The sequence below is a fragment of the Eulemur rufifrons genome, chromosome 30 (assembly GCF_041146395.1).
Source record: "Eulemur rufifrons isolate Redbay chromosome 30, OSU_ERuf_1, whole genome shotgun sequence".
NCBI classification, from domain to species: domain Eukaryota; kingdom Metazoa; phylum Chordata; class Mammalia; order Primates; family Lemuridae; genus Eulemur; species Eulemur rufifrons.
This window is the reverse complement of record NC_091012.1, coordinates 97,788,101-97,932,279: the sequence shown is the minus strand read 5'-3', so window position 1 is coordinate 97,932,279 and position 144,179 is coordinate 97,788,101. Positions and strand designations below refer to the sequence as shown.

The following is a 144,179-nucleotide window of genomic DNA, read 5'->3' as shown; positions in this document are numbered from 1 at the left end:
TTGTCTTTTCAAAGAAGCCACTTTTTGTTTCATTGATCCTTTGCATTATGTTTTTGTTTTCCATTTTGCTTAGTTATACTCTGAGTTTTGTTATTTTTTTAATCTGGTGGCTTTGGGTTTGGTTTGCTCTTTTCTTTTTTTTTTTTTTTTTTTTTTTTTTGCATTTTCTTGTGATGTAACCTCAGGTTGTTATTTGTGATCTCTCTGTCTTTTGCTGGAAGCATTTAAGGCTATGAACTTTCCCCTTAGCACTGCTGTTTCTATATCTCATAAATTTTGGAAGCTTGTGTCCCTTTTGTCATTCACTTTGAAGAATACACATATATTTTTTATTTTATTTTATTTTATTTTATTTTTGAGACAGGGTCTCGCTCTGTTGCATGGGCTAGAGTGCCATGGTGTCAGCCTACCTCACAGCAAACTCAAACCACTAGGTGCAAGCAATCCTACCGCCACAGCCTCCCGAGTAGCTGGGATTACAGGCATGCACCACTATTCCGGGCTAATTTTTTCTATATATATATTTTTAGTTTTCCAGCTAATTTCTTTCTATTTTTTTTAGTAGAGACAGGGTCTCACTCTTGCTCCGGCTGGTCTCGAACTCCTGAGCTCAAACAATCCACCTGCCTTGCCCTCCCACAGTGCTAGGATCACAGGTGTGAGCCACCGTGCCCAGCCCTTGAAGAATATTTTGATTTCCATTTTAATTTCATCATTGATTCTAGGATCATTCAGCAGCAGGTTGTTTAATTTCCACAACATTTTGTGGATTTGGGAGTTTCTGTTGGAATTGATTTCGACTTTTATTCTACTGTGGTCTGAGAAGATGCATGGTATAATTTTTTTTTCCCTTTTTTAATTCAGAATATTCTAGGGCTACAAAGCAGTCTGAGGTCCTGAGATGAAATTATTTCAAGTAATGCCAATGTTCAAAAGTGGATAGTTCATGGTATATTGTAATCCACTTTAGTTCCCTGGATAAGAAAATAGGTTCTCAAGAACAAAGTTTGGTGATCACAGTTTGGGAATTGAAGTACTTAATTAGTTGTAAACTACTACTGGCAGCAGTGTATATATATTCACATGGCACTGCTTTTATGAAATCCTAACTCCATAGGACATTTTTTTCATTCTAATCTTTTCTATTTTGAAAATATCAAACAACAAATTGAAAATGTAAGTGAAAGAAGCCTATGCTTTGGTGGTATGAAACTTTCCATCCAGGACAAGAGTCTGGCACAAGAATTATCATCAACTGTATGACTGGAATTTAATTTCTATTAAGGTAAACACAAGTATTTCTATAGATTACTATAGGGTGTGGAACAATGAATTAGGCACAAATTCCCCGATCTTTCCCACAGCCTCCCCAGGAAGAATCTTGGAAAGCAAAAAGACCTCACTGTGTAGAAAGGATGGAATGACAGGGGCTATGGAGCACTGTGGAAATGCCATACAGGGTTGAACAATAGGAAAAATGTAAACTTATTAGGAATAGGAAAAGACTGGGAAAAGGCAGAACAATATGGTACCCTGAAACAGACATCCTTTCTTTTGCTCCCCCACCTATTCAGGTGAAAGCAGCTGAGCTAAGTTTTAGGGTAGCACAGCTTTTGGATTTCTTGGGGGATTCTGAACTTCAGGGATCTTTTTCATTGCTTTGTTATTTGGGTAGGACTGGATGGTGGGGGAGGAGCAGGAAGGACCAAAATGGAATCCAAAGGACAGGAAGTAAAGACTGACTGATCAATCTAGGTCACTTTGCTTAGATTACAAGAGAGGAAAGGAAGCAGGATTCAGTAATGATACTGTTCCGTCATAAAGCACATATATTTGCCTGGTATTTCCCTCAACATGATATGTTAAAGCAACTAAGCATGACAAGAGGGTGCAAAAATCTAACACTGGTGTTTTGTGGTACATTCGTAAACCATCAATGTGGGGGGGAGGGGTTCAGATTTCTCACTTTCTTCTACAGCCAACATCAAATTAAGTCCTACCAATTTTATCTTCTTAATATCAGAGGCCATAGAGCTTTTTGTGGGCAGGCTGTACCATAGCTTCTCATAAGACCATCTTAATAGTTCTCAAATATATCCCATCTTCTCTGTCCCTACTGCCTTTGTCCTAGGTCTGGCTGTCATTATTTTGCTCATGATTTATTGTAGTATCTTTCTAACTGATCCCTTTGCCTCTGACCTGATTCCTTCCAATCAATACTCTACATTGGCCACCAGAATAATCTTTCTAAAATGGAGACAGTATAGCTATTACAATGGTTAAGTTTGGGCATTTTGGGATCAGACTGCCAGGATTTGTATCGTAGTTCAACCACTTACCTCGAATAAGTTGTCTAACTCCCCTGTCCTTCAGCCACTCCATTTATAAAATGAGGATAGTAGGAGTATCTCTCTTACAGGGTTAAGTGGGAATTAAAATAATGAATTTCAAGCATTTAAAACAATATCTTATGCATTGTAAATGTTCATTATATAAAAGCTATTGTTGTTTTTATAATCTGACAATGTCACCTTTCTACCTCCCCATCAGAGGTCACAAATTCAAATCCTTACAGAGACATTCATTCATTTGTGTGAAGTAAATTAATAAAGTAGGCAGGGAAATGCATCATTCATCTAAAGGGGACAGCCTATTCTTGTCACACAGAGATGAAGTTTTAGCCTTGCCAGATCTTATTTTTTAAGCCAATAATGAAATCAATATTATTCTGTAAAAAAATAACTCCAAATATGGCTTCTTATTAGTAACTTTTAAATCTATGGGCCAAAAAAAAAAAAAAAAATCCAACCTAAAATCACGAAACACTTTCTGACTCATGGGCCTCCAGTTTGTAACTTCTGAGTCATTAAAATCCAAATTCCTCAACACTGAATTTGATACCTTGCTTTAGACATTGTTTCATTTTCTCATAGTTCTATCAGTCAGTTTCTTTGATTTGAGTTGCAGGGAGAGAGGAAAATTGGCCTCAAAGATTTCCTTCCAGCCCACAGAACTGAAAGTGCTCCTTAGGTCTCTTTTCCCCTCGGGGTGATACTCAAAACATATTAACAGCCCTGTAACAGTCCCAGTAGACCTCAGTAGATCCTGAAGGGCCCTGAGGCAGGCCAGGCATTAACCCTTTAGTTGTGTTAAACAAGATCAGTTTCTTTGATTGCAAGCCACTGAAATCAGCACTAAGTGACAGAGTTTCTAGGAAGCCTACAGAATCAGACTCAGAAAATAGGCAAGAACCAAGCACCACAGTCATAATTGCACTACAGGATATGTGGACACTGTTATTGCTACTACTGCTACTGGAATCCCACAGTTGGTACTGATGCCATCTCTGGCATTGACCACTGCTGTTGAGATCATCATAACTGCTGTACCTAGAAACCAAATGTTGTTTCTGCTTTCACTTATACAACGTGTACTTTTTTCCCTCTTGTTTCTTTGCATAATTTACTCCAGAATCAAATGTCCTGAGCCAAGTTCAGATCATGTAGCCATCATACTTTAGGAGCCTGAGGGTAGGAAAAAGTGAGTATCTGCATCTGAACTCATCCTTTTCCTCTTTCATCTTGTTATGATGGAAGAAGGGGACCTCTTTCTTTCTATGACTAGTCCTCATCCTGTGCTTTAGATCCAACTCACTTCTGCCTTCTCAGAAACTTTATTACTTCTCCCTTTTGTATCTTAAACTTCTCTGTCTTTATGTGAGCTTTTCTATCAGTAATTAAATATGCTGTAGTTGCTTCCATCTTAAAAAATAAAATATTTGCATTTCCCTAATAATTAGAGATGTTGAGCACTTCTTTATATGTTTCCTGGCCATTATTTTGTCTTCTTTTGAAAAGTTTCTGTTCATGTCCTTTGCCCATTTATTGATGGGGTTGTTTGATTTTTTTAAGTTCTATATAGATTGTTATCAGCCCTTTATTGGATGTGTAGAAAGCAGATACTTTCTCCCATTCTGTAGATTGTCTATTCGCTCAAATGATAGTTTCCTTGGTTGTGCAGAACCTTTTTAATTTTATCAGGTCCCATTTGTTTATTTGTGTTGCTGCTGTGATTGCTTTGGGGGTCTTCTTCATAAATTATTTGCCTAGGCCAATGTCTGAAAGAGTCTTCCCTACATTTTCTTCTAGGATTCTTAAGGTTTCATGCCTTAGGTTTAAGTCTGCTATCCATCTTAAATTGATTTTTGTAAGAGATGAGAGGTGGGGATCCAGTTTCAGTTTTCTGCATCTGGTTATCCAGTTTTCCCAGCACCATTTATTGAATTGAGATTCTCTTCCGCAGAGTATATTTTTGTCTGCTTTGTCAAAGATTGGATGACAATATGTGGATGGTTTCATATTTGGGTTCTCAGTCACGTTCCAAAGGTCTATATCTCTTTTCTTGTGCCAGTACCAGCTGTTTGTTTACGATAGCCTTAAAGTACAGCTTGAAGTCCGGTAGACTGATAACTCCCAGTTTTTTGTTCTTTGTTTTTTGTTTTTTTTTTTTTTTTTTTTTGCTTAAGGTTGCTTTGGCATTATGAAGTCCTCTCTGGTTCCATACAAAGTGCAGAATTATTTTTTCTAGGTCTGCTAAGAATGATGATGGTACTTTGATAGGGACTGCATTAATTGTGTAGATCACTTCTAGGTAGTATGAACATTTTAACAATATTGATTCTGCCAGTCCATGAGCATGGTAGATTTTTCCATCTGTGTATATCTTGTATAATTTCTTTTCTCAGTGTTTGGTAGTTCTCCCTATATATGTCTCCTACCTGTTTCTTTAAATATATTCCTAGATATTTAATTTTCTTTGTGTTATTGTGAAAGGTGCTGAGTTTTTTATTTGATTTTCTGCTTGACTATTGGCATAAATGAATGCCAATGATTTGTATACATTAATTTTGTATCCTGAGACTTTACAGAATTCATTTACCAATTTCAGAAGTCTCTTGGTTGAATCCTTGGGGTTTTCTAGATATAATATCATATCACTGGCAAAGAGTGAGAGTTTGATCTCTTCTTCCCCCATTTCGATGCCATTAATTTTCCTCTCTTATCTAATTGCTCTGGCAATGACTTCTAGCACTATGTTGACTAGAAGTGGAGATAGTGGGCAACCTTGTCTGGTTCCTTTTCTAAGTGGGAATGTTTTCAATTTTTTTCCATTCAATATGATATTTGCTGTGGGTTTATCATATATGGCCTTAATAATTTTAAAGTATGTCCCATCTATGCCTGTTTTGTTAAGAGTTTTTATCATAATTGTGTGCTGGATTTTGTCAAATGCTTTTTGTGCATCTATTGAGAGAATCATATGGTCTTTGTTCTTGGTTTTATTTATGTGGTGAATTGCATTTATAGATTTGTGCATGTTGAACCAGCTTTGCATCTGGGAGATAAAGCCCACCTCATCATCATGAATTATTTTTTTGATGTGCTGTTGGATTCAGGTTTGCCAAAATTTTGTTGAGGAGTTTTGCATCTATGTTCATGAGGGATATTGGTCTGTAGTTTTCCTTTTTTGTTGCGTCCTTTCCTGGCTTTAGTCTCGAGGTGATATTGGCTTTGTAGAATGAGTTGAGGAAGATACCATTTTTCTCAATTTTGTGGAATAATTTCTGCAGTATAGGTATGAGTTCCTTTTTTGTAGGTTTGGTAAAATTTGGGTGTGAACCCATCTGGTCTGGGACTTTTCCTTTTTGGAAGGTTTTTAATTGTTGCTCCAATTTCTGTGCTTGATATTGGTCTGTTCAGGAATTCTATTTCCTCCTGAGTGAACTCACACAGGTTGTATATTTCCAGGAATTTGTCCATTTCCTTCACATTACATAGTTTTGGGGCATATAGATTTTTATAGTATTCAAAGATTATGTTTTGTATTTCCACAATGTCTGTGGTGACCTCTCTTTTTTCATGTCTAATTGCATTTATTACAGTCCTTTCCATTCTTGTTCCTATCAATCTAGCAAGAGGGCCATCAATTTTGTTTATCTTTTTGAAAAACCAGCTTTTGGTTTCATTGATCTTCTGTATAGTTCTTTTGTTCTCAATTTCATTTAGTTTTGCTCTGATCTCAGTTATTTCTTTTTTTCTGCTAGGTTTAGAACTAATTTCTTCTTCCTTTTCCAGTTTCTTGATATAGTTCATTAGTTTGTTGATTTTTGAGCTTTCTGTTTTTTGGATGTTGGCAGTTAATGCTATCAGTTTTCGTCTCAGGAATGCTTTTGCTGTATCCCACAGATTTTGATAACTTGTGTCCCTGTTATCATTTATTTCAAAGAATCTTTTGATTTCCTTCTTTATCTTCTCCTTGACCCAATAGGCATTCAGCAATAGATTGTTTAATTTCCATGACTTTGTGAAGTGGTGAGTGTTTCTGTTGGAATTGGACTCTAAGTTTATACTACTGTGGTCTGAGAAGATACATGGTATAATTTCTATTTTTTTAAATTTGTTGTGGTCTGTTTTGTGGCCTAGGATGTGATCGATTTTGCAAAATGTTCCATGGGTTGAACAGAAGAATGTATGTTCAGCTTTATTTGGGTGGATTATTCTGTAGATGGCTGTTAGAGCCATTTGTTCTAGCGCTCTGTTTAAGTCCATTATTTCTTTGCTTATTGTCTGCTTGGAGGGTCTGTCCTCTTCAGTCATTGGGGTGTTGAAATCCCCAGCTACTATGGTGTTACTTTTTATCATGCTATTTAGATCAAACAGGGTTTGCTTTATGTATCTGGGCGCTCCTGCGTTGGGTGCATAAATAGTAAGAAATGTTAAGTCTTCCTGTTAGATTTTTCCTTTCACTATTATATAGTGACCATCTTTGTGGTTCCTTACTTTTGCTGTTTTAAAGGTTATGTTATCTGAAATAAGTATAGCTGCTCCTGCTTTCTTTTGGCTTCCATTTGCCTGGACATTTGTTTTCCATCCCTTGCCCTTGAGTCTGAAAGTATCTTTGTTGGTTAGATGCATGTCCTGTAGACAGCAGATACTCGGCTCATGTGTTTTTATATACTCCACCAGTCTATGTCTCTTCAGAGGACAATTCAAGCCATTCACATTTATTGAGAGGATTGATATTTGGGGTAGTTCATATTGTTGGATAAATTCTTGTTCTGTTTTACCTCTCAAACCATTGTGCAATCCCGGTTATGGACTTTATCTCTTGAGTGATTTTACTTTGGAGAGTGTCTATTGCTCCATTCAGTATATAATGCAAGTCTAAGTACTTCCCATAGGGCAGGTCTGGAGACTTCATTTATTTTTATGGATGAATAATATCCCATTATATGGACCCAATTTTACGTTCAAGTGTTTTGGCCAGTCTCTTGTTTTCCCAACTGGTATTCATACTCTAGACAGCTGCAGTGGTAAACAGATGCTGCTGATTGTTTTCAGTGAACATAGTGAGCTCTGAGTAAGATCAAATAAGGCCAATAGTTTTAAATGAGGCTTTTTGAGGGAACTGCCAGATAGATCAAATAGTGACAATTCTCTAGAAATGGGGATTTTTGAGGCGTTCCAAACCAAATCTGTCCCTTTCGTTAGCTTTAGGCTGTTGATTCACAAATGCCATGGTACTGAGGCTATTGTAGAGTTGGAAGGGAAAATGGGACCAGATCAATTTAACCTGTCACAAAGCTTGTTATATGTACTGAGAGTCATACTTTAAAAAGAAAAAAAAAACACTTTTTGGATTGTTGCAAGACTTTGATTAATTTTCAGAGTTCTAAAAAAGTTGATTTTGAGAATTACAGCAATTATCTCATTGCTTTTATAGAGGAAAAGATTTTTTAAAGAATCTTACTCCACCTTTTTAAAAATCTCAACTTGTAAATGTTTTTTAATGAATATAAAGAATGTCATTCTGTCAGTGTACTCTGATTCATTTAGTCATTTGCTGATGGACATTTAGGTTGTTTCTCATATTTTTGTACCACAAAGAGATATTTATCCAAATATAAGTTTATACCAGTGTGTGAGAATATCCATACAATAATAGTGAGGAACTTCAGCATTCCACTAACAGCACAAAACAGATTATTGAGGTATAAAATCAACAAAAATACCAGACTTTAATTGGACTCTAGAAAAATGAATTTAACAGGCATTTACTGACATTCTACCCAAAAACTGCAGAATATACATTCTTCTCATCAGCACATGGAATATTTTCCAAGACAGACCATATGTTAGCCCACAAAACAAGTTTCAATACCTTTTAAAAAACTGAAATCATATCAGGTATCTTCTTAGAATGCAATAAATAAAACTAGAAATCAATTCCAAGAGGAACTTTCAAAATTGTACAAATACATGGAAATTAACCTACTCCTGAATGATCTTTGGGTCAATAATGAAACTCAGAAATTAAAAACATATTCAAAATGAATGAAAATAGTGATCCAACATATTATAACCCTGGGATACAGCAAAATCAGTGCCAAGAGACAATTTTATAGCACTAAATGCCTACATGATAAAGATAGGGAAATCACAAATTAACAACCTAACATCACACCTCAAGGAACTAGAAACACAAGAACAAACTATACTCAAAGCAAGAAGAAAAAATCAGAGCAGAACTAAATAGAGACACAAAAAATAAATGAGAAGAAGGAGAAGAAGAAGGAGGAAGAAGGAGGGAGAGGAAGAAAGAAGAAGAGGAAGAAAAGAAAATAAAAATAAAGGATTAATTAAACAAAAAGTTGATTCTGGAGAGTTCAAGACAAAAAATAGAGAATAGAGTGTGGTCTGGCTGTGCCCGCCCAGCCAGCGAGTGCAGTGGGATCTGACCCACAGGAGAATGTCCTGCTCCCCTACTGACCTCCACATCCACTCAGTCAGGTACCTGCCTGAAGTAGGTGCAAAATCGTGACACCAGATGGCAGGCCCTGTGGAGAGGGGCCAATAGCGGGAAGCATCTTGAACTCCCCGGTGCTCTGGGATAGGACTGCACTGGGAGGGAGAGGGACTTGTCTGAGCTACCACTCAAGGGAGTTAGGAGACTGGCACCTCGCCTCTGGTGGTCAGCAGGACCAGAACAACGGAGGTGAACACTGAAAAGGGGGCTCTACCCTGGAAACCGCTGACAATTAGACCGGCTCAGGGCAGATCAGAAATAGCAAGCCCTCCTGCTAGACAGGTGCAAGATTGCGGGACAGGGACACACAAGGGAAAACATGCATCCTGTTGACTCAGCTCCCGATCCGGCATCCGCCAACTCCTGAACAGTCGCCCCCAGCTCTAGCACTCTGCGGGTGGGTGGCCGCCATTTTGGGGGTCCACAACCCAGAGGCTGTGGCACGCTAGGGTTTCGGGCAGCACCCCTTCTCCAGCCCGGGGACTCTCGCGGACAGGTGTGACAGGCTCCGCCCTTCCATGACTTATTGTTGGCTATCCCGGCCTGTTTCGATGGGCGAATTTTGAGTGCTTCCCCAAAATGCTAATTCCCCAGTCCTGGGAGGATACCACCTGTGGGATTCCCAGGCTCTGAGGTGCTAGGCATTCTAAGGCATCACCCCTCCCCCTTGCACAGCAACTTTCACAATGAGGGAGGTGGGCTCCACCCCTGGAGGTAGGGAGAGGCAAGAAAACCCACTTTCCCCTGTGCAACTCATGTGAATCTGCAGGGCCTTGGTGCAGATCAATAGTTGACCGCCCAGTGATTTGGCCTGTCAGACTGGATTAGGACATCTAATAGGATCATAACTCTGGGGCCTGCATTCTGAGTCCGGGCGGCTGCCAAAAGTGGGGTTCACAATCAGGGAAGGAAAATCTTGGCCCGAGGCCACAGCAGATGCACCAAGTAACCCATCTTATCAGGAGCAGTCTCCCAAGTGTGGTGGAAGAACCCTGAATAACATATTAGCGGCTCCCCCTAGCAAAAGATCAAGCAACCACAGAAGCCCACACATCCAGGCTGGTAGGCAGCAGTTGTGATCTGTCTTGCTCCTACGACCACTTTAAGGGGAAATAGGGTCCAAGGAACCCTTGGGAGTGGCATGATCATTCCTAAAGATTGAGGCATTAGTATTCCTCACCCAGGGACCAGAAACCAACACAGAGGCATTGGATTACCTCAATAACTGGCTCCTCCACATAATCTACAACCAATGACAGAGAGGGTAACCCCACAGCTCAAGACAGTGCCCTCCATCTCAAGCTATTAGAGGGCAGTGGAATTATACACACAGGTGTGATTCACCACATGGGATATTAAGCTGGGGGACCAAACTCGCTAATCTCCACTGACAAGAGGTAAAGACAACAGGTCGGAGGTAATCAAACTTGCCAAAATACCTATGAGGCAATACAAGACCAGCGCACCTCCTCCCACCACTGTTAAGGAACATCCCTTGGGGGCTTGATGTTAAGGGCACAAACCAGTCCTAGCACTCCCAGTTCTCAATCAATTACCCTGATGAGAAAGATCCAGAGAAAGAACACAGGGAATACGAAAGAACAGAGAGAAAAATCGCCCCCCAAAGAAATCATGAGACCCTCATTTGGATACTAAATAGCATGATAAATAGTAATGCCATAGTAGCGGGGGATTTCAACACTGCACTGTCTATAATGAACAGGTCCTCCAAACAAAAATTAAGCGAAGAAATAATAGTCTTAAACAGAGCTCTAGAACAAATGGGTCTAACAGACATCTACAGAACATTCCACCCAAATAAAGCCGAATATACATTCTTTTCATCAGCTCATGGAACTTTCTCCAAAATCGACAATATCCTGGGCCACAAATCAGACCTCAAGAAATTAAAAAAATAGAAATTGTACCATGTATGAACTCATCTAACTGGTGGTCAGCTCATGTCTAAAGTAGCATTTCTTCCCTGATATGACTGTTTATTCTGTCTTTCCTAGCTCTTTGCCTTGGGGCCTAGACTGCTTCTGTTGTGAAATTAAAGTTGATACTGCCTGGCATGAAGCTGCTTTGGCAGTCTGAGGTATAGCATCTGGCCAAAGGGATCCTGGCTGCAAGCTTGAGTGCTCATGAGGAGCGGGACCTGGCAGGAATGGGTGTGATGAGGTGAAGCCAGCCAGGGATTCTGAGAGGCAGGCTGCCTTTGTGGCAATATCATATTTGTGAGAGAGATGGTGGCCTGATGGGGGCCAATGAGAAGAATTGATGAAAAGGCTAGTGAAAAATAACTACACTTATTTCCACTCAGTTGAGAGCTGATTCTGATGTCTTCTTTTCCTTCCTGATAGACTTGCATGTCAGCCAGAAATCAATGTTATAGCCAGAGGTCCAGAAGTTGCAAGTTCTTGAAAAGAGCCTGGAAAGCTTAAGGGAGTGGGTGGTCATGAGAGAGGGTTAGCATCAGTTTGATGTGTTTTTTTTTTTTACAGCTTTATTGAGGTATAATTGAGAAGTAAAATTGTACATATTTATGATATATAACATGATGTTCTGATAAATGTATACATTGTGAAATGATTCCCACAATCATGCTAATTAACATATCCATCACCTCACATAGTTACTGTTCCTACTTTTTTGTGTGTGATGAGAACATATAAAATATACTGTTAGCAAATTTCACGTGTATAATACAGTATTATTAACTGCAGTCACCATGCTATACATTAACTCGCTAGCACTATTAAGAACTGAATTTGGGCTGGCTATCTGGCTTTATAATAGAGGCTCTGGGTATCTGCCATTGAGACAAGAGCTTTATTTGGCTTTGGGAATCTTTTCTGGAAGAAGCCATTTGGACAGAATTTTAATTTCTCTGAGAACTCTGCGTGATTGTGACAGGAGGTGGATGAACAGACAAAAAGGCTCACACTGCAGTCCAGTGATATAACTTCACACTCTGAGTCCCAGAGAGGCTCCTGCTTTTCTCATTTTTTCTCTCAAACGGACCTGGGTTAAGGAAATGAACTGGGACTGGGCAGTGCATTTGGGCCAAAATATTGGGGCAGAGTGTGTAAGTATTTGAAATGTTCTGCCTTTAAAATGTCCTAACAATTCACAAACATTATAATACATTAGAACTCTCATCTTATACTTTTTTGGTGCAATATCATGATCTAATAAATTCCTATCGTGGGTTTTTGAGTGCTCTTTCTGATAAAATAGAGCTCTTCAAGCCCTGAAATGCCTTATGAGAAACAAAGACATTGATATAACAATCCTAGTTCATTTCAGTACAAGTAGCTACCCTCCCATTTCAACCTGTGTACATTTGAGCCCCCTCTCAAACATTAGCATGCTCCTCTTTGAAACCAAATCCATCCAACAAACATTCTCTGAGCATTTACTGTATTATAAGGCCTGTGCTGAGTGGTGCAAGTGCTGTAGATAAAACTGGGATTTGGCATTTGCTGAATTTTTGCATTCTATGACAAAAGTATGATCCTGCCCCCCTTACAGAATTTACCCTGGCCAGCTCTGTTGGCTCTGGAAAGGAAGATAGAAAGAACTTGGATGATTAAAATACATCTAATCTCAGCCTGCCATTGATTTCAGCCTCTTTCTCACTCAGAACGAACAGTGAAACACTTGTTTTACCTTCCTATTAAATGTTACTTTCAGATAGTCATATGTAAGAAGTTAAATTGTCTAAAAGACAAATGCCTGTAGTACCAACACATTGGATCATCAGTTTTTGATTTACTGAGATTGGCTGTCTCCCTCTAGTGTTTATTCAAATTCATTCTTCCTTAACTTTTTTTTTTTTTTTAAATCTAATCTATGTGATAGTGTGGGGTGGTGAGCTCTGAAGTTAGACTGCCCAAATTTAAATCCTACTTCTGTCTTAGTCCATTTGGGCTGCTGTGACAAAGTACCATAGACTAGGTGGCTTATAAACAACAGAAATTTATTCCTCACAGTTCTGGAGGCTGGAACGTCTAAGATCAAGGTGCCAGCAGATTGGGTATCTGGTGAGAGCCCAATTCCTGGTTCATAGACAGCCATCTTTTCTCTGTGTCCTGGCATGGCCAAAGGGGCAAGGGACCTCTCTTGGGCCTCTTTTATAAGGGCACTAATTTCATTCACGAGAGCTCTGACCTTGTGACCTATCACTTCCCAAATGTCCTACCTCCTAATAATATCACCTTGGGGCTTAGGATTTCAATTTATGGATTATGCGGGCACAAATACTCAGTCTATATTGACTTCCTACCTATATGACCTTAGACAAGTTACTTAACCTTTCTCAGTATTAAGTTTTCCTACCCTCTAAGGCTGCTGTGAGTTTTAAAGGAGCTAATATGTGTAAAACACTTAATACAGTATCTGGCACCTAGTGCTCAATATAAGTAACCTCTTACTGTCAATATGTCCTATGAGAAGGGAGCTGCTGAATTTCATCAGCCCATAAATGACTTGAAAAGTCAGTAACCCTAAATAGTCTGAAATAGAAGTTATAACTTTTTATTATTAATTTTTCTATTATTCTTAAATACATTTTATTTATCCTTTCTAAGGCTCTCACAGTCTTATTTTCACTTGCTCACTATAATATCTGTATGAGATAGGTAGAGTGGAGATTTTGACCTGAGTTAATTGAGGCCTGAAAAGATTAGATGATTTACTCAGGATCAAACTTGAGAACCCAATTCTCCTTACTCTCAATTTCACTACACAGCAACCTATTGTTCTCTGTTAGTTATCAGTGCAAATGTTATTGTCATTTTTATTAATAAATTATATTAGAGAAACTTCTTTTGGGAGATTAAACTTTACCAATAGTAATTTTCTCCTTCTGGCTACATAGTTCAAGCTTTTTTGAAGCAGTATACAGCTGTTCTGGTCTGTTTTCCCCTTTTTGTTTCCTTTTTTTCTTTTCTTTTCTTTATTTTTATTTCAGAATATTATGGGGGTAGAAATGTTTTGGTTACATGGATTGCTTTTGTACTGTTTGAGTCAAAGTTACAACTGCTTTTCCTTTTTATCACCACTGACCTTCTTTGATAAAGGCTGTACACACACACACACACACACACACACACGAACACATATAAGATTTTGTAGTAACTGAATTAAGCCTATGATACTGTGCCAGGAGTTTCTAATTTAGATTGTTTTTGATTGTGTGTGTATAGATATTTGCTATGTATGTGTATATCTCAGTCATAATCTCTAATATTTCACGTGTGCTCACAGGCTCATAGATGGGTGGGGGAAGAGGAAGACATAGGAAGTCTCAAATAGGAGGAAATTCCTAGAGAAGGTATGTATATAGAGCTGGTTGGGTATAACCCTGTTTTGCAGGACCTAGATGAGCTTTTAATAAAATCTGTGAGGGCTTCTCTTATTGGAAACCTAGAATCAAGAGGTATTTGTCATAGTTTGAAGATAGGAGGCCTGTGTGTGAAAGAAAGAGGGGGAAGAAGTCATAGATGGGTCTACTTCCCACAGAACCTTCTTTCCTCCTGCTGGGGTCCTCTTTGACAGAAGAAAGCTTTGATTTCCTTTGCTGGAGGGGGAGGAGTGGGAGGGTCATAGAGAGGGAGTGAAGAAGCTGCCTCTGTTTTAGCTACGTAATCCCCAGAGAGCCTAATGGGAAGGCTGAGGAGGCAGCCCAGGAGAGGCAGCTGAAGCAAGCTGGCTATAAAAGAGCAATCAACACACCAGGTTCCCTTCATTTCAAAGACTTTAGGTTTTGATTTTGTTGTGTTTTGTTTTAGTGCAGTCTAGTTTCTATATACTGATTAGTTTCTCAGTTACCAAAGGGGCTAGCTTCTCCAAGCCTGCAAGTAAAAGGATGGGTTGTGGAAGTTCAGGTCTGGGTCTGCATGAGGTAAAAGCCATATAAGTGTTCTTTGGATACCCAGGAAACGGGGAAGCCCAAAGGTGGTCAGCTCATGGATGATGGTTATTCTGTTTTGGCCTTTTTATACTAGCAGAGGGTGTTAAGAAAGGCACATATATAGATGTATGTGTTATAGATGTATGTGTATGTGTTTTTATCTGTTCAAATTTATGTGTCTGTATGTCGCTAGCCTCAGTTCCTCAGTGACATTTCCCCACTATTTCTAGCTGCATTCTGGCTATGCCCACCCCCATTATTTTTTCTATGGTTGTTTGGCTACCTTGGAGGCCTTGGCTTCCCCATTCGGCATCTCACTCTACCTCTATATCCATGCCAAATGGTGGCTTGGGGAATGGGATTTAGCTTCTCCATAATTTCCATCAGTGCCCCCCCAACCACACCAAGTAAATATAATATTAATAGCATTATTTAAGTGGTTGGTATTCCCTCAATATTATATCAAGTATAAATAAAAGCCATCTTTGACAACTTTACTTTTAACTAATCTGTAATACACAATGTAAGTAAAATAGTATGTTTGCAATGCAAATACAGCTTCACGACAAGTCTTTTTGCCTCCTTTCTTTTTTTCCAACCCAGCTTACTGCCCCTAAGCTCCTCTGATGTGGGAAGTTTGGATGCCACCACTGCCTTAGTTCCCCTTTCTCCTCTTGTGCCACCCAATCCCAACCCTGATGTCAAAAGTGCCCAGCTTTATGTAGAATGCCCAGGGATGTTGGACTTCCAGCTATGGCCCTCTTGAAGGCTTAGAATCTAATTTTTGGCCAAGGTAATATAGGAAGTTTTCCTTGATCCTTTCTACTTTCAAACAAACACTGTTGCCCACTATCTAGCGGACCTTTGTACAGTGGCTGGTCTTAAGGAAGAGCCCATTGCAGGCAGCCGGCCAGGCATACAACTAGTTTTCTGTGCTCCTGGTGCCTGCATGAAGGACCGAAGAGAGGGAAGAAAGAGAAAAAGGACTCTAGCCTGAGTGACCTTACTCCAGTTGCTCCATTTATATCAGCTCTACAAAAATTCCCATGGTCCCCTAGGCCTTGGGATGAGGGGTATTGCCAGCCCCACAAGCATGCCTTTGGTCATCCCTTCCTGCCTCTACCCACTGGCCCATCACCTAGGTCCTTTCCCCTCCTCTTTTTTATAAAAATGGAAGAGAGAGAATATACCCTACCTCCTTCTCTTTGAAGCCCAGGAAAGAATAAATACTGGGTTTTGGAGGGCGTGTTTCCAAGTGAGGGTGAGAGTTTGACCTTTTCCACATTTTCTCAAGGAATCCTGCTGGTTTCTGAGCAGTGTGACTGCAGCATGCCCTGGACCTAAAGAAAACACTACATTCAGCCCCCCACAAACATAAGACATCCTTCCCAAGACTGTGAAAGGGATACTCAAGAAAATAAAGGATAAAGGGCAAAGGAAGGGAAAGAATGAAGAGAGAGGCTATAAGAAAAGTAGGCCGAAGGCAGAGAAAAGGGAGAAAACTGAAGAAAGGTGAGAGAAAGGGGGAAGAGAAGGTCTCTGAGAGGGCACAACTGACTTACACTTACCTATTTGTGTTATTTATTGCTTTTGAATGTGTGTCCTGAGTCCTTTAGTTTTCATGTGGTTGTAGTTCTATCAGCCTGCCCTGAAAGCTCAGTTCTTCTAACCTAGAAATTCTTTTCCCTAAGACAGAGAAGCAGAATTGTGATTTATCTTGTCATGTTTCTGCCTTCTTTAGCTTTTTCAGAGGCAGCTTAGTAGGATGATTCTTGGAGAACATCCACATGGCCCACGTTGGCTGAACTTTAGATTCAGATAGAGACTACTTTGCCCAGACTGGGCATGACGGCTTTCATTAAATGCAACAGCACCTACATAATTTTATGTGATTTGTAGCATACATCAGAAAGCAATTGCTAGTGCTTAGTGAATATGGTATTAAATGGAAGGGTCCTCATTTGAGGGAAATACTCTCCTTAATATCTTAAAATATCACTTCCAACTGTGTGTGTGTGTGTGTGTGTGTGTGTGTGTTTATTGTTCTATCCCTTGCACTTAGTATATGCTCAATAAAAAAAATTTATGGAATCAACATCTATATCTGCAAATACTGGGTGGTAGTCTATTCTTTGGCCATGTTTTGAGTAAAATTTGACAATTTTTATACCCTTAAGGTTGTCATTGCTTGATTATTTTCTATTCCTTGTCAACTTAAATGTTGATAAAGCCATAAAGGTTTATGGGCCACTCAGCAGAACATTACAAAATTTGTTGTGTGCACACCTAATGGGTGCAGTGCGCACCGTCTGAGGGTTGGCCACGCTTCAAGTTCTGACTCAGGTGGGGCAAAGGCAATATACGTAACCTAAACATGTGTACCCCCGCAATATGCTGAAATAAAAAAATAAAAATAAATATATGTGCCCTACCTTGTGTTATGGGATGTGGGGGAGATAAGAAAGAATACTCTTGACAGCTCATGGTCTATCTGAGGAGGTAAGACTGATATAAAAAAGAAAAAATGTGAACAAGTTATACTTGGAAGTCAACATACTAAAGTGAAAAAGTTTGGGAATCTATCAAACCTGGACTCCAAACCTGGCCCCATTATTTATCAGATGAGTACCTTCAGGCAAGTGACTTAACTTCTTTGAGACTCTGTTTATTCATCTGTCAAAATGAGTCTATCATAAAAATGGAAAATAAATGACATAAAGTATTTAAAGTGGCTGGTACCTTATAGGCACTCAATTATAGTGATGATAATATTAATAATACTTATTGTTCTAATACTTTTGTGCAAACCTGCTTTAAAGAAAGGTGAAGGGTTGTTTTCCTGCTCTGTAATAGTGGCAAGTTTCTAATGACTCCATATCTTTTTTAAAATAAAATATTAAGTAATTTTAAATAAAGGGAAAAAAAGAAACTGAGCTTCAATCTTCAAATTGTCCATTTGAGCTTCCTGCTTTAAATCCTAGTCACACGTTAAATTTCTGTGTACCTATGCTTTCTTTTTCTTGTAATGCTAGTCCCTGCAGTTGAACTTGGTTAAGACCTCTGATTTGCCTTGCCTCACTTACCTCCTTCCTTGCTTCCTTTCCTTTGATAGTTCTCATACTCTGTTCTCCAAATCCTCCCCCTTTTCCTTCGTCTCCCCACCCTGAAAGGCACATACACACAATAAGTGGGTGAAGTCTAAGAGGTCAAGGGAATTGTATGTAAGCACTCCCACCTTTCTGACATCTCTACTGTTTTGGAGAACATGGCTTCTGGAACGAGGGCTCCTCATTATGCTTATTTTCAACATTTTTTCTCTTTATGTTTCTTAAGTTTTCTCCCCAAGTGCATTTGACAGAGAGCCAGTGTAATCCCCTTACTTTACAAAAAGAGTCACCAATACTGGTTAGCCATGAAATCAAAACTTATGAAAGTCTTGACCCTGGGCACAAGCCTGAAACAACCTCTGAACTCTTTAAGGTTATAATGTCTCTAGTCATTAGATGAAGGCAGGGGACTTGGGCAGAGGGTAGTGGTAAGATTATAGGATGAGGGTTGGGTAAAGGAAGGGGACAATAAAGGGGGTTATTGCTAAATAGAAGAGTGATGAGGTTTCACTTATTGAGGGAGGAAATAGATTTCATAAATAAGTTATTTATTTGATAAATAAGTATAGAGTCTTGTTTCTATAATTATTCTCTGTGTTATAGTAATACTTTACACAAATGATGCCAAATTTAGCTGTCCCTTTCTCAGTTATTCTTGAAATCTACCTAACTCTGGGGTGGGATGCTGTGACAATTTCCACAAATAGAAGATGAACTAAAGAATTGTTTTTCTGGAGTACTAATGACATTTTGATAGGAAACAGTCTTTGGCTAAATGACACCATAGGGAAGTAATAATAATAATTAAAGTTAATAAACCATGTCATATGTGCCAGGCACTGTTCCAGCACTTCACATTTATAAATCTTTATGATACCCATTTTACAAGTGAGGAAACTAAGACCAGAGAGGTTAAGTAACTCCCTTCCCCCTAGCTTTCTGAGGTCTAGTTGCCTTGCTCTACTTTTTTCATTTCTCCCTAACACTTTTTATCCTCAAACATACTATAAAATTTATTACATTTATTGTTTATTATCTTCTTTTCCCCACTAGAATGCAAGGTTCATGAAGGCAGTGATCTATATTTGTTTTGCTCATCAAAGTATCCAAAGTGCCTAAAATGAAGCTTTGCATATATTAGAACCTCAGTTAATATTGGTTGAAGAACAACTTGCCTGAGGTCATTCAACTTTTGATTAGCAGACTCCAGATTTTAATACAGGCAAACTGGCTTCAGTGCCCACTCTCCTAACCACTAGGCTATATTTTCTCTCTACCTGAAGAATATGAATTATTTAGCAATTTCTGATGCTTTATACAATATGATGCTTTCCATAGCTGCCTTTATAAGCCATAGTGTATAAGCTGCCTTTATACACTATAGCCTGCATAAGGAGAGGTCAGTGGAGTCTTCTGCATCATTACCAAAAGATTTTCCTGGGAGAACTCTCAGCCTGCATCATGCCTCTATGGGTTCAGGTTAGCCCAGCTTATATATATACTCTGGTCGTTCTTGGTAAAGAAGGGTGATGTCATAGAGCTTGTACATTTTCTTTTGAGTCTTGGCTATGACTGAACCCAGACAAAATGATTCTTTTGTTGGAAGTAGTTGTGGCCTTTTGGTATCCATTCCTTTCACATTCTAACTCTCCTTTTCTGAGTCACAAGAACTCTCTTAATGAAGATCAAAAGTCAGAGGAAGTTCAACTGTGGATTTCATTCAGAAATGGAAATGCACTACAAAATCTTTTCAGAAGCCTCTTTCTATGCTGAGTTGATTTTAGGCTAGCAGGCAAGTGGGCAGGCTTGATTGAGATGGCAGCTGAAAGAGCCCTGGTATCTGGGTCAGCTTAGCATCTGCACCAGTTTTCCGGTTTATACCTTCATTACATTAGTATGGATTAGGATATGATCCGTAATGTCTTTCTGCCTGCACTTTTAAGAAGTGTAAAGATGGGTGGTGGTGCTTTTAAATTAGAAGGCCAGATGTACCTGACATCTTGTTCTTTCACTCCTCCATCTTCATCATCTAGAGACATCAGATACAACCTTTTCTCATTTGCCGAGCCTCTGAAAATAATTTCCCAGTGCATTTTTCAGACTAAGGGGTATCTCTCACAGGAAGAGAGACACAGCTACTCACATGACAATTTTCACAGTCTTGGGGATTGTGATGTATCCTACAGTAAAGATGGTGTAAAGTATCTTGACTTAATTTAAAGAATAGCAACTAGACAAAATGATTCCATGTCCTGAAGTCTGCATGTAACAGGGCATGGGTAATGCAACCTGTTCCCTCCCAACAGATCAGGAGGCCCTCAAGTCACATTTGCATTTTCTATCATTGTCTGGCAACTTTTCTGGAGTTCAGCAAGTGTTTGTTTTTTTTTTTTTAATGAGAAAGTATTTCCCTGGACGATGATATTTTTCTGTCTTCATCACTGCCAGTAGTCCGACCTTAAGTAAGTGCATTTTTCCCTTCCAGGATATTCATTTCTCCAATTGTAAAACCAGACAAAAGATGCTATAACAGGGATAGGTCAAATCTAGTTTATGGACAAGAATATAGAGTAGAAATATATGATGGGCTTGGAGTGTGATAGACTCTCTGGCACTTACCAGTGCAGTGTCATTCCTCGCACAGGATGCTTAATCTCTGAACCTCAGCTATATCATCTGAAAACTGCGAAAAATAATTTGTACTTCCTAGGGTTTGGGAAATGATAAAATGAGACTTTGCATATAAAGCACCCATAATCCCTAATAGTTATTTATGCAATAAATTGTAGAGATTTTTATAATTGTCATTAATTTTGTTTTTGTAGTTTTGTGATGAATGATATGTCAGAAAACACCAAGATCAGGTACTTAATTTACTTGTAGGAAACCCATTCATCTTAACTTGTCCCAATCTTAACCTAGCCAAAGTTCAACTCAAAGTTCCCATGGTTATCATTAAGCTGCTCCTCCTAGCCTTCCCCATTTCAGTAAATTGCAACTTGTCCTTTCAGTTGATATGATCAAAACATTAAAGTCATCACTGTATCCATGTATGATAAATACATCAGCAGATGCTATTGACTCTAACCTTAAAAATCCAACCACTTCTCACCACCTCCAGACTACTGCCCCTTGTCCAAGCTACCAGCATCTCTCCCTTAGAGTATTAGAGTATTTTAATAGCCTCTTAATTGGTCTCTTCTCTTCTATCCTTACCCCTAACAATTTATACTAACACATCAGTCAGAGTGATCCTGTTATAACCTAAGTCAGATCAGGTCACTCTTCCACTCAAATCTCTCCAATGGCTTTTCATCTCACTCAAACTGAAAGCCAAAGTTCTTACTCTGGCATACACATATCTGCTTCACTTGGCCCCTGCTCCCTCTCTGACCTCATTTCCTACCATCTCTCCCCATTCACTCACTCTAATTCAATCCACAGGAACTTTGCATATGTCATTCTTTCTACTTGAAATCCTCTTTCTTCCAATAACCACATGGCTCACTTTCTCCTTTTTTTCGTGCCCCTGTTCAAATATTGGAGATCTATGTAAAATAGCAACACTTCCCAGCACTCCTCATTTTCCCTCTTATTTTCTCTGACATATTATATAGTGTTTATTGTCCTTTACCCCTGGCTAAAGTTCTATAAGGTACATTGTTCTGTTCATCAGTATATCCTCAGTACTGAACAAATGAATGAAAAATTTACTGACTGCCTGCTATGTTACAAACACTGTAGCACCAGAACTACAGATAAAACAGGAGCTCTAGCCTTGAGGAGTTCACAAACTGAGTTAAGATGAAGGTTTATTGAGAATCATTTCACAAGGTATATGTATATCAAAACAGCATGTTGTATACCTTAAATATATACAATTTTTATTTGTGAATTATACCTTAGTAAAGTTGGAAAAAGGAAAATAATTATTTCATGGAACCTTGAGAAAGTAAACAATAAAACAATTTTGTAAAAAATGTCTATGTTGGCCCTCTGGAGAGGCGAAGGTCCACAAAGAAATAATGTAAGTATACAATTACCATAATAATACTTAATGCTATAATAAAGATCTTCACCAGGTCCTGTGGTAGTTTAGAGGAGGGAGCTTGATGTCATGAAAGATGGCAGGGTCTTCATCAGTAGAGTAATGCTTGAGCTAGCATTTGAGCTGAATCTTGAAGGATAAATATTAAGTAAGAAACTGAGGGGTGAAAGGTGGTGGTGAGAATGGTGCATTGAGAAGGCATTGCAGATGGAGAGAAGAGCAAGTAAAATAGCATGGAGATGTATTAATGCAGAAGTATAGCAACAGATTTAGAGAAACTTTTGGGACTAGGGTATTGAGAACACATAGTGGGGAAGGGGAATTCTCATTCATTTTCTCAAGGGGCTTGCCTTTTAAAGGCCAGTCAAAGAGTAGATAAAGTAAATGGGAAGAGCATATGAAATGTGCGAAGTTCCATTCACTGGAGAGGAACTTTGATAGTCTAGAGGAGCTCTTGATGCGTTTCAAAGTTATTCAAATTCTGTCCTTCAGGCCTGGATTATATTCCTGGGGTCAGTTTATGTTCTACTTTAGGTAAGGAACACAACAATAGTACTGGAGTACTAGAGTCAAACCTTAGTCCCGCTCACCAGCTTTAGGTAAAATTGTGAAGATATACTTTCTCTAGAGCTTTGGCAGGGGAATCTATTACTTAATTACTTCAGAGTAACTTTGCTTGTGAACAAGAGACTGTTTTCTATCCTATCCCAACCTCAACAGTTGAAAGAAGAAAATAAAGGTGTATTTCTGTATTTGACATAGTGTAGGAAGGTTTATGTTTTCTTTTTTATTTCAGAATATTATGGGAGTAAAAATATTTTGGTTGCATATATTGCCTTTGCACTGGCCAAGTCAGAGCTACAAGCATGCCCATCCCCCAGAAAGTATGCACCACATCCATTAGGTGTGAATGTAGTCATTCCTTCCTCCTCCCTCCACCTGCCGGACACCCAATGAATGTTAATTCCATATGTGCACATAAGTGTTGATCAATTGGTGCCAATTTAATGGTGAGTATATGTGCTCTTTGTTTTTCTGTTATTGTGATATTTCACTTAGAAGAATGGGCTCTAGCTTTAACCAGGATAATACAAGAGGTATTAGTTCACCATTCTTTTTTATGGCTGAGTAGTACTCCATAGTATACAGATACCAAATTTTATTAATCCACTCATATATTGATGAGCACTTGGGTTGTTTCCACATCTTTGCAATTGTGAATCATGCTGCTATAAACATTCAAGTGAAGATGTATTTATTATACAATGTCTTTTTTTCCTTTGGGTAAATACCTAGTAGTGGGATTGCTGGATTGAATGGTAGTTCTCCTTTTAGTTCTTTTAGATATCTCCATATTACTTTCCATAGGGGTTGTACTAACCCACCAGCAGTGTATGAGTGTTTCTATCTCTCTGCATCCATGCCAACATTTGTTGTTTTGGGGCTTTTTGATAAAAGTCAATGTCACTGGAGTTAAGTGATATCTCATTGTGGTTTTGATTTGCATTTCCCTGATGATTAGAGATGTCGAGCAATTATTCATGTGTTTGTTGCCCATTCATCTATCTTCTTTTGAAAATTTCTGTTAGTGTCCTTTGCCCACTTTTTAATAAGGTTGTTTGATTTTTTTCTTGTTAATTTTTCTGAGTTCTATACAGATACTAGTTATCAGACCTTTATTGGGTGTGTAGAAGACCCCAAAAGCAATCACAGCAACAACAAAAATAAATAAATGGGATCTGATCAAATTTAAAAGCTTCTGTACAGCCAAGGACACAATCAATGGAACATATATTAATAGACAACCTACCTAATGGGAGAAAATATTTGCATTCTACACATCTGATAAAAGGCTGATAACTAGAATCTATATAGAACTCAGAAAATTCAGCAAGAAAAAATCAAACAACCCCTCTAAAAGGTGGGCAAAGGACATGAACAAAAACTTTTCAGAAGAGGAAAGATTAATACCAACAAACATATGAAAAATGTTCAACATCTCTAATCATCAGGGAAATATAAATCAAAACCACAATGAAATATCATTTAACTCCAGTGAGAACGGCCTTTATCAAAAATTCCCAAAACAGTAAATGTTCGTGTGGATGCAGAGCAATAGGAACACTCATACACTGCTGGTGGGACTGCAAACTAGTACAACCTCTGTGGAAAGTAATATGGAGATACCTCAAAGAGCTAAATGTAGAACTACCATTTGATCCAGCAATTCCATTACTGAGAATCTACCCAAAGAAAAGAAAGACATTCTATAAAAAAGATATCTGGACTCAAATGTTTATAGCAGCATGATTCACAATTGCAAAGATGTGGAAATAACCCAAGTGCCCATCAATGCATGAGTGGATTAATAAAATGTGGTATATGTATACCATGGAGTTCTACTCAGCCACAAAAAACAATGGTGATCTAGCACCTCTTGTATTATCGTGGATAGAGCTGGAGCACATTCTACTAAGTGAACTATCACAAGAATGGAAAAACAAGCACCACATGTGCTTACCATCAAATTGGTATTAACAGATAAACACTTCTGTGCACATATAGTAGTAATATTCATCAGGTGTCAAGCAGGTGAGAGGGGATGGGTATATTCACAACTAATGGGTGTGGTGCACCCTGTCTTGTGGATGGGCACACTTGAAGCTCTGATTCCGGGGGGAGGGGGCGCAGGGGCAATATACGTAACCTAAACTTTTGTACCCCCATAATATGCTGAAATGAAAATAAATAAATTAATTAAAATATGCTGAAATTTTTTAAAAAATTAAAAAAATGAAAGAAAATAAGAACAAAAAATAATTAATTAAAGAAACATTCAGTTGAAAAAGAGAATAAACTGGTAAATCAGATTGGAAAAATAAAGCAAAGCAAAACAAAGAAACGAACAAAAAACTCGCAGTATAGTTGGTGTGGAAATACAGCTGATGACAGAATTTGATTGAATGTCATATTGTGAGGTATTATGAGCTTCTCAAAACACCATTCTGTGAACATGTGCAAATTGAGTGCCTGAGATGTTCAAGGCAGTTTAATGAGGAAGAGAGAGAAATAAATTACTGGTTGTGTGTTTTTTAAAAATTTTATGCTAGATTGCACTTTGGGATGAGTTAAAGAGGGTGCCACTGTTAGATTTGGGCAGTGAGGATGATTCACTTTCCTATGCTTCTTAGGTCTGATCAGTTGCAAAATCAAAATGTGTCTTTTTAAGTCTCTCTCATCCTTCTTTTCCTGTTCCTCTAGGCTTTTAATTGTCTCTTGCCTGAACCCAATACAATTGTCTCATGACTAGTTTCTCTGCCTTCAATTTGACCAAGTTCCACATATGCCCAAAGGGTTTCTGAACAACGTAATTTCCTCATGTTACTTCCATGTTCTTTTTAATTAATAATCATCATCTATCTGTGTCTATTTTCTATAACCCTCCATAAATAGGTCATTCCAATAGGAGCCCTCCGTTTGTTCTGGGTGCTGTCTTCCCATTCCCAGGCACAGACTGTTCCTTTGTGTTCCACAAGTTACTTTAGCTAGAATCTTTACAACAATACAGCAACAACAGTTGCAGAGCCCATGGTGGGAAAGTATATCGAGTGCAAAGAAGTGATAATAATTAAATGTGAGATGAAGATGTAGAGTAGACTACCAAAACATAGACACATGTAAGATATGCATCAGTATCCAGTCTCCAGAGTTAGATTGTTCAGGTTTGACTTTGATACTACTTCCCAGCTCTGTCAACTTGGGCAAATGACTTATCTTTCTTGTGCCTCAATCACTTTATCTCAGAGATTTGTTGTGAGAGTTAAATGAGCTAATATAGGTACAAACTCTTAGAACAGTTCTTCACTCATAGTAATGTTCAATAAGTCATGGTGATGATAATAATGTGAATATATTTGTTCCTCTATCTTTGCACACTTTCAGACTAGATTTCTGAACGTGACATTGCTGGGTAAGATGGTATACACATTTTAAATCCTTATAGAAATGCTGTGTCAATTTACACATCCAACAATTATGCATAAAACTACCTGTTTCTTCACACATTTGCCAACACAAGGTATTACCGAATTGTTAAAAATTGCCAATCTAGGGGGCTAAAAACATCTCATTGCTGATTAATTTGCATTTGTTAACAATTGAGGTTAGGCCTCAGGCCATTTATATTTTCTATGAATTGCCTATTTATATCCTGTGGCCATTTTGTTTTGTGGGAGTGGAGGATGGATTGTACTGTATTAGGTAAGAATTTAACTTTGTTATTTCCAAATGAATAGCCAATAGATCCAGTGCCATTTATTAAATAATCTATCCTTTTCTTATTAACAAAAGGTCTCATCTGAAATCCTACTCTTGTACTGGAAATGTAGACAAAAGTTCCATGAATAATAATTCAAGTATTATAATGTATATATGCTTCAAAACAATGTGTTGTAAATAGTTAATGCATACATGTGTCAATTTAAAATATGTACATATGTGTAAAAGGAAGAAAATAAAGCACCTTATTTTTCAAAAAAAAAAATAATTCAAGTATTATTAAGCCCTTTCGTCTCATGAACTGTATGTTTTCAGCTAAAACGGATTGCTTATTGTTCCTTGAACACCTTGCACAAATCAACACTTCTGTGCCTTTTGCTCATGTTGTTTCCTCTATCTGGATTATTCCTTCTCTTCTCTTTGTCCAGCAATCTTTTACTTTTCCTTCAAAACTCACTTCATTTTGTCCCTTCTCTGTTATGCCTTCTCTAATAGGCAAATATTTTTTGTGGAGCTTATGAAATAAACAAACTATCTTTTTGCTCGTTATTTTAAACTATAGACTTTTGTCCCTACCATTTCACTGAAAATGTTCTTGTCAAGGTCACCAATGACGTTCAAGTTACTAAACTCAATAGTAAGTTTTCAGTCCTCATCTTACTTAAAATTATCTGTAGGAAAAGATAGTTTTAATCACTCCTTTTCCTAAAAAAACACTTTATTTGTGTGACTTCTACATTTCTATGCCCTCTTGGTTTTCCTCCTATCTCTCTAATCCCTACCCTCAGTCTCCTTTGCTCAATCTTCCTTATATCACCCACCTCTAAACTTTGGAGTGATACAGTGCTCAATCTTCAGAGCTTTTTTCTCTTTATACTCACTTTTTAGGTACTATCATCCAGTACCATGACTTCACATACTATCTATTTGCCATTGATTCCTAAATTGTGTATACCCAGTTGAAAGTATAACTCATATCTAACCACCTACTTGATATCTCTACTGGGATGTCTATTATGCATCTCAAACTTACCACATACCAAACTTAAGTGTTGTTCCCCTCCCCACTCCCTTATCACCAAGCCTGTTTAACCTGCGGTCTTCCCCATTTCAGGTAATGACAATTCCATCCTTTCATTTGCTGAGGCCCAAAACCTTGAAGTAATCTCTTGGAAGTCTAACACTCTACATCTTATTCTACAGCAAATAGAGAATCTGATCTTCTCAACACTTAAATCATTACTACTGTGATATAAACTATCATCATCTCTCACTTGGATTAATGTAATAGCTGACTTAGTGATCTCCTTGCTTGCCTCTGTTCTAAAGTGATACTTTTAAAACATGGGTCAGACGTTTTCACTCTTCTCCTTGAAACCTTCCAATGATTTTCCATCTCATGCACAATAAAAATCAAAGTCTTACCCTGACCTCCAAGGTCTTATGCACTCTTGGCTTCTGTTACCTCTCTGATCTCATCACCTGCCACTGTCGCCTTTGCTGTCTGCACTTTAGCTACACTGGCCCAATAAGTTGTTTACACACAAGGCCTGGCACATTACAATAGCTTAATAACTATTTATTGAACGAATTGGCCAGGTGTGGTGCTGTAATCCTAGCACTCTGGGAGGCTGAAGCAGGAGGATTGCTTGAGGTCAGGAGTTTGAGACCAGCCTCAGCAAGAGCAAGACCCTGTCTCTACTAAAAAATAGAAAGAAATTAGCCAGGCAACTAAAAATAGAAAATAAATTAGCTGGGTGTGGTAGTGCACACATGTAGTCCTAGCTACTCAGGAGGCTGAGGCAGGAGGATTGCTTAAGCCCAGGAGTTTGAGGTTGCTGTGAGCCAGTCTGACACACAGCACTCTAACCAGGCAACAGAGCAAGACTTTGTCTCAAAAAAAAAAAAAAAAACCCCACAAATAAAAAACCACACACACACATTTTCTCCCAGATCTTCCTATGGCTTGGTCCATTGTTTCCTTCAGGTCTCTGCTCAAATGTGACTTCCCTAAGAAGGTCTTCCGTCATTAAAATAGCACCCCCCAATCACTCAACTATCTTTTACCTTGCTTGCACTTAACACTTTCTGACCTTACTTATCTGTATATGTGTTTATTATCCCTCTCCCCAACTTGAATGAAAGCAACACAAAGACAGAGATTTATCTTTCTTGTTCACTAATATATTCCCCAGTGTTTAGAATAGTGCTTGGCACATAGTAGGCATTCAATAAAGATATGATGTATGAACAAATAAATGAATGAATGACATGTGTGATAGACACCCTATTTTATCCCAGTCTTTCACGTCTCTGAATTTAATTCCATTACTAAATTTCACCCCACTCCTTACCATTCCTTACTTCCTCCCATTTCTGACCCTATGAGGTAAGTCTCAGTGATGGAATAAGAGTCATGAATGTGTGTTATATATGACACTTGAAAATAAAATAGAGAGAAAGAAAATCTTTACACTTTTCTATGACCATTTAAACAATCTTGCCAAAATGAACTGCTTTGATAATCACAGTGCCTGATATAGACAGTCAATAAATATTGACTGAATAATTGAATAAAAATCTGCAGGATAAAATTTATGAGAGATAAATATCAAGTTCTATACTTGAGATCATTAAGTCAGCTATGGTATTACAAATTATGAGAACCCTAGAATTCATAAAAAACAATAACAAAAAGGAATTTGAATTAATCACAAACTCTATATGATGCAACATTGGTGATGTAGCTGCCAAGATCATTCAATCAATAATGAATAGTCTCTTCATCAAGTAGTGCTGGGGCAGCTAGATATCCACATGCAAAAAACAAAGTGTAGCATACCTTACCTCATACCATATACAAAATTAACTCCAAATTGATTGAAGAGTGAAATATAAAGAGTTAAAACTATAATACTCTTAGAAGAAAATACAGGGGTTTGTCTGTAACACCCTACATGTATAAACAAAAAAAAAGAAGAAAGAAAGAGAAAATATACGAGTATGCCTTCATGACCTTGCATCTAACAATAGTCTCTTACATACAATACTAAAAGCAGAAACAACAAAAGAAAAAAATAAATAGACTTCATCAAAATTAAAAACTTTTGTGCATTAATGGACACTATTAATAAAGTGAAAATGCAACTTGCAGAATGAGAAAAATATTTGCAACTCATATATGTGATAAGGGTCTAGTATCAGAATATATGAAGAACTCTCCAACTCAACAAAAGGAAGATAAACAAGCCACTTACAAAATGGGCAAAGGACTTCAATAAACATTTCTCCAAAGATATACAAATGGACAAAAAGCACATGAAAAGATGCTCAACATCACTAAGCATTAAGGAAATGCAAATCAAAATCACAATGTAATACCCCTTCACACCAACTAGGTTGGAGAATAACAAGTGTTGACAAGAATGTGGAGAAACTAGAACCCTCATACATTATTGTTAGGAAGGTAAAATGATACATCTACTGTGGAAAACAGTTTGAAAGCTCCTCCCAAAGCTACAATTACCATAAGGTCTAGCAATTCTGTTCCTAGGTAGATACCCCAAATTATTGAAAACAGATATTCAAGCAAATTCTTGTACACAAGAATTTTTCAAAGTACTATTCATAGTAGCTAAAAGGTGGAAACAACACAAATATTCATCATCAGATGAAAGGATAAACAAAATGTGACATATCAAAACAATGGAATATTACTCACTCATATAAGGAATGAAGTACTGATACATGCAACACCATGAATGAACCTCAAAAATATTATACTAGTTAAAAAAAAAACAGAGACAACAGGTCACATATTGTATGATCCTATTTATATGAAATACCCAGTATAGGGAAATTTCTACAGATAGAAAACAGATTAGAGGTTGCCAGGGGATGGGAGTAGGAAAGGATGAGAAGTGACTGACTACTTAATGGATACAGGGTTTCTTTGTGGTGTGATGAAAATGTTTTGAAATTAGTTAGGAGTGCTGGTTGCACATTTTGAATGTACTAAATATCACTGAATTGTATATTTATGTGGTTATTTTTATGTTATATGAATTTTACATCAATAAAAAATATATGGGCAAATACTACATATTGTGCACACATCACACAGACCCACCTCTCAGAAATTCATAATGCACTTTTAGTGTTAATTGTTGCTTGGGAAGGAATTCAAAGAATGGAGAGAAAATTTAAATCCCTATGGAAGAAAGTAAAATGTGAATAAATTAAAATTAGGCCCCAGTTCTTCCAAATATTCCTCCCTGCCTTTATTGTTGTATTCTTCTCACACTTCTGGAAATTACAGAACTCATTGCTCAACTCTACATTTCTGGTTGTTGATGAATTTATACCATTTCTTACAAACAAAAATACATTCAGATTTTAAAACAAGGGATCTTCCACAAGCTTTTATGGTTACTAGAAATAGTGTGCACTCCCTATGAAGTAGAAATAGGAAGATGGAAACATGATAATGGCTCTATGGATTTCGTAAGAAATGGAAGATTTGTAAATACTGATTCATTTATCAAAGGCAAAATCCATAAGCTCAGACCATGCAGGGCTTTATAGGCCATATAAAGGGTTTTGGTTTTATTCAAAATAGAATGGAAGGTTTTAGCAAGGTGAAAAGTCGATCATTAGAAGCAAGAATGGAAACAGTGAGACCAGTGAAGAGATGGTTACCTTAGTTCCAACAACAGATGTTAAATGCTGGAACTATGGTGGTGGTGGTAGAAATAAAGAGAATTGGGCATTTTTATATCCACAACATCTGAATGGAAACATCTGATATATATTTAGACATAAAAGTCTGGAACTCAGGAGAATGGTCAGGGCTAGAAATCTAGATTTGGGGCTCATCTAAATGTGATTATATGAGATTCAAAGGGAGAGGGTATAAAGCAGAAGGCTGAAATGTGAGTGGTGTACAGGCTCAAAACGTCTTAAAGATATACTTAAAAATTGAGTTATTTGCTAATGTTGAAAATTATCAGATTTTTCACAAAGGTCCAGATTTCTTTTCTTTTCTTTCTTTCTTTCTTTCTTTCTTTCTTTCTTTCTTTTTTTTTTTTTTTTTTTTTTTTGAGACAGTCTCGCTCTGTTGTCCAGGCTAGAGTGCCATGGCGTCAGCCTCGCTCACAGCAACCTCAAACTCCTGGGCTCAAGCGATCCTCCTACCTCAGCCTCCCATGTAGCTGGGACTACAGGCATGCACCACCATGCCCGGCTAATTTTTTCTATACATTTTTAGTTGTCCAGCTAATTTCTTTCTACTTTTAGTAGAGATGGGATCTAAACTTCTGAGCTCAAATGATCCGCCTGCCTCGGCCTCCCAAGTGCTAGGATTACAGGCGTGAGCCACCACGCCCAGCCAGATTTCTTGTTTCTCCTAGAAAATCTGAAGATCTGGCAATACTGGGGCTCAAATTCTCACTGAAGCTGAGTAGTAGCCATCCCTTTTAGATGTGGCATTTAAGTTTTCCAAAGTCCCCATTGAGCTGCTTTCACTTGTTTATATTATCTGCTTGGCCCCTCTAGGTATTGAATTTGTATGCAGAGGTCCAGGGACATAAGATAGGTGCACTTTGGGAAAAGTTTACAAATAGGGGAAGAAAGAAGTTAAAAGAGCCAAGAACGGAACAGAGACGAGGACAGAATGGGGGAAGAAAACCTTGAGAATATAGTGTCACAAAAACCAATGAAGGAGAGAGTTGCCAGAAGGAGCAGCATCAATGATGTCAAATGCGCCCAAGAAGGATCAAGCAGAATGATGTCTGAGGAAGAGTTCCCACTTGTGGTGATTAATAAATCCCTTTGAGAAAGGTTTTTCAGTGGAGTAGCCTAGAGAGAAGCCAGACTGAAAGTGTCATTGACCATTGTGCCTGGCCCTTTAATGAGTGTATTAGTTTACTGTGCTATTGTAGCAATCTTTGGTCTTCCTTGGCTTATAGAAGCATCACCCCAATCTCTGCCTCCATCTTCACATGGTGTCCTTGCTATGTGCATGTCTGGGTCCAAATTTCCTCTTTTTATAAGGACACTAGTCATATTGGATTAGGGGCCCACCTACTCCAGTATGACCTCATCTTAACTAAATATATTTACAATGGCCGTGTTTCCAAATAAGGTCACATTCTGAGGTACTAGAGGTTAAGACTTAAAAACATGAATTTTGGGGGAGCAACATTTAATCCATAACAATGGGTAAATGCCCTGGAGCTGTCTGGGCAAGTTGCCTTCTCAAAAGCACATGGAACCTACTTCCCCAGTGTTAGAACAATTTGGCTACAACCTGTGGCCCTTACTATATTCCATCTCCCACAAGCTCCTTTTTATTCATTTATTTCAATAGATTTAGGTGGTACAAGTGTTTTTTTGTTACATGGATGAATTGTATAATGCTGAAGTCAGGGCTTTCAGTTTACCTGTCACCAGAATAGTGTACATTGTACCTGATAGGTAGATTTTTATCCCTCACCCCTTTCCATCCACCCCCCTTTTAGGTTTTTAATGTCCATTACACCACTTTATGACCATATATATACTTCGTTTAGCTCCCACTTATAAATGAGAACATATGGTATTTGTTTTTCCATCTTGAGATGCTTCTCTTAGGATAATGGTCAACAGTTTCATCCAAGTTGCTGCAAAAGACATTATTTCATTCCATTTTATGGCTGAGTAGTACCCCATAGTGTGCTACTCACCACACACACACACACACATACACACACACACACACATGCTAAGATCCTAGCTTTGTTTGGTCAACTCCTGAGTCCCAAGTGCTTCCTTATTACTAACTTCAGCCTAGCTTTCATCTTCAACCTCATGTTAGCCCTGGGGCCACACACCCATAAAAAGCATCACCTTCCTTCCTTTCTCCAGATTTATTTTCCTATATTTTTCACTTGTTCAGCTCTCCCCTACAAGTTACCCTTTTGCCTTGTTCTCACTAAATTCCCTAGTAATTAGTGATGTGTTTCTCCCAACTTGGTGGTGGTGGTGGTGGTATCTACTGCTGCAGGTCTTTGGCTGCTAAGTGAACGTTGGACACCAACTATGTTATCTCAGCTTGTTTTCATGAGAAAGGATTCCTTATGCTAGAAGATGGTTAGGAAATGGTGGCAGTGAATGTGGACTTCTCTTCTAAAATATATGCAATAGAGGAAAAGATAGTGAGGATAGAAGGTGTTGGAGGTATTTGAATCAAAGGAGAGTATTAGATATTTTTGTTTTGCCCTAATGTTGAGCAAGCAATCAGCTTGGAGTGAAGACCCAGGCTTCTCTGTTGTGTAGAGCAGTGGAACATAAACTGATTTTAAATTGTAGATTCTCTTCAAGTCAAGTGGCCATGTCCCAAATGGCTTCCTTAGATCTAGTCTGAGCCCAAGGTCATCCTGACTCAGCTGTGAGTGAAGCAGCTGAGAAGGAAAAATAGCCTTTAGTGAGGGTTCCTTGACACCTTCACCTCAGATGAAATTCAAGATGGATGAACCTGGACCTGTATTTCCAGTAGAGCTAATTTCCTTCTCCATGTCCTTACCTTAGCCCACTACAACCAGCCTCCACCCCTACTGACATGGATTCTTATTTTTAAAAACTCACAATAATTTAAAAAATCTTAAATGCTGCTTTGACGTCATTTTTATGTGAGAGCTATCTGAAGGCAAAGCACTTTGGGTATTTTACAATAACTCCGGCACCCAGGGTAGCACCTGGCACATGTAGTAGGTATTTTATCAAATGAGTATTTATCATCTCTATCAATGAGGGAAAAGTAAGCCATCAGTATGTGGAAGCTTAGGGAATCTTCCCCCGACCTGCTACACTGGATGTTGTTGGCCTGTAATTCCTTAAAGATAGTCTCTCTTTGGTCTCCTGGCTTCCCTCCTGCCCCTGGGTTACTCTCACAGGGACTCTTCCTTCTTTTCCTCCTTATATGTCAGAAATACCTGTTTTGTCCAGGGCTGCAGTCATCTAAAGCAACAGTCCCCAACCTTTTTGGCATCATGGAAGAAAATTTTTCCATGGACTGGGGGTGGCGGATGGTTTGGGGATGATTCAAGCACATTATATTTTTTGTGCAAACCTCTCTGCTAATGATAATCTATATTTGCAGCCACTCCCCAGCGCTAGCATTACTGCCTCAGCTCCACCTCAGATCATCAGGTGTTAGATTCTCACAAGAACACAATCTAGATCCTTTGCATGCACAGTTTACTATAGGGTTGATGCTTCTATGAGAATCTAATGCCGCTGCTGATCTGACAGGAGACAGAGCTTATGTGGTGATGCCAGCAGTAGGGAGCAGTTGTAAAGTATCACAAAAATGGAAAAACACCACACGTACCCACCATTAAATCAGCACTAACTGATCAACACTTATGTGCACATATGGAAGTAACATCCATCGGGTGTCAGGCAGGTGGAAGTGGGGAGTAGGGGATGGGCAAATTCACACCTATTGGAAGCAGTGAGTTTGGGGGGTGGGCTTGCTGTGGCTCTGACTTGGGTGGCACAAAGGCAATATATGCAACCAAAGTGTTTGTAACCCCCTAATATTCTGAAATAAAAAAAAAATAGATAAATCATGACAGGGTGGATAATGGGGGGGAGCAGTTGTAAATACAGATGAAGCTTCGCTGGCTCGCCTGCTGCTCACCACCTGCTGTGCAGCCCAGTTCCTAATAGGCCATGGACCAGTACCAGTCCATGGGGTTGGGAACCACAGCTCTAGATGTTAGATAGGCCTATGCCTCTAAAGGATATTGTTTACTATGTGTCCCAACTTCTCAGTGTGTATTAACACAGTTAACCTTCACTATAACCCAGTAAGTACTATGATCTTCTCCAACAAGCCCAGAGAGGTCAAGTAATTTGTATGAGCTCATATATCTAGTATAGCATCAGAATCCAGATTCCTCAGATTGGTGAGCAGTAGTCCTCAAATGTTTTGGTCTCAGGATTCCTTTATATACTTTCAAAAATTATTGAAGGCCCAAACAGCTTTTGTTTATGTAAGTTATAGCTATCAATACTTACCATAGTATTAATAGAAATAACAATGAGAAATTTCTAAAGTATTTATTAAAAAATTTAATATGACAGAAGTAAGCCAATAGTATATTAATATAAATAACATTTTTATGAAGAAGTTATATTTTCCAAAAGAAATTAGTCTTAAGGGTGGCATTGGTTTACATTTTAGCAGATCTCTTTAACTTCTAGTTTAAAAGAAGACAGATGGATTCTCATACCTGCTTCTGCATTCCATATGTAGTAATACATTATTTTGTCTCAAATATATGAACAATATATGGTTTTATAAAGATATATATTTAGAAAAAGAAGTATATTAATAATCTTTCAAATAATTGTGTATATTCTTCTTTGGTATCACATCAAAATTTGACAAGTGGTAATTTCTTAAAGTTTAGTTGGAATGTGGAATGCAAAACCATATCAATGAACTTTTCATACTCTGCTGCATTAAAATCTATTGGTCTTCCTTTTATTTTGAATGGATCTTTTACTATGTATGATTATGTGATATCATGATGTTGATGACTTAGAAAATATTGGTTTACTCAATCATTCAGATCTTCCACTTGTTCTTATGTTTCATTGTACAATATCAGAAAATCACATTCATTAATATCACCACCAATCTCATCAGAAAAGTCTTTAAGTATGAAGAAGCCTTCAAGCTCAGACAGATACAGGTCTTCCAAAATTTTAATTTTTATTTGAAACTCAAATTATATTTTTGGTAAAACCTTTACCAACAATCGAAGTCTGAATGACCACAGTTTGCCAGTTGTTCTTTCAAGTAAAAATGGAGTTCCATGAAAATAGCAGCTAGTTCAACTCATACCTCAACTAATCATACAAGTGCTTTTCCTTGAGACAACCATTGTATTTCAGTGTACAGCAAAAGTGCTTTTTGCCATACAGAATGTAAAAAAGATTTATATGTAAAGTTTGATATTTAATAATATCAATACTTTGTACAGCCTCATCAAAGTATTCTTAAATGAAACTGGCATTTTTTAAAACTACAAATGGGTAATATTCTCCCTTATAGTATCTAGTAGTTCAGTTTGCTGCCACTGCCTAGAATTGTGCCAAGAGGCAAGCAATTTGATCCACCTCTGCTCTTGCATCATCAGAGCAAATATCAACACAGTAAAAAGGGCAAATAATGTCCTCATATTATTGTAAAAATATTTTTGACCTCATGGACTCCCTGAAGGTGTCTTGGGGACCCTGGGGGATTTACAGACCATATATTAAGAACCACTGGTGTATGGATGGAAAATGAATAAAATTTGTAGCATAAAACCTGCATTTGTGGGCACAGAACTTGTACATATAGAGGGGCATATAGTGTAATTATGCATATGCCAATTTTAAATGTGAGTAACATTTCCATTCTTCAGAGTTTTTTAGTGTCCTAAGATTTCCTGATCATCAGCACTGGGGGAAACTCTCAGATCGTACAGCTCCACTATTAACAGACTGGCTAATAACAGCAAAAGGTGTTCCCTGGGTGTGTGATTTCTGTTTCTGGAAAGGAAGCATTTGTGCTCTTGCTGAAGCCCACTATACAGATACTCCAGATGTGACAAATGTCAGGCTTATAAAAACAGAATCCATTAATTGAGAACCTGGGAGGTCCATTCAACACCTCCATGCTTGTGATCAACTGTCTATAAGTTCCAGTGCATGTGTTTTGGACCATGATGTGTGCAACAGCCATATGTGTTGAATTTTCTGGTCATCTTCAAGGAAGAATGAGTGAATCTCTCTCTTATGATCAAGGATTCGAGGAACACCTGCATAAGTCAATGGGGTTGCTGCAAATGAGCCATGAAGTTTTGATTTGGGGTCCTCTCCAGTGTCCACCTAGTGGAAGAGACCTGGAAGTGGGTTAACATTGCAGTTTTGGCTGGAAGAGCCCATCACTGTTGAGCTTCATTCATGACTCTTGGCTTCAAGAGAGCCAACTACAAGACCCCCGAGACCGAAATTATGGACCTGTGGATTCACATCAAAGGAATACTGGGCAGTGATGTGATTGTCAGAGTCCAATTTAATAACAATAGTTGATAATGATGATGGAGCACTTACCATGACAGGCACTGTGCTGAGCACTTCCTATGTGTTATCTCATTTAATTCTCACAGTAATTTTATGAGTTGGGTGCTATCACCATTCCCATTTTAAGTACAGGGCGGTTAAATGACTTATCCAAGTTCACACTTTAAGTAAGTGACAGAGACAATATTCTAGTGCACACAATCTTGATTCAGAACCTATATTTTAAAGTGTACTACCTTTTGCCAACCTGTGGAAGTTTTGAGGTAAAATCAAATAGACATTACTTATCAGGCTTTAAATGAGCAAACCAAAGTGGATAAATGATTTAGGCCCCATATTCAGTTATTTTCAATGTTCAATTTTTATTACAAATACTATAAGATAGCCATGATGGGAGCTATTATATATCTCCACATATTCTTTCTCCAGGTCAGATTTTATAAGTTTCAAAAGCTGCCCTGAGGGATTTGGGGAACACAGCCTTTTCCAATAGGCAATGGAAAAAGTGGTAAAAATCATAAATTTCATGAAAATGCTTGTGTTTCTGGATGATGTCACCATTTTTTTTTAAGCTATGGTCTCACTCTTTGCCTAGGCTAGAGTGCAGTGACATCATCATAGCTCACTGCAACCTCAAACTCCTGGGCTCAAACAATCATCCTACCTCAACTTTCCAAGTAGCTAGGAGTACAGGTATCTACCACCATATCCAGCTAATTTTAAAATATTTTTTGTAGAGATGGGGTCTCACTATGTTGCCCAGGCTGGTCTTGAACTCCTGGGCTAAAGCAGTCCTCCCATCTTGGCCTCTCAAAGTGCTACGAATACAGGCATGAGCCACTGTGTCCAGCCAATATTTTTTTAAATAAAATATCAAAAATAATGTCCCCAAAATTATGGCATATTTTAAATTCTCACATTAAACAAAATGACATTTTTATCAAGTACACATAATACAATGCTATTCAAAAAATAATAAAATATTCTTATACATAAATATAAAATTTTATAGTGTGCTATAGGAGGTATAATCCAACCATGGGCTACATGTTTACATTTGTATGGTGAAATATTCTTTCAATGTTGTGATTTGGCAATAAGAGAAGAAGTTTAAATTTGATGTCCTTTGGGAATACAAAGCCTTGATCAACTGATTTTTCAGGACCCATCCGTGATAGGCCATGAAAGAAACCTCTTCTGAGGTCTCTGAGAAATAAAGTATCATTAAGCACAGATGATTAGTGGCCAGTTACCACAGTTTCTCCAGCAGGAGAGGTCAATCTGCTAGGTATTCTGTGCAGACAAAGAGATGATTAAAATTGAGAGGTTCTAAATTTGAGGTATTAGCAACTGGGAATGGGCCATTACTAAATCTACCAGCCTTGTTTCCCTCATACTAAAAATAACCTCAATGAATTAAAAATGAAAGAAGAAGATGATCCTTAGCTATCATGAGGGTAGAATTCAGTGACATTCAGATGGGAACCAGCATGCCTACTGACCTCCAGCTTCTCTCCAGTGTCCTCCCACTTTTCCCCATCTTTGCCCTTCTCCCCCTCCACCCACTTCAAAACTGGTGAAAGGTTGAGACGGACTCTGAACATTGGGAGACAGTAGAGATTAAGCACATACACAGTCTGCTTTGTACTTAACTATAAAATAGGGAAAATAACTCAGTCCCTACTCAGGGTAAAACAGGAATGCCAATGTTGCAGTGAGGAGTAAATGAGGTAATTTATAGAGTGCTGATATGGTAGCCATTATTATTAGCTGCTTCCATAAAATGGAGACTTTTTTTGAAATTAATGAAAGTAGTCCTTGCTCTAAAGATAACAAAATGTACCTCCTGTAGATCAGTAAACTGTTGGTTTCTAACACCTGTCGAACAATAACAGACTAGCAGGATGCTTGTTCCCATTCCCTAAAGAGTAAAACCCAGACCATTAGTTCTCCAAGAATAGCAATAGTTCCCAGAAGAGCAACATCAGCATCACCTGGGAACTTGTTAGAAATGCAAGTTCTTGGGCCTCACCCATGTCCTACAATATCAGAGACTCTGGGAATGGGACCCTGCAATTTGTGTTTTAACGAGACCTCCAAATGATGCTGATGCATGCTAAAGTGTGAGAACCATGATATACTGGAGTTTTAAGTGCTGTCGCAAAAATCTTAATTCTGTGCAAGGCACATTTTTACAAAAAAAAATGCTATTCACATAAGCCGTTTGTCTTATCAAATTTGTTCGTGTTTTTCTCACAAATGTATAGTATACAATATTCTTATTTTTTGTTCTGTGCTTGGTCACAGTTTATATAATTATCTGAATAAAGAATATGAAATTTTGGGATTCCATTTTAATATGATAATTTGTATTTTTGGCAAAACAATTTAAGTTAAATTATACTTTGTTTCACATAAGCATAATAAACCAATTGATTATTTCATGGAAAAAAATAAACCTGTTCATTTCTGGTGCTCTGAAATGGAAACAATAATAGTGGCTGCAATTGTCAGGACTAGTTCTAAAGCTAACGCTAAAGCAAAAATAAACTCTACAGCAAGTAGCCTTTCTGGTCACCATGGAAAAGTGCCCCCTACTTCATTCCTACGTGGGTCATGGCTAAAGGAGCTTCTTCTGTTCTCATTCCAACACAATGTGGCCAACGACAGATATGAGTAAAAAGGATTATCATTTGGCAAAACTTGTACAGATGTAAAATAGTTCCTTATCCATACCTCTAGGGCTTATTTCTGAGGATACTGAGGGCACGTCCTGTGTTCTTTGGATCCAGATACAATTGGGACAACTGAAAGGTGTGATATGCTATGTGATCTTCACAAAGTTACTTAATTTCTCTCTGCCTCAAGTTCCTCCTCTGTAAAATGGGGATGATGGTACTTACAGGATTGTTGCAGGAATTATATATCTTACCACATGTAAAGTGCCTAGAGCAGTGACTGGCACTTAGCAATCACCCCATTCGTATTTATTTTTATTACAGAAATGTAGACCAATTTTAGCCCCAAACTCTTTCCCTGCTTATCATTAATGGATAATAAACTACTGCAACCTAGACTACCCCCGCCACTATGACCTCTTGCCATCCTAGCACATTCAGGATCTTTGTAGATCAGAAAATTCAAAGATGAACACTGCATTAGAAAAAGAAAATTTGGATATTATTTAGTCAGCCAGTCAGTAAAGTTAGCAAATATTTAGTGAGCAACTACTCTCTTCCAAGCACTGGATTACATCTGTGAGTAAAGTTGACCTGGGTTCTACCTTCATAAAAAGAGATCTAGTGGAAAAGATAGGCATAGAAAAAATAATCACACAAATTTTGATTATTGCTGCTAAGGAAAATTGTTCTGCCAAATGTGTAAAGGGGGAGGAACACTCAGCCAGAATTTATGTACTTTCTTACAAAGCATTGTCCTGAGCTGGTGGCAAATCCTGGTTGGGGAGATGGTGCTAGGGAGAAAAGCATGAGCCATTTCTGAAGGCCATTCTTGTAGGTCACACTAACAGATTTTAGTTTTTCTCTTGAAGGCAATGAGACACCTTTCAGAAATTTCCGATTTTGGAATGGTCAATCCTAGCTGCAGTGCATGAGGGCAAAAGTGGTCAGGGAGACCAATTCGGAGATCATTTTGATAGTCTAGGTAAGAAATTATATGGTGGGTCCTGTTAGTAGTGTTACATATATGTAGACCTTGAGTATCCTTTCCTTAAGCCAATATGACCAGGCAAATGAGGGTTATGATAAGATACCGCTTTGCAGACAAGTCATCTTATTTGTTTTATTCTAACTGTATAAATACTACAGATTTGTTACAGAAATTTTAGAAAACAGAGAAGTATAATAAAGGAGATAAAAATCCCTATAATCCTTCAGCTATCTGCAACTATAATCCTATGTCCAACTCAAATATTTTTTCTAATTATAACAGTAATACATTATCATCATATTATATATAATCATTATATCATTATAATCAGTATATCATACAATAATGTATATCATATATCATTATATATAATGTGTAATCATGATATCATTATAAAATTTTTTTGAAATAAGATACAACTTTCTTATAATCCTACAGCCCATCCTTTTTTTAGTGCTAAAATGTGTTTATTTTTGTGGTAAAGATGTGTGGCATGTGTCTTACAAAAATGTAAATGATAGTGTAAATATACTTGTGTGTCCTGTTTTTATACTTAATATTGTTGCATAAATATTTTCTGTAGTCATTGAGAATTCTTGAAAAGCTTAAATTTTAATGGCTATATAATGTCTATGTCTTAGTCTGTTCCTGCTGCTGTAACAAAATACTACAGACTTGGTAGTTTATAAATAATGGAAACTTATTTCCCACCATTATGGAGGCTAGAAGGTCCAAGATCAAAGTGCCAGCAGATCTGGTATCTGGTGAGGATTCATTCTCTGCTTCCAAGATGGTGACTTGTTGCTGTGTCCTCCAGAGGGGATGAACACTGTCCTCACATGGTTAAAGGGATGGAAGGGCAGAAAGGGCCAAACTTGCTCCCTCGAGCCCTTTTATAAGGGCACTAATCCCATCTGTGTGGGTGGAGCCCTCATGACCTAATCACTTCCCCAAAGGCCCCACCTCTTAATAGCATCACCTTGGGAATTATGATTACAATATATGAATTTGAGGGGGACACATGTATTTAGGCCATCGTAGTATATCAATCATATGTATGTACTATAATTTAGTTACCCAGTATCTTATTATTGAACATTTAGATTCTTTTCAACTTTTCATCATTATATTTAAGTCTGAGGGTGACCTTCCTCTGTTCCTACCTCTGTTTTTCTGGTAATAGAGACATTTATTCTCACCCTTGTACCTTGCGCTTGTTTACCTAGTAAATGATATGGTAAAGCACTGTGGCCTCTGTAAGATGGCGTCTTGGCCTGGGAGTCTTTATTATTTTGCTCTAATGAACCAAGATAATAGGTGATGGGAGTATGGAAACCATGTTATGCAAAAGATGGATTAAGCAATCAGGGATGTTTATGGGAGAGAAAAGAAGGTGAGACATGTGAGAGATCATGACATGGAAGGAGTAGACTTGCTCTATATTTCTCCAGAGGTGAGTCCCAGTACCAATAGGTAGAAATCTTACAGAAGCATATTTCAGTTCAACATAGTAATAGCAAAAATTTATATAGTGCTTACTCTGTACCAAGTACTGTTTTAAGCATGTATCAAGTTACATAATCCTTTCAATATCCTATGTATTAAGTACTATTATTATCCCCATTTTACAAATGAGGAAACTGAGGCCCAGGTAGGTTAAATAACTTGTGCAAGGTCACACAGTAAGTGGTGAAGCCAGTATTCACAGTATTCACACGCAGGCATTTGTAGCCCTAACTTATTCCATTCTACAAACTTTTATTGTGTACTTGTCATATAACAGGCACTATGTTCAGAACTGAAAGCATATAGATTATTGAACTGCTGACTAGACTCCTGATCTCAATGAGCTGACAGTCAAATGCATAAGACTGCCACATAAAAAGAGAGGTGTACTATAATGTGGTAAGCCCTATGAGGGAGATATATCAGAGTGCTATAAGAGCCAAAAGAGGGCCCTTAACCCAAACTGGAATTTCAAGGAAGAAAAGTAGAAGGCTTCATCTAAGCTCAGTGGAAAAATGCCATGTTTTCTTAACAATTCTGCCACGGGCACAGGATAAGGAGGCAAGCTTGCTTCATATTTATTGATTTGGGGGTTGCACTCTTTTCTAAACCAAGATGTCTAATAAAGGAACTCCTAAATTGGGAAGAGAATTGGATTCAATCACTGTTTGCAAAACTACAATTACTTAGTTTCACCCTCATGATTTAGACCATATCTGAGTTCCACTTGTATCATTATTTACTTAATATGCTTCTTTAAATGATCTGATTTATTTTACTAAAATAAATTTCATCCAAAATAGCATTACTGTAAATGGAAAGCCAGTTTTACTCTCCATAAATAGAAGGTAACCATAAAAATAAAAATAAATACCTACTATTAGAAAATATTTATCTATGTACCACCTAAAAGAATCTTTCATATCACCCTGGTATGCATGCCAGAGGTTGAAAAACATTGGACTAAATAACCTCTTCAAGTCCTTGCTACACCAACATTGTATGATTGGGTGAATAACTCTTCCTACTATGTGTGCCTCCCATGTTTTATTTTCAGTGTATCTGTATATTATTTTCTCCACTTGTTCATGTAGTCCTGATAATTTCAGTTGTGTGTTTACACCATTTAAACAGGTGTCATTGCCTTTATCTCTGTGAAATGCTAATTAGACTGTCATCCCTGAGCAAATCATTTATCTCACCTTAGGAAGTGAATTACTACTGCTAATCTGCCTGGCTCATTCTTTTAAATTCACTGCTGGCCTGGCTTGAGAAGGAAATACCCTGTCATTGTGGCTCCACAGTAGACTGCTCCCACTACACTTGTGGTATTGACTTGAGGGGAAAGGACTACCACAATGCAAGACCATCTGGACAAACAAAGGACAGAGGAAATAAAGAATAAAGCTGCAGTACTTCAATAGGTGTGTTAGCTGAAAGGTTTTGAGAAAGCACTAAAGACATACTCCCCACCCGCTTCTTTCTTCTCTCCCTTTTACTTTCTGAGGGAAGTGATAAGACTGCAATGGGCAGAAGGGTAAAAAGTCTATCTCCTCTTGATTTGGGGGAAAGTGTGAGATGGACACCACCCTTCTGTTGGGGAAGTGAGAGCTGCTTGTGGTGAGTAACACAAGAACGATAAGCATGAGCCTGCCTTCAGAGGGCTGTAGGGCCCTGACGCCTCTCTGGATTAGCTCAGTGATAAAGAAGTTCCTGTTCTATTTATACATTTCCTTAAAAAATCTCATATATTTATTTGTTTAATATTAAGCATGAATACAAGTATTTTTCTTATATACTCAATAGGATACTTCCCTGACTCAAGAATACACATTTTGGGGACAAGGCCAAGGATGTTATCCCTTTCCTGCAGGTGAGGCTGAGGCTCCCAGTTTTTCTTGTTTGACTTGGTTGCTGATTATAAGGCCTATTCCCTCCTCCCATTTATGGGTGTGGTAGTTTTTAGGATCTAAAATGGTATGAAACATTCATGTATACCCAACCCCCTATCCCCAGCATACACACACACACACACACACACACACCCCTACCTATTCAAGCTCTTTGCTCATAAAGTGAGCAGCCTGAGGCACAACCAAATTTATAGGACTCTGAAGGCCTGCTAGAGCTTGTCTGGGATGGTGCTGTGCCAGAATTTCAAACCCTGGTCACATGCTCCTGGCCCATCGGCCATTGCTAAGCTGAATTGAATCATGCCTCTGAATGTCTCAAGCAAGCAGTTTAGTTGTTGATTTTTATAAATTAGTTTATATATATATACAGAGACAGAGGTTATGGAGAACATGGGGCCATGGTCTCAATATCCATGGCCAGAGAGAAACTCAATTCAAAGCTGGTAGATTTCACAGCTGCCATTGCTATGAAAAATAGTTAACCTTTATTGAGAGCTTTGTGCCAGGCACTGTGCTTTGTAGGTTATAATCTCTTTAGGGGCTGATTTTGTAGGGCCTGAAGTTTATACAATTTGCAGGACCCTCTTTAAGAAAAATACAGTGTTCCACAAAAATAAATAAACAGGACCTGATCAAATTAAAAAGCTTCTGCACAGCCAAAGGAAATATCATGAGAGCAAACAGACAACCTACAGAATGGGAGAAAATATTCGCATGTTACACATCCGATAAAGGGCTGATAACTAGAATCTATATAGAACTCAGGAAAATCAGCAAGAAAAAATCAAACAATGCTATCAAAAAGTGGGCAAAGGACATGAACAGAAACTTTTCAAAAGAAGACAGAATAATGACCAACAAACATATGAAAAAATGCTCAACATCTCTAATCATCAGGGAAATGCAAATCAAAACCACAATGAGCTATCACTTAACTCCAGTGTGAATAGCCTTTATCAAAAAGACCCAAAACAATAAATGTTGGCGTGGATGCAGAGAGACAGGAACACTCATACACTGCTGATGGCACTGCAAACTAGTGCAACCTCTGTGGAAGGCAATATGGAGATACCTCAAAGAGATACAAGTAGAACTACCATTTGATCCAGCAATCCCATTACTGGGCAACTACCCAAAAGAACAAAAGACATGCTATAAAAAAGACATCTGCACTCGAATGTTTATAGCAGCACAATTCACAATTGCAAAGATGTGGAAACAACCCAAGTGCCCATCAATCCATGAGTGGATTAATAAAATGTGGTATATGTATACCATGGAGTTCTACTGAGCTATAAGAAACAATGGTGATCTAGCACCTCTTGTATTATCCTGGATAGAGTTGGAACCCATTCTACTAAGTGAAGTATACCAAGAATGGAAAAATAAGCACCACATGTACTCACCAGCAAATTGTTTTTAACTGATCAACACCTAAGTGCACATATAGGAAGAACATTCATCAGCTCAGACAGGGGGGGAGGAGGGGTGGGTATCTACATACATAATGAGTGTGGTGCGCACTGTCTGGGGGATGGACACGCTTGAAGCTCTGACTCAGGTGGGGCAGTACACGTAACCTAAACATTTGTATCCCCATAATATGTTGAAATTAAAAAAAAATCTAAAACTGCCACAAAAACTGATGAGGCAAGCCCCAGGCCTGGCCTTTCCACCTGGCAACCTGCTCTCTCCCACGGGCCATGCCACCAGAGCCCAGCCTGGCACCACTGGGGCAACCGTCCCGTGGCTGATTTGCTTTGGACTGCTCTGAATAAATTTTATAGATTAGAAAAAAAGAAAAATACAATGTTCTATCCCTCCCAGAGTCTTGGAAAAGGGCCCCAAAACTTAAGCTTAATTAATTTTACTGTAAAGCCACCTCCACATCTTATTTAATCTTTTTGATAATTCTGTGAAGTATTAGCAGTATATCATTAAGAGAAATAGGTGAGGAAACTAATGTTTCAAGGTAGATGTGAAGCCACTTGCCCAAGGTTGCACAGCTTGTAGGCTAAGTCATTGTTTTATTCCTGTCAGCTATCTAGATTTCCTTCTCCAAAATATCCTTGTCCTTTGCTGGCAGTAAACTTAGCGCTGTCCTCTGGGACATGTGAAGAACTTAACATGGGTTCAACATTAGCAGAGGGGCAAAAGGTCTCCTTCTAGCTAAGCTAGCAGGAGTAATATGCCCTCTGGGGAACTGCAGAGCAAGAAGAAGAGTGGGTAAGGAGGACAATTTTGTTCCCACTAGGTCTGAGCTATGCCCCAGTTTCAGCTGCATTTTTGTTATTCCATGCACAACAGTGACTTAAGAATGCAGGTTTTTCTGTTTATATACCGCCTGACTTCCCTACCCAGTCCTGCCCCGTAGCTTCACCCTGCTGGGCCCTAAACTCCCCTTCCATTTATCCCACACTTCCTCTCTTCATCCTATTTTTCCCACCTTCCTCTCAGCCCCTGTTCCTCCAGCCTTATTGTTGTTGTTCTTCTGGGAGCAGGGAGGGTGGAATCCTCTTGCTGAGGCTTTTCCTCCACCCCTCCCTCCAGCCCTCAGACTGGGCTCCACCCTGGTAGTTTGTCAGCCAGCTTTCAGGAGGAAGAGGAGGAGGAGGAGGAGAAGCTGGAAGATGAAGAGAAGAAAGAGGGGAAGGAAAGAACAGCACCTCCTGGGTCCTGACACATGGAGTGTCTGCATACTTCTCAGCTGCCTTTCATCAGGTTCCATGCTTAATTTAACTCTTATACTCCTCATCTGTTTCTTTTGGTATATAGAAGGAAACACAGGCAGTCGGTCTCCCTGAGGCCTAAGGTGGGATGAAAGGAGTTAAAGATATTGTAGATTACTGTTTGGTTTACTTGTTAACCCAGCTAAAGAAAGGATAGTCTGTGGTGCTTCCTAGAAAGAGAGGGAAACTGATCATGACTTCTAGTTCTCCATACCTGCTCCCTCACACCCTTTCCTGTGACACAGACAACACCAAATACATGCTAATTATTGATGTTTCAAGAGGCAAATATTAATAATATAAAGGAAAAATCCTGCATCTGCTATTAACTGTGGTCATGGGGTACATAGTTCCCTGTGAACCACCTTTGGGTCCTAATTTGAGTCAGACAGAGGCCATCCCTAAAAGACTTGAAGGGGAAACATGGACTAATAGGCTGTATATAGTGAAACTGAGGGCTCCTCCACTGGAGCTTCTTTGAGAGAATGGATGTTCTCATTTTTCTCCCTAACACCTAGCATTGTTCTTGATATAGCACAGATGCTAAATACATTTTATTGACTAAATGGGTGGAAAAATGGATAGGGAAGAATCTTGGAGTTTTTTCCCAAGTTTCAATAATTTACTTCATGTTTTCCAAAAACTGAATTTGCCATCCAAGATCTACGTTTTCCCCACAAATAAAGTTGAGGCAGTATTTTAAAAACAAACAAAAAATTAGGGCTTAACACAGATTAGCTAACAAGAAGGATTTTTAATAAAATATAAACTGTTTAGCTATCTGTATATGGATAGGTCTTCTTGATAAGCTTTTACAAATTGAACAAGGAACTGATGACCTTAAGGCACACCTAGTCTAGCCAAAGAATTTCAGTGGCTACTCTTTTCAAAATTTTACTCCACTTATGTACTCATCTTCATCTGCAAATTATAAAAATGCATTCATTCTTGATATAAACAGTTCAATGTCCTTCACACACTTGAATCTAAGAGAAAACCTTCTAATGTTGCTGAAAATAGCCTTGGTTGGAGTGGTGAGAATCCTACATTGAGTAATACTCCCCAAATTTTATACACTGAGAAACTAAGACTCCAAGGGATAAAGTGATTCATTTTTTAAAGAATGTGTACAGAATTGTGCATTTGTCTATATGGTTCCATGTTAATATATCTTATCTTGTAAGCTGGGCAGGCATGCAGGTCGTGGTAAAGAGATATGGTACAGTGAGACAGGGAGTTCTTTATAAAAACCCCTACTACAGAGACATTCTTTTATGCAACAAATACATATGCATATTTAATTTCTGTCCCTCAGTTTCCTTATTTGTAAAATGGGGATAGTAATAATACCTACCCATAGAATTGTCAGAAGGATTCAATGAGTATATATATACATATATATACACACACATATATATATGGCTTAGAACGGAGCTTGACACATAGTTAATGCTCAATAATTATTATTATTGTTAATAATAATAGTACCTGGCATCTAAGTTACAGAAATGACAACATCTGGTGCTTAACCTGAGGAAATTTATAGTCTAGTAGGGAGAGGCAATTATATCAACAAATATGTGCCCTGAGGTAGAGATGGGCACAGAGGTAGCCATGGTCAGTTTTAGCTGAAGGGATTAAGTAAGGAAGGCAGGTGACCTTGAGTTAGTCCTTTCAAGGAGGTAGACAGAGAGCTTAGGCTATTTCAGACAGAAAAAGTAAGGTGACCCAAGGCATAGAGGTTGGAAACAGCCTGGTATTCTCAGGGATCTGTGATCTGCAATCCAGGTAAGGCCCAGGAGAACAGCAAAAGCTCTGCTGCTTGAGAGGTAGGCAGGAGCCAGTGCACAGCAGGTTAAAAGATGAGTTCCAGGGTGCCATCTTGGATGTTGGAGTGCATGATGGTGTCATTCAGGTAGGTGGTGAACTGCAGGAGGAAGAACAGAGTGTTTGGGGGTATTCATGCAGAAATATCAATTAAGCAAGTGGGTATAAGCATTGGGAAGTACAGGGCTCTGACCCTCAGTTTCCTTGTTTTCTAAAAAAAAGGGCACAGAGAGTATAATAGCACCTACTTTGCAGGGTTGTTACCAGGAATAAATGGAAAAGTGATGAATGTAAAAGCACCTGGCCCAGTGACTTGTTCACATATTAGCTGCTGAATACATAACAGCTGTTATTATTTCTCCTGTCTTTCTGCTTCCTCCCTCTGCTTTGTTTCTTGTCTCTCTTTTCCTTCCTTCCCTCTAAAAGAATTGCGGTAGGGAAGAGGCACTGAAAAGGGGCTGTGGTTGCTTGTGACTTCCTGGCCTCCTATTAAAATGAGCTAGAGAGGGACTTTCAGGCAAGGGCAAAGAAATCCTGGAAATGTGGCTCCTATCCTATGGATTCAGCTCCACAGGGATCTTCACCAGTGCCTGGCTGAGAGGCAGTGTCGAGGGGTTGAGAACTCTATTCTTAGAGGTCTGGTATCTGGGAGACTGAGAAAGCCTTTCTTAAGTCTTCCTGCTGGGCCATACTGTATTCGCAGCAATTCATCTTCAACTCCTCCTTCCCCACGCACCCCTTCACCCTCACCTTCTTCCCTTATCTCTTGCTAGAAAATGCACCCAATTCCAATATCCTTTCCTTTTAGCTTCCTCCCTGAGAAGACACTGTGACCTCGCTGTCTTTGCTGGTGTCACATTGTTATCATGGAGAGCTAGCAGGGTAAATAGCGTTTCTAGTTGCCAGCTTTTTTGCTTTCCCCTTTTCCCCAACCCTTTCTTCCTAGACAGCTCCCAGCCCCAATCTCCGTACACCTTTCACCCTCCCCTGGAGAGTTAGCATAACCGGAGTAAATAGGTGACCAAGCAGTGTGCTCGCAAGCCTCTTCTGGGGATAGATAAGGAACTGAAATTGAATCGAGTTGTACCTGCTGCAGCTGGAGACTGAGGAAGGCGGCCGCCAGGGGCGAGGCCAGCTTTCTCAGCTCAGGGCCCCGCCCCAACTCCTCTCTCCTCCCTCCTCCCTCCTCCCTCCGCCTTCTCAGCTCCACCCTTCTCCACCTCCTCCTACTTTGCACTCTCCTCTAGCAGCCGCCTGTCCCTTTTAAGGAACTCCACCCTAGGTGGAGTCCTCATGATAGTCACACCTCTCCTCTGGGCCTACCCCAGCCAGAGAAAGACAGAGTTGCTCCACCCACTCAGGTTGCCTAGAGATCACTTTAGGTTCTGACCCGTGCAGGGCACGAGGTCCCCGGTGCGGCCGCTAGGTAGCTCCAAGAAACCCCGCGCCAGAGGACCTGCACGAGTTGCTGCCATTTTTCGCTGAAGCCCCTGCCCTGGGGTGGTGGTGTTCTATATGTTTCTACGGAGCGTCGGCATTTTCTCCTCCCTTCTTTCTTTTTAGGAAGGCGCTGGGGTGTGTGGTGGCAACAGCGGCGGTGAAGGGATCCTCTTGTGATATTTCCTTGTGGGTTCCTGTCTTGAAGGATTCCTTTTCCGCCTCAACTTTGTGTTCAAGTAGTGCTTTGGGATTTGGGTTGGTGTTCCTAGCCCCCACCCCAGGCCCTCTCCTTTTCAAGAGTGTGTGGAATTCAGAGGATGGGTGGAGAGTGGGCTTGGCCGGAATTGAATTGGTGGAGGTAAAAGGGGAACGGAGAATCTTAAGCCTTGGCCACTTTGGCCCAGCGAACCCACTTTATTTTTAGCCGAGGAAAGGCTGCAGGGGGTGGATTCTTTTTAGAAAGTATGCTCTGCCGGCCCCCGATTTTGGGGTTGGATGCTTGAGAGCTTTTGTTTCCCTTGTTCCGAGGGTGGCCCAGCTGGGTCTGAATCCACTCCTTCCCCTTTCGCCCCCCTCCCTGTTTTCCAGCTGGGAGAAAAAGGAGAGGTGGGGGGCCGAGTAGGAGAAGGAGAGAGCGCGTCGCTTGGCGCGCCGTCAGACAGGGGCGGGTGTGAGGGGAACAGCTGTCTTGCGATCAGCTCAGGAGTATGAGCCTCCCGGAGGACGGCATGAGCTCTGGACACTTCAGGAGTCCTCAGCTAGTGACATGGGCGGTAAGTGACTCCGGGATTAGAACTCACCCACTCCTGTCCCTTCAGTCTAGATTCTGTCCCCCCCCCCCAGCCTTCCTGCTCCCCCTACACATCCCACTTCTCCTTGGGTTTTAGCAGTGGACGAGGCGGGTGTGCGGGCGGAAGGGTAAGAATGCTATGTGGAATCAAATGAAACTCAAGGGAAAATGACTTTGCTAAAGGGTTGCGCAAAGAGAGGCTAAGAAGGGGAGGGGGTACTTTTGGGGATCTTCGTGAGAGAAGTGAAAGGGGCCAAGAATGGATGGATTTGCCTAATTTATTCAGCCCTGGCTCAGCGCTCTGAATCCTCCCTAAGCGGTAAGGTTTGTTTTTGGCTTAACCCCACACAGCCAAAGTCGCAGCCAGAGAGAACAGGATTCAGAAGGCCAAAGCTCCCAGGTAACCCCCTTAAGCAGTAGCGGGTACCTAGAGATGCTTCTAAAAAGAGGAAGGAGGGGACAGGAGGTCAAGGTGTGAACCTAGGCTATCGGGGGCACTGAGGTGAGGCCCTGGAAGCAGCTACCGAGGAGGAGCTGCTTTGGGCATGCCGGCTCTTTAAGGAGGGGCTGAGCTTGGTTGGAGGAGGAACCCTGAGCCTAGGCCCTGCCCCGGCCCTTTAAGATGTGGCCAAGGCGGTTGGTTCCTCTGTGTAGGTGGAAGCTTGGGCCAAAATGCTGTGATTGTGGGAGCGAATCCACTTGCTTAGCCACTTGGCAGAGCTGTCTTTTTGTGGGCTTTTTTTAACCCTAAGAATTGGGGAAGCATAAATCACATCCAAACAGGTGGCCAAAGGAACAATGTCTGATTTCTTTTGGTATAGTCTTCATTGAGAAGAAAACCATTTATTAAGCACCTGTCTGTCGCCCAGTGTGATAATAACTGGGCAGAGAGAATGATCTTAAACTTGGGTTTGAAACTGATGGAGACTGTGATGGTTTGGAGTAACAGAAAGGCCTGCTTTGAAACACTAGTACCACCACTTAACTAGCTGCATGACCCTGGGCATTGATTTTCTCCTCTATAGAATACAGATTAATAGTTCCATCTCAAAACATTTGGGGGTAGATTAAACACTATAGTGTATGTGACAGGATGCCACTTGTATCTCAGTTTCACTTTATTTTATTTATTTTATTTTATTTTTTTATTTCAGCTCATTATGGGGGTACAAAAGTTCAGGTTATATATATTGCCCATGCCTCCCCATCCCCCCGAGTCTGAGCTTCAAGTGTGTCCATTCCCTAGACAGTGCTCATAGCACTCGTCATGTAGGTATGCACCCATCCCCTTCCCCCACCCCCACCCCCATCCCCCCAGTCAGAACTTCAAGCGTGTCCATCGGTTTCACTTTCTTTTCCTATTCAGTTTGGGACTTTTGCTCGGGAGCACTGCTGGTAGAATTAGTGCTTTGCTGCCCTTCAAACACCTTCCAGATGCGGTAAAAGGAGATCTGGGAAGACTGAATTAGCTTGCCCAAAGGCTGAGGCTAGAACAGAGGTTTTATTTGCTTTTGATTTAACATTGTTCCCAGTGGACTTTATCACCTCTAAGAGAAAGGGCCACTAGCCTGCCTTTCCTTTTATCCTTTGCACCACTTAACCAGGATGATATAACCAACAGGACCTTTGGACAACAAAAACCAGTGACTTATAAAAGACTTCATATTATTCTTCAGAGTTTGGGGGAGACGCTTATATAAAAAGTGTTAATCTTTGGTGACTGTTGGGAACACAGAGAATAGGTGGGGAACAGTGTCTTCAGATAAGCTTGGAGGGCAGACAGGCAGAAAACATAGAAAGAGTAGAAATATAACCTCAAAAATAAAAGTGAGAAGTGCATCTATCTAATCTGTCCTCAAGACCAAGTTAGTTAATGGCTCTGCCTTCAGAGCCATTGGGAGCTACAGATCCCTCTTGTTTAGGCTTTCAGGATATATTGGAAAGAAAAACCCCTAAACCAGGTCACCACCAGCACCCTCATTGTTTTAGTATGTGCATTTCTGAAATGGGGTTCTTATTGGCTCAGCTAATTGAATTCCAAAAACCAAGGTACGAAGCTTAGTCTAGTCCTCATTCATCTTTCCAGATTGCCTGTGTCTGGTTGGGGCAGGGGTGTGGGGAGGATCAGCGCACTCACCCTTTCTCATTCTGGCAAGGGTTTTATCATTATTTGATATGTTTATATATTCACCCTTTCTCTGAGTCAGTTGTACTTTACGACTTCACTTAAATTGCTGAATGAAAAGAAGATTGTCTTTGGATATATAATTCATTCAGCAAATATGTTGACATACTAGGTGTCAGGCACTGAGAAAGCTTTTTAAAAACTTATTTTTATTCCTTCCATCTTAAATGTCTTCTTTATCTCCCTCACATCCAAACCCCAATCTTCCTTTAAATCCTACTTTAGTTTCTAGCCCCCACAGCAAGTCTTTCTTATCTCCCTGGCTATTCTTTAGATATTATACATTCCTGTCTGTTCTTCTCAGTTGATACTTAATCATAAATGCCTTATAATGTACTTGTTTTCATGATTTTTCCTGAAAACAGTATTTACAGTATTTCCTCCACAATTAATTCCAACTTAAATGCCATTTCTATGAAACCTTCCTTGATCCCTGCATCTAGAAATACTCTTTTGAGTTCCCGTTTCACATTTCCTGCATTTTTTGGAACCTATATTACTCTCTGTCCTACATTATGGTTATTTGTATACATATCTAAGCCATTATCCTTTTTTCAGACTGAGAGGTGCTTGAGGACATGTACTATCATTGTATCCTCAAAGTACTTACCCATTTAACTTTTCCCATGTAAATACTTGGTACATACTTTGTAGATGATCTTCTAAGATCTAGCTCTAAAATGCCATGTTTTGTGAATGAAGGAAAACTTGATTGGGTGATTGAGCTAGATGATCATCTAGTACAATTTCCATCTCATTACTAAATACAGTGTGAGTAAACAAACAACATTGTAGTACTACTGGGATCATTTGTTTAGCCAAAGACAATGTGAGATCATTTGGTTTTCTTTCTGATTTTTATATGCTAATGTTTTTGATTTAAGTTTTATACCTAGAAGTTGGATTTCTGATCTATTTATTATCCCCAACTCAGTTTCATCATCTAGCCTCAATTTCCTTATCTCTGAGATTATATGGTAATTTGTGATTATAAATAATGTAACTAAAACATTAGACCCCATGCCTGATATCTTATATGTATTTCATAAGTGGAGGGTCTCATCATTTTTATTATTTTCAATAATTGTTTTATTTAAATGCTGTGTATTTGGAGAGGAGGAATGTAGATTAGTGGGACACGAAACTAGATTTAAATGTCTGTAACATGCTAAATGTTTTGTATAATATACTAAAAGATGTTATCTGTGTACTTAGACAAAATAGATATGATGCGGAGAAACCAAGCTTTAGGATTATTAAGGAGCAAAAACCTAACTCTAGAACCCAATCCAGATATTTCAGATCACTAGCATTTTGACATTTTGTTGTGATTTCAAACTCACCATTTCTAAAATAGAACCCATCATCACCCCTAGATTCTTTACCTGCCCCTTGTTCAAGACTCGTCCTTTTCACTTCCCTGGTTCTGCAGCTTACCATCATCATAGTAGTGGTGAACTTATTTAAACTCTGCACTTTAATTTTCTCATCTGTGTATTAGGGATAATAACAGAAACTACCTCATAAGGTTGCACTAAGGAATAAATGTGTTAATTTTGTAAACACTTAGAAGGCAGCATGAAAGCACAATAAGCAGTGGGAAAATGTAGTTGTTGTGGTTCTCATATCCCATGCTCAAAAGGCTGGCATTAAACTTTTCTCTTTTCCTCATCTACTTAAATGCCAAAGACTGTTTTTATTTTCCCTTTGTATCTGTTTTCAGTTTCTTTCTTTTTATTTTAACTTTCACCACCTTAATTTAGGCAAGAGGTGAAAACAATTAGCCTGCAGACCAAATACAGCTCACTCCTTTTATTGTTTCCCCTAAAATTTTTAAACTTTCATTTAAAAATGTATTTTGAATTAGTAATTTATTCCACATGTTTCAAAATCCAACATACACGAAAGGGTATACAGTGAAAAGTCTCCCTCCTATTTCTGTCCCCTAGCCACTCATTTTGCCTTACTGGAGGCAACCAAAGTTATCTGTTTATTAGGAATCTGTCCAAGGATATTTAATGCATATCAAGCAAATGATGGGTATATATATATATATATTTGTTTTCTTCCCCTTTGCCTTTAATACACAGATGGTAACACTTTCTGCCTATTGTCCTACAACTTTCTTTGTTTAGTTAAAAATATACTTTGGAGATATTCCCATGTATGTACATTTTTTTAAAGCCTCATTCTTTTGTGTGACTGCATAGTTTTTTACTATATGGATGAGCCACAATTTTTTAAAACAGTCTTCTATTGATTGATGTTTAAGATAATTCCAGACTTTTGCAGTGTTGTTTGTAATAGCAATAACACTTTGTACATAGTGTATTTGGGGGCTTGGGCTGCCACAACAAAATACCAGTGACTAAGTGGCTTAAGCAACAGAAATTTATTTTCTCATAGTTCTCGAGGCTAGAAGTCTGAGATCAGGGTGCTAGCATGGTCAGATTCTTGTGAAGGCTCCCCTCCTGACTTGTAGAAGGCCACCTCCTCACAGTGCGCTCGCATGACTTTCTTTGTGCAAGTGGGCAGAGTGAGCTGTCTCTGGTGTTTCCTCTTATATGAAGACACTAATCCTATCAGATCAGGACCCTACCCTTATGAGCTCATTTAACCTTAATTACTTCCATTTGAACCACATGTAAAGGGCAAAAAGAATAACCTTAATTACTTCTATAAAGGCCCTATCTCCAGATATAGTCACATTGAGGATTAAGGCTTCAATATATGAATTTTGGGGATAACGCAATTCAGTCCAGAGCAGTATGTCAATTTACCCATTCCCACATTTTAAAAAATTGGTTGATTGCCAACCTTTCAAAATCAGATTTCACTTAAAATCCTAGAATTTCAGTTTCTCTTGAATAATTAAAAGATACTGGCTGGGTGCATTGGCTCATGCCTGTAATCCTAGCACTTTGGGAGGCCAAGGTGGGAGGATTGCTTGAGGCCAGGAGTTTGAGACCAGCCAGAGCAAGAGTGAGACTCTATCTCTACAAAAATTAGAAAAATTAGCTGGGCGTGATGGCATGCTCCTGTATTCCCAGCTACTCAGGAGGCTGAGCCAGGAAGATCGCTTGAGCCCAGGAATTTGAGGTTTCAGTGAGCTATGAAGATGCCACTGCACTTTAGCCTAGGCAACAGAGCAAGACCCTGTCTCAAAAAAATAAAAATAAAAATAAAGAATATACTGAGCCAGCATTCCCTCTTGGCAATAATTACCTAGAGTTGATAAGCCCCTCCCTCCCTCCAATTTTAGACAGCACTTTTATTCTCCATTCACCATGCTCCTCATGTGGTCTGGGTGGCCTTAACCTATCTGCCTCCGCTAGACGTTGAGATTGTGGTACCTATGTAAGCTCTTACCACAATACACAGAATATTCCAGTACCTTCTGGTCCCCCCTTGATTCTTTCTGCCCTCTCTACTTTGAGGACCACTGCAAGGATATCTTCCTTAAAACATATTTTTAAAGTTATGCTACTCTCATTTACTGGGTGCCTACAAAGTTCTAGGCATCATGCTAAAAGCTGAAGTTACAGTGATAAACAATTTGGATGGGACCCTTGCCTTCACAGAGTATGTAGTCTACTTTTCCTCTCATCTGGTTTTTCTTTCTGCCTCTTCTTGACTGATTCTAGTTCTTCAAGGCATACCTCACAACAAACTATTTGGATTTTCTTCTGACTATTCTGTTCTTAGTAATCTCTTCCTCTCCTAATTAGTGTTCATATCTTCAATTCATAATTCAGTATTGCAGCATCTATTATGTTATAATGTTTTATTGCTATTGTTTTATGCATAGTTTTATCTCACCACATAGACCTGGGCTCTCAAACTGAAATCTCTTCAGGGCTCAGTAAAATGAAAGAAGTATATCCTTTCTAAAGGAGACAGCCACTGATCATCTCCAGCTATTTTTTCTCTTGTGCCAACGTAGACTCCGGTTGTAAGATCTCCCAACTTTTTCATAAAAGCAATACATAGAATTTGTTTGAAAAAAATATGAAATCTCATGCTTTTGAAATGTAGCTAGCTAATTCTATTTTAATTTTTAACATCACTGTGAGATCCAGGCTAGCATCTGTAGTGGGCTGCCAGTTTTCTCTATTTAACCTAGACTGCAAATTCACTGAGAGTAGAGATCAGAGACCAAGAACTTTGTTTTCTTCTGTCTGGTATAATCTATCCCCTTCCCTGCCACAAACACACATAGTGTCTACTGTAGAGTTGGCTGTTAAGAAGGTCCTCTTTAAAGACTTGATTATCATCAGAAAGTTCCTCTTTAAGTTGACCATGATCTCCAATAAGTAATACAGCAGTTCTGCTTTCTCCAAATACCTAACATGTGCCTTTGAAGACAATTATCAGGCCACCTTTCTTTTCCCCTGACCCCTTTTTGCTGAATGTAACCATCCAAATTCCTTAATCTAGCTCCATTAAAAAAAATGATCCTTTATTTCTCTAGAGTTTCTTTCATTTTTTCTGCGTTTCTCTTCTATTTCTCATTTTCTTTGACATACAAACTCACAAATAAGATATAATATCCTCAGAAAGATCTTCACAATCCTCAATATATATTTAACTTTTATTATTTAAAGTGAGTTATCCCAGCTCTTTTGTTTCTTCCTGTACTTTTAATGATCTAGTTTTCATCTTCAGTTAGAATGGGAGGGGATGTGCTGTCTGTGAATCCATTAATTTTTTTGTTTTTAAAGCTAATTCTGATAAATATACACAATGAGTAGTACTAAAAGAAGAATAATGCACCTTCTCTGTTTTTGTAGCTAGATCCTAGAATAGATGTGTAGTGTTGAATTGGTCATTGCATTGATCTGACCTTCTGGGGTTCTATGACCTGAGATGGCCCAAGACTCTTCTAGGACTCCTTGACTTGGTGTTCCTGAGCCATGTATCTTATACAGTGACTGGAAAGGCTAATTCAATACACAAGGTCTCTGCCCTTAAGCACCTATTGTGCTAAACATGGATGAGGACCATTGTATTGCTACAAAATCTTTTTGGTTGCCACGGTGGCACCATGTTTAATTTGTTGGAGGAGACTGTTGCATAAAATAATGGCATAAAGTGATGAAGAGGATCACATGAGATTTTCATGATGTTGCAGAGTAATGAGTTTTTGCTACTGTGTCCCTTTTTCCCTTTTCTAAAGTGATGCCTCAGTGCCAGTCTGGAGTTGTGATTTCTAGAGGTTTTGTCTGATTAATATGATTAATGTCATGATTACTGGAAATACTTTAATACTCTTTGTAAATGTTCAATTGTAGAGTTTGCTGTGAAGGTGCAAAAACACCTCGATTATTATTATTTTCAACTTTAGCAAACTATTCCAAAGTGCAGTGTAGTAGCAAGTATTTTAAAAGAGAAAAAGAACTTTGGTATCAGACATCATACCTGGATTCAAATCCCAGCTGAGTAATTTACCAGTTTATGTGACTTTGGAATTACTTAATCTCAGTGAACCCATATTTCCTCCTGGGTATAATGAGATCAACAGCAGTACCCACCTTACAGGGTGATTGTGAAGATTAAATATGCTGTAATTAGAAATGCCATAGGAATGAAATGATAGGATATCTGCGATTTGCCTAAAAATATCCATTGAGATGGGGGTAGGTTGGGGTACAGATAAAATAAGATTTACCATTAGCTGAAAATCACTGAAGCTGGAAGTAGGTACATGCCTCTACTTTTGTATGCACTTGAAATTATTGATAATATTTCTTTACATGCTGTGGGAATGAGACTCAAATTTACCTAATGGTTTGTAGAGAATTTAGCTGTCCATCTTGACATCAGTCTCGCAGAAATTTGAGACAATTATTATGGACTTTCTATCTATGTCCTTTTCATAGAACATATATCATAGAATGTTATGAACTGGATGGGGCCTGAAAAGGGCTAAGTAGTTTACTCAAAATGACACTGCTAGATAACAGTGGAGCCTTTTCTAGAATCCAGGTCTCCCAGATCCTAGTTAAATTATTTTCCCATTGTTTCACTCTGCCTTCTTTAACTATAGAACTTTTAGTATAATTTCTATCACTGTTTTGTATGTAAAATGAATTATTGTTTAAACATAAATGTACTTGTTCAGTGGGGATTTGGGGCAAGGGCACTAGTTCTAGATATCTGTGGTTATATTTCTATAATACTTTTAAGTCTGTTCTTTCAACTGATTCTCAGAAGGGGCCTGTGAGGTAAGTGAGAAGGAGTTATTTCTACTTTTCACCTTAAGTGATGTAACTTGCCCAAGGCCACCCAACAATTTGGTGATTTAACTACAACTAAAACTCAAGCCTACAGTTTATTGAGCCTCAACTCCACTTGTGTTACCAGTTATAGATTTTTATCATAATTCCTCTTAGCTTTCACCTTTTCCAGAATGAGGGATCTTAATCTCTAGCACATTCCAAGGTGATTTTTCATCCATGCATATTTGTTTTCTTTTTGTGGAAAAGTAAATGGGGCTTAACATGAGGGGAGGGCAGTGGCTGAAAGCACTGGAGGCTACGTAAGTGATATTGTAGAACATGAACTTATGGGAGAATGGACATACATATGTCAGAAATCCTAAGATATTGTTACTGTAAATGGTTTGGATCTTAAAAATGTGGCTATTTATGTACTTTTTTGATTTTCTGACAAAAGGAACCCTAAAAACTTACATGGAGATTTTACATTTACATCTTATAAAGAATTTTTACATGTGTTGTCATGATTGGTCTTCATGACAACTGTATGAGGGAGCAGGGCTGGACTGATGTATCCCCATTTTGCAGATGAGAAAATGGAGGCATAGAAAGGTCAAATGACTTGCCCAAAGTCATAAAGCTCTTCTCTGGTCTGATCACCTCATGTTTTTATTACCTCACACTACTTCACTACATCAAGCTTAGCTGGTTGTCGTAGTAATAACGTAATACTCAATTTCAGTCTTTCTGTCACTGTTATTCACTCATGGTATGTGCTGTCAGCTTTCACTTCTTTTTGTGGTAATATGTTCTCTCCTCTTAGATTCCTGTTCTTTTTAGCATCCCAGTTGGCCCCCACTTCCTTTTATCTCATTCAAGGTAAGCTGAGAAGGCAAACTGCAGGGGTTTCCTGTTTTAGAGCCACTTCTGAGTACTTGCTGTGGTGGTGGTTCCTGTAATTTGGACAAGGTACCTCAGGCACCCTTTAGCTTTTGTGTGTGTTGAAACTCCTGAATAAGAAAGTAATAGAGAGCTGCCTAATGAAATGCCACAACTGGGAGCTCTTAGAGATTAGGTTTTCCAGTGGTGCCTATGGTGATAGGTGTGAGCCTATTTGGAGGAAATGGAAGAAATTGGAGATTCTCTCTTTATTAGGTAGCTTGTTTCTAGCAAACATTTACCCTCTGCTACAAGATCTGCTTCAAGCAGAAGTTGGGGGATACCACTGGCACCCAGGTCCAGAAGCATTATAACTTCATTATTGTTGCATTGTAGCTCTAGATTGCTGAGGTTCAGTTCTCCTCTATGCTATTTGCTAGATGGGTGATTTGAGTTTAAGCTAACTTATCTCTCTGTGCCTCGGTTTCCTCATTTTTAAAATGAGGAAATAATAGTGCCTGTTACTAGGGTTATGAGGAATAAATGAGCTTATATATATATGTGTGTGTGTGTGTGTGTGTGTATTCTTTTAATAGAACAGTACTGACACACGGTAAGTATTCAGTGAGTGTTGGCTATTATAGTTCTTTTACCACCATTCCATTGTTAATATCATGCTGCAGAGTAACCTTAATTCTGAAGGTTTTCCCAAAGGCCCATCCCAACACTACTCTCTATTCCCATGGAAGATATACAGTAAAACAGTCTGCAAATACATGTGTACTCTAGTCCTTCTTTATTCTTCTCTAATAATAAAAACACAGACAACAGTTTTTAAAAACTACCTATAATCTCAAAACCCTAAAACATTGATTTTCATTTTTAATAGTTCTAGCATTTCTTAAAGGTCAGAGGCTGAAAGCAAATGATAGCTGCTCAAGATCTTCCAAAGCGATTAGTTTTATTGTCCTTAAACTTCTTCTTTTAGAAGACGGCTTTTCAGAAAGAAGGTACATACCAGATTTGAGGTATTAGAAAGTAGTGAGGGAACACTGTAATTTGAGTCACAGGACAAAAGTTTCAGTTCTGATTCCAACAATTTTAAACTGTGTGACCTTGGGCCTCCAAATTCATTATCTGCTAAAAGGGAATGTTATGAAAGCTTTCCTTCCTGTAAAGCTATGTAGATACACGTGAGGGATTATTATTTGCATTGTCCAAATGCTCTATCCTATTAAGGCACTAGGTTCCTTCTTTGGCCTGTGTGTCAGGATTCCCAATGCTCTGATTTCTTTTTAGTTTTAGGCTCTAATGACTCTGCTTTGCTTCCTTCTTGAACAGTCTACCTTCTTACTTCATCTTTAGATACTTTTATCCTTTCAGTGTTGGCTAAAGGGTGGGATGTGTTCTTTTTCTTTTGCTTTGTTTTGGTTTGGTTTGGCTTGGTTTGGTTTGCATCTTCTGGCAGGGATGTGTTCTTATTAGCCAACTACCTGCTCCTGTTCTTTGAAGGCACTGCAAACTTCCATAAAACAAGCAGATCATTATAGTAAATGCCACCTGGGTACAAAATAAACTTGGGAACATGACGAAAGTTACGTAATTTTATCAAATTCCTATGGTCATGGTCTCTGGAATATGGTTTGTGATGTCCTGCATATATGTGACATTAACCAACTGGAAATGGGGCTCAATAATCTTCCCTCTTTTCTTCTCTATTTCCTTCTCCAGTACCCCTGCCCTTAGGAGAAGGACCAGAAAGTCTAGCTCCCAGGCACAAAAGCTTGAAGAGCCAATACTAGTAGTATAATTGTTATTACCTCAAGTAGGTGATTCGCATTTCTGATATTCTCCTGTCTGGGTGATTCACATCTCAGTGGCTCAGGACTTAGGACAAACTAGAACCCTCTTTGTGTATTTCCTTAGTACTTTCCTCACTGACAGCTTCTGTGCAGCTGTTTGGTCTCTCTTAGGCACTTAGAGCAGTGATTCCAACTCTAGAGAAAAGCAATAGGCTCATAAAGCCACCCCCTGCCTTTTTTTTTCCCCTGAAAACTAAGCCTTCTTTAAGACATTCTGTGGGCCCTAATTTTCTTCAGTTTTCCATTCTGCCTGGCTAAATATTTTTTAAAAATTTAAAAGAGAAGGTTATACACCTTCCCAACTGCTTTCCCTGTAATCACACTCCTACCAACATTTAAACCAGGATTTAAATCCTCTAACAAGGATTAGTTAATGTCTATCCCATTTGGCTGTTCTTTGGGTGAGAGGGCACTAACCAGAAATTGCTGAGACATTCCTAATCTTCAGTAATCCCCCTTATGCCATTTGACTAACATATTTGTGATATGGGAAGGGCGAGAAGTATTTTTCACACTCCTTGATGGTTGCTATTAAAGCTTTTTTAAAATTTTAATTAATTAATTAATTTTTTTTGAGACAGAGTCTTGCTTTGTCTCCTGGGCTAGAGTGCCGTGGCATCAGCCTAGCTCACAGCAACCTCAAATTCCTGGGCTCAAGCGATCCTCCTGCCTCAGCCTCCCAGAGTGCTATGATTACAGGCGTGAGGCACCGCCGGTGCCCAGCCACTATTAAAGCTTTTGAAGATGGGCAGGTATAGTTCTGGATATGGCTCTAGTCCTTGTCATTCCCATGATCATTCATTCATTCATTCATTGGACATCAGTATGTAGTATGTAGAGATATTCTGCTAAAAGATAGGGATACAGAGAGGAACAAGATTAGGTAACTATTGAAGGGCTCACCTGGTGGTGAAGGAAACAGACAATGCTTCTTTGTGCCAGATACTGTTGCAAAAAATTAGTAACTCCATAAATCCTCATAATAACTCTATGAGTTGGTACTGTTATTATTCTCATTTCACAGATGAGGAAACAGACACAGGAGGCTGGAAAAACCTAGCCCAACATCTTATTGTTAAGAAGTTGCAGAGGCAGGATTTGACCCTAGATGGTCACTCCAGAGGCCACACATTTTAGCACACTTTGATAGCAATGTGAAGTATTTCCTAGAAGGGGAAGTGACTGGGAGATGATAAAGGGCTAGGTTTAAGAGATATATCTGTAGTAGAATTATTACATCTGATAACTAATTGACTAAAGATGGAGAGAGAGAAGTTAAAATGACTGACTCTCATGTTTTTAGATTGATAGACTGGATTAATAGTGGTGCTACAAGTTGAGATTGGAAATGTATGAGGTAGAGCAGGTTTGTGAACTCATTGAGTATAAAAGACCTGTTTGATACTCAGGAGATAATTATTCTGGGCCAGAACTGAAGATTCTGACCATCAATAATGATGGTGATTATAATAATGGCTAATAGAAAACATTTTCTGTGTCAAGAATTAAGTGTATTTACATATATAGTCATGTGTCACTTAATGACAGGAATACATTCTGAGAAATGCATCCTTAGATGATTTTGTCCATGCATGAACATAAGAGAGTATACTTACACAAACCTAGATAATATAGCCTACTCTACACCTAGGCTATATGGTATAGCCTATTGTTCCTAGGCTATGAACCTTTGCAACATGTTACTGTATTGAATACTGTAGGCAACTGTAACACAATGGTAAATAATTGTGTATCTAAACATAGAAAAGATACAGTAAAAATATGGTATAAAAGATAAAAAATGGTACACCTGTATAGGGCACTTACTATGAATGGAGTTTGCAGGACTAGAAGTTGCTCTGGATGAGTGAGTGAGTGAATGTGAAGGCCTAGGACATTACTGTACACTACTGTAGACTTTATAATCACTGTACACTTAGGCTATATTAAATTTATAATTTTTTTCTTTTTCAATAATAAATTAACCTTACCTTACTAAAATTTTTTTACTTTATAAACTTTTAATATTTTTAGCTTTTTGACTTTTTAGTAATAATACTTTAAACACAAACATTATACAGCTGTACAAAAATATTTTCTTTCTTTATATCCTTATCTTTTAAGCTTTTTTCTATTTTTAATTCTTTTTTTTTTTTTACTTTTTAAACATTTGTGTTAAAAACTAAGACACAGGCTGGGCACAGTGGCTCATGCCTGTAATCCTAGCACTCTGGGAGGGAGGCTGAGGCAGGAGGATCACTTGAGCTCAGGAGTTTGAGACCATCCTGAGCAAGAGTGAGACCCTGTCTCTACTAAAAATAGAAAAAATTAGCCAGGCATGGTAGCAGGTACCTATAGTCCCAGCTACTCAGGAGGCTGAGACAGGAGGATGGCTTGAGCCCAGGAGTTTGAGGCTGCTGTGAGCTAGGCTGATGCCATGGCACTCTAGCCCGAGTGACAGAGCGAGACTGTCCAAAAAAATAATTAATTAATTAATCAATTAAAAAATAAAAAAAAACTAAGACACAAACACACATCAGCCTAGTCTTACACAGGGTCAGATCATCAATATCACTGTTCTCTACCTCCATGCCTTATCCCACTAAAAGTTCTTCAAGGGCAATAACAGGCATAGTGCTATCATCTCCTATGATCACAATACCTTCTGGAATTACCTTCTAAAGGACCTGCCTGAGGCTGTTTTACACTTAACTTTTTTATATGTAGAAGGAATATAGTCTAAAATAACACTAAAAGTGTAGTATAGTAAATACATAAACCAGTAACAGTCATTTATTATTATTGTCAAGTATTATGTACTACACATAATTGTATGTGCTGGAATTTTATACGACTGGCAGTGTAATACATTTGTTTGCACCACGTGAGTGATGCATTGCACTATGACACTACAATGGCTATGTTGTTATTATGTGGCATATGATTGTACTAACATGGAATCCTCACATTAATTAACTCTATTAAGGCAATACCATTTTCTCCTATCTTGGCAGGTGAAGAAACTGAGGTTCTTAGAAGCTAAAATAGTTTGTCAAAGTCACTGTGCTTCCTCAACCCGGCTATCTTTTAATTCATAGGAATCAAAGAAGACTAGACATAAGATGGTTCTTGTAAGTTGTACTGGCTAGAAATAATGAGGCCTAGTTGAAGGTGCTGTGAATGAAGAGGGAGAACTGAATCCTCTCCGTACTCTCCAACAGATTTTTCTGTCAGCAGGCGAGGAAGCTCTCCTGGCTTTTTGGTGCCCCCCTGTGGACTATACAAGAGTTACCTGACCTAACATTCTTTTTCTTCCATCACATCTCCATTTCCTGTCCTGGGAATCAGGGAAAGCTTAGCTGCCCTCTCTGCCACCTCTTACTTCATAGTTAATTACACCTCAGATATCCCTCATACATAACCTCTCTAATTATCTTTCATTTTCTCCCACCTTTTTTCAATTCCTGTACTTGAGAAAACACATTTCCTCACTCGTCTTTTTCTATCACTATCATCAAAACTCTTCAGAAATGCATTAAACACCTACCATGCAACAGGCAATATTCTAGGCCTTTGGCATACATCAGTGGGAAAAAACAAAGATGAAAATATCTGCCCACAAGGAGCTTAAATTCTATTGGAAATAAGAGTTGTGTGTGTTCTGGCCTCTACTGTTCTTATTCCTCACTACACTTCCTCCATTAACCTAAAAGAAAACCTAAGAGAAAAACTTTAGACAAATTAAATTTAACAGAATTTAATTAAACAAAGAATGATTTGCAAATCAGGCAGACCCAGAACCAGAACAGGTTCAGAGTGACTCTGGGACTACCACATGGTTGGATAATATTTATTGACAAAAAAAGAAAAGTGACATGTGGAAAATGGAAGTGAGGTACAGAAACAGCTGAATTGGTCACATCTTGACATTTGCCATATTTGAACAATTGGCTACCTGTGATTGGCCAAAACCGTGTGATTGGTGCAAGAGTAGGTTACAGTCTATTTATACATTCAGTTAGTTTACAGTTCACTATATACAGAGAAACCTTTAGGCCAAACTTAAAATATGTAGGGAGGCAGCTTTAAGCTAAACTTAACAAACCCCACCCCCCAGGGGCTCCATAGAAGCCTTAGGGACAGTTTGAAATCCTTTAATTCTAGATGGACAGATTGAGGCTTATAAAGAAAAAGCCCTTGCCAAAGATTATAGGATGTGACCTGGGCATCTAACTCCCAGGTCAGTGCTCTCTGCTACACTTGCTGACTCTCCACGTCTGATTGGCCCAGAGCCCAAACTAGTAGTAATGTGCCTAGTACAACCTCTGACACAGTGATTATGCAATAAATATTTAGTGAGTGAATAGATGTATATGTGAACAGTTCTACTCATATACCTGGATCAAAGAAAAGAAAAGCCATGAGCTTTGAGATAAAATTAGAGATACTTTAAAGCATCAAAATTCTCTAAACTCTGATAATAGCTCAGAAGTCTTCCTCATAATCCCCATAGAAGTTTCCTTGTGTGTTACTGCCTTCTAATTAGAAATGGTTCCTTCAATTACTGACATTCAATAAATAAAGGAATTGTTTTTAGGTTCATATTTTACTTTTTTGTGTTGCTATGCTATAATTTTATATCCTTGCTAATTGTGTGTGCATTTATTTTATTTTAACTGCATTATGTCTTAAATAGATAGCTATTGTGACCTTTAAAATGAACACTTCCACAGGTAAATGTATCTGATATCCCAAACAATTAACTGATTTATGGGCTGCCTTTTGAAGTGCAACCAGGCCATAAGTGAGAGAACTACCTGTAATTGGCTTGGAGACACTTAGCATAATCTGAAATCTGACCAATCAAGTCATAAACTGTGGATTCAGCTTCCTTAACCCTATGTTTTCCTTTGTAATGAGATTGGACTACAGGTAGATCAAGGAAAATCTGGTTGAAGAGGAAAACTTCTAGGTGCTTCTGGCAAGAATGACTGTGTTGGTTTAAAGCAGCTGCATGAGGCCACCAATTCTCTCCTTTCATAGGAGGAAAAGCTATCTAAAGAGGAAAGAGGAGACTTTTTATTAATCCTACCTGGCTTGTAGGTTTAAGAGAGTAGATAAATAAATTGCTTCTATAGAGAGATTTGCCCCTGTTCACTGGGGGTGAGTATGCACACGCCAGCTTGGAACTCCTTAGAGCAAGAACTAGACCAGGAAGGGAAGATTCTGAAAACTGCATAGCTATGCTTATATTCTTATGAAGGAAGAGCAGGTTGGAAAGATTGGAAGAAACAGATTCACCTCCATGCAGAGTTTGGGGGAAGGGGCCAGCTAATATTGTTGAGGACAAGACAGGCCCATTTTGATGAGTAGAATGAATCAGAATGTTTCAATTATTTCTCATTATCTAGTAAGTCCTGAAAGACAGCACCTCTTGTATTATCCTGGATACAGCCGAAGCCCATTCTACTAAGTGAAATATCACAAGAATGGAAAAACAAGCACCACATGTACTCACCATCAAATGGATACTAATTGATCAACACTTAAGTGTGCATATAGTAGTAACATTCATCAGGTGTTGGGCAGGTGAGAGGGGGGAGGAGGGGATGAATATATTTAGACTTAACGGATGCAGTGCACACCGTCTGGGGGAGGGACACACTTGTAGCTCTGACTCGGGTGGGGCAAAGGCAATATATGTAACCAAACATTTGTACTCCTGTAATATTCTGAAATAAAAAAAAAATTCAAAAAAAGACAATGTTCATAGAACATATACAAGGGTAAATGGCATACTTATGCATATAGTGGGTTAGATTTTATTCTAAAAGTTGTCTATTCCTTATTTTTTTTTTCCAGATATGGATCAACTCATAAACAACTTGGAGGTCCAATTTAATTCAGAAGGTGGTTCAATGCAGGTATTCAAACAGGTCAGTTATCAGGAAAATGAAGTACTAATATTGGGCCATAATAGTGTTGAGTACCTGGTAATCATTACAGAGTTGATGTTCATTTTTCTATCAACATGTTTGGAGACTGAGAAGTGAAGGAAGGTAGATTTCCAGAAAGTACCTGAATGCCGAGGTTTCATATTTAACTAGGGAGTAGATCTGGCCTAAAAGAAATATAGTTTCTAGGAACAAGGCTATGGAGACAAGATTAGACTTTTGGTACACAATAGCAACCATTTATCTAGCACTATTCCATATTTCAGGTATATGAAGATTAAATACATTGTCTTATTTAATCTTCACAGTAACCCTGTTGAACAGTGTATTAGTATTCTCCAGGAAAATAGAACCAATAGGATGTGTGTGTGTGTGTGTGTGTGTGTGTATATCTTTCTCTCTCTTTTTTGGGTAGAGTGATCAGGCACATATTCATTTAAAATATATCTTGAGTACCTGCTGTGAACCAAGCACCATGTTATATGCTGGGGAAAAAAAAATGTTTATTATGTGTCATCTTTTTGAAGGAACATACAGCCCATCTTCACTTATATCTCTTGTGTAGTTTTCTCAATAACACCCCATCTATGCCAGGCCACACCCAGTATAAACTACTGCCCCAGACACTATCTACCACATAGCTCTGTTTTATTTTTGTAAGAACATTCACCATTATCTCAAATTCTCATGTGGTTTTTATTTGTTGTCTGCCCCTCCCCGAAGTCCATGAGATAGCGACTTTGTCCAATACAGTCACAGCTGTATCCCAAATGCCAGATGCAGACTGCTTCCTAATAGCCACTGGAATAAATATTTTTGAATGGGTTAATGACTTAAAAAATGAGCAAGATTGTGAGGAAGACATTATAATCCCCATGACAGGTAAAGAAACTGATGCTCCAACAATTTAAGTAACAGGCACAAATGATATACAGCCTAGAATTCAAGCTCAATTGTTTCTGATTCTAAAACTTGCATTCCTTTCCTTTTTAAAAATTCTTAAAATATTCTTTAATTTTGAGAAGCATTCTTCTGCTGATCCAACCCTTACTTAGAGCTATTAAGAGTATTTTATAGGCTACAACAACATTGGGATAAATTTCTGATAAATTATATTGTTTTTTAAAATATATATATATATTATTTCAGAATATTACAGGGGTACAAACATTTTGGTTACCTAAATTGCTTTTGTACTATTTGAGTCAAAGTTATGAGTGTGTCCATCACCCAGATAATGTGCATTGTACCCATTAGGTGTGAGTTTACCCATCCCCTCCTCTCCCCTACCACCTGCTGGATTTCCAATGAATGTTATTTCCATATATGCACATAAGTGTTGATATATTAGTTCCAATTTAATGGTGATTACATGTGGTGTTTGTTTTCCCATTCTTGTGATGCTTCACTTAGAAGAACGGTCTCCAATTCCATCCAAGTTAATACAAGAGGTATTAGTTCACCATTTTTATGGCGAAGTAGTACTCCATAGTATACATATACCACATTTTATTAATCCACTCATGTATTGATTTCTACATCTTTGCCATTGTGAATTGTGCTGCTATAAACATTTGAGTGCAGGTGTCTTTTTAATGGAATTAATTTTCTTTCCTTTGGGTAAATGCCCAGTAGTGGGATGGCTGGATCAAATGGTAGTTCTACTTTTAGTTTTTTGAGGTGTCTCCATACTACTTTCCATAGAGGTTATACCTGATTACATTAAAAAGCTTCTGTACAGCCAAGGAAACAATCAGTAGAGCAAATAGACAACCTATAGAATGAGAGAAAGTATTTGCATGCTATACATCCGATAAAGGGCTGATAACCAGAATCTATAAAGAACTCAAGCAAATCAACAAGAAAAAATCAAACAAACCCATTAAAAAGTGAGCAAAAGACATGAACAGAAACTTTTCAAAAGAAGATAGACTAACGGCTAACAAACACATGAAAAAAGCTCAACATCTCTAATCATCAGGGAAATGCAAAGCAAAACCACAATGAGATATCACTTAACTCCAGTGAGAATGGCTTTATCAAAAAGTCCCAAAACAATAAATGTTGGTGTATATGTGTAGAGACAGGAAGACTCATACACTGTTGGTTGGACTGCAAACTAGTACAATCTCTTTTATTTACAAATGATGATATATACACACACACACACACACACACACACACAGAGATTTACATGTATGTAGATGCAAATGATTTTACATGTGAGTGATGCATTGCACTATGCACTATTATATGTAAAATCATCTTATCTATAGATGAGTTTATATAGATACATGAGAGATATTTAAATATATATGTATGTGTATTTGTGTGTATGTGTGTGTGCATGTGTGTGTATATATAAAGAGAGAGAGAGAAAGAGAGAGAGAGAGATTTGCTCATGTTATTGTGGAAGCATGGCCAGTTCAAAACCAGATAGGGTACTCAGGCTGGATGGAGCCTCGGGGGAGTTGCAGTTCGAGTCCAAAAACAGAATGCTGGCAGAATTCCATCTTGCTCTGAGCAGGTCAGTTTTTGTTTTCATAAGGCCTTCAAGTGATTGGATGAAGCCCACCCACATTATGGAGGATAATGTGCTTTATTCAATGTCCAGTGTTTTAAATGTTAGTCTCATCCAGAAATATACCTTTACAGAAACATCCAGAATAATGTTTGACCAAATATCTGGGCACTGTAGCCCAGCCAAGTTGTCACATAAAATTAACCATCACTATTCTCAGTGTTCCCAATTTACAGAAAAGAAAACTGGCCTTGGACACTCCAAGAACAAGGGTTCAAAACAGATTATCTTTCTTTTACAGCCAAGCACTCTGTGCTAGATGTTGAAGTCCCATCTTGTTCAGGGTTGAGTTCTATAATCATTGCATAAATAAAAGCCAAATGCAGTCAAAATTACCCTTGAAAATCCCTTAAATTGTCTATAGAGTTGAATATGCAATTTTATATATGTAATACTTATCTTTTCTTTACCTAAGTCACCAGATGAAGTATCTTGGTTACATTTATGGATCACTTTTTAATTTTTTTCAGTCATTAAATGTTTGGCCCATGGTGTATAGTTGAATTTGTTTAAGTTACATAGGCATATGGATGAGACTCCTTTGTACTGTTTTCATGATACTAAACCCAACTTAATGCCTTGTTTACCTTACTGGTAGCTGTTGCTATTTAGGAACTATTATCACATCAAAACTTGCTAATTGTTGCAAAACATCTGCTGGTTGCTATAGCTTAGTCATAGTTAATACCAAGAGGAAGCTGAATATAAGTAATGTTAGATAAAAATCTATTGTACTCGTAAAATACTCAGTGACATGTTGTGAAGCATGCATAGCTACCTTGTTTTGAAATTTCAGTGCACCTAACTATAATTCTAGAAATGTTTTTCCATGCATTATTTAAATATACTGAAGTTCCAGAATTTGAAAGCACCTTGAAATTGGTTCAATGTGTAAAAAAGTCTGGATAGTAGGTGATCTAAGCACTTTTTTTTGTTTGTTTCTTGATATTTCCAGGGTGTCTTCTTTCAGCATACCTAGGTTGCTTGTGGTACATTACCACAGAACACTGGCCATGCCTCAGAGAACAAAGGCTGGGAGTTTGTGTTCTATGACCACACAATACTGGCATCATCCCAGTTGGCAGAAGCCTCTTAATTGGGTTCCTCATGTGATTTGTTTATGTTACCAGTTAGGATTAGTGGGTGGCTGTATAGCTCGGCACACATGCTACTCTCTCTCTCTTCAGAATTTCTATATCAACATACCACCTGCCCTTTCCTTTTTTCTGGTTTCTGATTATTTCCTAGAAGTGGAATTTCTTTTCTCTTATTTCTTTTTCTTTTTAGAAACAGGGTCTCGCTCTGTTGCCCAGGCTAGAGTACAGTGGTGTCATCATAGCTCAGTGGAACCTCAAACTCCTGGGCTCAAGCGATCCTCCTGCCTTGGCTTCCTGAGTAGCTGGGACTACAGGTGTGGGCCACCATGCCCAGCTAATTTTTCTATTTTTTTGTAGAGACAGGGTCTCACTATATTGCCCAGACTGGTCTAGAACTCCTGGGCTCAAGTGACTCTCTTGCCTCAGCCTCCCAAAGTGCTAGGGTTACAGGCATGAGCCACTGTGCCTGGCCAGAAGTGAGATTTCTTGGTCAAAATGTATGAGCAGCTTTAGGGTTCTTGTATCATACATGTCTCCCCTCCCCTCATTTAATCATGTTAACATTTTGGTACATATTTTCACATAGTCTCATTCTCTCTCTCTCTTTCTCTCTCTCATTTTCTTACTGTTGAAGGTAAATTGCATCAAGAAACTTCATTCCTAAATAATTTATCATGTATCACCTACAAATAATGCCATTCTCCTACATAACTACATCAATACTGTCACACTCAAGAAAATGAATAATACTATCTAATTGGCTGATACATTTCTAATAGGTTCTCTGTGCCATCTTTGCCCACACTATTTTTTCTGCCTAGACTGTGCCTTGATCAGCCTAACTCACCAAACCCCAACTTTCCTTGGTGCCCAAATTCCAATTCCATCTCTTCCATAAAATGTTCATTGACAGTCCCAACTTTCATAAATTTCTAGTGAACTCATGCTTCTGGAACACTAAATTATCTGTATCCATCATTCATGTGGCTCTGCTCATTACCTGTTCCCTATTGTCAACTGCTTCATGTAAATATCTCTTGTCTTTTCAGTGACATTTTTTGTCTCTCAAACTTCAATTATTTATTTACCACCTTCACAATTTTCATCACATCCTTGCCATAATTATTACTGATTTACTTTTTATAGATCAGCTAAGTTAATAAATAAATAAACAAAAATACCTATTAATACATTAGTTTTGTCCTAAGTAATCTGGAGAATCCCGGGTTTGATGTGAGGTATTAGTTTCCCAGGACTGCTGCAACAAATTACCACAAACTGGGTGGCTTAAGACAATGGAAATTCATTCTCTCACAGTTCTGGAGGCCAGAAGTCCAAAATCAAGGTGTTTTTAAGTGTTGTACTCCTTCCAAAGGCTTTAGGAGAGAATTTGTTCCTTGTCTCTTCCAACTTCTGGTGCATGTGGGTGTTCCTTGGCTTGTGGCCCCATCACTCCCATGTCAGCCTGCATCTTTGCATCACCTTCTTTTCTGTGTTTCTGTGTGCCGCTCCTCTGTATGTCACTTATAACAACACTTGTCATTGAATTTAGGGTCCATCCAGATAATCCAGGATGATTTCCTCAAGATCCTTAATTATATCTGCAAAGATCTTTTTCCCAAATAAGGTAACATTCATAGATTCTGAGGATTAAATTGTGCACAAATCTTTTGAGGGGCCACCATCTAGCGTACTAAAATGTGTTATATGTTTTTTCTAATATGCAATAAAATAAATATGTAACTATTAAAGTAGCTTTATCCATGTATCACCCAAAAATAATGTTAGATGTTTTGAGAAAGAAAAACGATTTTATCTTAGTATTTTTCATATTTTCTACAGTTTCATGCTAGGTACTAATATTTGTATATTTCCATGCAAGGTACTAAGCAAATACTTAGTGAATGAATATATGCACACTTATACAAATATACATAAATATGTACATTTTTGATCTCATTTTGTCTGGATGTGGCTGCTACTATCCTAGTCTCTTAAGATTGCCTAGTTCATTTGTTTGTGCAAATTGATGAATTCTAATGTCCTACAGTGCTCCCTTTCCTGATGCTATTGAGATGGTGGGGATATAAGATTGAAATTCCTCTAGGTTTAGATTAAGTCCAGCTTTCTAATAGCCATTTCCATCCACCTCTCCTTTTCTCTAATGCCCAAACACATGATGTTCTTATTGGAGAAGTACTAGAGTTTCAGAGGGTTAAACTGACTTTTTAACCTAAACAATTAATATGCACAATATGTATGCATATGTGCACACATGTGCACCCAGGCATAAAAATGATTAGTCTAAACCCAGAGCAAAACTATAATAGAAGGGACCTGTTTACAAAAACAGCTTTCCTATTTCTCTTTGGGAGGAGCCTGGGCTTTATCTTGTTGCTGTAACAGCCTCCTTCCTCTTCTTTCTACCTACTGTGCTGTCTGGAGTGTTTTATTCTTCTGTTTTCTTTCTAGTCTTGCCTTCCCACTTTCAAGCTCACATCAGAATTGTTTCAAATAAATGAAAAGTAGGAACTTTGATTTTAACAGCTGATTCCTCTGACCCTTCACCACCTAGGACTTCTCTACCTATCTTCGTCAAATGTTCAAAAGCTTAAATATTTGTGAAATTGACCACCTCTTCTCTGGGTTTTTTTCCTAGCACAAGGGGAATGGGATCTTAGTTAGGATCCTAGGGAAAGTCTCAGCTACAGTAATACATCAATAAAGAACTTTATATTTTTCTTGTCACTCAAATTGACTTAAGGAAATCTGATTGGGATTCTGGGCATTTAAGGAAGACGGTTGTGGAAATTAAATCTTCTCCCCAAACCACTCCCACATTTCTTAATTTTTTTCATGTACAACTTTTTTCATAGACTCAAAAATCCTAGAATTCAACCTCAAGTTTTAAAATAGCAAATGGGGAAAGTAGCTATTCTCTTTCTTTGAAGAGTGATAGTGATTGACTAAAAAACGCTTAAAAATAGAAGCCAGCACACAATGTTAAAGATGAAAAAAGATGGCTTAAACAGAAAATTCTGATAGCAGAGCTTTAAATCAATCCTCAGATGAGCTTTCAAAGCTGTTGTGTTACATTCAATGAAGAGTGAAACAGGGAGCCATGCTGAGTCATCTTGGTGAGAATTCTTAAAATTACTAAAATTCGAGGGCTGAAAACTCAGTCACTTCTTATATTATGTCTTCTTCAGAACCTTCAAGTATAATATGCTATTTAGAAAGAGAAGGCAAAGCAGATAGAGTGTGGTTGTTTTTAAACCATAGGGATAGTTATATTCAAAATATAGTATAGATTAGACTGTATATCGGGATTCTTATTAAAATTATTTTGACCATATTGAAAAGAGAATACTCAGTGCACACAAACAAAAATTATTCACCCTAATAAGTAGATATGTAATGCTTATCTTCAGGCCACAAAGCACAGAACGGTAAGATCAACCTTGAGGGTTGCTTTCAAGTATAGTCTGTTTTTTTGAGGAAGACAGCATTCACACCCAGAAAATACTTGCTGGAGGCTAGATTCACTTAGATATAACAGGCACACTTGAAAGTGATACGTACAGAAGGAAATATGTGATTATGCTTTGACGAAGTTACTACTAAAACACTAAAACCCAAACAACTGGCCTTCCAACACTTCTTTCAAAGCCTTATGATAATGGCAGGACAGGAGTAAGTTCTGCTGCGGGCAGGGTTTTGGTTAAGAACTAGCAAACCACAAGATAGGCTTAGTCTACAAAAGCACAAATCATGATGGCTTTTTGGAATAGGGCCCTGTAACATCATATCTCATCAAGGCACTAAAAAAATAAGTTCTTCTGTTTCTAGACTTTCATCACTCAGTTTCCATTTTGGATATTCTTGAATAATATGTTTTTCGATAAAATGAATAACTATAGACCAAGTACAAGCTAAACACATCATAAGCAGCACTAAGCATCTTGGAAATAGTCTTTGTTTGGCAAAAGAGAGTAAGATTACCAAAGTAGTCTCCATTTTATATTTAGGATTCAGAGCTTCAGGTTTTTTAGGTTTCTGAGCCTAAAGCACAAAGTCCAGAAAGTCCCTAAAAATTAGCTAGATCCTTCCTTAATGTTTATTGGCAGATTGTATCTATTTACACATCTGCACTCACAATCTAATTCTTATAGAAAATGATATTACACCAAATCTTATGCTTTCTATTATAACTCTTTCTCAATGTTATTGACAGCAATGTTAGAGGAACTATGGAAAGAGATCCCATTCCTACTTTTCCATGGAAGATTCCTTGGATTATGCCTTTATAATCTGGGAATGGAGCTAGTCATGTGAAGAGACAAGTGGGAAATGTTAGAAAACTAAGAGCTTAAATTGATCTGGGGGATTCAGGTAACAAGGGATTTTTATGTTCAGCAGAGCCATTCTTGACAACATCCTCTCCCTACTCTTCTACTCTCTGCCCACCACCACCCTGTCATCAAACTGTCAACAGGATTCTATTACCACCCTTTTCTAAATGGGTTAAATCCACTCATGAGGATGAATTATACTAGAAGTATGTGAAACAGTGGGACAAATCATAGAAATCATGTCCTAGAGGAGCAGATTCAAGCAATGTTTGGACCACAAACAAGGCCTGAGTTGAGATGGGGGCTTGCAAATCAAGGAACCAAGAGTGTCACAGCATAGAATAGGGAAAACGCAGATGCCAGTATGGCTAAATTCTGGAGATAAAGCATGGATGCTTTTTTGGTGCCTTTACTCATTCCCACCAGGCATGCTCTAAGGATTTTACAGACAAAGTTAGGGCAGGAGGATGCTGCCTCTCCTTGTTCCTCATCACACTCTGAGTTTAGGCCATTATTATCTCTCACCTAAATTTTTAAAATCATAACCATAATATTATCACACCTTAAAGTTGACAATATTTCCTTAGTATCATCCAATATCCAGTCAATATTCAAATTTCTTCAAATGTCTCACCAAGATTTTTCTACATCCTTCTTTCTAGTCTTTTTGAATCCAGTCTTATTCCCCTTTCAATCTACCTTCATTAAGAAGCTAGTCAAATCTCATGGAAATAGTTCTGCCCTTGTCACTCTTCTCCAAACAATTATCTTCTATCACCCAGCCTTTCCTTGAATTCCACCTTTTCCTCATCTTCCAAATATACAAAGCTAAAGGATGGTTATATTTCATATAAAGGATGCATTGCTGAACATCTCTCATAATTTAAAACTCCCATAACTCAAATATGATGCTGATAGAGAATGGAGGCTTGTTTTGTTTACTGGCTAAAGTAGCACCACCATCTCCAAGGCTATCTTCAAGATCCAGACTGGTGTTTGGCAACGGCATACACAGTTCATAATATCCTTGACCTTTTAATTCATGGAATTCTTAGAAAGTTTTTAATTAGGTTGGGGCTTTACATTATTTTATGTATTACATATAAAGTGATCATTTATTAGTATTTTTAAAATATCCCACAATTTAAAAATTACACACTTCAACTTTGTATATAATATAATTAACTGTACTGCATCATTATTCCCTAAGTATATTGTCTGTTATGTCTCTGCAGACAGGAATATCTTTCGTACCTCTTATCTGCCTAGAGAATTCCTACTAAGTCTCTAACACTCATCTAAAATATCACTTCCTCCTTATAGCTTTCCCTGTCTAGACAGAATGAATCATTCCCTTTTCTTTTTCTGAAACACCTTGCTTGTATGTCTAATACATATCCTATTATGGTATGACTTGTAAGCTACTCACATTATTCTATCATTATAGTTAGTATGTTAGTATGAACTTCTTAACTATACCTTATTTATGTGTGCTCCCTCTGGGCTCATAGCAGATACTCAGAAAGTGTTGACTTTAATATTGCAGGATGATTGTGAAGATTAAATACAATGATTTTTATCAATTACCTGATACAGTACTTGGTACTTACTGGTGCTCAGTAAAGTTTGCCTAGCTTTTCCTCCTTATTTCTCCCAACATCATGTATTCTTTCCACAAGAAGAGACTAGAGATTCTTTTCTTTCATCGCTCACATGTCTCTTCAAAGGTACTAACATTGACTGTTTTGCATCTCTCATTTGTTTATTTATTTATTTTAGGTCACTGACCCTGTTCAAATCAGGGATCCCAGTGAGACAGCAGACAGAAATAACATGACATCTCCATCACTCCTGGGTGCCAACCCCATGGAGAACCCAGCACTGTTTAATGACATCAAGATTGAGCCACCAGAAGAACTTCTGGCTAATGATATTAGCTTGCCCCAAGTGGAACCTGTCGACCTCTCCTTTCACAAGCCCAAGGCTCCTCTCCAGCCTGCTAGCATGCTGCAAGCTCCAGTACATCCTACCAAGCCACAGTCTGCTCCCCAGACCCTTGTTGTGTCCACTTCAACATCTGATACAAGCCCTTCAGCAAACATCCCTACCGTTCTGACTCCAGGCTCTATCCTGACCTCCTCTCAGGGCACTGGTGGCCAGCAGATCTTACATGTGATTCACACTATCCCCTCAGTCAGTCTGGCAAATAAGATGGGTGGCCTGAAAACCATCCCTGTGGTGGTGCAGTCTCTGCCCATGGTGTATACTACCTTGCCTGCAGAAGGGGGCCCTGCAGCCATTACAGTCCCACTCATTGGAGGAGATGGCAAAAATGCTGGATCAGGTGAGCATCAATATTGCCCCTTTCCTGGGCTTCATCTTCCTCCATCTATTACTTTTTTGCATCATCCTATCTCCTGTCTCTTTTTACCTCCTCCAATTATTCTTGCATACTGCTTCAAGATTAATCTTTCATAAACATTGTTTTTATCATGTCTCTTTAATGCTTAAGAAATTACAATGACTCTCTATTGCTTAGACCAGGCTTCTCAAATGGGTATGTATATCCTTCAGTGAAATATTATCCATCTTCCTTGAACCTCTATATTATTTGATAGTAAATAATTTAAAGCATTTTATATTTAAAATATGATTGTTATAGAGCAAAATGCAAAATTTGAATAACTTTTTAAGATAAAACGTAAACTTCAAAAATGGTTTAAGCTTACTAAAAACATTTACCATAGGACTTTCCAAATGAAAGTATTTATTTTTCTATGCCATTAAGGAGTGCTTTTGTGGAAAAGTTGAGAATGCTTCTATCCCTACCACGCTTAGCCAATTGTACCTCCTGCTTCTCCCAACATTTTTGCTTTTCTCTTTCCTACAAAATAATGGTCTTCTTTGAAATATTGCCATCTTTCCTGTGTTCTTTCTCATTTGGAGTCTATCACCCTCTGTTTTACTTTTTAATTTGCCTTTATCAGAAGTGTATGGGCATTATACACAACTGAAGTCTAAATTCCTCAAGAATAAGACTCTATCTTATTAATATTTTTTAATGTGTGCCTCTCCAGAGAACCTAACATAGTGCTAGATAGCAGTTGTCCTGCAACAAATAATTTGATGAGCAAATGAACTTGAAAATTTGTCAAGGAGAGAATTCATATGCTGTAATCTTCCTTTTCATTTAATTTTAAAAATAAGTTTAGAATTCAGAAAGGTATAAATTAAGTCTCTCTTCCACCACTATGTTCCAACCACCTACTTCCCTTCCTCGAGGTATATCTACTTTAGTTTGTAATCAGGAATGATCAAAGAAAATTATATGGCCTCTGCAATAGTTCAAGGTATTTAGCTTCCCTGCATCTGTAGTATTACAATCAGTTTTGGGTGTTGTGCCTTAGGAAGGACATTGAGGAATTGGAGCATAATCAAAAGAGAGAGACCAGGATGGTGAGAGTATTCAAACTCATGTCAAATGAGGAGCTGATAATGTTTAGCATGAGTTAAAAATGAAAGATGGTGGAAATGAGTAGGAAACAGATTTCAGCTCAGTATAAAAAAGAATTTTCTAAGAGTCTCTACCTTTGAAATTTGATGCCCTCTACTAAATGTAGGAGGCCAAAAAACAACACACTACGCATCAAGTTGCTGAGACTCTCCAGTTGTTTTTTGAATAAAAATATCATCATTGACTAGTGGTTAATTTTAGTAATGGTAAGTGTTCATAATGATCTTATTTTTGAGATATAATGTCAATTCCCATGTAGGAAGGAAAAGCTAAACAAACAAACAAAAATGAACAAACAAAAAAGGAAATAAAATTCCCTGTGTGAGAGTTTGCTGAGATCAAGGTGGTGGTGGCAACAAGGGATGATTTGAAGGAGCTTTGAATCTACACCCCATAATATCCATCAGTTCAGCAGAACCACTCTAAGCAAGCAGAATAAATTTTAAAAGCATTCATTGTAGTTTCATGCTAAGAACATTATCTCATTGGTCTCCAAAATGGGGTGCTTACTAAACCTTAGGTGGAGCACACAAAACAGTTGGAAGGTAAGAAGTATCAAAATTTACATTTTCTTACCCTTTTTAAAAAATTGACAGATAACATTGTATGTTTTATCATGTACAACATATTTTGAAGTATATATACATTGTAAAATGGTTAAATCTAGCTAATTAATAAATGAATTCCTCACATAATTATCATTTTTATGGTGAGAGCACTTAATATCCACTCTTCACATTTTTATAAATAAAATATATCATCATTAACTATAGTCACCTCGCTGTATAATAGATCTCTTGAAATTTATTCTTCCTAATAGTAATTATGTGTCCTTTGACCAACATTTCCTCATACACCATCCCCCCAACCACCCCAACTTCTGGTAACCACCATTCTACTCTATACTTTTATGAGATCAACTTTTTAGATTCCACATATGAATGAGATAATGTGGTATTTGCCTTTTTTTTTTAAGAGATGGGGTCTCGCTCTTGCTGAGCCTAGGTACCACGCCCAGCCCATGTCTTCTTATACCTGGCTTATTTCACTTAGTATAATGTCCTCTGGATTTTGTCACAAATGGCAGGATTTAGTTCTTTTCCATGGCAGGATAATATTCCATTTTATATAGTTTGCAATTATTTTCTCCCATTCTGTAGGTTGTCTCTTTACTCTGTGGGTTATTTCTTTCACCATGCAGAAGCTTTTTATTAATACCTTTTTTGTTTTTGTTGCAGCTATTATAAATGGGATTAGGTTCTTGATTTGGTTCTCAGCTTGGTCCTTATTGGTGTATAAGAATACTACTGATTGGTATACTGATTTTATATCATGAGACTTTACTTAATTCGTTGATCAAATATAGGAGACTTTTGGAGAAGCCCTTAAGGTTTTCTAAGTATAAGATATCATCAGGAAACAGAGGTAATTTGATTTCCCATTTTCCAGTTTGGATGCCCTTTATTTCTTTCACTTGCCTGATTGCTCTGGCTAGGACTTCCAGTACTATGTTGAATAGAAGTAATGACAGTGGGCCTCCTTGTCTTTTTCCAGTTCTTAGGGGGAATGCTTTCAACTTTTCCCCATTCAGTATGATGTTGGCTGTGGGTTTGTCATATATAACTTTTATTATTTTGAGGTATGTTCCTTCTATTTCTAGTTTGTTGAGAGTTTTATCATGAAGGGATGCTGGATTTTATTGAATGTTTTTTCTGCATCTATTGAAATGTTCATATGGTTTTTGTTTTTAATTCTGTTTATGTGGTACATCACATTTATCGACTTGGATACGTTGAACCATGCTTGCATCCCTGGTATAAAACTCACTTGATTGGGATGCATTATCTTTTTGATGTGCTGTTGGATTTGGTTTTCTAGTATTTTGTAGAGGGCTTTTGTATTTATGTTCATCAGAGATATTGGTTTCTAGTTTTTTTGTTGTTGTTGTTGTGTCCTTTTCTGACTTTGGTATCAGCATGATACTGGCTTTGTAGAATGAACCAGACAGGATTCCCACCTGCTCAATATTTTGGAAATATTTCAGTAGAATTGGTACTGGTTCTTTTTTTGTACATCTGTTAGAATTTGGCTATGAGTCCAGCTGGTCCTGAGCTTTGCTTTTGTTGGGAGATTTTTTTATTGCTAATTCAATCTTACTATTCATTATGGGTCTTGTTCTAGAGTCTTCCATTGTGTATATATACCATATATTCTCTATCCATCCATCCTTTGATGGATACTTAGGTTGATTCCATATCTTGTCTATTGTGAATATCGCTGCAATAAACATAGGGATGTAGATATCTTTTTAACATACTGATTTTATTTCCTCTGGATATATACCCAGGTGGGGGATTGCTGGATCATAATGGTAGTTCTATATTTAATGTTTTGAGGAACCTTCATACTGTTTTCCATAATGGCTGTACTAATTTACATTCCCAGCAACAGTGTATAAATAAGAGTTCCCTTTTCTCCACATCCTTGCCAACACTTGTTATCTTTTTTCTTTATGATAATAGCCACTCTAACTGGAATGAGGTGACATGCTACTTTTGTTTGTTTTTGCATAATGAACACAAAATTGTAGGATACTAGTACACTTATGTCATACACATGCACACATCAAAATGCATGCTTAAAAATTTCTAGTGAATGATACACAAAGTGTAGAGACAACTGCACTATCCAAATACTCCCCCTCACCTTATTGGCACCCTTAAGTTTTTTCTATATAGAAATTTTGAAGCTTTAACTGGATCTTGAAAACTGCTGACCACCTGATTGAGCTTTGTTATAAATTAGAAACATCATTTGAAGGCTTCTCCCAACATAGGTGGAAAGAGAGGGACACGTTATCAAGCACCTATTAGGTGCTAGGTACATGTTTCATCTCATTGACTTATTTCCATTTAGGGGCATAAAAACTAAGGGAGATATTCTCACTTCTGGAGTAATCCTAGGAATTGATCTTAGGACAGCTAGAGAACTATGCAGAAAGTTCTATTTAACAAATACACGTTGAAATTAACTTTTGTTTTTTTTTTTATTTCAGCTTATTATTGGGGATACAAAAGTTCAGGTTACATACGTTGCCCATGTACCGCCTGTGCCCCCAAGTCAAGGCTCCAGGCGTGTCTGTTCCCCAGACAGTGCGCATTGCACTCATCATGTAGGTATATACCCATCCCCTCCTCACATCCCCCCCCTCCCCGAGTCAGCACCTTCAAGCGTGACCATTCCCCAGATGGTGCGCAACGCACTCATCATGTAGGCGTACACCCATCCCCTCCCCCACCCCCCACCTCAGTCTGATATCCGATTGGTATCATTCCCAGATGTGAATTTAGGTGATGATCAGGGAAACCAATTTTCTGGTGAGTACATGTGATGCTTGTTTTTCCATTCTTGGGCTACTTCACTTACTATAATGGGTTCCAACTCTCTCCAGGAGAACCATAGACATGTCGTATCTCTGTTATTTCTTATAGCTGAATAATACTCCATGGTATACATATACCACAGTTTACTAATCCAATCATGAATTGATGGGCATTTGGGTTGTTTCCACATCTTTGCAATTGTGAATTGTGCTGCTATAAACATTCGGGTACATGTGTCTTTGTTACAGAATGACCTTTGTTCCTTCTGAAATTAACTTTTCAGCAGACCCTGTTTGGGGAGCTGGAGATAGAGAGATGAATCATATCTAGACCCTATCCTAGAGAAACTCACATTCTAGTGGTACAGAATGCTCCATACCACCCTTCCCTTAAAGGCATTTCTGTTCCCTGCTATGCTAATAATTAAAATGTTATTCTCTTCCTGCCATACAAATACTCTTATTCCATCTTTGCTTCCTTTATTTTTCTATCTTGCTTCCATTTCTCAATGTGGGCCAAACTGGGAATCCTGATAATGATTACAGAGGCACATACATTTCTGGCCCACACTGCTCCCTTTCTTTGCTTTTAGTGAAAGTTGACCCTACCTCCATGTCTCCACTGGAAATTCCAAGTGACAGTGAGGAGAGTGCAACTGAGAGTGGATCCTCAGCCTTACAGAGTCTGCAGGGACTACAACAAGAGTGAGTACTTTTATCTTTACTTCAGGTCATCACATGTGTTTGCACACACACACACGCACGTACACATACATAGAGATGGATGTAATTATCAGACACAAGAGTAAGAATTTGAGGACAAGAAAATATAGGTAAAATATAGGTAAATATAGGTAAAATGCCTAAAGGTATATGAATTTATGTGCACACATGTGCATGTACATGCACATTATGGTAGAGTTAATGTTCTAATTGTAGATTATCAATTTTGCCCTTGAAAAATCTTCAAATTTCCCATAAAGTATAGTTGTATACTGTTTCTCTCTGTTTAAAACAGCCTTGTATTCCAGTGTTGGAATTAATTGGAAGTAGTTGGCTTATGTTTAGCAACCATGTTGTATGAAAAACATATTTCTTTAAGCATAAGAATGAGATTTATTTAAGTGAAATGTTCATACTGTTTGAGAACACAAACACCCAAAGAAAGATTATCACCCACCACGCTCTCTCAGGGACCTGTACTTTTGAGCAGAATGACCTACTTGAGAGAATTGTTTGTACTATTCCAATTATTTCTTCTCTTGGGGATCTAGTATTAAATTAACATAAATTAAAACCAGATATGAAGTGGCACCACTGTATTTAAGTCCATTTATTTGGCCTCCACTTTAAAGTCACTCTTTGGCTTTATCTCTATTTCTTTGCTTAGATCAACAACAATGGCTCAAATGCAGGGAGAAGAGTCACTTGACTTGAAGAGAAGACGGATTCACCAATGTGACTTTGCAGGATGCAGCAAAGTGTACACCAAAAGCTCTCACCTGAAAGCTCACCGCAGAATCCATACAGGTCTGTCCACTCCCCTCACACCCGCAACACACACACATACACACACACACACACAGAATTTCTGAGAGATAAGAGAAGGAAGTCTTGAAACAAAGACTGATTCATTTATACCCACAAGTACAGCCCCACTGATGGTTTTCACCCATATGTCTTGTTCCTACTCTAAGGCAACTTTTCTAAAACCAGCCTAGGAAAGCACTCAGGCTGGTGTCTTCATCATCCTCAGTAAGCACTTGTGTGGTTTTTCTAATTGGGAAGCCATCACACTGGATTTTGGTATCTGCAGGGGAAGAGGGGTCCTGGAATCAATCCACCACAGACACTGAGGTACCACTGTATTAGGAAATATCCTTATTGTTAAAGAAAAGCAAAAAAAATGAAGATTTTTATTGTTCCTAAATTTTGAATGTTGGCATCTAGTTGAAATTTTTTTTAAAATACCAAGGATTGAACGAAACCTGACTAGAAACTAGATGCAACTTGTTTATGCCCTTTGCTTGGAGACTCCTTCTCCCCAGTGATCTCCAGCTCAGAATTGGGACTTAAACACCTTGGACAAGGAAGAAGCCCTCCTTTCTTGTAAACATCTGTTGTGTTACATTTACTGTGTTAGGGTTTGTGTAGAAGGACCCAGAGCCCTCGTTGCTGTGCCTTGAGGCTATGAACAGGTGATCAGGTCTAGGCTGCATCGTCCCAACGTTCCCATGACATTATTCTTATTTACTGATGTTTTTGTTTGGTTCTCTTCTATGTGGGATGGATGCTGACTATACATAGTACATATAGTACATATAATACAAAATGTATTTTATATATACTGACTATATATATTTTAAATATTTAAACATAAATTTTAAACAGGAAAAAACAGAATAGTTTACTAGAATTTGGTGTATGCTTCATCTAACTTCAAGAATTATATCAGGCCGGGCGCGGTGGCTCACGCCTGTAATCCTAGCACTCTGGGAGGCCGAGGTGGGCGGATCGTTTGAGCTCAGGAGTTCGAGACCAGCCTGAGCAAGAGCGAGACCCCATCTCTACTAAAAATAGAAAGAAATTATATGGACAGCTAAAAATATATATAGAAAAAATTAGCCGGGCATGGTGGCGCATGCCTGTAGTCCCAGCTACTCGGGAGGCTGAGACAGGAGGATCCTTTGAGCTCAGAAGTTTGAGGTTGTTGTGAGCTAGGCTGACGCCACGGCACTCACTCTAGCCTGGGCAACAGAGTGAGACTCTGTCTCAAAAAAAAAAAAAAAAAACAAACAAAAAAAAAAAGAATTATATCAGTACGTGGCCAATTTTGTTTCTTCTACACCCCTACCAACTCCCCCCACTCACCACTGTATAATTTTGAAGCAAATTCCAAGCATAATATCATTTTAGTCATAAATACTTAAAAATATATTTTCGTAAAAAAATATATATTTTTTAGCAGAGTTAAAAATAAGTACAATACGACTATCACAAAATAATTCTTAATATGAAATTTTCTCCAATGTCTAATAACTATTTTTAAAAGTTTGTTCAAATCAGCATCTAAACAAGTCTCATCCATTGAATTTGGTTGATATTTCTCTTAAATATCTTTTTAATCTTTAATCACTCTTCCTTTTTTGTTTTTTCTTCCATTTTATTTGTTGAAGAACCTGGGTCATTTGTCCAATAGAGTTTGCCATATTATGGATTTTTCTGATTATATCTTCATTATGTCATTTTAACATGTTCAATGTCCCCCTTAGTTTCTGTAAACTGATAGTCATATCAGGAGGATTAATCAGATTCAAGTTGAATTTTTGGCAACTATATATCATAAAAGGTACTGTGTACTTTCTGTGGAACATGCTACTTGGTTGTCTCTGTGTGGTGTTAAGATTGATCAGTGGGTTTGAGTCTCGGACCTATATTTTCCAGATGATTATGAAGATAGAAAGCAGATCTGGGCCAGCCGTTGTGACTCACACCTATGATCCTACCACTCTGGGAGGCCAAAGCAAGAGAATTGCTTGAGTTCAGGAGTTTAAGACCAGCCTGAGCAAGAGCTAGACCCTATCTCTACAAAAATTAGAAAATTTAGCTGGTATGGTGATGCACACCTGTAGTCCCAGCTACTCAGGAGGCTGATGCAGCAGGATCACTTGGGCCCAGGAGTTTGAGGTTGCTGTGAGCTAGGGTGATGCTACGGCACTCTAGCCTGGGCAACAGAGTGAGGCTCTGTCTCAAAAAAATAAATAAAGCAGATCTAAAGGGAGTTGAATGAATTTATTTAATGATAGGCAATGTGGTATGGTTTTATTAATAGCATACATATATCATAGATTTATCCAGGTAGTATTGAGTTTGTCCTTTCCTTACTACAATCCATTCCTCACACACACATACACAAAGACATCGATGGACATCAGTTCACATATCCACCCCCCCTTTAGGTTTTAAAATTAAGCTCCTTGAAGGTATAGAGGGAAACACCCAGGCTCAAATTCTTTTATTGATTCTTAACATTCTCTTATTCCCTCAGTTATTTGTTTCTAAAGTGAATATTTCCTTTTTATTTTGAATGGATTTTTATTCATACTGGTCATGTTGTCAAACTACACTGTCTGGATCTGACATCCCATACTACTACTCATTGCTGAAAGTTACTTCACCTCTTTTTACCTCTGTTTCCTTGTCTTGGAATAGTAATAGTGCAAAATACTTAGAATAGTATCTGGCATATAGTAAATAGTCAGTAAATGTTAGCTATTATTAATGTTCTTTTTTTCAATTATAGTCTCATTGCCACCCCCTTAGGGTTTCTTTTTTACTTTTGTTTATTTTTTAATTTTTAAAAATTTATTTTTATTTGTAAAATTTTATGGGGTACATGTGAAATTTTGTTACATGTATATAATGCATAGTGATTAAGTCAGGGTATTTAGGGTGTCCATCACCCAAGTATAATATATTTTTGTTAAATATAGTTACCCTACTCTGCTATCAAACATTGAATTTATTCCTTCTATCTTACTGTATGTTTGTACCCTCTTCATTTTCTTCATTCTCTTTCCCCCCCACCCCACTCACCCTTCCTAGTCTCTGTTTTCTTTCTACTCCCTAACTACATGAGATCAAATATCTTAGCTCCTACATATAAGTGTCTTTCTGTGCCTGGTGTATTTCACTTAAGATAATGACCTCCAGTACCATCCATACTGCAAATGACAGGATTTCATTATTTTGTATGGCTGAGTAGTATTCCATTGTGTATATGTGCCACATATTTTTTATCCATTCATCCATTGATGGACATTTATTGAATTGTGAATAGTGCTGGAATAAATATGCAAGTGCAGGAATCCCTTTGCTGTATTGATTTCTTTTCCTCTAGGTAGATACCCAGTAGTAGGATTGCTGGATCAAATGGTAATTCTACTTTTAGTTTTTTGAGAAATCTCCATACTGTTTTCCATGGTGGCTGCACTAGGTTACATTCCCACCAATAGTGTATAAGAGTTCCCTTTTTTTCACATTCTTGCCAATGTGTGTTGTTTTTTGTCTTTTTAATAATAGCCATTGTAACTTGGATAAGAATTGTGGTTTTGATATGCGTTTCTCTGAGGACTAGTGATGTTGAGCAGTTTTTCATATACCTATTGGCCATTTGTATATCTTCTTTTGAGAACTGTCTATACATGTCCTTTGCCACTTTTTAATGGGGTTGTTTGTTTTTCTGTTAGGTTGTTTGAGTTCCTTGTGTATTCTAGATATTAGTCCCCTGTCAGAAGAATAGTTTGCAAATATATTCTCCCATTCACCAGGTTGTTTCTTCACTCTGTTGATTGTTTCCTTTCCTTTGCAAAATCTTTTTAGTTTAATTAAGTACCATTTGTCTATTTTTATTTTTGTCAGTTGTGCTTTTGAGATCTTAGTAATAAATTCCTTGCCTACACCAATATCCAGGAGAGTTTTCCTAAGGTTTTCTTCTAGTATTTTTATAGTTTTGGGTCTTATGTTTAAGTCTTCATGCATTTTGAGTTGATTTTTGTATATGGTGAGAGATAATAGTATAGTTTCATTCTTCTGCATGTGGTTATCCAGTTTTTCCAGCACCATCTATTGAAGAGAGTATCCCTTCCCCATGTAAATTCTCGTCAGCTTTAACAAAGATCAGTTGATTATAGGTATGTGGCTTTATTTCTGGGTTCTCTGTTCTGTTGATTTATACCAGTGCTGATTTGATTATTATAGCCATGTGATCTATTTTGAAGTCAGGTAATGTGATACCTCCAGTTTTGTTATTGTTGCTCAGGATTGCTTTGGCTATTCGGGCTCTTTTCTAGTTTCATATAAATTTTAGAATTGTTTCTTCTAATTATGTAAAGAATGATGTTGATATTTTGATAGGAATTACATTGAATCTATAGATTGCTTTGGGCAACATGGTCATTTCTTTTGATCCATGAGCATAGGATGTTTTTCTATTTGTGTGTGTCATCTTCAATTACTTTTATCAGTGTTTTGTAGTTTACCTTGTAGAGATCTTTCACCTCCTTCATTAAATTTGTTCCTAGGTATCTTTTTTTTGTAGCTATTATAAATGGAATTACCTTCTTCATTTCTTTCTTGGCTAGATCCATATTGGTATAAAGAAATGCTAGTGATTTTTATACTTTGATTTTATATCTTGCAAGTTTACTGAATTCATTTATCAAATGTAAGAGAGTTTTTTGGTGTAGTCTATAGGTTTTTCTAGATATAGGATCATATTATCAGCAGGAAGGACAGTTTGACTTTTTGTTTTCCAATTTGGATGCCTTTTATTTCTTTCTCTTGCCTGATTGCTCTGGCTAGGACTTCCAGTACTATGTTGAATAGGAGTGGTGAAAGTGGGCATCCTTGTCTTGTTCCAGTTCTCAGAGGAAAGGCTTTCAACTTTTCCCCATTCAGTTTAATGTTAGCTGTGGGTTGGTCACATATGGCTTTTATTCTTTTGGTGTATGTTCTTTCTATGCCTAGTTTGTTGGGAGTTTTTATAATGAAGGGATGTTGAATTTTTTTTCTGCTTCTGTGTCTTTTGCTATGATCATATGGTTTCTGTCCTTCATTCTGTTGATGTGATATATCATGTTTATTGATTTGTATATGTTGGGCCATCCATTCATCCCTGGTATAAATCCCACTTAATCATGGTGTATTACCTTTTTGATGTGCTGTTGGATTTGGTTTGCTAGTATTTTGTTGAGAATTTTTGAATCTGTGTTCAACAAGGATATTGGCCTCTAATTTTCTGTTGTGTCCTTTTCTGGTTTTGGTATCAGGGTAATGCTGGCCTTGTAGAATGAGTTAGGGAGAATTCCCTCCATTTGATTTTTTGGAATAATTTCAGGAGGATTGGTATTAGCTCTTCTTTGTACATTGGTAAAATTTGGTTGTGAATCCATCTGGTCCTGGACTTTTCTTTGTTGGGAGACTTTTTTTATTCCAGATTCAATCTTGCTACTAGTATTGGTTTGTTCATGTTTTCTATGTCTTCCTGACTTAATCTTGTTAAGTTGTATGTGTCCAGGAATTTCCTCTAGGTTTTCTGGTTTGTCAGCATATAGTTTTTCATAATAGTCTCTTATGATCTTTTGTATTTCTGTTGTATCAGTTGTAATGTCTCCTTGTTCATTTCTGATTTTATTTATTTAGATCGTCTCTCTTCTTTTCTTGTTTAGTCTAGGTAGCAGTTTGTCAATTTTGTTCATCTTTTCAAAGAATCATCTTTTCATTTTATATAATGACATTATTTGTCTTTTTTTACTGTTTTTGACTTAATGTCTGTTTTATCTGATATACACATAGCTACTCATGCTCACTTTTGGTTTCCATTTGCGTGGAATGTTTTTTTCCATCCCTTTACTTTCAGTCTATGTGTCTTTACTGATAAGATGAGTTCCTTGTTAGTAGCATATAGATAGATCATGTTTTTCCCCCATTCAGCCAATCTATATCTTTTAAGTGAAGAATTTAATCAGTTTACATTTAAAGTTAATATTGATATATGAGATTTTGTTCTTGTCATATTGTTAATTGTTTCCTGGTTGTTTTATATATTCTTTGTTCCTTTCTTATTCTCTTACTGTTTATCATTATGCTTTCATAGATTTCTATAGTGGTATAATTTGAGTCCTTTCTCTTCCTTTTTTGTGTGATTTACCAATGAGTTTTATACTTTCATATGTTTTCATGGTTGTAAATGCCATCTTTTCATTTCCATGTTTAGGAGTCCCTTGAGCATTTCTTGTAGGTCCAGCCTGTTTGTAATGATTTCCCTCAACATTTACTTGTTTTCGAAAGACTTTATTTCTTTTTCATTTATGTAGGATAATTTTGCAGGATATAGTATGCTTGGGTGGCTGGTTTTTTTTTTTCTCCTTTCTTTCAGCACTTTGAAAATATCATCCCATTCTCTTCTTGCCTATAATTTTTCTGCTGAGAAATCTGCTGTTAGTATGATGGGATTTTTTTATGGGTGACTAAACAATTTTCTCTTGTTGTTTTTAGGATTCATTATTTATCTTAGTAAATCTCATTATAATGTCCCATGGAGAAGACCTTGTGAATTGTATTTGCCTAAAGATCACTGAACCTCCTGTATCTGGATGTCTACATTTCTTGCTAGACTTGGGAAGTTTTCATCTATTATTTTGTTAGTTTTTCTAATCTTTTTATTCTGTCTTCATCCTCAGGGATACTGATATTTCAAATAATTGGTCGCTTTATGTTGTCCCAAATGTTGTGAAGGATTTGCTTCTTCCTTTGTATTCTTTATTTTTGTCTGACTAGATTATTTCATAAACTCTATCTTTAAGTTTTTAGATTCTTTCTTCTGCCTGATGTAGTCAATTGCTGAAGCTATCAAGTGTATTTTGTATTACTTTAATGAATTTTTCACTTCCAGAATTTCTGTTTGGTTCTATTTTAAAAATGTCTATCTCTTTGGTAAATTTCTCATTCATATCCTTAATTATTTTTCTTATTTCTCTGTATTGTTTTTCAGAATTCTCTTGGGTCTCATGGGGCTTCTTTAAAATCAATAATTTGAATTCTTTATCCTTCTTTATCCATGATTTTGTTAGGTTCTTTTTGATTGGGGTCTGTTACTGAAGAATTATTGTGTTTCTTTGTAGGTGTCATGTTTCCTTGTGTTTTCATGTTTCTTTTGTCCTTATGCATCTGGTGTAACAGTCACTTCTTTCTGTTTTCTTTTTTAATTGCTTTCATAGGGGAGGACTTTTTCCTGAAGATGTATATTGTTGTTGGTTTGGTAGTCCATTTTGGCTTTGATTTGGGGTGGATTCAGTAGTATAATCTTTATATTAGTACAATTTCTTTGGCTGTAAATAGCATCAGTGATATCTGATTTCCTCAGTGGCTTTAGGTGCAGTTATTAGTGGTGGCTGTGTTAAAGTTTTGCTGTGGACTAGATGCCAGGTGGGCCAGTCTTTGGGCCCCAGTGGTGGCAACAGTTGGCTGAGCATGCCTGTCTTTATGTCCCCAGGCAGTATACATTGGCAATGATGTTAGTGGGTCCAGATGGACCATTTGTTGGGCTTCCATGTGGTTTGCTCAGATGTCAGTAGTGGCAGTGGTGGGCTGGGCATGTGGAAAGGTTCTTGAATCCCTGGGCAATACGTGTGATGTGGGTGATAGCAGCAATGGTGGTAGAGCAATCCACTGGAATATAAGTGGACTGTACTGGTGTTGGTTGTGGCTGTGACAGATTGAATAGTCTAGTTACCTGGCCTGCTGGTGGTCCTTGTGGGTAGATACAAGCTGTCGTAGGTTGATAGGTTGTGTTGTTTCAAACTCAGATACTAGGAGGAATGTTGAAGTGTCAATGGTAATAGACTGGGCTGGGTGATTCTCGGGCCCCTGGCTTATATGCTCAAGTACTGGGGGATAGGACCTGTCCAGCAGATTTGGCCTCAGGCTCTCTCATAGTACATTCATGTGATGACTGTGATAGACAGGGGCAGGGTGGTCCTCAGGCTGCTGGAGGAGTGCTCAGATGTGCGCAGTGGTCGCTGCACTATGAGCCCACCACTGGGGAGAGTGAGGCTACTCTGAGTGGGAGCAGTGTATGGAGGTAGCTGTGGGACTCATGGTTTCCTTGCACCTTGGTCCCACAGTAGCAACAGCATTAGGATTTGTCCGTGTGGCATATGAAACTTCCCAGCCTCCCTTCTCCCTTCTTGGCCCGGTGATGGCAGCATTGGCCTTTATCCCAGGGCAAGCTGCAGACCTTTGCAGTTTGTACTCTCAGAATGGCACTGGCTGTGGGCTTGTGATAGGAGAGGATGGGTAGCTATGGGGAGTTCCTTACATTTATTCTTGATTTCTCCATCAATTTAATAAATAATTAATTGAAGCACCTATTTTGTGTGCCAGACAAATTGATTACTCCAGTTGCTGCCTATTCATTGTAATCCCTCTTATACACCCATGGCTAGGTAATTTTAATATACAACTTTGACCAAATCACTTTTGAGTTAAAAAGTCTTCATACTTTTTAACTCAAAAAGGCACATACCCCATTGCCTTTGTGAAGTGATGTATTCAGAGGCAGAGGGCAGTGAGAGCTGTCTGTCCTGGCAGAGAGGAGTGTTTTGTCATTGACATGATTTAAAATTAGCACATTGTGATTTTAAAAACAGACTTTTAGTCTGTTTTTTTATTGTGTTAAAATTTTCTGTTATCAATGCCTCCCCATTATTGCCTGCCCCTAGAACAGACTACTCCCACTGTCCCTCCTCTCTTAAGTTCAAATTCTCAATTTTTTTATAATCCAAAGTTTTTAGTCTGGCTTTTATAATTGGGATCATCTCATAATACTCCTGTAAAGATGCCTTTTACTCCAGGATAGCTAATCCTATGTATGATTCACTGCACTGCCGTACTAGACCTTCCCCCTAACCACTTTTTGCCTTCTACTCCATCCATCTAAAACCTACACATGCCTCCACCTCAGTGTTGTCACACTAGCTCAGAGATTATTATCTAGCCTTGGAACTTATATCACACTTACTGTCTTTGTCATATAGTTAATATATATGCTTTATATTATGACTTTTTTCTTATGTATGCTATGTTTTGTTCTTCAATTTAAATAAGTTGATGGGAGTCATGAGTTGTGTCGTATGACATTTATTGGCACAAACAGAAATTTGTTCAATGATAATAAAAGGTAACTGCTTTTGAAATAGGAAAATGGGTCTTGTTGCTGAATTCCTGTACAATAATTTGTGTCTTCTAGCAATGAACCCTGATTACCACAAATTGTCAAATTTCCTTCATTTGGGTATAGTGAAGATAAGAAATCTTGGGACAAATTCTTGAGAGATCACAACAAAAATGTATAGATAACAATGTTACAGTTGAGAAGTGTGGATATATAGAGAATTACATAGAACAAAAAGTGAAAATTCCATTCACACACTCTCAACTCCCTCTGAAATATCATTCTCCTTCCCACTTAATAATTTACTCTGTAGCCTTTTAGATCTTTTCTCTTTGATGTGTGTGTGAGAGAGAGAGAGAGAGAGAGAAGGTATAGAAAACATAAATGGGATCCTATACAGTGTGTGCGTGTGTGTGTGTGTGTGTGTAGTTCAGTAGCTTTGTCTTTTCATTTGATAATGTAGGGATGAGGGGAAACAAGTTCGCTGAATGATCAACTCATAATTAAGACAAATTAATAAGAGAAAGGTTTATTTACCATGTCCATAGGGAGAATCAAAAAGTGATTACCCAATATCCCAATGAAGTTCAGAGATTTTTATACCTGTCTTTTTGGAGTGGAGGGAAAACGAGGAGTGCAGGTAACTCTTTTTAGGGGTGACAAATGGTGTTAGGGAGGACTAATGGATGGGAGAAACAGATTAAATTGTAAATTAACCTGAGAGATAGGTATTATGTTTAAAATAATTTGAGCCAGGTCTGGTTGCATTCTTGGTCTTCTTTCCTGCAATTTGTTAAGATAACAGGGAGAGGAAGGGAAGTCAATTGCCCCCTTTGATCTTTTGATCAGGTCAGTCTGGTTTATGTAGATAGATGAGGAGCTTCTTCCAAGGCCTGTTAATCTCTAAGAGCCTTTAATTCAAAATACTCTTTATACCAAAGAGTCATTTTGGAATGAAATTTCCTGAGCTCCTTCAATAACATTTCATCAGCTATCTTTGGTCTCAATACATCCAACTTTATCTCATTCTTCTTAGCTGCTAATGCAGCAATTTCCGAATATTGAAATGATCAGTAATTGACATCTTTAATCTTCAAAATGGTTGCCTGAATATGGTCCAAAGCTGTGATTCAGGCTGGATTCTATCCTGTTGCCCATTATCTGAATGCTGTACAGTTAATTAGCAAACATGTAGGAAGGTTGGTGGGTGGCATGCAGTAAGTTGAAAAACAATATATGCAAACCAGATTGCCACCAGAATTTAGAACAGCATAAAATTGCATGCCCTAGAGAATTTATAAAAAGGAAAGGGGAGATAGAGCCAGAGGAAGAGAGACCATTAGAATACCAGTGCATTTTGTGTCTGCATTATTGCTTGTTTGCTGACTATAAAATAATACATTCTCATTGTGGAAGATGGGAAACAGAGAAATATATTAAGAAAGAAAACATTACCCTAATCCTACTACCCAGACTTACTTACAGTTAATATTTATTTTTGCTTATATACCTTCTTTCTTTTTTAAAATTTTATTGTAAGATACAACATCATTATTTTTAAAGCATTCAAACAGTACAAAAATGTGTAAAGTAAAAAAAAAAAAAATCCTCTTCCCATCATCGCTTATCTACACTTTCCAGATAATCACTCGCTATTAATGGTTTCTCTGATAATTTACATTTAAGTGTACTGATATTGCCTTTATTCTGAGTATACAAATGTGTAGTACGTGAAATATGTATTCTATACACTATAATGGGATCATACTGTGTTTATGTATTTTATACTGCTTTTTTCCATTTAGCTTGCTATCCTGAGCATACATATCCCATATATAACCTGGATGCAACCTGAAGACTCTGAGCATGGAACTGTTTCAAAAAGCTTGACCTGACACCCTTCCCCATGTGATTCTATGCCCTTGAGCTTCTGAGCTTACACACAAAAAGGCCTACAGCCTTAGCTGAGGGCCCTTTCCATTGAATTACACATTTATCCTGTGTGTATGGCTCTAGTTTAGACTATTTAGTGGGAGGTATTAGAGGGGAAGATGGGGTTACTATAATGGAAAGTGTCAAAGACAAGGGTTTAGATCCCATTTTTATTGCTTACTAGAGATCATTTTAAAAGAAAATGTTTTGAACAACTCTGTGATACATTTTTATCTTCCTTTAGAGATGAGAAAACAGGGACCCAGCCAGGGAGAAGTGATTAAGATACACAGTATGTAGTAGAGCCTGGATCAAACAAAGGCCTGTTTGAGCCAGAACCTATGTGTTTTCCACTTTACCATCTCAGCCTCACTTTTGGATTTCTGTAAAATTATTTACAGAATATGTATTGTATTCTTGAAAATTGCTAAGAGAGTAGATTTTAAGTGTTTGCACCACAAAAAAATAAGTATATGAAGTAATAAGTACACTAATTAGTTCAAATTAGCCATTCCACAATGTACACATATTTCAAAACCTCATGTTGAATACTAAAAATATATACAATATTTGTCAATTCATTAATTAAAAATGTGAATGAGATCGTGTCTTCAAAGTGATTGGCCTCAGTTTTTTATTAAAATCTTGATAAAAGTTACTTGTTCTGTTCTTTCTCTAGTGTCTAAGCATCTCTTCTCTAATTCCCTTTGTTTTATCATATTCATTTTTCAGGAGAGAAGCCTTATAAATGCACCTGGGATGGCTGCTCCTGGAAATTCGCTCGCTCAGATGAGCTCACCCGCCATTTTCGCAAGCACACAGGCATTAAGCCCTTCCGGTGCACAGACTGCAACCGCAGCTTTTCTCGTTCTGACCACCTGTCCCTGCACCGCCGGCGCCATGACACCATGTGAACAGCATAGGCCGCGCTAGAGAAGCTGTGCTGTTCTCTTTCCTGTGTGTGTGCTGAGGTCGACTGTTTTTTTCTATTTGACTTCAATGTGTTTCTGGGATGGAGTTGAAGCAGCCCACTGAGCCAGGTGGAGGAGACTGGAGGAAAAGATAGCTTGTCTCCCACCGGGCTCTTCATATTCCTTCACCTCTCCACTCCCCAGACCCCAGTTTTTTCAACCTCCACATGGGTTGAATTCTAGTGCGGCACCCATGGTTGCCCCCTATCTCCTCTGCTCTAAAATAGGACATTTTTTCCTATAGTAACAAAACAAGAATCAAACTCAAGGCTGTGAACAAACATACGCTGCTTTTTTCTTTCCTATTGTTTCTTAGAAGTCTTATCTATATATATTTTTAATCAGTACTGAAAAGTGGTTGATAGTGTCCTAAAATGAATTTTGTTCAAAAGCTCCTGGATGACAGAGGCATAACAATGTAGTTGATTGGTAAAAGTTACAGGGATTTGAATCCTGAGTATAGGGCACATTGTCAGTGAATAAGCTGAGTCCCATACCAAGCTCAAAAGTTTTATAAATCCAATCCTATTTCTTCTTAAAGTTTGGTTTTCAGACAGTGCCGGTGCTTCTGCTTCTTAAGTCCATCAAGGGAATGAAGGGGCCTTCTTGTCCTTGTCCTTGTCCTTCTCCTCTTCCTCTTCCTCCTTCAGGATTAAAGATTTTGCTGCACCATTATATTCTTTGTTAGGTTAAATTTGGACAAATACTCAAAGGACACATAGACATGTCAGTAGGGAGAAAAATGTTCCAGGAGTATGTTGGGGAGTGACAGGAACAAGCAGACTTGGGACAATCCTGAGAACAAATAGAGGGAGACTTTCACTTGGATAGGATATCAAAAGTGCTTTTAATCACAAACCTCACTCAAATGGCGGCCTGTTGAGATAGTGTCTTGAGGGGCTGCACTGTATTATTTATTCTTTTGTTTACATAAAGTAACAGTTGAGTATATTGCATGATGAGAATTCACGCACAGGGGCCATGTTATACGGAAGCGAAGGATTGGAGGGAAGGAATTTTGTTCACTCTGTGACATTATTTGCATTCATTCCTATGTTTCAAATGGAATATGAGGCTGTTCATGAAAACTGACACATAAAAAGCAATTGGATATTCTGCAACTGCTATGAACACCTAAGCCATTTCTTTTAGCCATTGCAGCATGTTGTATAATATATACATTTGTTTACCCAATCAGATTGTTTTATAATATTCCTGGGACATAAAACCCTTTGTTCCTGGCCCTGGACCTCAGATCTACCTCTACATGGCATGTTTCCTCTCTTGGGCTGGGTGGTGGTGGTAGAGGGGGCTTTAAATCACTTGGATTTGAACTCAGCCTCTCTTTTTGTGTTTGTATTGAATTCCCTTTTCCTTGGCAGATATTTAACCAGTCCCAGCTGAAATACTTTTGATTGCTACCTCCTGAGGCTGTTCATTGTGACTAAATCAGAATTCTAGCACCAAGAAGGGATCCTGTTAGCCTTCTAGTCCCACCCATCCCTCATATTTTACAGAGACAAATACGGGTCAGATTCTTTCTCCAGATGTTTCCTTGAGGCCTTATAGACCTGCACACCCATCCTCCCAGGGATCACATTATCAAACCAAATTAAAGAGAATTTTATGTGATTGGTTGCAATATTTGTCCAATTTTATGTGTTATAGTTAAGAAAACTTTAGATCACTCAAAAATAGTTTACAGATGATTTAAGTAGTAAGTAAAATGTGCTTGTGGTCATTGCTATATGATATTAGGCACATGGTTTTTCTATTTTGACACTTCTATAATATTTAGATTTTATTTGCTTCATTTCAACTTGCAATGTTTTTCCAGACCGTAAAACTTCCATAAATTCAAGGATTTCCTGTATTTTTCAAAATGGCATGTGGGTTTTTACTATTATCATTGCTATTTTGATCTGGATTTTTTCCTGATTTTTGGTGTGCACGTTTCAAACTATACACTAATTGCTAAAGCACTAGGAAATATCTAGGGCCAACATGTTAAAGGGGACCTCTATGTAGCTATAAGATGGATTGGTAAGGGTAAGTTACCATAAGTTTATGCTTATAATTGAGTAGTTGGTACAGTATTTCACAGAAGATCCTAAGGGCTTACCCATCTTCTCCACAGTTTGGATTCTGAGACTCCTTTTCCAGAGTGCAGAACTGACCTGGATCCCTTAGATCCCAGAATCTTCTGCATTGTGACATATGATCTATTTATAAATAAAGGCTGTCAAATATACTGTTGTACTAATTAGGATGATCAAATTAGGATTCCAAATATTGGTGTCCCTGACATCCCTGAGCCTTTATTCAAAACTTTTTCAGCAAAGTAATAAGATACTTTGTAAATGCTTTGTTAATTGTCTATATTCAGGAAATAATTCTAACCCTATTCTCATTGCCCTCTCCCCTCCAAAAATGATAAAAATCTTTCCAGTTATTTATATATGCTTTAAGAAATGTGTCAAGATTTATTAAGGGAATTTCATGGAGTCCAGGAATTCAAATACAGTACAGTACAGAGTTACTATACTATGCCAAAAATACATAAAATTTTGCTAGAGAGAGAGATGCACAGGAACTAAAATATATCTCATTTGGGTTTTAATTGAATTTGCTGTGCTTATACCAACAAAGCATTGTTAGTGTGGACAGTTGCTTAGGGCATGGAAAATAGCCTTATTTGATAGGGTTAGATAATAGTCTAGGATTTGTTGCAGTAGGATTCCTCTATCTGTAGATGATTGGCAATTGAATGTAACTTGATAATTATGATTATAAAATTTAGGAAAAACTATAATGAGTGTGAACTGGTTGGGTAGATTAGGTGGAGTACATTTTGGGCAAGACAAAAGTTTGTGATAGTAACTTCTTTTAAAATAAACTTTTCATTTTGGACCAGTTTCAGATTTACAGAAAAATTGTGAGATAGTATGGAGAGATCCCATATATCCCACATCCAGTTTTCCTTATTATTATTAATAACATCTTACATTAACATGGTACATTGGTTACAATTAATTAAATAATATTGATATGTTAATATTAACTGAAGCCCATACTTTATTCAGATTTCCTGAGTTTTTGCTTAATATCCTTTTTCTGTTATTTTTGCAGTATCCCATTAAGCATACCACATTACATTTAATAGTTATATCTTCTTAGGCTCCTCTTGATTGTGACAGTTTCTCAGTCTCCTTATTTTCAATGAACTTGACAGTTTTGAGGAGTATGTTCCTCAAGTAGGATTTATCTGATGTTTTTCTCATGATTGGACTGGGATTATGGGATTTGGAGAGTAGGGCCAAAGACGTGAAGTATTGTTTTCATCACATGATACAGGTGTACCTCAGAGATAATGCAGGTTTGACTCCAGACCACCACAATAAAGTGATTATCACAATAAAGTGAGTCACATAAATTTTTGGTTATGTTTACACTATGCTGTAGTCTGTTAAGTGTGTAATGGCATTATGTCTAAAACAATATACATAACAATTAAAAATTACTGCTAAAAAATTCTGACACAAAGACACAAAGTGAGCACATGCTGTTGTAAAAATGTCACCAATAGACTTGCTCATCACAAGGTTGCCACAAATCTTTAATTTGGAAAACATGCAATATCTGCAAAATGCAATAAAGTAAAGCAAAATAAAAATGAGGTATGCCCATATTTACATGATTTATCACTCTTAGATGAAATAGTATTTGTCAGGTTTCTCCCTGTACTCCTTTTCCTCCCTTCCATACTGTACTCTTTGAAAGGATGTCACTATGAGCAGCCCACACTTAAGGAGTGGTGAGTTATACATCACATCCTTGAGAACATCTACATGAATTATTTGGAATTCTTCTACATGGGGGATTTGTCTCTTTTTCCTCTTTTATTTATTTATACAATTCATTTATTTATATCAGCATGGACTCATGGATATTTATTTTGTACTTTGGGTTGTAATCCAATACTCTTTTATTTATTTTGTTGCTCAAATAGTTCCACCACCTTTGGCCATTGTTAGTTCTTTTGGGTTGACTCTCAAGTCCTTTTGACATACCCCAGTCATTTTTTTTAGCACATCCTTACTTTCTGCCACCACAAGATGTTCCAGGCTCATCTTATATATTTTTTTGCCTCCCTCCTATAATCAGCTATTTCTTTAAGGAGTCCTGGTTTCTTTTACTGGAGAATTGTATTAGAAACCAAGATCTGGCATTAGGTATTCTTGTTGCTACTGGGATATTGTTGCTTCTAGGATTTCTCAGCTGACAGAGCAGGGAAATATATATGTATATATACTAACCTATGTATATATACATATCTATGAATATTTCTACATTTATATAGAATTCATATGGAATTCATATAGTAATCATTCATATCTTTATTTAGCTAAACATGAGTTCATATTGATGGCTTCAACTCTAATCCATTATCATATGAATTTTTCTAGATTCTTTTTTTTTTTGAGACAGAGTCTCACTCTGTTGGCCAGGCTAGAGTGGGTGCCATGGTGTCAGCCTAGCTCACAGCAACCTCAAACTCCTGGGCTCAAGCAATCTTACTGCCTCAGCCTCCTGAGTAGCTGGGACTACAGGCATGCGCCACCATGCCTGGCTAATTTTTTCCTCTATATATATTTTTAGTTGTCCAGATAATTTCTTTCTATTTTTAGTAGAGACAGGGTCTTGCTCTTGTTCAGGCTGGTCTCGAACTCCTGACCTCGAGTGATCCACCCACCTCGGCCTCCCAGAGTGCTAGGATTACAGGCGTGAGCCACCATGCCCGGCCTTCTAGATTCTTTTCCTTACTCATATGTAACCTCCCACTCCAACAGTGAGAAACCTGGCTCTCAACCCCTATTAGTTGTTGAAGTTCAGCATACATATATAGCAGTATCTGAATTGTTAACCTGTACAGCCACAGGAAACAACTTTGTAAACTAGAGCACGGTGCTTATGTACATGATGGTAACATTTTCAGAACTCCAACAGCTCTTTGAAACAAGATGGTTTGCAAAATTTTGGAATTAGGGATTTCTGTGATCTGAGTTCCAAGAATCTAGGATCTATCCTGCCTCCAAAATTTTTCTCATGAACCAAAATATTGGGAGTTGACCTAACCTTGAATAAGCCAAGGGAATTTATTGATACTCTATAGTATGCTAATCCCTACATGAGGTACTACTGTAGAGGGATGAACACAGAAAAAACTGAGTGGAACCAATTTGAATAAACACTTAACACTATCTTGCCTCACTGCTAAATATGGCTCTCTGACAACAGGGGTGCTAACCTGAGTTACCTCTCTTCCATATTTCTCTAGTCTCTCACTTGGTTGACCTTAGGCAAGTCACATCACCTCTCTGTGCCTCAGTTAACCCATCTGCAAAATGAAGATCCAAATATCTACCTGATAGGAATGTTATGATGCTTCTTATTAATGGATGTTAACAAAAATAATGAGAGATTTTAAATGAATAGCAAAGTAGTATAATTATTACTATGATGATAATTGTAGTACACTACACTTAATGAAAAAGGAGAGGATTAGGATTCCTTGGTGATAAAGAGCTAAATTTGATTCAGTAAGAAGACCACTGAAGGCAATACTATTTCTTCTACTCTCACTTTCCCTACATTATTTTTGTTACTAACAATACGATTATCATCTGTTTCCAAACTTGAAACATATTAGGACCTAAAGGAATATGTAGGCAAAACCCAATTCTTCAAAAAATGTATTCTTCCCTTTTCTCACTGTGCCTAGACCACATTAAATGTCACTCTATCAGAAGCACAAAGGCAATTTGACCAGTTCAGTTTCACCAGTTACATTTTCTCATTCCTGGCTTACTATACTCTGAACAGTATAGGTAGGAGGAAAGTGGGTGGGGTGATTGGGGTGGGAGTGGGCTGGAGGAGGACGGAATTTATACCAGTGGCAGAATATTTCTTTGTTTCTCAAATACTGATTTTGCTTTCCATTTCCTTTTCTGGTGATGGGTCTGGGACAGGGAAAGCGATACTATTTTGAAATTTAACTGTTAAGAAACTCTCCTTCCCATCCAGTAAATGTTTCCTAGGGTCAGTATAAGTAGCTGTGTTGGACATTACTTTATAACTATGTTGTATGCAGTGTTGTTTTCATTATATTACTGAAAAATTGGGAAGAGAGTCCCTAATAGAGGCAATCCCTATTTCTTGTCAGGAGGTCACAGCAGGAGAACAGTGCCAGAAACTGATTCTCCTTTTTGTGTTGGGGAAAAGAGCCTGCAGTGAAGGGATCGATTGGATTGTTTTTGTCATTGTTTGTTTAAAGAAATTATAAAATGATATAGTGAGCTTTATTCTCTGTGACTCTCATGTTCATGCCTCGTTATTTTAGTGCTTTAGAGCAGTTCCCTGTTTTTCCTCTATTTCATGCTAGTTCTTGCTCCAGAGGCATGGCTTTGAGGCTAGGATCGTGAACAATCTTTAATATACAAGTCTGTTTTGCACCTGGAGATACTCAAGAATTGCCTCAGTTAGCATGGCCACTTAGAGGTTACTCTATTCCACTTCAGTGGGACTCTGTCGCTGTAGTATCCAGGCAGGGTATGTGCTTGGGTACTAAGCAATCTTGTTTAGTTTAATTATCATACTTTTTTATTAATAAAAATATTTTAAACTTCAGAAACCATGGCTATTATCTTGACTTTGTCTCCAATCTGTATTTCTTCAACATGATATGAGTAGTTTATTTTCTTTGCCTCTAGTTAGGTAAAGTTGTGATGAAATTACTGTGTGGAAGCATGGGGCAAGAAAGGAAGCTGAGCTGTCTTAAACACAATAATTTGTCTGTTTAAAGCATATGAGGCCCTCCTCATTTGGGGGATTCTATCTAGCCATGTCCCTGAATGGGGCTCTATGAAGACTTTGTGTTCCTTTTGCATATTTCCTACAAAGAATCCTACAAGTGTTTGTGGGATACAGACTCAGTTGACTAGGTTTTTTCCCTGCCCCACCCTGTTCTCTCCATTTTTTGTTTGTGTTTTCTCAAGAAATAAGGAGGGAAAGGAAGGTATTGGAGTAGCTTTAAACTTCAATGCCACCACAGTAAAAAATAGAAGCCCTAGGTGGGGATGTGGGAAGTTGACTCTTCTGAAGCCTTTGTCCTTTAGAGAAACTGGGAGAAAAGTAGAAAGAAGGAAAGTATATGAGGGAGATTGAGGCCACGAACAAGAATAAATTGAAGGATGACTGTTCCTGGGGCTGCCAGAAATGAATTTTTATTACAAATGATAAAAATAAGAAATCTCAGTTTATGAATTTCCCAGCAATATTTCTTCATTCGTTTATTTATTCTAAGAGTCCATGTCATCCCTTTGGGTTAAAGGTACGATCAAGTCAATGCTACAAATATTGACTGGAAACATACCAATAATCCAGGCTCTTTTCTGGTTGCTATGGAGATAAATAAAACACAGCTCCTGCTCTCAAGAAATTCACTTCCTAGCATGAATCCAGCATGCAAAGAAACACAGTGTCTTAAGTGGTATAATAGATATATGTTTAATATTTCTGAAAATTAAAAACGTGAACAATCCAAGATACCATAAGCAAAGTTTAAAGACAGCCACATATATAATACAGGATTTGTATCCAGAATATATTTTTTTAAATGCTACAAATCAGTAAGAAAAAAACACAATATAGAACAATGAATAAAGAAATGAAGAAATAATTCAGAGATGAGGCAGATCTATATTAATTTACATGGAATGGTTTTCAAATCACATTGTTTTTTTTTTTTTTTTTTTTTTTTTTTTGTTGAGACAGAGTCTCACTTTGTTGCCCAGGCTAGAGTGAGTGCCGTGGCGTCAGCTTAGCTCACAGCAACCTCAAACTCCTGGGCTTAAGCGATCCTACTGCCTCAGCCTCCCGAGTAGCTGGGACTACAGGCATGCGCCACCATGCCCGGCTAATTTTTTCTGTATAGATTTTTAGTTGTCCATATAATGTCTTTCTATTTTTAGTAGAGACGGGGTCTCGCTCTTGCTCAGGCTGGTCTCGAACTCCTGACCTCGAGCGATCCACCCGCCTCGGCCTCCCAGAGTGCTAGGATTACAGGCGTGAGCCACCACGCCCGGCCTCAAATCACATTGTTGAGGGAAAAAAACACAAATCGTATTACTTGGAAAGAATTCACACCAATCAGATTACTATGCCTTTGTATTGAGAGAAGTGAAGGGCCTCAATTTTAGAGTTTAAAATAAGTCTATGAGAATTCAGGAAGGACATAATTTGTAGGGATGGCAGAAAATATGATCAAGGGAACAGTGAATACGAAGGTACTATCCCTTGAAATCTATTTAAAATGCACAGGAATTACTTGGGAGAGTTAATAAATAAATTCATGTTTGAGTACCCACGAGAACATTAGCCTACTTCATTTATCATGTTAGGTACAGTTGCCAGGCAGAGAATTGGCAGGGATAAAAGGGAATATGATCAGGTACATTTTGAAAGGAATTACAGCAGGCCAGAAAGGAGAAGGTGTATGTCCTGGTGAAACCAAACAAAGAATCATTGTATCTTGGCTAATAGACCTTTGGAAGCCAGAACATCTGGAGTAAGTAGCCCAGAACACAAGCTTTGTACCCCTCTCACCAGGTAAGGAGTAAAAGGAGAACCTACCTGCTTTCTTGATTGGTTTCTCATGCTGAATTTCTTCATATGTTGCTATGTTGCTTTACAGTCCTACTTGTCGTCTAGCTATTTTCACTCACCATTTTCTCCATATTATATTTTCAATATAATGTGGCTGAAACTTGATAAAAAAGGATGATCATCTCTAAGCACTTATTTTCCTGTTTTAATTTTGGTTGTCATTATGAAATACAAATACATAAGAGTGATAAAGCATATATCTACAGTTGAAATAATGATAGCATAAACTCACATACATCTACTACTCAGGTTGAGATACAAAACATTTATTGCCTAGACCTCCAGAAACATCCAGGTACGTCCATCTTACCACATTCTCATCTCTGCCTCCAGAGGTAAACTCTATCCTATTCTAAGGATAATCATTTCCTCCTTTTTTAAAAAACAATTATTTTTTCCATTGATGAAGGTAAAGTTAATAGTTTAATTTTGCTTGTTTTTGACCCTTAATTAAATGAAATAATATTATATGTGTTCTTTTGTGCCTTGATTCTTTTGCTCATAACTTTGCTTGTGAGACTTAGGCCTCTAGATATGTGTAGCTGTAGTACATTTATTTTCATTGCTGTGTAGTATTCCATTGTATAAACAACTATATTTATCCCTTTGAGATTTGAATATCCCTTGTTTTGTTATAAGTTTAGAAGTAACAATGCTTAGAGAAAAAATACTTCTATGGTTTTTTTTTTATTTCAGCATGTTATGAGGGTACAAAAGTTCAGGTTACATATATTGCCCTTGCCGCCCTCCGTCCCCCGCCCCCGAGTCAGACCTTCAAGCATGTCCATCCCCCAGACGGTGCGCATCACACTCATTACCTATGTGTACACCCATCCCCTCCCCGCCCCATCTGCCCAACACCCGATTAATTTTATTCCTAAATGGGCTCTTAGGTGATGATCAGTGAATCCAATTTGATGGTGAGTACATGTGGTGCTTATTTTTCCATTCTTGGGATACTTCACTTAGTAGAATGGGTTCCAGCTCTATCCAGGAAACTACAAGAGGTGCTATGTCACCATTGTTTCTTACAGCTGAGTAATACTCCATGGTATACATATACCACATTTTATTAATCCACTCATGGATTGATGGGCACTTGTGTTGTTTCCACATCTTTGAAATTGTGCAGATGTCTTTTTTATAGAATGTCTTTTGTTCTTTTGGGTAGATGCCCAGTAATGGGATTACTGGATCAAATGGTAGGTCTACTTGTATCTCTTTAAGGTATCTCCATATTGCTTTCCACAGAGGTTGCACTAGTTTGCAGTCCCACCAGCAGTATATGAGTGTTCCTATCTCTCTGCATCCACACCAGCATTTATTGTTTTGGGACTTTTTGATAAAGGCTATTCTCACTGGAGATAAGTGATATCTCATTGTGGTTTCAATTTGCATTTCCCAGATGATTAGAGATGTTGAGCATTTTTTCATATGTTTCTTGGCCATAGTTCTGTCTTCTTTTGAAAAGTTTCTGTTCACGCCCTTTGCCCACTTTTTGATAGGGCTGTTTGATTTTTTCTAGCTGATTTTCCTGAGTTCTAAATAGATTCTAGTTATCAGCCCTTTATCGGATGTATAGCATGTGAAAATTTTTTCCCATCTGTAGTTTGTCTGTTTATTCTCGTGACAGTTTCTTTGGCTATGCAGAAGCTTTTTAATTTGATCAGGTCCCATTTATTTATTTTTGTTGTTGCTGTGATTGCCTTTGGGGTCTTCTTCATACATTCTTTGCCTAGGCTAAAGTCTGTAAGAGTTTTTCCCACATTTACTGCTAGAATTCTAATAGTTTCACACCTTAGGTTTAAGTCTGTTATCCACCATGAGTTGATTTTTGTGAGAGGTGAAAGGTGTGGGTACTGTTTCGGTCTTCTACATGTGGCTATCCAGTTTGCCCAGCACCATTTATTGAATAAGGATTCTTTTCCCCAGTGTACGTTTTTGTCTGCTTTGTCAAAGGTTAGATGGCTATATGAGGATGGTTTTATATCTGTATTCTCACTTCTGTTCCACTGGTCAATGTCCCTGTTCTTGTGCCAATGCCAAGCTGATTTAATAACTATAGCCTTGTAGTATAGTTTGAAGTCTGGTAAATTAATACCTCCCATTTTGTTCTTATTGCCTAAAATGGCTTTTGCTAAACAGGGTCTTCTCTGGTTCCCTACAAAGAGTAAAATTATTTTTTCTATCTCTGTGAAAAATGATGTTGGAAATTTCATAGTGATTGCATTGAATCTGTAGATCATTTTGGGTGCATAGACATTTTAACAATGTTGATTCTGCTGACCCATGAATATGGTATGGTTTTCCACCTGTTTAGGTCCTCTTCTATTTCCTTCCTCAGTGTTTCATAGTTCTCCCTATAGAGGTCTTTTACCTCCTTAGTTAAATATATTCCTAGGTACTTTATTTTCTTTGTTGCTATTGTGAAGGATATTGAGTCTTTGATTTGGTTCTCAGTTTTACTGTTATTGGCATATATGAATGACTTTGATTTGTGTGTATTGATTTTGTATCCTGAGACTCTACTGAATTCATTTATCAATTCCAGTAGTCTCTTGGTTGAATCCTTGGGGTTTTCTAGATATAATATCATATCATCAGCAAAGAGTGAGAATTTTATCTCTTCTGTCCCCATTTGGACACCCCTGATTCTGCTCTCTTGCCTGATTGCTCTCACAAGGACTTCCAGCACTATGTTGAATAGAAGTGGAGATAGTGGGCAACCTTGTCTGGTTCCAGCTCTAAGTGGGAATGCTTTCAATTTTTCCCCATTCAGTATGATGTTGGCTGTGGATTTGTCATATATGGCTTGTATCATTTTTAGGTTGGCCCCATCTATGCCTATTTTGTTAAGTGCTCTTGTCATAAAAGGGTAGAACTTCATTGATTTGTTTTCTTTCTTGAGCCACTGTGGTATCTGGCCTTTGATCCTTAGCTTTTGAGTGGTTTTATATTTTTGTGTGTTTATTGTGTTGATCTGTGTGCAACTCTGTTTTGAGTACTTCTTAGAGGGCTGATATTGCTTGGTGAATTCCCTCAATCTTTGCTTATCTGAGAATGTCTTAATTTCTCCTTCTTATACAAAACTTAGTTTTGCTGGGTACAGGATTCTAGGCTGGGCATTATTCTGTTTCAGAAGAGTGAGAATGGGGCCCCAGTCTCTTCTTGCTTATAAGGTTTCAGTTGAGAAATCTGGCGTTATGCAGATGGGCTTTCCTTTGTATGTTACTTGTGTCTTATGCCTTATAGCTCGAAGAAGGGCCTCTTTAGTGGTTACTTCGGTCAGTCTGATGACTGCATGATGTGGTGTCTTCCTATTTGCAATGAATCTCCCAGGGGTCCTTTGGGCTTCTTGTACCTGTATATCTAGGTTTTTAGCAAGGCCTGGGAAATTTTCCTCAATTGTATCTTCAAATAGCTTATCCAACCCCTCTGTATTTTCTTCTTACCCTCAGGAATACCCATAACTCTCATGTTAGGCTTCTTCACAAATTCCCACATTTCTTGTAGGTTTTGCTCTTTCCTCTTATTTCTATTCTCTATCTCTGTGACTAACATTTAATTGGAAGGTGTTATCTTCAATCCCTGAGATTCTTTCTTCAGTTTGATCTACCCTGTTCTTGTGGCTTTCCACTATGTTTTGTAGTTCCTTGAATAAATTCTTCATGTCTAGGAGTTCAGTTTGATTTTTCTTTAATATTTCAATTTCTTTAGTGAATTTTTCTTCCAAGTCCTGGATTTTTTTGTGGTTTCTTGGTGTTGGTTATCCATTTATACTTGCATATCAAAATTTACAATCCATGTAAATTTTGCAGGTATGTAATTAATGGTTGATAGTTCTTTACTTTGAGCACTTGGAAAAGTCTTTTTTGTTTGACATTTGGTTTTTAGAACTTCAGTTATGATGTATATTGGTGTGGATTTTGGGGGGTGTTATCTTGTTTAGGGTTCACTTAGCTTCTTGAATCTGTGGTTTTGTGTTTTCAGTCACATTTGGAAATCTTTAAGCGATTATTTCTTTAGATTTCAGTCTCACTTTCTCTGTCTCCTCTCCTTCTGGACCTGTGATGATATGAATGTTGGAACTTTTGTTACTGTTCCACAGGTTCCTGAGGTTCTGTTTATTTTTTCCAATCTATTCATTTCTCTTGTTATCATTAAATTCTATTGATCTTTCGTTAAGTTCACTGATTATACTTTGTCAATTCCACTGTACTATTGACCCCATCTAGCATGTTATTTCTTTCAGTTTATTGTACTAATATTTTTCAATTTTATAATTTCCATAATTTTCTTTGCACAGATTTCTTTATTTTTCTTTTGTTTCAAGTGAATTCATAATTCTTGATGAATCATTTTTATGATGATTGCTTTGCAATCTTTGTCAAATAATCCCAATATCTGATTTATTTTGCTGATGGCATCAGTTCTTTGTCTTTTCACATTCAAGTTGTAATTTTTCTATTCCTGTAATTATGGGTGATTTTTTATTTTATCATCTATATACATTAGGAGAATCTGGAGTCTACTTTTTTTATTATAAAGAAGGTTATCCTATTTAAGTATGGCATGCAAGTCCTGGCCTAATTTTGTTGGGTGTAATTCTAATAACAGTTTAATTTTCAGAGTCTATGCGGTATTACTTTGGTCTGCTTAGTTTATCTCATGTGACTGTGGTTCACATTGCTCCTTGCTGGTGCTGCTTGAGAGGACAGAAGGAGTTTCTCCAGGCAGGTTACTTGATTCCATAGATAATGAAAGTGTTTTCCAGGCCTGGGGCAGTGTTTGATTGGTGGGGACATGAGGAATATTTCCTGAACCTGAAAATTGTCATTACAGGATCCCCTCTGTATATCAGGATAGAGAATATTTCCAGGGTTGAGTGATTTAATGCATATTTCCCTTTGCAATTGTTTTCCATCCATGTGGTATTATTGTATATGGAAAACTCTTAGCTCATTTTTAATACTTAAAAATTATTTTAAATCTTTGTGTATAATTTGCAACAAAATGGCTGATTCCAGAGGACGTTAAGTAAAATAAGTCAGGCAAAGAAAAATAAATATTGTATGTTCTCACTCATATGAGGAAGAAAAAAAGTTGCTGTCATAGAAGTAGAGAGTAGAATAGTGGTTACTAGAGGCTGGGAAAAGTAGTGTGGTGGGGGGATAGTGAGAGGCTGGTTAATAGACACAAAATTACAGCTACATAAGAGTAATAAGTTCCAGTGTTCTATAGCACAGTAGGGTGAGTATAGTTAAAAATATTTTACTGCATATTTCAAAATAGCTAGAAGATTTTTTTTTTATTTCAGCTCACTATGGGGGTACAAAAGTTCAGGTTATATATATTGCCCATGCCCCTCCATCCCCCCAAGTCTGAGCTTCAAGCATGTCCATTCCCTAGACAGTGCTCATCGCACTCATCACGTAGGTATGCACCCATCCCCTCCCCCCATCCCCCCCCAGTCAGAACTTCAAGCATGTCCATTCCCCAGACAGTGCGCATCGCACTCATCAAGTAGGTATACACCCATCCCTGCCCCCCAGTCCCCACCTCTGTCCAATACCCAATTGGTGTTATTCCCAAATGTGCACTTAGGTGATGATCAGGGAAAACCAGTTTGCTGGTGAGTACATGTGGTGCTTATTTTTCCATTCTTGGGATACTTCACTTAATAGAATGGGTTCCAACTCTCTCGAGGAGAACCAAAGAGATGCCATATCACCATTATTTCTTATAGCTGAGTAATATTCCATGGTATACAAATACCACATTTTGCTAATCCATTCCTAAATTGATGGGCGTTTGGGTTGTTTCCACATCTTTGCAATTGTGAATTGTGCTGCTGTAAACATTCGGGTGCAGGTGTCTTTTTTATAGAATGACTTTTGTTCTTCTGGGTAGATGCCCAATAATGGGATTGCTGGATTGAATGGTAGGTCTACTTGAATCTGTCTAAGGTATCTCCACATTGCTTTCCATAGGGGTTGCACTAGTTTACAGTCCCACCAGCAGTGTATGAGTGTTCCTGTCTCTCCGCATCCACACCAACATGTATAGTTTTGGGACTTTTTGATAAAGGCCATTCTCACTGGAGTTAAGTGATATCTCATTATGGTTTTGATTTGCATTTCCCTGATGATTAGAGATGTTGAACATTTTTTCATATGTTTGTTAGCCATTTTTATATCTTCTTTTGAAAAATTTCTATTCATGTCCCTTGCCCACTTTTGATAGGGTTGTTCGATTTTTTTCTTACTGATTTTCCTGAGTTCTAAATAGATTCTTGTTATCAGTCCTTTATCTGATGTGTAGTATGTGAAAATTTTTTCCCATTCTGTAGGTTGTCTGTTTACTCTCATGACTATTTCTTTGGCTGTGCAGAAGCTTTTTAATTTAATCAGGTCCCATTTATTTATTTTTGTTGTTGCTGTGATTGCCTTAGAAGTCTTTAGAAGAGAAGATTTTGACTGATCCTACCACAAAGAATTGATAAATGTTTGAGATGGTGGTTATTACCATTACCCTGATTTGATCATTACACACAGTATCAAAATATCACATTTAACCCATAAATATATACAAATGTTATGAATCAAATAAAAGTAACACTAAATTATCAAAGAAAAATTATTTTAAATCTTTCAGTATAAGACATTAACTCTTTGTTTATTATATGTGTTGCAAATATTCTCCCCAGTTAAATTAATATTCTTTTCTTTTAGGATTTACATTTTATTTATTTATTTACTTTTTATGTCAAAATTTTATGGGGGTACAAATGTTTAGGTGCAACATTAGGTGTACATTTACCCATCCTCTTCTCACCCTTCCCACCTGCCCAACACCAGATGAATGTTACTTCCATATGTGCACATATATGTTGATTAGTTAGTACCAATTTGAAAGTGAGTACATGTGGTTCTTGTTTCTCCAACCTTGTGATACTTCACTTAGAAGAATGGGCTCCAGCACCATCAAGGACAATGCAAGAGATATTAGTTCATCATTGTTTTTTGTGGCTGAGTAGTACTCTGTGGTATATATATATACCACATTTTGTTAATCCACTCATGTACTGATGGGCACTTGGGTTATTTCCAGTTCCTTTTAATTGTCAATTGTGCTGCTATAAACATTCAAGTGCAGATGTCTTTATTATAGTATGTCTTTTTTTCCTTGGAATTGATACCTAGTAGTGGCATTGCTGGATCAAAGGGCAGTTCTACTTTTAGTTCTTTGAGGAATCACTGTGTTACTTTCATAGACGTTGTAGTAGTTTGCAGTCCCACCAGCAGTGTATGAGTGATCCAATCTCTCCATATCCACACCTACATTTGTGTTTTGGGACTTTTTCATAAAAATCATCCTCACTGGAGTTAAGCGATATCTCATTATGGTTTTGTTCTGCATTTCTCTGATAATTAGAGATGTTGAGCATTTTTTTCATATGTTTATTGGCCATTAGTCTCTCTTCTTTTGAAAAGGTTCTGTTTCTGTCCTTTTCTCACTTTCTCATGGGGTTGTTTGATTTTTTTCTTGCTGATTTTCCTGAGTTCTATATAGTTTCCAGTTATCAGCCCCTTATCAGATGTATAGCATGCAAATATTTTCTCCCATTCTGTAGGTTGTCTATTTGCTCTAGTGATAGAATCTTTGGCTGTGCAAAAGCTTTTTAATTTAATGATGTCCTATTTATTTATTTTTGTTGTTGCTGTGATTGCTTTGGGGTTCATCTTCATAAATTCTTTACCTAGGTTAATGTCTATAAGAGCTTTTTCAACATTTCCTTAGAGAATTTTTATGGTTTCCTCCTTTAGATTTAATTCTGTTATCCATCACGAGTTGATTTTTGTGAGAGGTGAGAGGAGCAGATCCTGTTTCAGTCTTCTGTATGTGGCTATACAATTTTCCCAGCACAATTTATTGAATAGGGATTCTTTTCCCCAGTGTATATTCTTGTTAGCTTTCTCAAAAATCAGATAGATATATTAGGATCGTTTTATGTTTGAATTCTCTGCTCTGATCAGCAGCTGGTCTACATCCCTGTTCTTGTGCCAGTACCACACAGTCTTGGTTACTATAGCCATGTAGTGTAGCTTGGTAAATTAACAGCACCCAGGTTGTTCTTTTTGCTTAAGGTTACTTTGGTTATATGGGGTCTTCTCTGGTTCCACTGAAGCATAGAATTATTTCTTCTAGATCTGTGAAAAATGGTGTTGGTATTTTAATAGTGATTGCATGGAATCTGTAGATCACTTTTGGTAATATACGTTGCTTCTGTCAATCCATGAGCATGGTATGGTTTTCCATGTGTTTGTGTCCTCTGCTATTTCCTACTTCAGAAGTGTTTCATAGCTCTCCCTGTAGAGTTCCTTCACCTCCTTAGTTAAATATATTCCTAGGTATATTATTTTCTTTGTTGCTATTGTGAAAGTTATTGAACCATTGGCTTGTTTCTCAGTTTGACTGTTGTTGGCATATATGAATGCTACTGATCTGTGTACATTGGTTTTGTAACCTGAGACTTTGCTGAACTTATTTATCAATTCCAGCAGTCTCTTGGCAGAATCTTTGGGTTTTTCTAGATGTAGGATCATATTGTCTGCAAAGTGCAAGAGTTTCACCCCTTCTGTCCCCATTTGGATGCCCTTGGTTTCCTTTTCTTGCCTGATTTCTGTGGCTAGGTCTTCCAGCAGTATGTTGAATAGGAATTTTGATTGAGGGCAACCTTGTCTGGTAGCTGTTCTAAGTGGGAATGTTTTCAGTTTTTCCACATTCAGTATGATGTTGGCTGCATGCTTGTCATACATAGCTTTTATTATTTTGAGGAAAGTCCCATCTATGCTTATTTTGTTAAGCATTCTTATCATCAAAGAGTGCTGAATTCTGTTGAATGTTTTTTGTTGCATCTATTAAGAGGATCATGTAGTCTTTGTTTTTACTTCTATTTATGTGGTGAATTACAGTTATGGATTTGTGTTCATTGAACCATCCTTGCATCTCTGGGATGAAGACCAGTTAATCATTATGGATTATTTTTTTAATCAGCAGCTGCATTTGATTTGCTAGGATTTCATTGACATTTTTTTGCATATATATTCATAAGTGATATTCATCTGTAGTTTTCTTTTTTTGTTGTGTCCTTTCCTGGTTTTGGAATCAGGGTGATATTGGCTTCTTAAAACGTTTTTGGAAAATTCCTTCCTTCTTGATGTTGTGCAATAATTTCTGCAGTTCTTCTTTGTAGGTCTGATAGAATTTGGGTGTGAAACCACCTAGTCCAGGACTGTTTTTTTTTTTTTAGGAATTTTTTTTATTAGTACTTCAATTTTGGTACTTGGTATTGGTCTATTAAGGAATTCTGTTTCTTCCTGATTAAGCTTAGGGAGGCTGTGTTAGTCTAAGAATTTTGAAATTTCCCCACATTTTCAAGTTTATGTGCATTGAGATTTTTATTCTATTCAGAGATGGTACTTTGTATTTCTGTGGTATCGGTTGTAATTAATCCTTTTTCATTCCTAACTGAGCTTATAAGGGTCATTTCTCTTCTGCTTCTAGTTAATCTAACCAGAGGCATGCCAATTTTGTTTATCCTTCCATAGAACCAACATTTTGTACTATTAATCTTCCATATAGTTCTTTTATTATCGATTTTACTTAGTTCTGCTCTGATCTTGGTTATTTCTTTTGTGTGTGTGGTTTATTTTATTTTTATTTATTTATTTTTTTTAATTCAGGATATTATGGGGGTACAAACATTTTGGTTAGATGCAATGGATTTGCTTTGCTCAAGCCAGGGCCACAAGCATGTTCTTTGCTCATACAGGGAGTGCCGTCTCCATTAGCTGTGGGTTTACACACACCACCCACTCTACCCCCCTCCCCCCAAACCCCCCTACCTGACTGGCACCCAGTGAATATTGCTACCATGTGAGCACCTTAGTGTTGATCAGTTAGTACCAGTTTGATGGTGAGTACATGTCGTGCAAGTTTTTCCATTATTGTGATACCTCACTTCAAACGATGGGTTCAATCTCTATCCAGGATAATATAAGAGGTACTAGATCACCATTGTTTTTTGTAGTTGAGTGGTATTCCATGGTATACTTATACCACATTTTATTAATCCATTCATGTATTGAAGGGCATTTGGGTTGTTTCCACATATTTGCAATTGTAAATTGTGCTGCTATAAACATTCAAGTGAAGATGTCTTTATTATAGAATGTCTGTTTTTCCTTTGGATAGATGCCTAGTAGTGCGATTGCTGGATCAAATGGTATTTCTATTTTTAGCTTTTTAAGGTATCTCCAAATTACTTTCCACAGGGGTTGTACTAATTTGCAGTCCCACCAGCAGTGTAAGAGTGTTCCAGTCTCTCCACATCCATGCCGGCATTTGTTATTTTGGGATTTTTTTAATAGAGGTCATTCTCATTGGAGTTAGGTGATATCTCATTGTAGTTTTGATTTGCATTTCCCAAATGATTAGACATTTTGAGCACTTTTTTATATGTTTGCCGGCCATTATTCTGTCTTCTTTGGTTATTTCTTTTCTTTTGCTGGGTTTGGGATTGGTTTTCTCATCCCTTTACAGATCTTTCAGACAATTCATTAGATTGTTTATTTGTGATCTTTCTGCCATTTGAATGTACTTATTTACAGCTATGAATTTTTCTCTGAGCACTGCTTTAGCTGTATCCCACAGATTTTGATAACTTGTGTCCCCATTATCATTTCCTTAAAGAAATATTTTGATTTCTATCTTAATTTCCTCCTTGATCTGCCAATCATTCAGGAATCATCATTACTTTCCATGACTTTGTGTACAGATCAATGTTTCTGGTGGAGTTGATTTCTAATTGTATTCCATTGTGGGCTGAGAAGATGCTTGGCATAATTTCTATTTTTTTAATTTATTGAGACAAGTTTTGTTGCCTAGGATGTGGTTAATCTTAGAGATTTTCCCATGAGCCGAAGAGAAGAATGAATATTTGGTCGGTTTTGGAGAGAACATTCTGTAAATTTCTGTTAGGCCTATTCTATTTAAGTCCCTTGTTTCCTTTTTTGTTTTCTGTTTGGAGGATCTGTTTAGTTCTGGCAGTGGGGTGTTGAAGACCCTGGCTATTATGATGCTGGCATCTATCATTTTCTTTAGGTCCAGTAGAATTTACTTTATGAGTCTGGGTGCTCCAGTGTTAGGTGCATAGATATTTAAAATTGTTATGTCTTCTTGTTGAATTGTTCCCTTTACCATTATATAATGACCATCTTTGTCTTTCATTGCTTTCATTGATTTGAAGACTAAGTTATCTGATATAAGAACTGCAACACTGGCTCTCTTTTTGTTTCCATTAGCATGGAAAATTGTTTTCCATCCCATGTCCTTGACTCTGGATGAGTCCTTGTTTGTTAGAAGTGTTTCTGGAAGACAGAAGATACTTGTCTTGTATATTTTTATCCATTCATCCAGCCTATGTCTCTTCAGTGGACAGTTCAAGACATTCACATTTATTTAAAGGATTGATTATTTGGGTGGATTTTTGTTCATCCTGTTGAGTTTGTTTTATCTTTATCAAACTTTATCAAAGTTTGTTGCTTTGTTTTATCTCTTGAGCCATTGTGGTATCTGTCCTTTGACCTGTAGCTTTTGGGTAATTTTACCTTTGTGAGTGTTTATTGTGCTGTTCCATGAATAATGCTGTTCTGAGTACTTCTTGCAGATTAGGTCTTGTCTTACCGAATTCTCTGTGTTTGCTTGTCTAAGAAATACTTTATTTCCCCCTCATCTATGAAACTTAGTTTTGCAGTATCCAGAATTCTGGCTTGGCATTACTCTGTTTGAGAAGACTGAGATTGGGCCCCTAATCCCTTCTGGCTTGTAGGGTCTCAGTTGAGACGTCTGCAGTTAGTCTGTTGAGTTTTCCTTTGTTAATTACCTGCTGCTTTCACCTTACGGCTTGTAGGATGGTCTCTTTCATATTTATTTTGGCAAGTCTGATGACTATGTGTTGTAGTGTTTTCCTCTTTGTGATGAATCTCCCAGGAGTTCTATGAGCTTCTTGTACCTGGATATCTAGATTTCTGGCAAGGCCATGGACATTTTCCTCAATTATTCCCTTGAATAAATTATCCAACCCTTGTGTATTCTCTTCTTCTCCCTCAGGCATGCCTATGATTCTTATGTTAGGCCACTTTACATAATCCAATATTTCTTGCAGGCTTTGCCCATTCCTCTCATTTCTCTGCTCTGTCTATCTCTGTGATGGACTTGTTTGGTTCAAAGCTGTTGTCTTCAAGCTCTGAGATTGTTTCTTCTGCCTGTTCTAACCTGTTCTTAAGGCTTTCCTCTGTGTTTTGTAATTCCTTCAATTAATTTTTCATTTCCAGAAGTTCTGTTTGATATTTCTTTAATAATTCAATGTCTTTAGTGAATTTTTCATTCATTTTCTTCAGTCTTTTTGTGGTTTCTTTGTATTGGGTTTTATATTATCTTGTATTTCATTAAGCTTTCTTACCATCCATGTTTTAAATTATTCATCTGTCATTTCAATATTCTGCTTTTGGTTGGTATCCATTGCTAGGGTGCTGGTGTTCCCTTTTTGGGGTGACCTTTTGCTCTGATTCTTCATACTTCCAGAGTTATTTCTCAGGTTCCTTCTCATCTGGAGCAGATGCTGTTTCTTACTTTTGGATTTTCTTTTGTTTAGATACTGATATACCCAGTTTAATCTCTGAGTCAGTGGAGATGCTTGTGCATGTGGATCAACCCACCTTCTATGATTCAGTCAGTAAATGCTCTAACAGACATGCAAATGTACCTTCCTGTCAGTAGGTGGGTTTTGATGGAGGGAACAAGCTGTGCTGTTGTATTTGGATCCTGTGACCAGCTCTTTTTCCCTCAGGAAAAGTACTCTTATGTCCCTGGTGGTGGCTGGGGCTCTGGAAATTCCAGGTGAGTCCTTTATTCATGACCATAGCAGAGGTGATTGGGAGCATGTGGGTGGGCAGTGTTAGGTTTTGTGAACCTGCCCTCCATTTCCACAAATGCTGGTAAGGGATACGCAGGTGTTAAAAGACCATTTCCCTGACTCTGGGCTAAGCTGCACAGGAGGAGCTGAGGTGGTCCCACTTAACCAGAGAGTCTATGTGTGGAGGCTAGGCTGTCTGAAACCAGCAATCCGGTAGTCTGGAGCAGGCCTCACTCCTTTCAACCCTCCCCTATTTCTCAGTTTGTCCTGGGTTTCTGCCTACAGGCAAGACCTCAAGTCAACCAAGCTCCCCAGTAACTATGATGCAGGCAGGTAGGTTCCCTGGTCAGTGTCCCAGACTGAGCTGGGAGCACAGTCCTCCCCTGGGAAAATGGTGCCCCACTAGGTTACCACAGTTAGGATCCATACTGCTCTCTCCTCCTTGTTCTGCCCCCACAGGCATCCACATCTCACGAGACTAATTCACAAATATCCCCTCTGGCCCCTGGGTGATGTGGTCTAGACATGGCTGTATGAGATCTGGCCTGTGGGCCCGTCCATGGGGCCATGGAGATCAATCCCTGACCATTCTAGGGAGAATAATGCTGGTCCCGTGTCACTCACAGGGTGTCCCTGCTGGTTCAATGTCCCTCTGCCTCAGGGCCTGTGTTGTCCTAATGGTGCTGCTAAGCAAGCATCAGCAGGGAGGGGCTTGCAAGCAGGGAGCTCTCAGTCCAAACACCCCACAGTCTTCTACAGGACCCCAAAAGTGAAGTTTTCAGCCCAATTCCCTGTGGGAGCCTCTGAGTGGCAGCTCAATTGTCTCTGTAGCTTTGGGAGGGGAAGAGTCTGGGTAGGAAAAATTCCATCCTCTGGCCTTCTCCAACCCTCTCTGTGGGATTCAGTCTGTCCATAATGACCAGGCTCTGAAGTCATGCAGAATACCCTGGGATTCACTGGACTCCTTTGGCTCCTACAGTCTGGGTTGGAGTTGAGAAATGTCTCTGTGGGAATGAGCAGGATGGAGCCTGGGGAATTGAAGCCCCCATAGGAGAACAGAGGTGCCTTGTAGTTATAGAAGCAATAGAAGCAATAAGGGGCCTGCTTTCTGACCTGAGTTTGTGGGATGGGAGGCACCCTGGGGGGTGTGCTGGGAGTCTGATATTCTGTCCACAGGAAGTTTCCTGCTCACTGGTGTCAGTAGTCTCTCTTTTTTTTTTTTTTTATTTTATTTTACAGAATCAAAGAGTCTAACAGTATATCTTGTTAGATACAGTATGTCCTCATAATGTATACATTATTTCTTGTACAATGATATGAAATAATATGGGAAATGTTCATGATAAATTATTAAGTGAACAGTGCAAGTTAAAAACAATAGTTTCATTTTTTTTTCCCCACCCCCCCCTTTCCCGAGTCAGCACCTTCAAGTGTTACCACTCCCCAAACGGTGCGCAATGCACTCATTGTGTAGGCATACCCCCATCCCCTCCCCCACCCCCCACCTCAGTCTGATGTCCAATTGGTGTCGTTCCCAGATTTGTATTTAGGTGATGATCAAGGAAACCAATTTTCTGGTGAGTACATGTGATGCTTGTTTTTCCATTCTTGGGATACTTCACTTAATATAATGGGTTCCAACTCTCTCCAGGAGAACCATAGAGATGTTGTATCTTCATCATTCCTTATAGCTGAGTAGTATTCCATGGTATACATATACCACAGTTTACTAATCCAATCATGTATTGATGGGCATTTGGGTTGTTTCCACATCTTTGCTATTGTGAATTGTGCTGCTATAAACATTTGGGTACACGTGCCTTTGTTACAGAATGACCTTTTTTCCTTTGGGTATATGCCCAGTAATGGGATTGCTGGGTCAAATGGCAGGTCTACTTGAATCTGTTTAAGATACCTCCATAATGCTTTCCACAGAGGTTGCACTAGTTTGCAGTCCCACCAGCAGTGTATGAGTGTTCCTGTCTCTCCACACCCACGCCAACATGTGTTGTTTTGGGTTTTTTTGATAAAGGCCATTCTCACTGGGGTTAAGTGATATCTCATTGTGGTTTTGATTTGCATTTCCCTGATGATTAGAGATGTTGAACACTTTTTCATATGTTTGTTAGCCATTCTTATATCTTCTTTTGAAAAATTTCTATTCATGTCCTTTGCCCACTTTTTGATCGGGTTGCTTGATTTTTTCTTGCTGATTTTCCTGAGTTCTAAATAGATTCTTGTTATCAGTCCTTTATCTGATGTGTAGTATGCAAAAATTTTTTCCCATTCTGTAGGTGGTCTGTTTATTCTCTGGACTGTTTCTTTGGCTGTGCAGAAGCTTTTTAATTTAATCATGTCCCATTCATTAATTTTTGTTGCTGCTGTGATTGCCTTGGGGGTCTTCTTCATAAATTCTTTGCCTAGGCCAATGTCTGTAAGAGTCTTTCCTACATTTTCTTCTAGAATTCTGATTGTATCACGCCTAAGGTTTAAGTCTGTTATCCACCGTGATTTGATTTTTGTGAGAGGTGAAAGCTGTGGGTCCTGTTTCAGTCTTCTACAAGTGGCTAACCAATTCTCCCAGCACCATTTGTTGAATAGGGATTCTTGTCCCCAGAGTATATTCTTTCCCGCTTTGTCGAAAATTAGGTGACTATATGAGGATGGTTCTATATTTGGATTTTCTGTTGTGTTCCACTGGTCTGTGTCCCTACACTTGTGCCAATACCAGGCTGTTTTAAGAACCACGGCCTTGTAGTATAGTTTGAGGTCTGGCAAATTAATACCTCCCATTTTGTTTTTGTTGCTTAAAATTGCTTTTGCTATACGGGGTCTTCTTTGATTCCATACAAAGTGTATAATTATTTTCTCTACGTCTGTAAAGAATGATGTTGGTAATTTAATAGGGATTGCATTGAATCTGTAGATCACTTTGGGTAGTATAGACATTTTAACAATGTTGATTCTTCCGATCCACGAGCATGGTATATTTTTCCATCTATTTGCAAGTTCTGCTATTTCTTTTCTCAGTGTTTCATAGTTTTCCTTATAGAGGTCCTTTACCTCTTTAGTTAGATATATACCTAGATATTTTATTTTCTTTGTTGCTATTTTGAAGGGTATTGAGTCTTTAATTTGGTTTTCCAATTGACTGTTATTGGCATATATAAATGCCTCTGATTTGTGTATATTAATTTTGTAGCCTGAGACTTTGCTGTATTCGTTAATCAATTCCAGGAGTCTCTTGGTTGAATCCTGGGGGTTTTCCAGATATAACATCATATCATCAGCAAAAAGTGAGAGTTTGATCTCTTCCTTCCCTATTTGGACTCCCTTGATTCTGCTCTCTTGCCTGATAGCTCTCGCAAGGACTTCCAATACTATGTTGAAAAGTAATGGAGACAATGGGCAGCCCTGTCTGGTTCCAGTTCTAAGTGGGAGTGCTTTCAGTTTTTCCCCATTCAGTATGATGTTGGCTGTGGGTTTGTCATATATGGCTTGTATCATTTTTAGGTAGGTTCCATCAATGCCTATTTTGTTAAGCGTTTTTATCATAAAAGGGTGTTGAATTTTGTCAAATGCTTTTTCTGCATCTAATGAGAGTATCATATGGTTTTTGTTTTTGCTTCTATTTATGTGGTGAATTACATTTATAGATTTACGTATGTTGAACCACCCCTGCATCTCGGGGATGAAGCCCACTTGGTCGTGGTGGATTACTTTTTTGATAAGTACTTGGATTCGATTTGCTAGTATTTTATTGAAAATTTTTGCATCTATATTCATGAGGGAAATTGGTCTGTAGTTCTCTATTTTTGTTGTGTCCTTTCCAGGTTTTGGTATTAATGTTATATTGGCTTGGTAGAACGTGTTAGGGAGAACTCCATCCTTCTCAATATTGGAGAATAGTTTATGTAGGATGGGCACCAGTTCTTCTTTGTATGTATGGTAAAATTCAGGTGTGAACCCATCTGGACCAGGGCTTTTCTTTTTGGGAAGGTTTTTTATTGCTGTTTCGATTTCAGTTCTTGATATTGGTCTGTTCAGGTACTCTATTTCTTCCTGGTTGAGCCTGGGAAGACTATGTGTTTCTAAAAATTTGTCCATTTCCTCCACGTTCTCCAGTTTGTTTGCATAAAGATTTTTGTAGAATTCATAGATGATATCTTGTATCTCTGTAGCATCGGTTGTGATTTCTCCTTTCATGTTCCTAATGGAGGTTATTAGAGATTTTACTTTTGTGCTCTTGGTTAGTCTAGCCAGAGGTGTGTCTATTTTGTTTATCTTTTCAAAGAACCAACTTTTTGTTTTATTAATTTCCCTTATAGTTTCTTTGTTGTCCTTTTCATTTAGTTCTGATTTGATCTTACTAATTTCTCGCCTTCTGCTGGGTTTGGGATCGTTCTGTTCTTCTTTCTCCAGTTCTTTGAGTCTATTCGTTAGGTTGTCTATTTGCATGTTTTCTGTCTTTTTGATATAGGCATTTATGGATATGAATTTTCCTCTCAGGACTGCTTTAGCTGCATCCCATAGATTTTGATAAGTTGTATCTCCATTGTCATTTAATTCGAAGAAATTTTTGATTTCCATCTTGATTTCTTCTTTTATAGAATAATTATTCAGGAGAAGGTTATTTAGCTTCCATGACTTTGAGTAAGAGTGAGGGTTTCTATTTGTGATCATTCTTACTTTTATTCCGCTGTGATCTGAGAAGATGCATGGTATAATTTCTATTTTTTTGAATTTTTGAAGACATGATTTATGTCCTAGGACATGGTCAATCTTAGAGAATGTCCCGTGAGCTGATGAGAAGAATGTATATTCTGTGGACTTTGGGTAGAATGTCCTATAGATGTCAGCCATGCCCATTTGTTCTAGCATTCTATTGAGGTCCATTATGTCTTTGTTTATTTTCTGTTTAGAGGATCTGTCCTGTACTGTCAGTGGGGTGTTAAAGTCTCCAGCTATTACAGTATTGTTATCTATCATTTGGTTGAGATCTAGTAGGGTTTGCTTTATGAATCTAGGTGCACCTAGGTTGGGTGCATATATATTGAGTATAGTCATGGCTTCTTGATGAATTGTGCCTTTAATCAGTATGTAGTAGCCATCTTTGTCTTTTATTATTTTTGTTGGTTTGAAAGCTAAGTTATTGGAAATTAAGATTGCCACACCAGCTTTCTTTTGGTTACCATTTGCTTGAAATATCGATTTCCATCCTTTTATTTTCAGTCTAAATGCATCTTTGCAGGTTAGGTGAGTTTCTTGAAGACAGCAGATACTTGGATTGTATTTTTTTATCCATTGGGCCAGTCTATGTCTCTTGAGCGGGGAGTTCAAGCCATTCACATTTATTGAGAAAACTGATAGGTGAGACAGTTTTTTGTTCAGCTTGTTGGGTAGAACTTCATTGTGATGTTTTCTCTCCTGGGCCATTGTGGTATCTGGAATTTCATCTTTAGCTCTTGAGTAGTTTTACATTCGTGGATCTTTCTTGTGCTGATCCGTGTATAATTCTCTTTTGAGTACTTCTTGGAGGGCTGGTCTTGTCTTGGTGAATTCCCTCAACCTTTGTTTATCTGAGAATGTCTTGATTTCTCCTTCGTATAGAAAACTTAGCTTAGCTGGGTACAAGATTCTAGGCTGGGCATTATTCTGTTTCAGAAGTGTGAAAATGGGGCCCCAACCTCTTCTTGCTTGTAAGGTTTCAGCTGAGAAATCTGGCGTAATTCTGATGGGTTTTCCTTTGTAAGTTACTTGTTTCTTTCTCCTTACAGCTCGGAGAAGTGACTCTTTAGTGGATATTTTAGTCAGCCTGATGACTACGTGGCGTGGTGTTTTCCTATTTGCTATGAATCTCCCAGGGGTCCTTTGAGCTTCTTGAATCTGTATGTCTAGAGTATTGGCAAGGCCTGGAAAATTTTCCTCGATTATGTCTTCAAATAGCTTGTCCAACCCTTGCTTGTTATCTTCTTCACCCTCAGGAATGCCAATAACTCTCAAGTTAGGTTTCTTCACATAATCCCACATTTCTTGAAGACTCAGATCATTTCTCTTACTTTTTCGATCTATCTCTGTGACTGACTTATTTAGTTGGAAGGAGTTATCTTCAATTTCTGAGATTCTTTCCTCTGTTTGATCTACCCTGCTCTTGAGACTTTCCACAGTGTTTTGTAGCTCTCTGAGTGAATTCTTCACTTCTAGGAGTTCAGTTTGGTTTTTCTTCAATATTTCAATTTCTTTAGTGAATTTTTCCTCCAAATCCTGTATTTTTTTTTGTGTTTTCCTTGTGTTGTTTATCCATTGATTCTTGTATATTATTCAGCTTGTTTATAATCCATAATTGGAATTCTTCCTGTGACATGTTGGTGTTTTGAGTCTGGTTTGTGTCAAATGGTTGGGAGCTGGTATTTCTCTTTGGGGATGAGCTTTCCATTTGATTCTTTGTGCTCTCCATGTTTTTTCGCTGGGCCCTTCCCATCTAGATTTGTCGTTGGATCTTTACTTATAGGTTTAGTCTGGTTAACAGGACTCTTTGTGCTCTATTCTTAGGCTGTGAAACAGTCTAGGTATGTTGCTTCCTTTGGCAAGAGGGGGAGACTGTTGTGTATTGTTCAGAGATTTTTCTGTTTCCGTTGGGGGACTGCTTCCGATGGGTCCAATCCTAGAGGACTGGAGTGATCCAGGACCGCTTTGGTCAGTTAGGACACTGTGTTGTGGTCTTTCAGAAGGCAGGCAGGGTCCACACTAATAGTAGACCGAAATTCTCTTTGTTTGTTTGTTTGTTTGTTTCCCTTTGGTTCTTCCTCTATAGGGGAGGTTTCTGACTCTATCTGCCGGCAAGATACTAGCTATGGGGAGAGGACGGTGACTTTGCTTGCTCAGCGCCCCAGTTGCTGTAGCTCCCACGGGCAAAAGTCTGTCTTGGCCCAATGTCCCCAGGGATCAGGTTCCACACTCTCGCTTCTGGAGAAGTATTCAGTGTTTACACTTGGGCAGGGATCCTATATAAGGTCCGTGGACCAGGGGAGAGGGCCGTCCAGGGAGCCTCTTGGTACCCTATTGCTCCGCAGTGACTTGGCTGTGGGCCCTAGAGTGGCAATTGCGTGCCCACAGATCTCCGGCCCTGGGGGTGACTACTCAGGATCCGGTATGTACCAGAGCCAGGGACCTGGCCCGTTCCGAAGCTCACCGTGGGTCCCCAGTTAGAAGGCGAAAAGAGAGGAGAAAGAGAAGAGAAAAAAAAAAAAGAAAAAAGAAAAGGAAAGAAAGAAAAGAAAGAGGAGAAAACGAAAGAGGAAAGAAAAAAAAGAAGAAAAAGAAAGAAAGAAAAACAAAAAAAAAAAAAAAAGAAAAGAAACGCAAAAAGCCAAACCAAAAAACACCAAAAACGCCAACAAAAATGAACAAAAACAAACTACATAGCACTTCACCACACCGCAAGGCAGAAAGATACACAAATCTGAAGTATATAATTCAGCGACTCAATGATTTTTGTTTGTTTGTTTGTTTGTTTTACGCCTTAGCACAGCTCCGCCCCTTCACTTCCGCTCGGCTGGGTCCGGAGCGGCCATTAGATGTTTTTGTTTTTACGCCTTAGCACAGCTCCGCCCCTTCACGCCCGCCCGGCTGGGTCCCGGGCGGTTTCGCAGTGGATTTCAAGATGAAGTCTGCGCGCCTGCACAGCTCCGAGGGTGGTGGGGATCCAACTTCCGCGCTCAAAAAGGCGCGGCAGCCAGAGGCCCAGAGGGCAAAGGTGCCCGCCGAGGCTGTCCGCCGCCGGAAAAAAAAAGAAAAAGAAAAGAAAAGGAAAGAAAAAAAAGAAAAAACCCAAAAAAAAAACAAAAACAAACACAAACACAAACAAACAAAACCCAGAAGAAATTTACCAAGAATAAAATATACAGTTCGGCGAGCCTATTCTTCTTGTTCCTGTTTTTTTTTTTTTTTTTTTTTTTTGCCTTAGCGCAGCTCTGCCCCTTCACCCCGAGCGCGGCCCCGGCATATCCCGCACTCCTGGCGTTGGTTCAGAGACCAGCGGAGGGCGCCGGGCAGAGAGAGCCGCTCGGCACTTTATGGCTCCCGAGCGGTTTTGCCCTCGCTTTCAAAATGGCGTCTGCAGAGCTCCGGGACTGGAGGAGACCGGCTCCTCGGCAGGCAGAGACCACCACTGCCCGGGGGCTGGCGAGCAAGAACGCGCACCAGGGGGTCACCGGCTGGAGAACCGCCGAAAAAGGCAGCACGGGCAGAAAGAGCCGCTGGGCACTTTTTGGCTCCCGAGCGGTTTTGCCTTCGCTTTCAAGATGGCGCCTGCCGAGCTCCGGGGCTGGAGGGGACCGGCTCCCCGGCAGGCAGAGACCGCCACTGCCCAGGGGCTGGCCAGCAAGGACACGCACCGGGGATGACCGGCTGGAGAACCGCCGAAAAAGGCAGCACCGGCAGAAAGAGCCGCTGGGCACTTTTTGGCTCCCGAGCCGTTTCGCTCTCGCTTTCAAGATGGCGCCTGCCGAGCTCCGGGGCTGGAGGGGACCGGCTCCCCGGCAGGCAGAGACCGCCACTGCCCAGGGGCTGGCCAGCAAGGACACGCACCAGGGGTGACCGGCTGGAGAACTGCCGAAAAAGGCAGCACGGGGTACAACGCTATTTGCTGTCCGGGAGTCTTTTGTGTTTTTCTGCCCTGGGGCAGATCCGTCCCTCCTCGCCAAGCGCTGTCTCAGCTGAGATCCCCCAAGTTCTAAGGTAATTTCTCAAAAAAAGCCTCCTGTCTCCAATGCGCCACGTATCCCTCAGTGATTCTGTGCTGGCCTGGGTCAGGGCTCTGTTCAATTGGGAGCGGAGGGCTAGCCGCTTTCCCGAGAGGCTGCACCCGCCCCGGCTGGGGGCGGGTGTATCCGACCCGCGCTCCGCTGGCTAGTGTCTGTCCCGCGTTCCCAATTTTCGTTCACCTCAGATCTCACTCGCTCTGTTTGTCCCACGCTGATTCTCCGTGGATTCACACCGCTGTTCCTGTGTGGGAGCGGTCTTCTAGCGTTGTGGCAGGTCCGGATCGATGCCTTCCTTCCCAGGAGCGCAGATTCAGGCCGTCACCACCACTCCGCCATCTTTTCGTCAGTAGTCTCTTGACTCATGTGCATTGAAGGACTCTGCAGTTGCTAAGGAGTATGCAGATGGCAGGTCCACTCGACCTGGATGGTGGTTTCAAGGCCTGAGAGGGAGGAGGTGGCTTGGACCTGGAAGGGGTCTTGGGTAGATAGGCTGCATCTGCCTCTTAGGCTCTAGGGTCCTGTAGATGCAGTTCAGCTGTACAGAGAACGTGGCTCCCTTGCCCCACCCAGAGCCCACTGAAACGGCTGCCAGTGGCCTTCAAGGGCAGAGCCCACCATGTCCAGGCACAAGAGCCCCCGAACCATGGGTGGAGTGGAGCCCAAAACCAAGCTTCCAGACAGGTCCTACAAGCAGGGTACCCTAAAGATGGCAGCCAACTGGACCCAGAGAATAGGCGTTAGAGCCAAGCATGTAGGAGACAGCCAGGGCCAGGCAGGCTAGCCTAGACGAACAGGCTGCAAACTGTTTCTTAGGCACCAGGATCCTGCAGATGCAGTTCAGCCATGCAGAGAATGCAACTCTCCTCATCCCACCCCACCTCCAAGGACAGAGCATGCCAGGGCAAGAGCCCCCAGGCTGGGTGTGGGTTGGAGCCCAAAACCAAGCTTGCAGACCGGTCCTCCAGGGAGCGGACCCTAAAGATGGCAGCCTACCAGATCTGGAGAGTGGGCATTATTGCCAAACAGGCAGAAGATGGCCAGAGCTGGGCAGGTGGGCCCAGATGAATAGGCTGCAAATTGCTTCTTAGGCACAAGGGTCCCAGTGATGCAGGTCGGCCACACAGAGAACACACCTTTCCTCATCCCACCCAGAGCCTGCCAAATCCACTGCCAGTGGTCTCCGAGGGTGGATCCTGCTGCTCTCTGGTCAACTCCCATGACCTGGTCCCACTGACTTCCAGGGCAAGGTGCCCATTTCCAAATTGCAGTGTAGAGCCCCAGGAAGCAGCAACTTAGTCCAGTCCCACCCCAGCCTGGTGCAGTCCCAGCTCAGTGTGCCGGAGATTTTGGTATGGCTCCCGCAATTGTCTCCTCTCCACAGAGCCTGTTGTCTCATGCCATGGCTTTGCACTGACTCCAGGCGTGATCCTGTCTGAGTGGGTGGGGAGGTCTGTAGGAGTGGTGAGTGTCCTACAGATAGATCGAACTGCAGCAGCCAGGTGAGCGAGGCCCTCCTATGCTCTGTTCTCTATTGTATTCCTTGAGCTCTCCAATATTTGTGAATGTATCTCCCCATCAAGGTTTTTCCTGCACTAAGTGTCCCATGCTGCTTCCCTGCAAATTCACAATGCTGTTTTCAGAGTGAGCATAGGTGGCTGTCCACACTCTTCACCTCCTTCCATGGGAGCAGTGAGCTGGGAGGCTACCACCAGTCCATCATTTTTTCTTTTCTCAGTTAATTTAATTTTCAACCTTATTTTTTTCATATCATTTTGTTTTCCTTTGTTTTTTCTAAGGACTGTGAAGCTGGACTAAGTTGAGTTCACCTTGTTATAATCCGTACTACAGTTCTTCTGTCATGTAACATCTAGGGTAAAGATAGTATTATTGGCATCATTATGTAGAGCAATAGCAAAGGAATTGCTTCCATAATTACATGTCAGAAACAGAACCTTTAGAACTAGATCATCGTGAGATATTTTTTGTTTACTTATTTTATTTAGCCACAGCTCCTGAGAATTCACCATAACAGTGGTTCCTAACTAGGGATATTTGGACTTTACTGGGGTTTTTTAATCCTCTGACATTGTCTACAAAATGTTGTGTGTTTATGCATGTAAGTATATGTTCATTTGTAAAGAGAGAGTTTCCACAGTACACATCAGATTCTCAAAGGGATACATAGACCCCTGAAAGATTGAGATTATAAGGAAATAAATAAGTAGCAACATCATAATTGTTGGGTACTTCAACACTCTACTGACAAAACTGGACAGACCATCAAGGCAGAAAAAAAAAAAAACATTGGACATAAATGGGACTCTAGAGCAAATGGACCTAACAGATATCCACAGACTATGCCACCCCAAAACTACAGGATATACATTCTTCTCATCAGCACATGGGATATTTTAAAAGATTGATGATATGTTAGATCACAATAAAAAATCTCAGAAAATTTAGAAACATCAAAATCATAATCATACCATGTATCTTTTCAGAAGACAGTGGAAAAAAGTGGAAATTGATTCTGAAAGGAACTCTCAAAACTGTACAAATACATGAAAATGAAACAACCAGCTGTGGAACAATCCTTGAGTTATTGATGAAATCAAGATGTAAATTTAAAACAATTTTCCATTGAACAACAAAGGTGACACAAGCTTCCAAAATCTATAAGCTAGGGCGAAAGTTCATAGCCTTAAATGCTTACATGAAAAAGACAGAAAGATCACAAATTAACAACTTAATGTCACATCTCAAGAAACTACAAAAAGAGAAACAATACAAACCCAAAGCTAGCAGAAGGAAAGAAATAACAAAGCTCAGGGAAGAACTATGCAACATGGAAACCACAAAACAATACAAAATATCAAAGAAACAAAAAGTTTTTTCATAGAAAAGATAAAATCAATAGACCACTAGTTAATCAGAAATAGAAGAGAAAGTACTCAAATAATCTCCATTAGGAATAAAAAATAAGGTATTACAACTGATACCACAGAAATATAAAATATCATTTGTGACTATTATGAAAACCTCTATGCACACAACTAGAAAACTTAGAGGAAATGGATAAATTCTTGGAAGCACACAACCTTCCAAACTGAATCAGGAAGAAATGGAAATCCTGAAGAGACCAACAATGAGTAGTGAAATAAGTAGTAATTAAAAATCTACAAACAAATAAAAGCCCTGGTCCAGATGGATTCAGAACTGAATTCTATCAAACTTATAAGGAAGAACTGGCACCCATTCTGCTGAAACTGTTCCATAATATTGGGAAGGAGGGAACCCTTCCTAACTCATTCTAGGAAGCCAGTATCACCTTGATACCAAAACCAGGAAAGAACACAACAAAAAAAGGAAAACTACAGACCAATATCCATTATGAACATAGATGCAAAAAACTTCAACCAAATACCTGCAAACCAAATTCAACATCACATCAAAAAGAGAATTCACCATGATGAAATAGGTGTCATCACAGTGATGCAAGGATGTTTCAACATACACAAATCAATAAATGTGATTCACCACATAAAAGTAAAAACAAAGATCATATGATCATCTCAATAGATACAGAAAGAGTATTCAACAAAATCCAGTACCCTTTCATAACAAAGACCCTCAACAAACTCGGCATAGAAGGAACACATCTCAAAATCATAAAAGCTGTATATGGCAAACCCACAGCCAACAAAATACTGAATGGGGAAAACTTGAAAGCATCCCCCCTAAGAATCTGAACAAGACAAGAGTGCCCAATGTCACCACTTCAATTGAACATAATACTGGAAGTCCTAGCCAGAGAAAGGAAGCAAGAGAAAGAAATAAAGGGTATACAAATCAGGATAAAGGAGGTCACACTATTGCCTTTTGTTGTCAATGTGATGTTGTATCTAGAAAACCACAAAAACTCCACCGAAGGATTCCTGGAATTGGTACACAAATTCAGCAAAGTGTCAGGTTACAAAATCAATGTACACAAATCAGTAGCATTTCTATATTCCAATAACAGTCAAGCTGAGAGTCAAATCAAAGATTCAATATCATTCACAGTAGCTACCAAGAAAATAAAATACTTAGAAATATACTTAACAAAAGAGGGGAAAGATCTCTACAAAAGTAACTATGAAACACTGATGAAAGAAATCACAGAAGATACAAACAAGTGGAAAAACATATTATACTCATGAACTGGTAGAATGAGCATTGTTAAAATATCCATGCTACCCAAAGTGATTTACAGATTCAATGCAGTCTCTATCAAAGTACCAATACCATATTTCACTGATCTAGAAAAAATAATTATATGCTTTTTTGGGGAGCCATAAAAAAGCCCAATAGCCAAAGCAATCTTAAGCAAAAAGAGCAAATCTGGAGGCATCACATTACCAGACTTCAAACTATACTTCAAGGCTTTATTAACCAAAATAGCATGGTACTGGTATAGAAACAGAGACATAAACCTATGGAACAGAGCAGAGAGTCCTGATATAAAGCCATCTACCTACAACCAACTGATCTTCTACAAAACAGACAACAACATACACCGGGGAAAAGAAGCCCTATTCAATAAATGGTGCTGGGGCAATTGGTTAGCCACAAGCAGAAGAATGAAGCAGGACCCCTTTCTATCACCATATATAAAAACTAATTCATGCTGTATAAAAGACTTAAATGTAAGCCATGAAACCATAAAAATTCTAGAAGAAAATGTTGGAAAAACTCTTCTAGACATTGGTCTAGGCAAAGAATTTATGACTAAGACCCCAAAGGCAATTACAGAAAAAGCAAAAATAAATAAATGGGATTTGATTAAGCTAAAAAGCTTCTACATAGCAAAGGAAATAACCAACAGAGCAAATGGACAACAATGGAGTAAATATTAGCAAACTATACATCTGATAAATCCTAATAATCAGAACCTACAAAAACCTCAAAGAAATCAGCAAGGAAAAACCCCATTAAAAAGTTGGCAAAAGACATGAATGGAAGCTTTTCAAAACAAGATAGAAAAATGGCCAAGAAACATGAAAAAACACCCAACATCCCTAATCATCAGGGAGATCCAAATTAAAACCACAATTAGATGTCATCTTACTCGTGTCAGAATGTCTATTATTAAAAAGTCAAAAAACAATACATGTGGTCATGGATGCAGTGATAAAGGAAGAATTATACACTGTTGGTGGGACTGCAAATTAGGGTAACTTCTATGGAAAACAGTACAGAGATTCCTTAAAGAACTAAAAGTAGACCTATCATTTGATCCAGCAATCCCATCACTGGGTATCTACCCAAGGGAAAAGAAATAATCTTATCAAAAAGACAATTGCACTCAAATGTTTATTGCAGTACAATTCACAATCACAAAGATGTGGATTCAACCCAAGTCCCCATCAGTTCATGAGTAGATAAAGAAAATATGGTTTATGTATATAATAGAGTACAACTCATCCATAAAAATAAATGAATTAATGTCCTTTGCAGCAATTTAGATGGAACCAGATACCATTATCTTAAGTGAAGTATCTCAGGAATGGAAAAACAAACACCACATGTATTCTCTAATAATTTTCAAACTAATTGATGGGCACACATGGGCATGGAGAGAAGTAAAAGTCAGTTGAAATCAAAAAGAGAGGAGAGGGGTAGAAGGAAGGGGATGAAAACCTAACTAATAGGTACAATGAACACTATTCAAGTGGTGGACACACTAATAAGCCTGACTTAAAAGCTATCCTTGTAACAAAAACATTTGTACTCCCTTAATATTTTGAAATAAAATAATAAAAATTAAAAAAGAGAACTGAATACCATTTACAATAGCTGCAAATAAAATAAAATACTTAATCAAGGAAGTAAAGTATCTGTATAGGAAGAACTACAAAACAATGATGAAAGAAATTATAGATGACACAAACAAATGGAAAAACATTCCATGCTCACAGATTAGAAGAATCACTATTGTTAAAATGTCAGTACTACTCAAAGTGATTTACAGATTCAATGCAATCCCCATCAAAATACCAACATCGTTTTTCACAGATCTAGAAAAAAATAATCCTAAACATCATATGGAAGCAAAAAGAGTCCAAGTAACCAACCTTAAGCAAAAAGAAAAAAATCTGGAGGTGTCACATTACCTGACTTCAAATTATACTGCAAGGCTATAGTAACCAAAACAGTATGGTACTGATATAAAGGTAGGCATAAAGACCAATGGAACAGAATAGATAACTCAGAAATAAAACTGTATAACTACAATCAACTGATTTTTAACAAAGAATACAACAGCCTACACTGGGGAAAGAACATTCTATTCTATAAATGGTGCTGGGAAAATTGGATAGCTAAATGCAGAAGAATGAAACAGGATCCCTGTCTCTCACCATATACAAAAATTAACTCAATATGTATTAAAAACCTAAATATAAGACTGGAAACCATAAAAATTTTGGAAGAAATCATAGGGAAAACTCTTCTAGACATCAATCTAGAAGATTTATGACAAAGATCCCAATGGCAAATACAGCAACCATAAAAATAAATAAATGAAACTTAAATTAAAAACTGTCCTATGCTGCTTCTCTGCGTGGGACCATTTTTAATTTAAGTTCCATTTATTTATTTTTATATGTTATATGCTTGTATCAAAATATAACATGTACTCCATGAATATGTACAGTTATTATGTATCAATAAAAAAATTTTAAAAACCTGTCTACACAGCAAAGATAATAATTAACAAAGTAAACAGACAACCTACAGAATGGGAGAAAATATTCATAAACTATACATCCATCAAAGGGCTAATATCCAGAATCTACAAAGAACTCAAACAATTCAGCACTAAAAAAATAACCCATTAAGAAGTGGGCAAAAGACATGAACAAAGATTTTCAAAAGAAGTTATACAAATGGACAACACACATGAAAAAATGCTCATCATCACTAATCATCAGGGAAATGTAAATGAAAAAAACAATGAGATACTGCTTTACCCTTATCAGAATTGTAATTATTTTTTAAAAATCTTAAAGATTTTGGCATTGATGTGGTGAAAAAGAACACTTATACACTGTTGGTGGGATTGCAAATTAGTATAACTTCTAGGGAAAACCGTATGGAGATTCCTCAAAGAAATAAATGTAGACTTAACATTTGATCCCCCAATTCCACTACTGAGTATCTATCCAAAGGAAAAGAAGTCATTTTATCAAAAAGACACCTGAACTTGAACATTTTTCGCAGCACAATTCATGATTGCGAAGATGTGGAATCAACCTAAATGCCCATCAATACATGAGAGGTTAAAGAAAATGTGCCATATGTACACCATGGAATACTACTCAGCTATTTAAATGAATGAAATAATGCCTTTAGCTGCAATTTTGATGGAACTGGAGACCATTATCCTAAGTGAAATATCTCAGGAATGGAAAAACAAACATCACGTGTTCTCACTAACAAGTGGGAGGTAAAGAATGGGTACATGTGGTCATAAAGTGGTTTAAAGGACATTGAAAAGTACTAAGGGGGATAGTAGGGGATGAGGAATAAAATCTTACCTATTGGGTACAGTGTGCACTATTCTGGTTATGGGCACACTAAAAGCCCTGACTTTAGCATTTTACAGTTCATCCATGTAACATGAACACTTGTAACCCCCAATATTTTGAAGTAAAAATTATAAAATAAATGTAAAAATTAAAATAAAACAATTTTTAAAAAGATAGAGACTAATCACTCAAAATATTTAACTTTCTGACCGCTGCAACTAAGTGAAGCAGTCTTGTGAGATAAAAAGAAAAAAGAACTTAAATCGGAATTGGATTCTAGTCCCATCACATCACTTCCACTCTCTAGGCCTCTCTTTGCTCATTCATTGATCATAGATGAAATAATATCTAAGGTCCTTTCCACTATAGTTAGAGTTAGCTAGTATTTTCTGTACTCACTGATGTAACACAAAAAGGTTCTGGGACAAGGAAAACCCCTTACTGACTACAAGATGTTATATTAGGAAGAGAAGGATATTATATATTCCATAGTATGTTGTAGTTCATTATTAGAGTTTCTTCATCTTTTCATTGGCCCTTCCTTTGAGTGGTAAATGGGATAAAAAAAATCTACCTTCTCTGGATTAATTGCTCTTTAATATCTGACAGGATAAAATTGCTTGATATTTCTCAGGTATTGCACTGAGTGCATATACTATCTCTCATCTTCCTGACAACCACACTAAGTAGGTATTGTTTCAGTTTTATTGGTCCAAGGTCACAGAGCTAATGAGTATTTGCATTAATATTTAAACAAGGGGTAGTTTAGCTCAAAAACTAATAGTCTTTCAACCTATGTATTAATTTAAATAGTGATGTTTTATTGCTGGATAAGTTAATGTTCTTCATTCATCTCCACAAAAATAAAATGAAGCCCAAATAGAAGATCAGATCAAGACCTTTAGAAATTTAAAGCACGGGAAATATTTGCTTCCTACTCATCCCATTCCCATCCAACAACATGGTTCAATGTTTTTTAAAAATCCATGGTAAAATAAGTTTAATGAACTTTAGTTAACACTTCCATGACTGGGCCTTTTTTCCTTCAAACCCTGCATTATGATTTGTTAATTACATAGAAAAACAGAGGAGACAAAGTACTTTTGTTGCATCAAGGGATTGGATTACTTAAGAGTTGCTTGATTCTTGCCTATTTCACTGCCAATCATTACAATATTTGTGGAGAGGACTTGAAAAATAATTCTATAAACCTTTTCAATGGCAAAGACAGGCACCAATATTGAGGGTAATGGTTCTTTTTTATATGAGATGATTATGAGTGAGAAGTCTCAAGATTTCTGTTTACGCAGGTGGAGACAACTATTGATGGTATCAGATGAGCAGGTGGTGGAGCAAAGAATAAAATCTGTGATACGAGTTATCACAGACATCGTTAAAAATAAGAACAGAGATGTATATCCACACACTTGTTGGGAAGGCCAAATATTGTCTAAACTGGTTATGACACACCTCAAGGAGTGTTACTTCAGTCTCATAGTTATCCTCTGCCTCTAGTCTTCACCTCCTCCAATCAGTTTTTAATGCCAGAATAGTTTTTCCAAAACCTACCTCTGGTCATGTTACTTTCCTCCTTAAAACTTTTCAGTTGTCTCCATTTCTTAACTGGGCATTCATAACTTTCTATAAAAACCCTATCCTATTTACATAACTTTATTTCTTACTCTTCTACTTCTATATATTCTGCTGTACCATGTATGTTGCACTCTGCGAAGAGCACATCACACTCATTCCCATGCCCTATATATGTTTGGGCTGCTACTTCTGCCTGGAAAGCCTTACTTCTTCCTCTGCTTTACTAACCAAATTGTCTTTATTCCTGAAGATCCCAAGTTCTTAATTCCCTCTGAAGCCTTTTCTAACTCCTCCAATCCATATGAATAGCCATCCTTCTCTGGAAACATATTGTACTAAGTTTATCTTAAGAGAGTGTCTTTTTCTGCTTATTAATTTTATTTCTCCAATTGGACAGTAAGCTTCTTGGGGACAGAAAGCATAACTTAATCTTTTTCTCATTTTCTCTCACGGCACTGTGAAGAGGCAGCAGCTCCCCATATATCTGTAGATTGACAGATTAACTCAGGCTGTGGGTCAAGGGATTAGTACTGGCTGTCTAAAGGAAGGGATAAATTAAAGATGATATCAAGGTACTTAAGCTGGGGTAACTGAAACAATAGTGTGACCATCTGCCTGAAAAAGATAGTCAGTACATATTGAGATAAGTTGTAGTTCCTTCCAAGTAGTAGTCCTTCTTTGGGAATGAGAAGCTACCTGGAGGAAGGCAAATCTATTTCCCCTTCTTTTTCTATCTCAATTTCCCTTTCTTTGACATCTTTGCTTGTGCCCCTCCTGTCTCATATCCTGAAGACTAAATATAAACCAATACTTAGACTCCAACAAAAGCAAAATGTTGAAGTAAAATAATATGTTTTCCACATCTTAGCCATAGCCCTGATTGTTCTTCTTTCCACTCTATTGAAAACAATCATTTTGTTCATTGCCTGATATTATTGTTAGTGCTCACTTTTCAACTATGTTCAGCAAAATTTCCCCAAAGAGCAATATCACATAGAAAGTATAAATACTCCACAGGGTAGATTTAATACAAGTTAGCCTGGGACACTTTTCATCTGGAACCTGGATTCATTCTCCCCTCTTCCTCTCTCTGAAGGTGAGAAGCCATGTAAATGCACATGGGATGAATGTGACTGGCATTTTGCCTGTTCTGATGAGCTCACCAGGCACTACCTGAAGCACACTTGAGCTAAGTTTTTTAAATGTCCTGCCTGTGGCCATTGCTTCTCCCACCCCAACCATCTGATACTCCATATGAAAAGACACCGCAACTAAGTGATCAACTTTCTGCTTTCCCCACTTCTCAAGACTGCTAGTCATATATATATATATATATATATATATATATATATGAACCAGTGTGCTAAATTGGACTCAACACCAGCCTCAGCCTTGATCCAGGTTCACATGCACATGAATCACCAGTTCTTCAGGACAGGCTAGATGAGTGCATGTAAATTCATTTGCAAATGCTTTTTGTTCATTAGCGCCATGACCCTCTTTGTCCTGCTGTGTGTGCATTTGTCAAAAAGACAGTCAAGACGATTGGCTGGCAAAGAGTTTATTTTCTCAGAGGTGAATCATTTTAACCAATAAAGCTTTTTAGTTACAGAACACCAATGTTTTATTTCTTCTTTGGAGATGAACCTTTCGTTTTACTTCAGGCTCCTATTGACCATATTTTCCACTCTACCTTGAATTAGCCTCAAGGTAGAGTTGCCAGATTTAGCAAGCGAAAACACAGAACACGCAGTTAAAATGAATTTCAGATGAATGACAAATGATTCTTGCTATAAGTATATAGCCTCATACAAGATTTTGGAAATATTTATTCTAAAATGTATTTTGTTGTTTATCTGAAATTCAAATCTGATTGGGTGTCCGGAATTGTATCTGGAAACCCTACCTTAAGGGTGACCCCAGACAGCTTCTCACATCTCATTTCATTCTGTCTGTGAATACTGGAGTATTTCCCAAAGGAAAAAGCAGTGGCATGAAGAAACTTACGACTGTGTTCACTTAGATAAATCTTGACCCTTAAGACAGTGTCTAAGCTTTTAGTACAGGGTTGGAGGTAGAGGAAAATCAGATTTTTCCAAGAAGCAACAATAACTATGGGAAATTTGGAGATGGTGTCAGGATCCATTCATAGGTGACAGATTTCTCTGTTAAAATGTTCCTTTTCTACCACTTACTTATGACTTCTAAATTATTTTTCTTTTAATTTCTCAGAAGTTGTTACGAAAGAGCAAGGATGTAAAGAGTAAAAGAAGCCTTTTTATAATCATCTAATGATGTACACATGGGCCAAATTGGCCCTTGGTTAAGCCTCTGCTATTCCTAGGCTGAGAATGACTATTAGATTGCATTCTTCCAGTGTGATGTACAGGCCTAGTGGCTAAAGGCATTCCTTTTGGAGTTTGGTGAGGCAGGGGGAGGATGGGAAGGAAATAGGGATTAAAGGATCCCTAGATTGAAGAGCCTGGAACACAATCATTTTCCAAATCTGGCAAACAGGCCTTGTTGAGGCCCTTCTAAATCTGTGGTACTCTTTAAGATGTTGTAAGTCAGGGAGGGAATAAAAAAGATAGGGCAGGAATTTAAACAAATTAGAAAAAAAGAGATTCTCTACATTTCAGAATGTCTCCCACCTCTACTCTCTTTCCTGGAAAAAAAATAGCCCTAAGACTAGAATGAAAAGGCCTGATTACAGCATTACACCTGCCCCTTCTTTCCTGTGGTTGCAGCTGTTCTGAGCACCATTGCATTCTGGCTGTCAAATTAGTAAGTAAATCTAACACCTGCTTAACAGGCTCATTTAGAGGAGCTGGCTATTATGTAAGCTTTTGTTCCGTCTTCCAATTTATGGGAGTATTTGACCTTCCTACCTCTATTCCTACCAAGGCTGAACACAAATGAAAAAAAAAAAAAAAAAACGTGAAAACCATCCGAATAAATACTATTACAGTTAAATCTCATGAATTTGAACCTTCTGATTAAAAGTTTGAATAATCCAGAATGAGGCTGAATTTAACTGCTATACTATATATGGTAAAGGTTTGCTATGCAAATGCATACTATGAACAATCCCTGCAAAAGCAGATATTTAACAAACTATGGAGAGGACACATTTTTTCAAGACTTTAGAAGCACCCATCTCGAAACAATTGATATCCTAGGCAGAAATGCTTATCTGTCATGTGTCAATGTATCTCTATAAGCCAATTTTTTAAAAAAATCCAGTTTGGTCATTGTGTTCCTTGAAAGAATTACACTTTTATTTCTTTAAAATATCAGTCTTCTCACTAGTTCAAACCACTTTTTCTTCCTCTGTTAAAATTAGTAAGGTTCAACTGTTTCAAGCAATCAAAAAGTCTGTTTTGGTTAGTAAGAACACTCAATATTAAAGCTTTCCAGCAATTTCCCTGGCACCAATACAACAAATCTCAGAAGCACACTCCGGTATGCTTTTCATCCTTTTCATATAGACTGAGAGCATAACTCTGATAGAGCATTGACAAAAGTGAAATAATTGCTGAAATCTCTTTCAAAAACCCCAGTGCCTCTGCTAATCATAATTAGTTTTAGTCCTCAGTGGCCAGGTGCTCATGACTTGAAAAGAGGCTTAGAAAAAGATGTCAAAAAGCACACTCAGCAGGGTACCGGTTCCTAGCAGGAAAAATGTTGCCAGGCTAGCTAATAGCTGCAATTTAACTCTTGAATCATCCTCCTGATTTGGACAATAAGAATGATTCAAGAGAAAGTGTGTTAGGGCCAGAGGAAACAGCTTTGATTTTTACAAGTTAAAGTGAAATGTTCAAATAGTATTTTAGATCACATTATTTATTTTTGTTTTAAAAGTTTGCATACTGCCTGAGGTTTTTTGAAATTATTTGTTTCTAATTAAGTGAAATGAAAAAATCATGGTCATGAATACCATAGAGTGGCATTGGTCCCTCTGGTCTAATAACAACCCATTGCACAGCATACAATAAATCCTTTGTTCTGAGAAATCAAAACCATTCTTCAGTTTATCCAACATTTTCCTGGGAATGCTTTTCTCTCTTACTGCTTTATTTCCTGAGTTGAGCACATTTCTTGCACTTTTTTTTTGAATAACCCTAATCTAGAAAAAGCCTAACACTCTGGCCCAGTGTGTGTGTGTGTCTGTGTGTGTGTACCTGGAGGGAGAATACCAAACTGGATCAAAGGATGGTATGATGACAACTAAAATGACCATCCTTCTTTTCATGCCCTAAAAATAGGAAAAAGAGTGAAGGGTAGGAATTTGTGCAAAAGAGAATGAGAAAAAAGAGACTAAACAGACAAAAACATTTAAGTAATGTACACAAAGTCTTTGTTATGCTAAGATGCAAACCATTTAAAAAGACTAAAGGAAATAAAATCAGGACATCGAAGAGATATCTGCACTCCCATGTTTATGGCAACACTATTCATAATAGCCAAGATATATAATCAACCTAAGTGCCCTTCAGAAGGATAAACAAAATGGGCAATACATAAATAATGGAAGACTGCTCAGACACAACAAAGAAGAAAATTCTGCCATCTGCAACAACAACATACATGAACCTAGAGGACATTATGTTAAGTGAAATAAGCCAAGTACAGAAATACAAATAAAAAGATAAATAAAATATAATATATAAATATGCCATGAATAAAAATAAATCAGAGTAAGAGGATGAAAACTGCATGGAACTGCTATTTCATATAGGGTGGTCAAAGAAGATGTTTCTGGGGAGGTACCATCTGAGCAGAGGCCTAAATGAAGTAGGGGCATGAACCATAAGAAGATCTGGGAAATGCCCATTTCAAGCAGAAGAAACAGCAAGTGCAACAGCCCTCAGGCAAAAGTGTGTTTATTGTGTTCAAGAGGCTAGTGTGACTGCAGCTGAGTGAGTGAAGGAGAGAGTGATAAGCAGCATATATTTTTAGTATATGTTCATTTATGTATAAATTATGTACATGCACTCTAGCACAAATTATATTGTACATTATAAAACATTGACAACAGCAGAAATTGCAGCTTATAACCCCAGTGATTTAGGAGGCTAAGGTGGGAGGATTTCTTGAGGCCAGGAGTTCAAGATCAGCCTGAGCAACATAGTGATACCCTGTCTCTAGAAAAATAAACAACAAAGTAGCCAGGCACGGTGGCATGTGCTTGTAGTCCCAGCTACTCAGGAGGCTGAGGCAGGAGGATCACTTGAACCCAAGAGTTCGAGGCTGCAGTGAGCTAAAATCATGCCACTGTGTTCCAGCCTGGGTGACAGAACAAGACTGTATCCCCCCCCCCCCAAAAAAATAGAAATTTTTTTGATAAAACAAAATAATATAAATAAATTTTTAATATTTTTTTCCACAACCTAATACATCATCTTGGGCCCCCTCCAGTAACCATTGGAAAATAGGGGTATGAAAACACCATGCATTGCATCTATGATTACTACCAGACATACAAATATTTTCTCTTCAGCTCTAATCATTTTCTCAGTACAGCATGACCATGAGTCATTTCTCTACCTGAGCATTAGAAATTAGCACTCAGAATAAAGGGGTTGCCATGATGTACACATTTATATCTCAAGGTTATAAATACTGCTGTCATTTCTTGAGTGCCTGATCTGGACTAGCCATCATATTAGGACTGAACATTTCTTATTTTATTTAATCTTTACAGCAGTCCTGCATCAGGGCATTATTCCAATTTTACAGATGAGGACACAAAGTCTCAGAAGAGCAAAGTAAAATGGTTTGTCCAAGATTGCAAAGCTAGTAAAATGGTTAGAAGTAGGACTCCAAATTCTGTGCCTCTTCAATCTCAACACCTGGTAGACAAAGTAAATTCTACATATATAGTAAGTGAATAGTATTTGAACTCTTATTTCTCTGATGCTAGATTTCACGCCTCTTCTACAAAGCCATGCAGCCCCTAATGTAACAGTGGAAGGGAGGCTTAGCATAATTGGTTCCATTTTGCTTCTGAACACTAGTGGTAATATTCTGCAGGTTAAAGTCTTCTGCTTAGCTCTGCATGTAGGCTTTTTAAAAAGATGATAACTTACCTAGAAGATGATGATAACTGTCTGTTTCCCAAAACTAACTCCTGGGAGGGAGATAAGAAAAGTATACACACAAGTAACAATGTTACGTTAAAGATCTGTAGGAACATCCTGACCTGACCTTCATCTTCAAAAGTTAACTAACCAAGAGCAGAGAAGTTTTACAACCTCCTCAGACCCTCACTGATGCTCAGATGTCTGTAGTCCTCAATTACCTCTTGCAGCCCAACCGCACTCTTTCTCCCCTTCCCTTAAAAAAAAAGGAGCCTAAAGCTCATGCTAAGTTAAGATGATTCTTTGGGAGGTTAGCCTGCCATCTTTTTGGTTTGCTGGCTCTCCAAATAAAGGTTGCTTTCCTTTCCTAAACACCTTGATTCTTATTAATTGGCTGTCCTGCAGCAAGTGGTAGGAGCCTGAAGTTGATTACACTAATAAAGTTAACTGTTTGAGCTCCTGTTCTTCTGCTAAAGGAATGGAGTCCTCCAGTGCAGGACCAATTCATGAGAAACAGCCACATTCCAATGTTTCCGGGAGAAATTTGAGTTTCCTTTTAAAAGAGAAGAAAGCATAGAAGGGATGACCATAATCAGCACTAATCCAATAAGGATTAAATATCGGGAAATGAGTTTAAAGAGAGATGTTAAGAAGTAGGACCATCCTCGTGAATACATAGATAACCTGTAGTATAAAGTACAGAAAGCCTGTCATGGACCAAATGGACTGTGAGGCAAATTTAGACATGGAGAGAAAACCTTTACTGTAAAATATACCTGTAATGGGACATTAGGAGATCATTGACTTAAAAAGAACAAATTCAATGTTCTTTTTCAGTCTTCCCTGGTAGATAAATGGAATGAGTTTCACAGAGTGTGCCGAGTTGATGTTTTTCAGAGAACATTTCAGTCCTATGTAAATATACACTGCTTTCCTGCTTCACAAGCTAATGTTTTCTTTTGAAGCAAGTGCTCTACTGATGCAAATCACATGAATCTGATTGAACACTAAGAACTGTATAGATTCCATTGCACAAGTCTTCAAGATAAAAACCCATTTGGGCTTGATGTTTCCAATGCAGTCCAGGAAGGCAGCCTGATCCCCTTCCTTGTCACTGAACTCCATCAATCCACATGACTGAAAATTCTTTTTTTTTTATTTTTATTTTTTTTTCTTTGTTTGTTTTTCAGCTCATTAAGGGGGTACAAAAGATCAGGCTATATACATTGCCCATGCCTCCCCATCCCCCCGAGTCTGAGCTTTAGTTGTGTCCATTCCCCAGACAGTGCACATCACTCTCATCATGTAGGTGTGCACCCATCCCCTCCCCCCACCCCATCCCCCCCAGTCAGAACTTCAATCGTGTCCATTCCCCAGGCAGTGCGCATCGCACTCATCAAGTAGGTATACACCCATCCCTTCCCCCCAGCCCCCACCTCTGTCCAATACCCAATTGGTGTTTATCCCAAATGCGCACTCAGGGAAACCAGTTTGCTGGTGAGTACATGTGGTGCTTGTTTTTCCATTCTTGGGATACTTCACTTAATAGAATGGGTTCCAGCTCACTCCAGGAGAACCAAAGAGATGCCATATCGCCATCA

At 38.2% G+C, this 144,179-nt stretch overlaps 1 protein-coding gene across 2 annotated transcripts; it reads left to right on the top strand.

The window, feature by feature from the left end:
* Positions 1 to 51,124: 51,124 nt before the first annotated feature.
* KLF8 (KLF transcription factor 8) lies at positions 51,125 to 96,812 on the top strand. 2 transcript variants are annotated; one of them, XM_069463827.1, is made up of 5 exons: positions 68,216 to 68,287; positions 78,115 to 78,679; positions 83,825 to 83,936; positions 84,622 to 84,761; positions 96,631 to 96,812. In XM_069463827.1, exons 1-5 carry the CDS (start codon positions 68,216 to 68,218, stop codon positions 96,810 to 96,812), a joined length of 1,071 nt encoding a protein of 356 aa, XP_069319928.1. The 2 variants fall into 2 exon arrangements, with proteins under 2 accessions (XP_069319929.1, XP_069319928.1); XM_069463828.1 differs by lacking the exons at positions 68,216 to 68,287; positions 84,622 to 84,761; positions 96,631 to 96,812 and adding an exon at positions 51,125 to 51,190 and having other exon boundaries at positions 83,825 to 83,940.
* Positions 96,813 to 144,179: the final 47,367 nt, after the last annotated feature.

Excerpts from the sequence above, each read along its gene's own strand:
- KLF8 (XM_069463827.1), top strand. The coding sequence starts at position 68,216 with ATGGATCAACTCATAAACAACTTGGAGGTCCAATTTAATTCAGAAGGT. Across the intron at positions 68,288-78,114 it reads CAATGCAGGTATTCAAACAG|GTCACTGACCCTGTTCAAAT; the intron begins GTCAGTTATCAG and ends TATTTATTTTAG. Across the intron at positions 84,762-96,630 it reads TCACCGCAGAATCCATACAG|GAGAGAAGCCTTATAAATGC; the intron begins GTCTGTCCACTC and ends TTCATTTTTCAG.